The sequence below is a fragment of the Protomyctophum parallelum genome (genome assembly GCF_964188405.1).
Source record: "Protomyctophum parallelum genome assembly, chromosome: 8".
NCBI classification, from domain to species: Eukaryota; Metazoa; Chordata; class Actinopteri; order Myctophiformes; family Myctophidae; genus Protomyctophum; species Protomyctophum parallelum.
In genome coordinates this window covers 6,262,592-6,406,770 of record NC_139703.1, presented here as the reverse complement: position 1 = coordinate 6,406,770, position 144,179 = coordinate 6,262,592, and the positions used below count along the sequence as shown (strand labels likewise).

Here is a 144,179-nt window from a genome sequence, read left to right as displayed (position 1 = left end):
CCGGACCGCTAGGCCGTCCCGGGCTTTGGGCTGCAGCATACAGTGTATAGTTCCACACACATACAGTATACATGTATAGTTCCACACACATACACACACACCCCCCCCCCCCCCCCCCCCCCCCCCCGCTATTGATTTCAATAGAAGTTGCTCAGTGGCGTTTTGAAGCACCCGGAAGACTTCTAAACGCCACCGAGCAACTTCCATATTTAAATGAATAGCAGTCGGCCGGGGCAGTCCGCCCTCTATCCTTTATAACTCCATGAGTTCCACACATAGAAGCAATATACTATAACAAAACAGAACTAAACTAAACTAAAGACGAGTGTGTTTGCTCTGCTTGACGTAGAGTGACATGGACAGGGAGCGAGCGGTCGGTGGTGACGTTCACCAAAGACATGTAGGTCTCAGGCCCAATTTGAACCCACAGTGTTGACGATGTTAATCTGATTTCTTCAGTCGTTTAGGTCGTTTGGGAAAGAAGTGTCCCCATGGGAGGATTGCTAATGACTTCACACTAAACACCAGCCAGTAAAAGGGAATGTCTTCTAGGACAGTGCTTCCCAAGGTGGGGTCCGGGGGACCCCTAGGGGTCCTTGAAGGAGTTCCAGGGGGTCCCCAGCTAAATGATGAATGAAACCAAATGGACCCCTGTGGGTCTGTAACTCAGAGAGTGTACAAATGGTTCCGTTTTGGTCCATCAGAGTTAATTAATTAAACTTTGATTTTACAATGGGGGTCCCAGAGATAGAAATGCCATTAAATGGGGGCGCCGTAGCCTAGTTCAGGTCAAACCTGCAGGGGTACTTGAAATTAAACTGGTTGAGAATCACTGCGAGAGCCGTAAAAATCTTCTCTTATGGGGGTCCTTGGCGTATATTTTCTAATGGGGGTCCGCACTCCGCAGCCAAATGAGTATCAATGTGGGGGTCCTTGACATGAAAAAGTGTGGGATGCCACATCACAAAAAGGTTGGTTGTTATCCGTTGGGGATGTAGCGTTAGTAACACTTATTTGCATAGACAGACGTCTCCTGGATGTTTGGGGGGAGAGAGGGGGAGAGAGAGAGAGAGAGAGAGAGAGAGAGCTGCGGACCAAACTCCAGTCACACTTAAGAACTCAATGACCCCTGAGCCACTCCTGCTTGGGACGTTACTGCCCCCTTGTGGGAGTGAACCAAAAATGTGTGTGTGTGTGTTTTGTTTTCTTTTTGGAGAAACAAAATACTTTCCAGATCCCAGTGGTCTTTGATCAACGAGAAATTACTGACAGCTGATAGCTGTTTGCTCAGATGAAAAACAATCATTTGTTTGTTTTAATCTTCTCTCAGTTCTTTGAGGATTAATTAGATTTCAGCCGGCGTGACACAGCCCCGCTGAGGAAGCCGTTGTTTGACTTGGATATTCCGTACAGACAGTTTAGTGTATATAGTGTGATGAGGGCTGTGAGTTCAGAACAAGCCCATGCATCATGTCAAAGCTTTTCCCGTCGCCTATAATGTCTCTTTTGTACCGCGAAAGAGACGGAACCTTCCATCACCGGATACACACACAGTGGTTCTCAAGGACCTCCAAGTGGTCACTCATTAGCCCGCGGACCCCCATTAGAAAGTATATACGCCAAGGACCCCCATAAGAGAAGATTCTTACGGCTCTATAGCAGTGATTTTTCTACCGTTTCCGTTTCATTTCCTCAGTTTGACCTGAATTATTTCTATCTCTGGGACTCCAATGTATATTGTAAAATCTAAATTAATTTCACTCTCCGAGTTACGGACCCATAAGGGTCCATTTGGTTCCTAATTTAGCTGGGGACCCCCTGGAACTCCCTTAACCCATTCTGACCGGGCACCCATTTTGGTGTTGGCATCATGTTATGCTTTAGCTATTGAAAAATAGCAGATCTACAAGCTCATATCGCGCCACCGAGTGGCGCGATATGAGCTTGTAGGTCTGCTATTTTTTTGAAAAATCGAAGAACGACTGACATTTTTAGAATCTGATCTCAGGTCAGAATGGGTTAATCAGACCAGTGTGTGTCCAGTGGAAAACTTGTATGAATCTGATCTCAGGTCAGAATGGGTTAAGGACCTCTAGGGGTCGCCTCTTTATGTAATACTATGTTGATTAATTGAATACATAGGACCAACATTACAAGTCCCCCGGGACTATTTTGTGTCCTCTTAGCCTTAATGTCTGACTGCATAGGCTACCTTGTGCCGTTTACATTTGTGACTAAAATAAATAATTCAATCAATCAATCAATAGAATAGCCTAACACCCCCCTGGGCAGGGACCGTATTTGTAACCGAGCCATATAGCGCGTGGAAACAAAAATCCATAACCGGTGAAATAAAGTTTCACAAGCACCGCACGATTCGATTCGTTCTCTTCTCCATTATTTCTCTTTTTCCTTACCCCTCACTTCCATCTCTCACTTTGACCATTCCCCTCTCCCCTCTACTCCCCTTACTCTCCCTCCCTCCCTCCCTCTCTGTCTCCCCCCTCTCTGTCTCCCTCTGTCTGCAGGACCAGAGGGTTGTAACCTGTTCATCTATCATCTCCCTCAGGAGTTTGGGGATGGAGAGCTGATGCAGATGTTCCTGCCTTTCGGTAATGTCATCTCCTCCAAAGTGTTTGTGGATCGAGCGACAAACCAAAGTAAATGCTTTGGTGGGTAAAAACAAATAAAACCAAGAGATTATTATTATTCCTTCTTCTACTTTTTTATTTTTATTTTTACTAATCACACTTCTTTACTGCAGCCAACAACCAACCCCAACCCCTTTTTTTATGATTTCATGTTTTTTTTTTCACTGACAAAACCAAAGAGTGTGGGAAATTATCCCTGTCCTGAAAACCCTGATTTCCCCGAGAAAGCAGGCATGAAGAATCACTGTGTCTTGGAAGTTTTAATTATTCAACAGACGTTGCTCCGTTTTAATCCCATATCATTAATTTCTTGCTTTGTTAAACAACTCGTTAATTGTGTAACCGCCGTAGCTCCACGAGTCATGTTGATCACGACAAAACGGTGTGAGAAAGGAGTTCCGTTTCAATGGCAACGTAAGACTGTGTCTTACGGTATATATACGTTACGATTCTACAATTTAGGCATTTAGCAGACGTCTTAATAGTAGAGCGACTTACAATAAGCAAAGATAAGGTAATACATCGAATGCGTAGAAATAGTCATCTAAGATCATACGTAAACTAAGAACCTATATCCGTATATTTGAAACTATAAACACTATAGAATGCCATATCCCAGATCAATAATGCCCTGGCATCTGTCTATTGTTGTTTGTATTGTGTCCGGGTAGCTCAGTCAGTCGGTAGAGCTCTCGCCTTTGGACCACATGGGTTAGATCCCGGGCACGGCGCCAACTCAGCGTATCAGTAGCACGGCGTGGTGCAGCAAGTCGTGCGGGAAGTACTAAGAGCTGATGGTAGGTGTGGCGCTCCACCTCAGCAATCCATCTCCTAGGGGTCTAGCGCATTGTAACGGGGACAGACTCCATCTCCCAGGGGTGTAGCGCATTGTAACGGGGACAGACTCCATCTCCCAGGGGTCTAGTGCATTGTAACGGGGATAGACTCCATCTCCCAGGGGTCTATAGCGCATTGTAACAGGGATAGACTCCATCTCCCAGGGGTCTATAGCGCATTGTAACGGGGATAGACTCCATCTCCCAGGGGTCTATAGCGCATTGTAACGGGGATAGACTCCATCTCCCAGGGGTCTATAGCGCATTGTAACAGGGATAGACTCCATCTCCCAGGGGTCTATATAGCGCATTGTAACAGGGATAGACTCCATCTCCCAGGGGTCTAGCGCATTGTAACAGGGATAGACTCCATCTCCCAGGGGTCTATATAGCGCATTGTAACAGGGATAGACTCCATCTCCCAGGGGTCTAGCGCATTGTAACAGGGATAGACTCCCGCGTGTTACCGGCTGATTTAATAAGCCACTCCCGACCTACCTACTTCATCTGTCTATAACATGCTATCTAAATTGCTTTAGTGTAGCCCATCGATGTGGCACCATAGGAGAGAGAGCAGGCAAAATAACAATTATTCTACATGCTCAGATTCTCTACTTGTGTAGACTGTGTGTAAATTAAGTAATGCAGATGTTTAACAATAATTTAACTCTTGAAGAGTGTAACATTTTACGCTCTCAAGAGTAAAAGATCTAATAAGGGTCAACTTGGTTACCAACTTTCCGTCATTAGCTGTTAGTGCTGTCAATCTTGTGATCCTGTGGTATAATTTATCTCCGATGTCAAAATGACTGCATGGATTCCATGAGAGATTCCTTGCACCTCTCGTAAGCATCGTGGATACAGTATATTCAACACACTTTGTGTAAGGCTATAAAATAGTCAAAATAGCAGATAGCACACAAAAAGGTGAAATACAGAGATACAGGGTACAGTATAGGCTACAAGGTTTCTATTCAACAGCGGCAATTTGTAAAGCAGTTCCGTCTACTATAATGGATTGCTAGCAGTGACTGGATTCAACATTTAACAACACTTTGAGTTATGACTCATTGAACTGTAGTCGATGCTTACGACAGGTCGTATGATTTGTTCATTTAACCCATTCTGACCGGGCACCCATTTTGGTGTCAGCATCATGTTATGCTTTAGCTATTTAAAAATAGCAGATCTACAAGCTCATATCGCGCCACCGAGTGGCGCGATACGAGCTTGTAGGTCTGCTATTTTTGAAGAATCGAAGAGCGACTGACATTTTTAGAATCTGATCTCAGGTCAGAATGGGTTCATCAGACCAGTGTGTGTCCGGCGGAAACCTCGTATGAATCTGATCTCAGGTCAGAATGGGATAAACTCAATGTTTTGTGTTGCAGGAAAGGTTGTGTGTCCTATGATATGAAATAACCACGTTATAATTGTAAAGTTGTATCTTTCATATAACTGTGCCAGTGTGCCTATATGTCTTTAACCACTCCCGTTGCTGTCAGGAGGAAACCACCTTACTCCATTTTTGAGGTTTTAGATTATTAATAATTCTTTGCATAAATCAGTGCTACAAAAAACACCCTTTACGTCTGTGTGTTCTTTCGAAAATATTGAACCCATGAAAAGTAGTAAAAAGCACTTCGGACAACACCTCTTAACCCCTTTGATGAGGCAGTATTGCTTTGTTTTCAAAATATAATTCTTCATTTCCTGAAAAAAATCATACTTTTCATTTCCTGAAAAATCAACATTTTTGCAGTTAAGTGGTTTCTTCCCGAGAGATATATTATTTAGTTTAGTCCATACTAGGTCTGCTGGTGTTTGGTGGTTTCGTTCATTTTTGTGTATAGTTTGTTGATTACTTTCGATGCAGTAATGTCATTTTTTTCTTTTAAGTATATAACAAGGTCTTAAAAGCCCATAAACTGTCACTTCACCGTCATCTGGTGAATCAAGTGGGGACCCCCCCCTTTGGGTTGAAAACTACTGTATTCTTTGCTAACCATTCGGTTGTGTGTTTTGTCTTTGCCTTCGTCCACACAGGCTTCGTCAGCTTCGACAACCCCGGCAGCGCCCAGGCTGCCATCCAGTCCATGAACGGCTTCCAGATCGGCATGAAGAGACTCAAGGTGCAGCTGAAGAGGCCGAAGGACGCCAACCGCCCCTACTAGCCCCGTCCCCCCATCCCCCCCGCCCCGCCCCGACCCACCCAGCCTTGCCGAAAACCCCCCCAAGGGGGAGGGGGGTTGGGGCAGGGGCAGCCGCTGCACACAGGAAAACACAGGTCAGAAGAAAAGCACATTTACGTGATTAAGCGGTTCAAAAATGTGTCATGTTGCAAAAGTGTTGTGAGCTTGTAGAGCTGCCAATTCCACTAGAATGAATGTAAACAACACAAAACGTCTCTTCTGGGGGTCTCCCTGACACAAAACGTCTCTTCTGGGGGTCTCCCTGACACAAAACGTCTCTTCTGGGGGTCTCCCTGACACAAAAGGTCTCTTCTGGGGGTCGCCCTGACACAAAATATTGTCAGTTGGGGTCCTTGACATGAAAACATTTGAGAAACAGGTTTCTCAAACAAACAACTAGTTTTTAAATATTTATTCTGTACAAAATAAAATAAATGGAGGAAGATTATTTCGTGAAAAAAGCAGATCAACGTGTTGTGAGCATTTTGTATGTGTGTATTTCCATTTTTTTAATAGTTTTTTTTTGTAAGAAGGGGATAAAGCGATTAATCATTTATTCAATTAATAAACACATGTTCACGTTGATTAATTGAAACAAAAACTGGTTCTCAGAGATTTACTGAATCGATGGAACAATCGCTAACAAGTTAACCGATGTACATAACATGGTTCTGTATTGTATGTTGTCCACTTGGCGAGTCGCAAAGTGTTTTTAATTGCATCCCTCCCACAATGAAAGTCAAATGAGCACAGACAGTTAATAGATTTTACTTTGGCATTGCTGGATAGTGCTGTTCATTATAATTACTCAGAGGAGCAGTCAGCTGCCATGTCGGAGGCATTTACAGGCATCTGTTTTTTTTTTGTTTTTTTTCCCTTTTTTTTTTAAGAACACGGTTACAGTAGGTCAGGCAGAAACCTCTTAACTTTTTGTGTTTTTTTTTTCATTAGTATTATTAATATTATTATTTTGTAAATTAATATCCTATAGTTGATCCTCCTACAGCATCAGACAAAAGCATCAAAAGTAGCACATCTACTTTGGGGATTGATTGATGAGATGATCCAGCATAGCAATAAAACAAAATCAGGAAAGGGTAGAGTCAACCAAAACAATTGCAAGAAATGTAAACATTGTAACATGAAATGTAATATGAATTAATTGCTATAAAAGTATATAATAGTAATAATAGTAGCAGATCCACAAGCTCGAAACGCGATGTGACGCCACGCACTTTGAGCTTATACTTTTGCTACTTTTAAATTAGAAACCTGAAAAGTAACCGTTTTGGAAAATATGAGGTTTCCACCCGACAGAGACGATATATTGCCATGTAGATAAAAAAAAGATTAAGTGACGGTTTGCAGTGTTTTGTACTGGAAAGAGAACTGCATTCACATCACGGTACACAGCTACGTTGACTGCATGAATCTGCCATTCTCAAACTTTTTCATGTCAAGGACCCGCAAATTAGTATTGGCCACGCGGACCCCCATCTGAAAGCATTTTGTGGCCACGCGGACCCCCATCTGAAAGCATTTTGTGGCCACACGGACCCCCATCTGAAAGCATTTTGTGGCCACACGGACCCCCATCTGAAAGCATTTTGTGGCCACGCGGACCCCCATCTGAAAGCATTTTGTGCCAGCATTGTTAGTTGACGTCATCGAGTGTGCGTCCGACGGGCAAGAAAAGTATAAAAGAAAATATAAAGCCTGGGGTACGGAAATAATTAGTTTCCCCCCATTACAAGCAGGAATTGCGTGGAGAGCACAGGTGAATGGAACACTTTTGTAGCTTTTGTAGTTTTGCTTTGTAGCCAGCTCAACTTGGATTGTAGCTTCGTAGACAACAAGCGGCGGGCATCGCTTCGTATCTTCATGTTGCTCGCTTGCGTTGGGAGAAAAGAACAGGACCCGCGAGGGTCCCACTGTGACAGTCGACGGTGAGTGAAATGAAGACTCTGGGCTTTGCGGCGTACAGGGACATTTATTCCCCCTCAGGCAGATAATTGTGCCGTTCCTCTTTGTCTCCTGTCTTCATCTGCATGATGGAGAGTTTGGAGCCGGTCGCTCATTCAGCGCTGATGACTTCATTCAAGGACAACCCATCATCCGCTCACTAAATAACTGGAGCATATACCCGAGCATCCTGCAGGCCACATCATCACACACCCACTGCACACTGCACAACATACACGCTGCTGATACACATCACACACCCACTGCACAACATACACGCTGCTGATACACATCACACACCCACTGCACAACATACACGTTGCTGATACACATCCACTGCACACTGCACACCATACACTCCTGCTGATACACATCACACATCCACTGCACACTGCACAACATACACGCTGCTGATACACATCACACATCCACTGAGTGCACACTGCACAACATACATGCTGCTGATACCCATCACACACCCACTGCACAACATACACACTGCTGATACACATCACACACCCACTGCACACTGCACAACATACACACTGCTGATACCCATCACACACCCACTGCACACTGCACAACATACACGCTGCTGATACACATCACACACCCACTGCACAACATACACGTTGCTGATACACATCCACTGCACACTGCACACCATACACTCCTGCTGATACACATCACACATCCACTGCACAACATACATGCTGCTGATACCCATCACACACCCACTGCACAACATACATGCTGCTGATACACATCACACATCCACTGAGTGCACACTGCACAACATACATGCTGCTGATACCCATCACACACCCACTGCACAACATACACACTGCTGATACACATCACACACCCACTGCACAACATACACGTTGCTGATACACATCACACACCCACTGCACAACATACACACTGCTGATACACATCACACACCCACTGCACACCATACACACTGCTGATACACATCCACTGCACACTGCACACCATACACACTGCTGATACACATCACACACCCACTGCACACTGCACAACATACACGCTGCTGATACACATCACATTAGGGCTGGGTGATGTGACTCAACATCACTTCACACGGGTGTGATTTTTAAGTGTTAAATAGCATTATATTCCAATTGTAATCATTGCTATAGAGTGTTTGTTCAGTAACAGCTTTTTTTTTACCAATTAAACCCTACACATGTGGCTGAAAGTTTTTTTTTGTCATTAATTAATTATTGTCTCTGTCGGGTGGAAACCTCATATGTTGAAAACAGTTACTTTGCTAGATTAAAATTCTAAAATAGCAAAAGCAGCAGATCCACAGAGCTTGTAGGTCTGCTACTTTTTATACTTTTGTGCGACACTATAATCAATAGGGCAGGGGCCTACCTGACACTATAATCAATAGGGCAGGGGCCTACCTGACACTATAAGGCCTAAAAAAAAAAAACTTTGGTTTCCGATTGGCTGTCATTTTTGGGCTGAGTAGGTAGGGATTTTATTTTATTTTATTTTTTTATTTTATTTTTCGTGGGAAGGATGGGTAGCAAGGAATTTATTTTATTTTATTTTTTTTTATTTTTTTCGTGGGAAGGATGGGATTTTTTTTATTTTTTTCCTACGGCAATGATGGATAGGCTTCTTTTTTAATAACTTCAATATTTGCCTGAAATACCATCTTTTAAATAATGAATGGTTCAAGTACACATAACACTGTATGCCTACAGCTAAACATTTAGCTCCAAACCAAAGTAAAGTGCTGCATCACTCACATACCAAAAATAAATACAAATGTAAAAAAAATCTTCAAGTAATAAAGCTGAAACATGAACTTGTGTTTTGAAGCAGAGAGCTACTGGCTATCCCTGGATCAAACAAATTAACTTAAACCAACCAATGGCATGAGGAGTTGGAAAACAAAGAATACTGACTGGTGAATGAATTATACCAGGATTTGAAAATAATAAAACATTTTACCCCAGGGTATGAGATTAGCTCAATTCAGAATGAGGAGCTTTAACAATTAAGTCCATTCTAAATACTGATATACAGTATGCAGCTTAAAAGTGAATAGTGTTAGAACGGTGGTTGGTCAAACAGATTAGAACGGTGGTTGTTGAACTTGCTACCGCTGTCTGGCCTCTGGTTTGCGAATAGTGTTCAGCATCAAAGTATATAACTTAAGTTAACTTGCCATATGCTTAAATGTTCTATACGCCCATCGATTAATCAGCAATAGCTCGTTTTGGAAGCGTCGGGGCTTAACGAGACACTGCTGTCTCGTTGTACCCAGCTGGGTGAATAACCTAAATCAACGTCACCACGGTAAATGCTCCATATAACTATGAAAGCGCTAATGTTAATGTTCACTGCATACACGTAATATAGTTGACCAAGCAATGTTACAGTCCACTGTAGGCTACAGCTATTTGGTTTCCAAATCGTAGCGCTGTAGACTACAGCAATCTAATTTCCGCATCGCAGCGCAGCGCGCCTCATGTGTGCCCAAAAGAACAGATCTGCAAGCTGTCGACACGCAATCGAGCGGCATGTTGATAGTTTGTATGTCTGTTATTTTGGTTAGGCAACGCACATTACGCGTGGTATGTGGGTTTGAGAGGCAATGATTAATGTAGGCCTACAGTAGCCTAGTAGATTATAGCCAAGTTGACAGTTTTCATAATATTGTATAGCTCTGTTCTGGACTGTTGCACAACGTTAGCCAACGGTGAATGATGAAAAAGTTGCACTTTGTTAACGAGGACAGTATTGGACATGCTCCGTCACTTCAGAGGATCGCTGCTACTTTGATTCAAAGATGTTTACTCACCCCTGGAAATCGCTGGAAACCATTAGAATGTTGGAAATGGAACGTGAGTTACAACCTCAAGTAGCCTACCATGCACCTCGCGATGACGCATTCCAAAACATTTGCGCACGTGATATTTTAGACGAAAGAAAACTTTATTTTGACTTTGCGCGTCCCGATGGTCTCATCAAAGATAATTTTAATGATCAAAGACTCGGTCGGACTCGGACTCGGTCGTATTCTGAGCTTTTTTTTTTTTTTTTTTTTTCCCCCACCAAATGCCAATAAAATAATATGAGTCGCGCATATTTAATAGAGTCGGTCGGCAACCGGAAACCAAAGTTTTTTTTTGTTAGGCCTAATCAATAGGGCAGGGGCCTACCTGACACTATAATCAATAGGGCAGGGGCCTACCTGACACTATAATCAATAGGGCAGGGGCCTACCTGACACTATAATCAATAGGGCAGGGGCCTACCTGACACTATAATCAATAGGGCAGGGGCCTACCTGACACTATAATCAATAGGGCAGGGGGCTACCTGACACTATAATCAATAGGGCAGGGGCCTACCTGACACTATAATCAATAGGGCAGGGGCCTACCTGACACTATAATCAATAGGGCAGGGGCCTACCTGACACTATAATCAATAGGGCAGGGGCCTACCTGACACTATAATCAATAGGGCAGTGGCCTACCTGACACAATAATGGTGGGGGTTCATGCACCATTCCATGGGTTTAATTATTATTATTATTATTATTTTTTAAGGCATAATATTTTTGTTGGATACATCAACTATTTAAGTATTTTTCCCTGGACCAAATGGGACACAGAAAGAAAGAAAGAAACTCATAGAGACATTCTTTGCCACCATGCCAGTCATGAACCAATACAGCCACCCTGTCACAACAACGAACCTCAGCAACCACAACACAACACACATAACCTACTGTTTATCAGTGTTCAATTGAACATTTACATTTGGAATTGATGGCTGTTATAAAGCCCAAAACCTCTAGCTCGAACCAAAAGGAAATAGCAAAACCACTCATAGGATTATTGAAGTGATCAAGAGCCACAAACATATACTGTTCCCTGTTACAACTAAGATACCTTCAACGGCAGATACAAGACAACATACAAACTGTAGATTCATACCAGAATTCCATTCCAGCTAGTCACTGGGTCCCAAAATGACAGCAATATTACAACAGCTTGAATCACACTAGTATACACACAGCATGCAGCAACACAAGCAGCAGCAAAGCAGCAAAAAAAAACAAAAAAAGTTCCCACCTTGAGCCGTCTTCTACTTGACTTCATCAGTTAAGTGATGGCAGATTGCCAGGGTCAAACTTTGGAACGCCATGGATAGAGTTGATGACGAGCCCTCCAGCGGCGTCTCCAGTCATTTCCATCCTCCATACATCTGGCTAGCCGGCCAGTGCTTTCCTCTCAGTATCAATGGCACCGACCAGCCTCATTGTCATGGCTGCCATCTTCTCACTCAGCTTTGGATGTTTAGTACTGCAAATAGCATTCTGGTGTAGTGCAGTGGTCAGAGATTTAGGGCAGGCTCTATAGCTATAGGGTCCAGCATTCACAGCATGTCACAGGAGAATGGACTCAGGGCTGAGAAGAAGCTGAGCTTGGGGGTCTGAGGTCAGCACCCTGGCTTGAGTATACCTGTGGAGCAGGTTGTGAGAGACACCATAAGCTTTGGGTATAAGAGGCGAGCCACACATACTGCACATACTGTACCCTGTCACAACTCACTAGCAACAGCAGACAAACATACACAGCCTGTAACTGTACATAAAGTATACTGCATCCTTCCGGTTATGTGTGACTGCCATAATTATGTTTTTGTCATTATTTTGTTTGATATTTTACTTATTTGATGATTTGGGTAAAATGTGTGTTCCGGAAGTTTGATTGTGTCATTTCCGGTAACATGACCTTATAGTTTGGAATAAGCTCAGGATCGCACAAGTTATTGCATCTTCCGCCCATGCTGAGCAGACGGGAGTTTGCCACATTGAACATGGAGCGTACAAAGTTAAAGTCCTGGTTATGATGATGTGTTCATGGGTTCCTCTCACTACTTCATGCTCTTTGAATTACGTGCAGTCAGTGAGGTAAAAGACTTGTTTTGTACATGAGTAATTTCTTTATATTACATTATGTGCTTTGTTTCATGTTGCTCATTCTGATCATGATTTATTTGTGTTTCATGTCAGTTTTGACGTGGGCTTTGGAAGCAATGCCATGCTACAATAAAGCCGTCAGTACATACACAGAACAACATTCGTTCTTCAAGTTCATCAAAGGGCGTGACACAACATAGCCTTGTATTATACCGTACATAGCCTATTCTATATCCGGTCACAAGGTAACACAGCGTAGTATACGTAGGTGTACATCTATACGTAATGTTAGTTGTATATGGAATAAATAATACATTTTAGGAATGAAGCTGTGCAGACATTGGACATGCCTGGACTAGAGTATGCCTTGAAATAAATTGAGAGATATCAATCTAGATGCAATTCAGGTTCTAACACTTGTTCTAACACTGACACACACTATCACTTTCAATTCAACCATATCATTTAAACAGTTGAGAATAGGTGCTGTGCCTGTGACACACCCTAAACAAAACATTGTGTCTGTATATTTATTCTATAAATGTATATAGGACGCATCGATGCACACAGCACTTCAAGCTACTTTCTTTGTTAATTTCTCTCTGTCTCTCTCTCTCTCTCTCTCCCTCTCTCTCTCGCTCTCTCTCACACACACACGCACGCACGCACACACACGTTAATGCTCCGTCGGATTATAGTATGCCTCCCGTTTAGCATAGGTAGCTAAATTAAGCTAACTCACCTGCAGAATCAAAACAAATCGACCAAGCCTCTTCTCAGTGACTGCGTAACAACCCAGACTACTCCACTCAACTTCCATGAGGTGTAAAGTTACATTATAGGTTCTTTATTTATTTATTGTTTTTACTATCGAACTGTCTGTCACAGTGTCTGTTTGTTTGCAGCTGTGTGTGTGTGTGTGTGTGGAGGGGGGAGGGGGCGTGGCGTGGAGGATTTTAAAGAGCGCGCTTGAACCCTGGCCCAGCTCAAGTGTGCTCAGCTGCTGTGTGTTTTTGATGAATTGAACATGGTGGACCCTCTTGGGGGAGGGGGCGTGGCGTGGAGGATTTTAAAGAGCGTGCTTGAACCCTGCTCAGGTGTGCTCAGCTGCAGGTGTGTGTGTGTGTGTGTGTGTGTGTGTGTGTGTGTGTGTGTGTGTGTGTGTGTGTGTGCGCGTGTGTTTTTTGATGAATTGAGCATGGTGGACCCTCTTGTAAACAAGTGTAATCTGCTTAATTGGGTCGTCCACTCACAGTTAATTAACAGTCTTTGTATTGAGTTTATGCTTGAAATGTACTGTAATTCTGCAAACTGTTAATACATATTTCAATCAATCATTCAAAAGTGTGTGTGTGTGTGTGTGTGTGTGTGTGTGTGTGTGTGTGTGTGTGTGTGTGTGTGTGTGTGTGTGTGTGTGTGTGTGTGTGTGTGTGTGTGAGAAGGTTGGAGGGGGCGTGGCTACTGGAGGATTTTAAAGAGCTCAAGGAAATGACCAAATCTGTTTACCTTCTCTGTGAATGAAATGAAACTTTTGTGATTGGTCAAAAAAATATTGTATTGTAAAACATTTCCGCCTATGCACTCTCTGCCTTATATTGTCGTGACCAGGCTGTTCTCTTCGCAGATGAGTAACAGTGCGTTTTAACAGTGGGCGAGCATCGGCCGACACATCGCCCATTATCGCCCGAAAAGATGAATTATTTTTATCTCTTCGGGCGACGTTCCTCCGCCCACTTTTCGATCATCGCCTGTTCGCCTGCTATCGCCGGTAGTCGCCGGGTACCATAGAAAATTAATGCACTTCGGGAAAATTCGTCTGACTGTCGCCTGCTGTTAAGACGTACTGTAAGGGCCGATTCATACTCCTATTTTAGAGCCGAATAAAAGTCGGTTCGGCTCTGTAGAGCCTACAATGTGACGTCATTTGAGGTTCGGGGGGGCGGGTACCGTCCTAAAGTCGGCTCTTCGGTGCTACTGAAAATTTCGGCGCTCTACAGCGCCGAAAAAGCGGTAAAATAGGAGCATGAATGGGCCCTAAGGCTGGGGCCGAGGCTTTATGCTCAGAGAGTGTCTATCTCTAGAGCCACTTGCCCAACAATAGGAGGGTTCTGGCCGACAGCTAACAGTATTTGTTTGTGTTGTGCCTTCCCAGGTTATGCTGAGCTGTTGCTAGCCGTCATTGAGCGTGAACTGGACAACTGGACCTCTGAGACTGCTTCACAACCAGGAGAGAGAGAGAGAGAGAGAGAGAGAGACAACCACACTCAATGATTCACCCGTCTGTTGATGTACTGAACCCTGGGAACTCCGATGGAATATGTACCAGCCTGGTTAGCAACTGGGACCTTTTCTCCTACACACACATGCACGCACGCACGCACACACACACACACACACACACACACACATACACACACACACCTCTCCACACAAATATCTGCTTGAGTGACAGCTATCTTTTCTGGACCACAAAGAAGGTTAAAAAAAAAAAAAACACAAGAAGAAAAAAATATAAAAGGTTAATAAAGGTAACCATTTCAAACACAATGACCAATTGCTCACCCGCCCCCACCCCCCATCACCCGCCCAATCCCCGCCCCCCATTGAACAGTTACAGGAAATATGGATGTCACAACTCCAACAAGAACAACAAACTCACCAAAAGGTGAAAAGAGGATTGCCATAGGAGATGGCTCTGTTAAAGTGATGTGAACACGGGGGAAATTAGCTTCCGAAGACCAATTCCTTTCCCGGACTTTGAAAAAAGAAGTGAATGGACAAATTATTTGAAGAGAGAACTTTAAAAGAATCAAAAAAAAAGGAAAGGAAAAAAAAGTGGGATATGTGATGTTTTGTTTTTTCAGGACACAAATTGGCTTCGGTTTTTTTGGGATGGCCATGTTTAAGCTCGGAGTGCCTGTCCGTTTCCAGGGGTTACCGTTGTCAAGGAGAGCCATAGCAACGGTCTCCAGGGAGTCTTTACCTGTCATTCCTTAGTTGTTTTAGGGACCAAACGACCAAACGTTTTTACTGCTGAGGACTTGTAGCTCTAAAATACTTGGACCACCTGCGGCTCCATCAGCCAGCGTTGTTGTTGCCTCACTGGCTGAGGGGTCGCAAAAAAAAAAAAAAAAAAAAGAAGATGTGTGTACATTTCGAATTATATACAACATACTGTATATATACATATATATATTGCTGATATGCTTTTTTGGAATACAGGCAAAACTATTTCAGATGACCAAATGGGGTCGCTCACTTCGCTAGTTTACAATTACTCGGACAAGAAAAAGAGAAAAAAAAAGTGTTTTATTTATTTTTCATTTTCTTTCCCTCTTGTCGTTTTGTCTTGGGAGAGGGATGGCGTGAGTGCATGGGAGGGGCTGCTCCATATTACAGCCTTACGTCTGATTCGTGCTTAGCTGCGTGCGGGTGTCGTCTCCCCCACCCTTGTCCCCACCCCCAAATAGCTAGATCTACAAGCTCACACACCCGCGCGCAACTATAGTATCGCTCAGGCTTTAACCTTTTTCTAACTTGACATCCCCTAACCTCATAGTTAGAATAATAACATCCTGAAAAACGTTTGAGATATAATGAAACTCGTTTATATTTGCAGTACATATTATATGTATAACAAGCATTCAAGCAAAATGTATTCATATATATTACAGTATATATGGATTCAATAGATATTAATCAACAAACAAATATATGGATTTATATGCACATATTTTATATATGTGTGTCTGTATATAGAACGGCTATACTGACTATGTTGAGCTGTAACTTTTTTGTAGATTTTAGCAGGAGTTTGAACACGTTGCTCTGCTTGGGAAGATTATCGCAGCGATCTGGCAGCTCCCAAAACTGCAGGCATTCCTCTCTCTGATCAACTACTATATGCTGACACACGATATATTGCTAAAGAATATATATATAAATATATAGTATGTGTGAATACACACACATGCGGTGTAAATACTATTTGAGACATGCAAAAAAAGCCACCTCTGAGTAGCAGGCTTTAAGAAAATCAGGCTAAACCGATCTTTTGAGGAAAAGGACAATTTATCTTCGACTCTATTCCAAACATATCTTTTGAAGCTTCACGTGTACACCACACACACAAACACACACACGCACACGCACACACGCACGCACGCACACACACACACACGCACACACACTTCTCTTTGAAACTTGAACCAAAATGAATGAGTCTCACGACCGCTGGCTCTTTTTCCTGCATTCAGTAAAAGTGCATGTAGCGTCTGGTCACCACGTCAAGGTGTGCCTGGTCACCACGTCAAGGTGTGCCTGGTCACCTGCAGAATCTGCCATCAAGCACTGTGCTCCAGAAAATTTAAATACAAATACAAAAAAATAAAATAAACACACACACACACGTCACACACTAATGCGAGCAGCCAATGCGCTATTATGATGTCAAAACTATACAGTCCGATCCATTTCCATTTAGAGAGCGTCACACACGTCCAACGTAAGACATTATAGTCTGAGCACTGCATTTTACAAATAATGTAGAACTCCGGTGATTACACGTCAGATGAAAGCGGGCATTAAGGTACTTTGTTTGTATTGGTACTACTGACTGTCAATGCTGTGTGCAGGACAGACCTGACAAGGTTTCATTGGTTGTTGGGTTTTTTTGGTCAAAATTAGGGTAACATTCATCGAGGCTGCAGCAAAGCAAAGGCCCCCGAAGAGGGTAATTGACTTGAACTATGAAAATGTCAGCTTATTACACCTGTCATTGTTTGGTCTTCAAAGGGATGTGCACTGCTGTAAATGTGTTGTACTTAACCCATTCTGACCTGAGATCAGATTCATACGAGGTTTCCGCTGGACACACACTGGTCTGATGAACCCATTCTGACCTGAGATCAGATTCTAGAAATGTCAGTCGCTCTTCGATTTTTCAAAAATAGCAGACCTACAAGCTCGTATCGCGCCACTCGGTGGCGCGATATGAGCTTGTAGATCTGCTATTTTTCAATAGGTAAAGCATAACATGATGCTGACACCAAAATGGGTGCCCGTTCAGAATGGGTTAAAAAGCTGGCTTCCCCACTTGACGAAAACATCGGGCCAAGAGTATTATTTTTAAGACGGGTTTCTCATCTATCTAGATCTTTTTTTTTTTGACACTTAACTTGAAGCATATCCTTTAAGAAAATGTGATACTGCCTTACGTACTCATAGACTTAGATGCGAGCCTCAACAAAAAATAATTACGAAACTGAAGCGTGGAAGTGTGAAAAAGCCGTCGTTAACGTCACCAGTATGTCATGGTGGCTCGTGGACAGTTTTGCAAAAAAACAAAGAAGGAATGCAAACACAGTGTACCTGTAAAAGGTCAACAGACTTGTTTTATTGGACCCTGGATTCAACACAGATTGGAGCGGTGGTGCATGCACGCACTATGAATATTGATAAGGCTATATGACGGAGTGGAAGGACAATGCTTCCTGTTGGGTGGCTGTTACTGGTTTTCCTTGGCAACTGCTCGTTATGCCATTCCCCCAGTGTCTTCATGTAACCTTTTCAAGGAAGATTGGATCGCATAACATTTACCCTCCCAATCCCAAGACCCCGGCCAAAAAGATGTCACGTCGCGAAATCCCCAGCCCAGGCCGCGGGACGACACCTCACACGACAAAACATGGCATAAAATGCTAAACCAGCATACACACCGCGATTCCTAAAAAGAATTCGCAACCCCCTCCCTTGTCAGGTCACATTTGAAGTGTTATGTAAACCTCATTAAGTATTTATGTTTCGGAAACAATTTCCCAGCGAGTCGCTGAGGTGTTATTTCTGCTGAGTCGTCTTATCAAGTCATCAACCCTCACTCCTCCTTCAACCAGGCACTACTAGATGGCTGAGTGAAATAAGAAATAATAATGATTGAAAAGGCGTTGGCAGGCAGTGTTTTGTTGGAAGGTTTTTGTTTGTTTGTTGAACTACACCTAAGAAGAGTGTTAATTTAGACCTGAAAGATGGAATCCCCATTTTACACTTTTAGAGCTCAGTTAACACTCTGGATTTTACTGTCACAAAAGGTCGGTTTTCTTTTTATTGAACTCTGAAAAGTGTAAGAATTGACCCTATAGGGATTGTGCACTTTAAAAAAAATCTGCCCAGTGAGATCAAATTGAGAGGGAAAGCAGATGAATGAAGATGACTTGAATATCATCATTATTATCATCATTATCATTATCATTATCGTCGTCACATGTTCCAACTTTCAGCTGCAACTGTTTACATGAGACAAACGTGAGGAAACAGTGTTACACCGGTTCCATTTGGTTACATGTGTTACACTGTCAGAGTTACAGACCTGTAAGGGTCCATATGGTTACAGGTGTTACACTGTCAGAGTTACAGACCTGTAAGAGTCCATTTGGTTACATGTGTTACACTGTCAGAGTTACAGACCTGTAAGGGTCCATATGGTTACAGGTGTTACACTGTCAGAGTTACAGACCTGTAAGAGTCCATTTGGTTACAGGTGTTACACTGTCAGAGTTACAGACCTGTAAGGGTCCATTTGGTTACATGTCAAGAGTCATGAGAAAAACGTGAGGAAACAGTGTTACACCGGTTCACAGACGAGACGCAGAGGAGAAGTTTCAATATAAATATTATATAAATATATACATAAACCGATGAATATACTGTAAATGTTTTGGTTTTATTTTTTTCGTTGCTCAATTTTCCTCTGTAAATAGGTTTGCATATTTTATAGGACTTTTACTTCTATCTACAAGGACTGGATTAAAAATGATACTTTCAATACTTTTGGGGGAGGGGGGATATGAATGAAAACATAATACTCCAGGTAAAAAACTAAAAAAGAAAAGAAAAAGAAAAACATAATGTCCCTAGCATACGGTACAACTGTACACAGTCAAATACAGTGTGTTAACTTAACGAGTAAAGAGTGCACACAATTTAACATTTTGTACACTCGGTTAAGTGAACACTCAGGCTTTCATTGTGTAGGACCTGACCAAGGCTTTTATTGTGTAGGACCTGACCAAGGCTTTTATTGTGTAGGATCTGACCAAGACGTTTATCCAGGATAGTCAGGGAGAGCATTGACCTCAGTTAGAGCCTCGACACGCATTGACCTTTTTTATAGAAAAATAACTAAAACTAAACAAACCTTGATGGCTTCTAGTTCTTAATTTATTTGTTTGTTTGAACTTATTTATTTATGACTCCATGCTTTGAAAAATGATATGCATGCTTTCATGGCATTATTTTTCTATATGAGTTGGTACGTGACCAAAATAGTTTTTTATAATATGACATGCATATAGGACCAGCAGCGGTTGTTGGTCCAAAAACGGATGATCATTGTTTCCACTTCTTTAAAAAAAAAAGAAAAGAAGAAAAGAAAAGAAAAAGAAAACGATGGAGAACAATACCCCTGGTTGACCAAGTGATGTCAAGTCACACTTTGTTGTTAATTTATTTATTTAAGCATTTCTTTTATTTATTATTATTTATTTATTTGCCGTTTTGAGTCAAGATCTGAGCTCTTATATAGCGCTGTTGCTTCGCTTGTTTGCTGATGATGACATGCTTTTGTCCCGTTTCCCCCCCGATTTCATTCTGAACAATGTTCCGTCTCATTCTAAAGCTTGGCTATAGCCTACACTAGACTATACTGGAGTGTCCCTTGAGAAATAAAGAACAGATCTACAAGCTTCGCAATGCATTGTGAGGTTGTAGGTCTGTTTACGTATTTTATTTTTTTGCAAACTAGAGCAGTGGTTTTCAACCCTTTTCATATCAAGGCCATAGACTGTAAAAAATATGGACAAAGTGTTCCCCGGGTCTAACATGAACGTAAAATGAAGCCTGTCAGTCCTTGAATTGTAAGTCGCCATCTTTCTAGATCCGTTTGGGCCCAGCTGGCCCATTGGCTGGCCCAGACAACGAGGCGGGACTTCCCCCCTTCTTCTTAGTTGGTTTTTATTTTGACTCGAGTGGGTGGGGAATCCCGATCATAGACTGTAACGGTAGCCACGCCCCTCAGAACATGCGCGACTTTATGGTCATTTTTTTTATAAATGGGACCATAATTTTCCAAAAAGAATATTATGACATTAGAAATGAGACTTTAAACTAGTGACTGGAAGCAAAAAGTATTCATGACCATGTTTATTAAGGTAATACAGTCTAGGTGAAGTTGGGCCCAAATACATGGACTTCTATGGGGCTATGGGGTTTTTTTGGGCCCAATGACAGCGCCACAACAGGCCATTATATGAACTTTCCTTAGTAGCTTCACAAAATATCTGTCTGACTGCCCCCCTGATCAAGGCTCATTATTTATTTGGAATCTGAGCCGTTAAATGGTGGCTAAAACATGTTGTCCACAGTTCCATGCCTGTATTGATGTTGGTATACCATTAGGAGAGATAACAGGCAAATGTTGATAAAAAATAACAATTCTTATACATTCTCTAATTGTGTAGACTTAAGTAATGCAGATGTTTAAAAAATAATGTAACTCTTGAGAGTGTAAAATGAAACCAAATTTGGGGTCCAACCAACTCCTTCATTTAGCATGGGGACCACCTGGAACCTCCTCAAGGATCACTGGTGGTCCCCGGACCACTGTTTGAAAACAACTGTACTAGAAAGTATAACCCCCATTACACCCTCATGAAGCCTAGAATCCATGGAGAATTCGTTTTTTGTTTGTTTTTGTCGTATTCCTGATACAACATCCCAATAGAGGGTATATGCGCAAGCATAAAGTGAGTGGCAAAGTGAGTTTAACATTGTTTAATTAAACCAGATGGGACTTTTCTGTTTGAATGTACAGTGGTGAGAAGTTGAGAATACCACTTGAGTACCTCCGTGGTACCAGGGGGGGCACCACACCCCCTTTAGTGGTACCACATTTCACACTTAATTTAAATAATGTGGTACCACAAAAGAGGTGGTACCAGGGAGGCACCAGGGGGGCACCACCAGTGACACTTGCAAGTGCTCACCACTGTACGGGCTGTCAAGGCCAGAAAGGAGGTTTTGCCACACGTTCCCGTATAACTTCAGGGTATGATGGCGATGTCACGCGCATATTTTAGTAATGTAAATAGGAGGCCAAAAAACGATATAAAAATGATGTATAAACTCACAAACAACTCTTACAGTCTAATCACTGGGAGGCCTACTACTGTTCAGATTATGATTGAATATAATATTACGCTTGTTAACATTGGCCCTCCTATTTACTTACTTATTTAATTCATCAAATATTAAAATATTGGATCTGGGATTTGATACAAAAAATAATAAAAAGAATGCAAGGTTTCATGGATGATAGATAAAAAGGTATTTTAGGGGTTAACTATTCCCTTTAAATTGAAATTCTGAATTCAGCTACTTATACAGGTATAGTGGGCCACTGCTGTAACTTGAGATAATGCTCTCTTAGCACTGTAATATGTTTTAAAACATCTCAATGCAATCATTTACAGTGTTTCTAAAGCCTCATGTACATGTGTAATTTACTAATGTTCCTATGAAAAATGTAAAAAAAAAAAAAAAAAAGTTTAAAAAAGAATGGAGAAAAAGAAAAGGAAAAAAATAGAAAAGCTTGTTTGGAAAGTTTCTCTTCCAGATACTTTAGATGATTAGTTTTTTTGGTTGAGAAACGGTCTCAGACATCATAATAGGGGGAATTAAATGGCAGTTAAATGCTCCTTAATATGCTGATTGTTCAATGATACTGTTATGTATTCATATTAGAGGATATGCCTCGAGGTCGCGAAAGGTTGCTGTTGAAAATGAACAAGTTAATGATTTAATTACATATAGTTAATCAAAGATTAACTGCCTGCATAAAAAGCCAGACTGTGGTTTTGTAAACTACCCCCCCCCCCCCACCCCCCCCACCCTCTCCTCACCCGCTTTGCATTGTTTGACAGAGCTCTGATCTTGTTCAATTGTGTTCTGCCAGGAGCATAATGAAAACTGCACTATTCCATCACGAAATTACGTTACTACCATCTTCCTTAATGATGTTAGAAGTGGTTTTACGTTACTAAATTGCGTTACTACCATCTTCCTTAATGATGTTAGAAGTGGTTTTGTTCCAACAAGTAAAAAAAAAAAAAGAAAAGGAAAAAAAATGTTTCAAAAGTATTCTGGAAATGTATTCCCAATGTCAGCAGCACACGATGTGAAGGGTGATGGGGGATTGAATGTTGCATTGAGCTTTTCTTTGCCAGGTTCCTGAACGAGCTGAGCTCCTGAGTGGGCAGTGCTGCTTTAGGCTCCCGCCCCTCATCCTCTCTGGACTGCACCATTCTACTGGTCCCCGGGACTCTTTTTTGTAATTTTAAATGAATGATGCGTCTCAGCTTAGCCCAATAATAAAGCACAGTCTAGAATAAAAAAAAACAAACAAACTGTGTGACGATGTGTCATCATTTTGTCCGTCAGAAAGCCTGCTTTCAATCCGGTGTTTCGCGAGTAGATGCATGACGCTTTGACATGGGGGGGGGTCAAATCAACATGGAATGAATTCTGTACTGGCCATATAAGGAGCGTGTCTTGAGTGTTCAGGGTTTGACGAGGTCAGATCAACATAAATGATGGAATGTCAGAACAGGTCAGCTCCATACAGTAGGACATCTAAGGGTGGTAGCGGGGACATTCTCTTGATGAGGGCCCAGGTATAGGTGCCCTTTCACCGGCTGCCGGGCACGGCTGCACTAACCCATTCTGACCTGAGATCAGATTCATACGAGGTTTCCACTGGACACACACTGGTCTGATGAACCCATTCTGACCTGAGATCAGATTCTAAAAATGTCAGTCGTTCTTCGATTTTTTTCAAAAATAGCAGACCTACAAGCTCGTATCGCGCCACTCGGTGGCGCGATATGAGCTTGTAGATCTGCTATTTTTCAATAGCTAAAGCATAACATGATGCCAACACCAAAATGGGTGCCCAGTACTTTTTTTTTTTTCTTTTTTAAGAAGAAATATACAGACAGTTCAGGATAGTCAAAAGGGAAACATCGAAGAGGAAGGATGGATGGGGCAGGATCAATATATAGAATGTCAGAACATGTTCTGACATATATCCATATATGGAGATTTAAGGGTTTGAGGTCAGATGTAGAATTGCTGGCCAATATTGATGACATCAGGGATCTCCATATATACACTGTACTGTACTGTACTGTACTGTACTGTACTGTACTGTACTGTACTGTACTGTACTGTACTGTACTGTACTGTACTGTACTGTACTGTACTGTACTGTACTGTACTGTACTGTACTGTACTGTACTGTACTGTACTGTACTGTACTGATACACCTGAAAGTATCATATATACAGTTAATACGTGTGTGTTAGGCTGCACAACAGTGACACTTGGTTTTGAAAACCAACCAAATGCAATGTCCGTGTTCAGACCCAGGTATACCCAGCCAGCCAGCCAGCCAGGCACACACAAAGCTATTTAAGGAAGTGGTCAAGTGGTTGCACCACTTAAAGAGAACAATAAGATCATTGAATGTTACAAGGATGAATAAAATACACTGTACACATATTGTAATAGAAAGCCAGGTTTAAGCGGCTAATACTTGGGTCTCCCAAACATTTGACGCATGTAAATAAACTGACTGCAGTGAAACCTCATTTGAATTTGATATACCATATACATGAAGTGGTTCTCAAAGTGACCCCAGGGGTCTTTGGGGGGGTTCCATGGGGTCGCCAAGACTCGCCATGCAACAAAATGTGTTAACATAGCATCACAATTATTTAATGACTTTTCTGTTGAAAATCTTTGAAAAATATCTGGTTATAGAGCATAGCAGTGAGTTTTCTGGACCCACTGAAACATCGGCCATTCATTTTTTCCATAGAGATTTACACAAATATTTATCAATTATTTTAAGCCTAGAATCAAAGACATTCTTTTTAATTAAATGTAGTATATAACATACATTTTATTTATTTATTTTCTCCACAGAATCAAAGGTTTTATGGTCATGATTCACCAGGATTCTGGATGGCTTGATTCTAGGATTAGAATAATTTATATAAATATTGTTATGAATGAATTAATTGGAGAGGTTTCAGTGGGTCCACTGCGATGCTCTATTTTATTGCGACCTTTTGAACAAACAATAACCTTTTCAGACGGGGGTTCTGCGTACATTTGGGCTTACTGTACGTTGACATGGAATCGTTTGAGAACCCTATGCTATACTCACTCAAGCTCATGAAGGTAAGCTTGAGAATCGGATCCCCATCTTCCCATGGTGTCGAAGTGTCCTTGAGCAAGACACTTAACCCATTCTGGACGGGAACCCCTTTTGTTGATTTAAGCATTATGTTATACTTTAGCTATTGAAAAACAGCAGATCTAGAGCTTGTAGATCTGCTATTTTTGAAAAATTGTGAAAATGTGGCGCAAATATTTTCAGATGGGGGTCGGCAGCCAAATACATATAATTTTGGGGGTCCTTGACATGAAAATGTTTGAGAACCACTGACATACAGAAACATGGGTTTTTCATAAAACCGTCAGGATTTAGAAGGCATTTTGTAGAATCGTCCTCAGCTATAAATGGGTTAAGCCCCATACTGTACCTGCCCCTGGTGAGCAGGCCTTGCATTGTGTCCTGTATATAATGTATATAATGCAAGCTGTAATGCAAGCTGTAAAATCGCTTTGGAGAAAAGTGCTCTACAAATGCACCAATTTCCATTTACATCTAAATGAAGCTCATTAAATAAACCAGTAAAAGTGAGTTGTCCTATCACAGTGAATAATTCATTGGTAGTAGTATAGGACAAGGTACAGAAAGAGAAGGTACAGAGCATCAAACCTCCACAAAAGGATTTATTTTTTACATAATTGGCAGAAGTAATTGCATGCCTTTAATAATTTGAATCATATAAAAAGTGATTATCTCAAATAATTAAAAACAATGAATGTGGTGTGTGCGTGTGTGTGTGTGTGTGTGTGTGTGTGTGTGTGTGTGTGTGTGTGTGTGTGTGTGTGTGTGTGTGTGTGTGTGTGTGTGTGTGTGTGTGTGGTAATGCTAACAGTAATAGATATTACTATTCTCTTTCAAATGATTGATTCATATAAAAACACACTGTAGTGTAGCTGATATTCATATTCTGTGTGTTCATGACACTTTACAAGTGATTTACAGCAGATTTACAGCAGATTTGTGTCCATGTCACTCATGTGTCATGAAGGTGGTTACAGAAATAAACCTGAAGAACAAGTGATGTAATTCGTGACTCATCATGTATCATTATATAATCCATAATAGTGCTATTAACCCATTCTGACCGGGCACCCATTTTGGTGTCGGCATCATGTTATGCTTTAGCTATTTAAAAATAGCAGATCTACAAGCTCATATCGCGCCACCGAGTGGCGCGATATGAGCTTGTAGGTCTGCTATTTTTGAAAAATCAAAGACACTTTTAGAATCTGATCTCAGGTCAGAATGGGTTAATAATGAAACTGTCAGGATGTAATAGACATTTTTTTTATCTGATCTCGGGTCAGAATGGGTTAAAGGCCCTCTAGTCTACTGTAGTCTCTATAGGCCCTGAGGACGATTGTACAAATGGACAGTTTTCACAAAAACCTATGTTTCCATGTAAGTTGTTCTCAAACATTTTCATGTCAAAGACATATATTTGGCCGCCAGCCGCCACCTGAAAATATGTTGTTACAGGGACCCCCCAGAAGCAAAGATTTTAGTTAAAAACGTTCGCTCTGAAATAATATATATTCAAAGATTTGCACCACATTTTCACAATTTTTCCAAAAAAATAGCAGATCTACAAGCTTGTAGTGCGTCACTCTGTGCTATGCTATGAGCTTGTATGAGCAAATTTTCAATAGCTAAAGTATAAAATAATGCTTAAAACAACAAAAGGGGTTCCCGTCCAGAATGGGTAATTAGATATAATTGCATAGCATATATCCCGTTTAGAATGATGAGAGAAACACAATGTTAGAAACAGGACACCATGAATATGTAATGTGTATAGGGCTGGGTTTGCTGACCCTTGAACTTATAGCAGCACACATTGAATGGCAGCTACAAACATGCATGATTTGATTTGCAAAGGAAGGCTCCCCAGGTCTGAATAAACGTTGCTAAAGTGCCGTATAAGTCCCTTAGTTTCCCCCCCCCCCAAAAAAAAATTCTAGTTTGAGTTACTTCATTTTTTTTCTTTTATTTATTGTTTTGTTAAATAATAACCCTGATTCATGTGCATCGTCACACACCAAAAAAAAAGTTGTGAGCTTGTAGGCTACGACGAAGCGCAACCAAGTATGAATCAGGTGTTAAGACCTGAGATCAAATATGTTGTTGGGAGCAAGAACAAAGAGGTTTCTAAAATAAATGAACAATTTCATTTGAAGCATGCTTTGACAAGAATTCTTTGAATGCTGTCAAAACAAATGCCATACTAAACTGTCCGGGCAACCGATCGGCATTGCCATCTATATCATTCTAATAACATGTAATATTAAAATATATTGTTACCAGAACCCATCATGCTATGCAGTCAAAACAAGACCAGAGTTAAAAACTGTTGTAAGCCAGTTGCTGTTTACATGCTGTTACGACCTTGATCTTGACCTTATTCTAATCAGTTCATCCAGTCCAGCAGTGAGTGGTGGTCAGATGGTCATGTACAAACACTTTTGTGTTATACAACAAAAGTGGTGACTTATACTGTCTTCAAACCATAGATATTAACCCATTCTGACCGGGCACCCATTTTGGTATCGGCGTCATGTTATGCTTTAGCTATTGAAAAATAGCAATCTACAAGCTCATATCGCGCCACCGAGTGGCGCGATACGAGCTTGTAGGTCTGCTATTTTTGAAAAATCGAAGAGTGACTGACATTTTTAGAATCTGATCTCAGGTCAGAATGGGTCCATCAGACCAGTGTGTGTCCATGTGGAAACCTCGTATGAATCTGATCTCAGGTCTCAGAATGGGTTAAAAAATAGATGCCTCATTGGCCGCTGCAGTTCATTGGAGCGACGTGTCTCCATTGAAGGCAGGAAGAGTGCTGAAGGCACGCTGCGTCGCTGCCAAGGTGACGTCAACTCATGCGACTCCTTCATGACTCTCACTGCCACTAAAGTTACTACTGGCCAATCACAGCGTGCCTTTTCCGGGACATCAGTTACGCACGCGGAAGCCTTACAAGCTTCCGCTCATGCTTCCGCTCATGCTTCCGCTCATGCTTCCGCAAAGGAATCTCGGGACATTTTTGCCTTCAACAGAGACACGTGCTGAACAGTGTCAGTTCACTCAACACTTCGACACTAACTCTGGGAGAGCCCAGGTTCAAACTTGCGGTTACCATCTGGCATCCGGCCACTCTACCTCTGAGGCACCGCCGCCCCGGTGTCATTAACTTCAATGTTTATGGCCCCCCCCCCCCCAATAGTGTTTGTTCAGTAAGAGATTGGGATACTAATTGTATATACACTAAACACGTAATAATTGTATTACAAACTCCTCCTTCTCACCTAGAAATGTGGAAACGCCCTGGCTCCACAGTACCTCTCAGGCCTCCTCCATAAACCTCCTGTGACAAACTTGGACCTCCTCTCTGTCCCCGTAACAGAAAGGGGAACCTTTTGGGACAGCCCACACACTGTGGAACTCTCTCCCAATAGAGGTTTGCCATGCTCCAACACTGGACTCTTTTAAGGATGCCTTGAAAAGACACTTATTCTCTCAGCCTTATGGGTTATCGTTTGTTTTGTTGGTTGTTCATTTTGTAAATAGTTAATGATTGACTGATTGTCCAGCAAAGTAGCTTTTGTTCACAAACGGACAGGATTAATTCATTTAAAAAAAAAGTTTATTTGTAATAAAGTATTCAATTTGATTAGAAAATGGTACAATCAATAATCAGTCTGTTTAAATAAAATGGTTGCTTTTAAAAGCGGGAGTAGAATATCAATTAATTCACTCAAATGTGTTACGGTTGATTTTACAGTATAGCTGCAAAAGTAGGTGGGGGTCTTGATCCTACACTGCAAACTCCTGAGTATCATTTTAATTCAAGTGTAAGAGTGTAAACAGACTGAAGCCTTTTGAGCTGCAATGAAAACAGTGAAAACAGTGACATCTGCTGGCAAATCAAGTCATATATGGGATTAGCTGGCTCTTACATCACACTCCACAGGAAAATCAGAGCACTCGTTTGAGCCAGAAAACCCCAGACCACAGGAAATCTCCTGAATGTTAAAAGTTCAGGTTCTTTGGGTACGGTATATTATATTGGGTATTTGAGCTCAGAAAACCTAAAAACAATTAAGAAAAATTACAAAAACCTTTATGTCACCATCCCTTTAAATGACATGATGCCAAGACGACCCTATGGTATTTTCAAAATACAAATACTTCACGTCACACTACTTTGTCCCAGGAAATAACGGAGTGACACCAGCACTTTGATAATATATAGATGGAAATTATGTAAATAATAAAGTATATCGTCTCTTGTCGGGTGAAATCCTGTCCAAAGCAGTAACTTTTAAGGATACAAAAAAAAAGTAGAAGATTGACAAGCTCAAAACACAACGCGTTCAGAGCTTGCGGTGCTGCTACCTTTTAATGCTCTTGTGTGACGCTGTATTGTGATCAAGTAGGGCGTTAATTTACAAAAAAAATAAAACACACACAAAGTTAGAATATAACGGAGATAAGAGGTTTCTGCCCGAAAGCAACGATATAGTGTTTTATGACCGTATGTACACATGGGGCCTTAAATCAGTGGGTTTCAACCAGTGGTGGACCGGTGGTCCCTCCCGAGCTAAATGATGGAGAGCTGGTAACCAAATGGACCCTTGTAGATCTTTAACTATTGAGAGTGCAATATTATCGTTAAAACGTCTGCATTGCATAATTCACAGGAATTACAATTGGAGAATGTAGAATTGTTATTTTGATCAACGCATGCCTGTTATCTCTCCTAATAGTTATTACCAACAACAACACAGCACGGAATTGAGGACAAGATCTTATCCAACGACAACAAAATGTTCTTTGGTTTTGGGTCCGAGAGGTGGTCTGCGTGGCTCAAATGCAGAATGAAATTATGGACGTTGAAATGGAAAGGGTTGAAAACCACTGCTTTAAATTGACTTGAGGATTTAGCAGTACAGTCAGTACAGTCAGCTTCCTCAGCAAATGAAGAAGATGTCCTCCAGCATGTGACTCTCCTCCAAGTCCTGATGGGGGCTTTGAGGGTAGCGTCTGGCAGGCGAGAGCAGGGCCCTGCTGTGGCTCTGGCGGGGGCCACTGGGTGGCGCTGTGCAGACACCGCGGGGCACAGAGGGCCGTTGGGAAGTGGCAGGCTTGCGTTGCGCCGGCAGAGTGATGGGACTGAAGACCTCCAGCAACTCAATCAACGAAGAGTCCAACCTGATAAAGGAGACAGTTGGTCAATTCGGACGCCGTTTTTCGACAGGTTCGCCCCAGCAGCCCCTCAAGGGGGTCCATGTGGGGATTCCAAGGGGTCCCCAGCCACTGAGTTGATACAGCATAATAAGAAAAAACTTGTGTGTGTGTGTGTGTGTGTGTGTGTGTGTGTGTGTGTGTGTGTGTGTGTGTGTGCACACACACCATATTGAACCTAATTTGCGGAGGAAGGAGCCAAATGCACAAAGGGCGCTTATTTCTAGACAAAAAAAGGATATGGAAGGGTCAAAGAGAGAGAATCAATGGCGAATCAAGTGAAAATAAAAATGTCATAATCAGAGCAGTGTAAAAAAAAAAGGTTAAGTAAAAATATACCATACATATTTAAATAAGTAAACAAACAAATAAAATAAAATTAGGTGTCGACATTGACAATACAATGTACAAACTATTAGCACGTATGCCTACAAATTAAACTGTTTCCGACAACACTGACCACATACAGGTATACCATTACAGGTCTGAGGCTTTTTAGAGGTAGTTGCTATCCATGGTGCTGAAGCTCAGTCGTGTGGATAGGCGAGTGCTATCCATGGTGCTGAAGCCATTTAGACCTGAGGCCGATTCTAAAAGAATGTCTTCTAACAGTTTCCTGAAAAACCTCTGTGTCAGTGGTTGCTCAACCTTTTTCATGGCAAGGACCCCCAGAATTATCTGTATTTGGCTGTCAACACCCCCATCTGAAAATATGTTGTTCCAGGGACCCCCCCAGATATGAGTTAAAAACGTGCATAATAAACTCCAGATAAGTTCCAGTTCTTTTCTTTTCAAAATCTTTTTCTTTTCGTTTTATAACAGTATAGGTGTCAAGTCACAGATTCATAGAAAAATTAAAAAAATAAAAATATCAGATTTTAGTATCAGTGACTGGGGTAAACAAACATGCAAAACATGGCCCTTCAAGACAAAAGAAAAACGAAAAACATTTTCTCCCCAATTTAGTAAAGCCAATTCCCCAGCCTCTCTACAAGTACTCCATCTCTGCTAACCCCCACAATCAGTCATTGGGAGGGTGAAGAAAGCCTCAGGTCTCCTCCGATACCCGGGCCTCACTAGGGGGGCGTAACGCATGTGGAGGTACACGCTATCCCCCCCCACCTCTTCCCTCCCCTGAACAGGCGCCCTGACCACTTGTGGGGATCATCAATGCAGCGACAAAGATGAGCCCTCCCCATTCGGCTTCCCACCCGCGAACACGGCCAATTATAAGTTCCAGTTCCGCGTACGAACAAAAAGGCTTTGATGTGAAACCGTGGTTGCTATAAAACCACACGGCGGTGTGGACGATATTTCCAAAAGAAAAAATAAATAAGCGTTTAACATTGTTAAACATGTTTATTTGGCCGCTGACGCGCTGTTCACCTTTTTAAGACACGGACAGACTGCTGACGCGTGTTGCACTATGTAGTATGAAACCAGTCCCACGGTAGAAAAGCCCCCTCATATAAATGTAAAGCCAGAGGCCAACAGGAGGCCTGTGAAATCAGAATCCTCCAAGATATGCGAAAAAAAAAAAAAAAGACTGTCCCGTCGGGTTTGGGCAGAGATCTTATAAGCTCAAGAGTACTGTGCCGTGTGTGTGACTGCCATATTGTTTTTGAAAGAACAACCTTGTATATTGGTTCAGGGTAAAAGGAGAGCATTTGTACACAAAGACAGACGGATAAACGTGCCTGAAAAGTTAAGCAGGGATGGTGTGAGCCGGGGGGCCGGGCAGTGTGAGCCGGGGGCCGGGCAGTAGAAGATCGCACATGCCTAAAAGTACACGTGTAGGGCGTAGCTTGACGTTTAGTGGCATATGTGCAGTTCATCTTTCACTTGTTAACACAAGACAATATGAAGGGGAAAAAAAAGCAAATCCCCCCCCTCTACGAATGAAAGTGTTAACAAACGTTTCTTGCCAAAGTTGTCTCCCGGACCCTAACAAGCAGCGTTAACAAGTCAAAACCACTGAGGCGGACCGACAGAAAACAAGAACAGCTTCTTACAGGTGTGAGAGTAAAGCCAGAGAGAGAGAGAGAGAGCGCTTCCTACACTGGAATAGAAATGAGGAGCCACGCTGAGAAATAAATAAAGCAAAACGGGGGAGATTAAGCTAATAGAGATTCAATCCCTCAGACTGGCTGTGCCTTGATAAATTATTCAGTGTATACACAGCCCAACGAGGAGCATTCGACATACAAAACATGAATTCTTTAAGAGCACACTCCACTCATGTAGCCGGCGTAATTCTCGACTCATTTTAGAAGCAGCATCGATTTGCATCTGTGCGCGGCGGCTCTCCCGAGGTGAGGGTGATCGTTGGCATGCACGCCGTTTCTTGGTCTGCCTGCATGCGCGGGTTGGCCGGAAGACACAGAGACATGCGAGCTAGGGCCTAGGGAAGACAGAGAGACATGCGAGCTAGGGCCTAGGGAAGACAGAGAGACATGCGAGCTAGGGCCTAGGGAAGACAGAGAGACATGCGAGCTAGGGCCTAGGGAAGACAGAGAGACATGCGAGCTAGGGCCTAGGGAAGACAGAGAGACATGCGAGCTAGGGCCTAGGGAAGACAGAGACATGCGAGCTAGGGCCTAGGGAAGACAGAGAGACATGCGAGCTAGGGCCTAGGGAAGACAGAGAGACATGCGAGCTAGGGCCTAGGGAAGACAGAGAGACATGCGAGCTAGGGCCTAGGGAAGACAGAGAGACATGCAAGCTAGGGCCTAGGGAAGACAGAGAGACATGCGAGCTAGGGCCTAGGGAAGACAGAGAGACATGCGAGCTAGGGCCTAGGGAAGACAGAGAGACATGCGAGCTAGGGCCTAGGGAAGACAGAGACATGCGAGCTAGGGCCTAGGGAAGACAGAGAGACATGCGAGCTAGGGCCTAGGGAAGACAGAGAGACATGCAAGCTAGGGCCTAGGGAAGACAGAGAGACATGCGAGCTAGGGCCTAGGGAAGACAGAGACATGCGAGCTAGGGCCTAGGGAAGACAGAGAGATGCGAGCTAGGGCCTAGGGAAGACAGAGACATGCGAGCTAGGGCCTAGGGAAGACAGAGAGACATGCGAGCTAGGGCCTAGGGAAGACAGAGAGACATGCGAGCTAGGGCCTAGGGAAGACAGAGAGACATGCGAGCTAGGGCCTAGGGAAGACAGAGACATGCGAGCTAGGGCCTTCGACACATCGCTGCTTTTTAACCCAGTAGGACCCGAGGCCCATTCTACCCTTTTAACCCAGTAGGACCCGAGGCCCATTCTACCCTTTTAACCCAGTAGGACCCGAGGCCCATTCTACCTTTTTAACCCATTTAGACCCGAGGCCGATTCTACCTTTTTAAACGATTTAAACCTTTTCAAATCAGTAGTTCTCTACTCTTTCGTGCCATGGAAGAACTGATATGTATTTAAACGCGGACACCTCCAATGAAAATGTTTTGTGCTTCAGAAGAGAAGATTTGTAAAAAAATAGCAGATGTATAAGCTCACTGCACGGCATGAAGTGACGCCCCGTGAGCTTGTATATCTTATTTTTTCTTTTTAGAACTACTGTTCTAAACCAATGTTCTAAATCCTAAGAGTTTTCTGAGCTCTCTCTCTCTCTCTCTCTCTCTCTCTCTCTCTCTCTCTCTCTCTTCTCTCTCTTCTCTCTCTTCTCTCTCTCTCTCTCCTCTCTCTCTCCTCTCTCTCTCTCTCCTCTCTCTCTCTCTCCCCCTCTCTCTCTCTCCCCCTCCCCCTCTCTCTCTGATGGGTTGAAATGCCACCTCAAGGCGGCACACATCAAGACGAGAAAAAACCCCACACGGAGCATCTTGGAGAGCGAGAGGCTACGAGGAATGGCAGTCTGCTTGGCCAACGTGACTCGATGCATGCATGTGCTTCGGGCATGAGAGAGACAGAGATAGTTGAGCTCTCTTCCTGTGCATGAGAGAGAGACAGAGATAGTTGAGCTCTCTTCCTGTGCATGAGAGAGAGACAGAGATAGTTGAGCTCTCTTCCTGTGCATGAGAGAGAGACAGAGATAGTTGAGCTCTCTTCCTGTGCATGAGAGAGAGAGAGACAGAGATAGTTGAGCTCTCTTCCTGTGCATGAGAGAGAGAGAGACAGAGATAGTTGAGCTCTCTTCCTGTGCATGAGAGAGAGAGAGACAGAGATAGTTGAGCTCTCTTCCTGTGCATGAGAGAGAGACAGAGATAGTTGAGCTCTCTTCCTGTGCATGAGAGAGAGACAGAGGTAGTTGAGCTCTCTTCCTGTGCATGAGAGAGAGACAGAGATAGTTGAGCTCTCTTCCTGTGCATGAGAGAGAGACAGAGATAGTTGAGCTCTCTTCCTGTGCATGAGAGAGAGACAGAGATAGTTGAGCTCTCTTCCTGTGTAGCGAGAGAGAGACAGAGGTAGTTGAGCTCTCTTCCTGTGCATGAGAGAGAGACAGAGATAGTTGAGCTCTCTTCCTGTGCGGCGAGAGAGAGACAGAGATAGTTGAGCTCTCTTCCTGTGCGGCGAGAGAGAGACAGAGATAGTTGAGCTCTCTTCCTGTGCGGCGAGAGAGAGACAGAGATAGTTGAGCTCTCTGAATTCCTGTGCAGCGAGAGAGAGACAGAGATAGTTGAGCTCTCTTCCTGTGCATGAGAGAGAGAGAGACAGAGATAGTTGAGCTCTCTTCCTGTGCAGCGAGAGAGAGACAGAGATAGTTGAGTAGTGGCGGCTATCATCCCGTGGCTTTCCTCTCCCTCATTCACTAAGTAAATCTGTCTTCCTCATTTGGGCTCCTTCTGCCTGTCAATAGTGGTTAGTGGTATGCGTGTCTGTCTGCATGTGTATGTGTGGGTATGGGCATGATGTGTGTATGTGGGTATGGGCATGGTGTGTGTGTGTGTGTGTGTGTGTGTGTGTGTGTGTGTGTGTGTAAGAGAGAGAGAGACTAAGAGGCAGTGGTGCTGGTGGAGAGAGAGAGTGGGGGGGGGGGGGGGAGGAGGAGGAGGGACTTTGGCTGGGCTCCCTCTCTCGAAATGTGAGAATTTGCATTTTTATTTGTTGATTTATTTAACGGACAGGGCTCTCAAACAGCCATCCATCAACAGACGACATGGTGGTAATGAATAATGCATCACTTACCGGCGGTCACAATCTATAACAAGGGCTGTGTCTGTGTGTGTGTGTGTGTGTCTGTGTCTGTGTGTGTGTGTGTTGTTGGGGGGGGTACAGTTTGGACAGAGAAGTGGGGTAGGGGGGGGGGGGGGGGGGGGTAGGGGTAGGGGGTGGCATGGAGATTGCACACGGGCTACAGAGAATGCTAATAGATTTTTTCGGAGGGCCATATAGTGCAACTAATTTTTTTTTTTTTGGGGGGGGGGTTAGAATTAGAGGGCTGGCTGTGATCAAAGTTGTGAATTGCTGCCCAATATTAATATCGCCTGAGGAACTCTTCTAATCCCGACTCACTGATCCCGGCATGTGGGCAAAAACTGGCACACGACACGCACACACCACACACACGCACGTAAGCACGCAGGCAGGCAGGCATGCAGGCACGCATGCACGCACCGCACGCACCGCACACACGCGCACACACAGCGCGGCATGTTTGTCACTGTGATACTTGGGCTTAACCCATTCTGACCGGGCACCCATTTTGGTGTCAGCATCATGTCGTGCTTTAGCTATTGAAAAATTGCAGACCTACAAGCTCATATCGCGCCACCGAGTGGCGCGATACGAGCTTGTAGGTCTGCTATTTTTTGAAAAATCGAAGAGCGACTGACATTTTTAGAATCTGATCTCAGGTCAAAATGGGTTAATCAGACCAGTGTGTGTCCAGCGGAAACCTCGTATGAATATGAATCTCAGGTCAGAATGGCTTAAAGGATATTGGGTTCTTTTGAGAGCGTCCCGACTAGTGCCATTGTGATCAATCATTTTAAAGATGCTTTTAGCTGCTTTGACAGTCACTACAATACAGCGGTGACTGTATGAGTCCATCTTCATTAAAGAAAAGGAATTAAAGAAAAGCGCATCTGTCGGCCGGAAAAATGTCCTAAACTGTTCGGGACCGTTTCAGGATTAAAATATAAAACTAGCAGTATACTGTACGAGCTAGCTCAGAAAGCATTGAGCTCTGAGATCTGCTATTTTTTGCATTTGTTTGTGTGTGTGTGTGTGTGTGTGTGTGTGTGTCACTGTAGTATGACTAAGTAGGGCGTTCGTTAATTTATTAAAAAAAAAACATAAAAACGTTGAAATATGGACATATTTAAACTCTTTTCTGCCCCGACGTCATCAATGAAATGGAACATTTCTGCACAAAATACACTGGACAGGCCACGGGGCTTCACCTGGCACAGATAATTAATAATTGACGTAACTGCACGAGTACAGACATGCCCAATTGACCTCTTGATGCCTTGGAGGAGCCAGTGTGTGAGCCGTTCTTTGGAATGGTGTCGTTTGAGTATGACAAATGACACACCTATGGATGGAGCACTATGGTCGTTATTATCGTTCATTGCAAAGAATACGCTCCCAATAATCACGTCACAAGAGATTAAAATTGATCGTGAAAGTGTCCGTCATACTCTGGGGCTCAGTTCTGCTCTGTATCTTTTTTTTGGCCACAAATAGCAGATCTATAAGCTCGCAATGCAACACACCGTGCTGTGAGCTTGTAGATCTGCTGGTTTTGGCTAATGTTCCCCACAGAACAAAGGATGCTGGGATGGTAAGTAGTGAACAAAAATGGCCTTTTAAGCATTTCTTTAAAGGGGCATTCCACTCGTTTTCAACATTGTACTGTCATTAATATACCTTAGAGCTGTGAAAGAAATCATGGTGAAACATGGTTAAACATGGTGAAACACATCTTGATGATGTCATCAAGATGTGTTTCACCATGTTAATGATTTTTTTCATACTTGCAGTTCCAGGAAACACAGAATGGAGGGACCTTTTAGTATTTCCACACAACGGCTCTAAAAGGTATATTAATGACATATAGTAAAATGTTGAAAATGAGTGGAATGCCCCTTTAAGCACTATTATTGTGATTATCACGATAATTATTTCATGTAATTCTCATATCAACACCACCCCCTGCTATGTGTGAGCCATTCTCTGGAATGCTATACCGTCACTGAGTGTGACAAAATGACGCTGCTGACTGTCACACCGAACACCTATATATATATATATATATATATTCCCCCTATAATACTTTTTTAATGTGTACTCTCTCATCCTATAAGGCCACATAACATTTTCACAGTACCCCCCCACCCCCCCGGCTCTATTCCCGCCTCGTATAATGTCGCCGCGGTGTTATTTGGCACCTCTCTTTCATTAAAAGAAGAAAAAATAAAGCTGTCTCGGCCACGGCAGATCCTCTTTCATTTGCAGTCCAAACAGTAATATAAAACACCTATAATGGCCACCGTGCGTACATCCCGCATGTCAATTTCCCAGCCAATCAATAGCAGGCGTGCGGTTGGTGTGTGTGTGTGTGTGTGTGTGGGGGGGGGGTCTGGAACTCTCTCATTACTAACTAGCACATAGGATTCATGGAGGGATTACGGGGGTCACTTAACGTTAACCTGCAGCTTTCGCATTGGCAATTTGCACCTTGGAAATTAAATTGGTTAAAGATGCGATGGTCACTGGAGGCTTGTTGCAGAGTGCAAGGAGGTTCAGCTTAAGACCTGACCTTATGGCACAATAAGATAATATCTGGGGGGGGGGGGGAATTGATCCATTCAGAGAACAAAGCATTTTGTTTTTATTTATCTTCTGCCGCGGTTATACAAGCGTGGCTCGTTTGTTGGCCTGTAGATGTTTTCTTTTGGACTTGCTTGCACAGACAGCAGTGCTCAGAAGAGTCCGTTCTTTTGGACTTGCACAGACAGCAGTGCTCAGAAGAGTCAGTGAAGATCTGCTACAACAGCCAGCGACATAATACAAGGGCAAGAACACTTTAACCCATTCTGACCTGAGATCAGATTAAAAAAATGTCAGTCGTTCTTCGATTTTTCAAAAATAGCAGACCTACAAGCTCGTATCGCGCCACTCGGTGGCGCGCTATGAGCTGGTAGGTCTTCTATTTTTCAATAGCTAAAGCATAACATGATGCTGACACCAAAACGGGTGCCCGGTCAGAATGGGTTAAACCTATACACGTATCAACAAGCTTGTAGATCGGCTATTTAAAATAATCGGCTATTAAAAAATAAATAAGTCTTTGGAAGAAAAATATATATACGTTTTTGAAATACACAAATCATATGGGCGGCAAGCTCATTGCGTGGCACAGAGTGAGATCTATTTTTGAATAGCCAAAGTATAAAATATTGGTTGAAGCGGTTAAAATCTTGATGGGTTAAGGCCGAACAGCATGGGCTTTAGGGCTTGGCGTGGATTAAAGTGCACGTGAGGGTGGGGCTGATGACGGGATCCCACTGTCAGGTGCACAGACAAGTATCATTAACCCAATCCAAGCCATCCGCGACATATCTATCTCGAGGAAAGCTCAGGAGGAGGGAACTCCACAGTACACGTGGTTATTAGTGGGGGGTTTTTATGCTCAAAATGGGATAAAGCACCATGTTTGGGAGCTTATAAAACATTAATCTGAGCTTGCACTAAGAACATTAATTGTCTGTGAGTTAGTACACAGCCTGGAGTGATTTTGGCTCGTCAGAAATTTTCAGTAGCACCGAAGAGCCGACTTTAGGACGGTACCCCACCCCCCCCCCCCCCCCCCCGAACCTAAAATGACGTCACATTGTAGGAACACAGAGCCGAACCGACTTTTGAGTATGAATCGCGCCTATCACTTCCGGGTCGGGCGGAAGTGGCTCTTTTTCTTTGCTTATGTCATTTCACTGGCACTATAGAGGGTATGCGTGTGACATCATCGTCAAACCAGGAAGCGGAGTGGCATCTTTCTGGCATCGACAGCCCGTAATCCAATCAGAAAAGTCCAATATGATCGCATGAAAACGACGTTAAACAAAGAATGAGCTGGAAGGAAAGGCTACAAAGAAACGTGCAGCCTTCCACCTTGCATTCGCTGCCGTTTATCAGAGGGAGGGGGGGGAGGGGGGGGTAATGCATTTCCAATGAGGAATTTGTGATTAGTCAAGGTCAGTTTGAGCAGTTGTGGGGAGTAGAAAAAAAAAAAAAAACGATTAACGTTTGTTTAATGCAAATCAATGGATTAGCATAGGATTACAGATACCAGAGGAAAACTTCTTCCACACTATACTGTTAATGAACAACCACTGTTAGCGTGGTCTCCGAAGCCTAATGAGCTTCAGAGCTGTGTGTGGGTTGTAATAAGATCTTTGGTAGTTAGTAGCCATCAACTCACACACATTCAAATGGTCCATTTTTGAAGGGACTCACTCGGGTGGAAACTTGAGATACGGCAATCAAAGACGGTATTCAAACACACCAAAATGTTTTTTATGCATTTCAAAGCTTGTGGATTGATTTTGAAAAGGCTTTAGAAAAAAAGGTAAAAGAATGTACAACGATCGCAATCTCCAAGCACGAAGAAATGAAAATAGCAAAATAGACAATTTATTCAAACATATTTCCAAGTCCAAGTCTTATCTTGTAAGTTGTCCAGCTAAATTTGTTAATGGAACATCAAAACAGTGCAACCATCTTCAGTTCATATTGCATTAAATGTTTCCAAAATGTCTCCAAATAAATGTCTTAACCACACTTTTAAGGGGTCCACACTGGCACATATTTTCTTTTCTCCAAATGGGGGTCCGCAACCAAATGCATATTCATTTGGATGTTCTTGACATGACAAGGTTTGAGAACCACTGCTGTAAACTATAAGTGCATAGCGGGGAGGGGGCTTACAGCCGTCTTCTGTAGACATGTGTTGTAGACAACTGGTTCTCAAAGTGGGGTTCCCAGGACCCCCAGGGGTCCTTCAGGGTGTTCCAGGGTGTCCTCGGCAAAATGACAGTTCAGGAACCATACTGGACCCTTGTGGGACTGTAACTCTGAGAGTGTACAAATGGAACCAAATGGATCATCACAGGTTCATTTGGTTCCATTTGTACACTCCCAGAGTAAAATGAACATTGATTTTACAATATAAATTGGGGTTCCAGAGATAGAAATGCCGTTAAAATGGGCGTCCGTAGCTTAATGCACGTGGGGGTCCTTGACATGGAAAAGTTTGAGAACTAATGTTGTAGACAAGCACACAACAGGAGAGGAGGAAAAACACACACAGTAAATGTCGTCGCTGTCGGTCAGAAACCCCTTACTTCCATATTCTAACCCATTCTGACCTGAGATCAGATTCATACGAGGTTTCCACAGGGACACACACTGGTCTGATTAACCCATTCTGACCTGAGATCAGATTCTAAAAAATGTCAGTCGTTCTTCGATTTATCAAAAATAGCAGACCTACAAGCTCGTATCGCGCCACTCGGTGGCGCGATACGAGCTTGTGGATCTGCTATTTTTCAATAGGTAAAGCACGACATGATGCCGACACCAAAACGGGTTCCCGTTCAGAATGGGCTAACTATTTGTGGGGTTCTTTTACGTAAATCAACGCCCCACTTGATCACACTACAGCAACACACGAAAGCATCAACAGTAGCAGATCCCGCAAGCGACGCGTTTGGGAGCTTGAATATCTGCTACTTTTGAATGTGGACGCTGAAAAAGTAACCGTTCTGGACATACGAGCTTCCCCCCCCCCCCCCCCCCCCCCCCGACGACGAGAGACGAGATATATACTTTGGAGGAGAAATTAATCTGCATTTAAAAAAAAAAAAGGTGGCCCGTGGAGCTCTTCCCTTTCACAACCCTCTGGGTCCTATTTTACCTCTTCCTTCCTTTTTTTGGCAAAATCGACTTTGAATTTTCCCCACACACACACGAGAAGGAAGACAACATGCTGTCCCATTAATTACCTTTCCACATCAACTGAGGAGGGGGACAGTAATGAATTTCCTTCCCTTTTAGTTGGAGAGAATCTGACGCTTTGCACTCAATGATTCATTCCCGCCCAGGCCTTGATCCCCCTCCCTCTCTCTCTCTCTCCCATTTCTCTCTCCCTCCCTCTCCCATCTCCCCCTCCCCCCTCTCTCTCTCTCTCTCCCTCTCCCATCTCCCCCTCTCTCTCTATCTGGCTGCTTCCAGCTCTATCCATCTCAACCTCATTTAACTGTACTCTTGTTCCATCTCTCACACCTTATCCAATGCTCTCTCGCCCCTCAAACACACTTCGACCGCTCTCTCTCTCTCTCTCTCTCTCTCTCTCTCTCTCTCTCTCTCTCTCTCTCTCTCTCTGACTGTAGCACAGTGGCGAGAAAAAGTATGAGTAAAAGTATCAATACCACAACGTTACAAGAAAGGTAGTATGCAGAATGTGCCATTTCACAAGTTTTCAAAATATATAGACGACAGCTGCTGCTCAGTTGCTCACAACGCATTGCGGGCTTGCCTTGTAGATCAGCTATTTTCAAATATCAGAGGACTACAGGGCTGACGCGGTTGAAAACTACAACATGACGTCACGGCGCGGCGGTCACCGGCGCTCACACAACACATCTCTCTGTTTTGACTAAACACCGTTTCGCTGGTCCACGTCCTTCACCGAAAACAGGACCACGGATAGGCCTGTAGGGTTCCGCATGAATATGCTCTAACCGTTACACTTAGGGCCGCCTAGTGTCACGTAACAGTGTCTCTGATATGTATTAGCCCATTCTGAACGGGCACCCATTTTGGTGTCGGCATCATGTTATGCTTTAGCTATTGAAAAATAGCAGATCTACAAGCTCATATCGCGCCACCGAGTGGCGCGATACGAGCTTGTATAGGTCTGCTATTTTTTGAAGAATCGAAGAACGACTGACATTTTTTAGATCAGAATGGGTTCATCAGACCAGTGTGTGTCCAGTGGAAACCTCGTATGAATCTGATCTCAGGTCAGAATGGGTTAAAGTACAGTAATAAGTATTGATAATTGTACTACTCTCCCCCTCTCAAAGAGATTGAGAGGGAGAGAGAGAGAGAGAGAGAGAGAGAGAGAGAGAGAGAGAGAGAGAGAGAGAGAGAGAGAGAGAGAGAGAGAGATATTGAGAGGGGAGAGAGAGAGAGAGAGAGAGAGAGAGAGAGAGAGAGAGAGAGAAAGATGGAGTTAGAAAGAGAGAGAGAGAGAGAGAGAGAGGGGAGAGAGAGAGAGAGAGAGAGAGAGAGAGAGAAAGATGGAGTTAGAAAGAGAGAGAGAGAGAGAGAGAGAGAGAGAGAGAGAGAGAGAGAGAGAGAGAGAGAGAAAGATGGAGTTAGAAAGAGAGAGAGAGAGAGAGAGAGAGAGAGGGAGGGGAGGGCAGTGTGTGCATCCAGAAGCCTGCTCCATTACACCTGCTGGTGGGATCCTGCTAGGCCGACTAATGGAACGCAGCGTGTCTCCTGACAGGCTGGCCGCGGCGCTAGCTAGCTTCATTTAGCCTCTCACCGCTCACAAAGTTGGCCAGACCGTCAGGACCAAAACTTCATTTAACCTTCCAAAAAAAAAATGAGATCAAGAAGGGAAGGAGGAAAAAAAAGTCTCCCACTTAAGCCTGGAGTCTTCTATCTTGTATGTTGTGTAATTGTATAATAATTGCTTGGTGAACTCGGGGACCTCGGCCGGTGAGGAAGAACTCAACCTGGTGTCCCCGTTCCGGGAATATCATTATAGGCAAAAACTTAGAAACATTGTGAAAAACCTTTGTAAAATCTCTCTCTCTCATGATGACTTTTTTTAATGTTTTTTACATTACCATGTTTTTTGTTCTTGCTTACTGTAAATCGCTCTGGATTAAGAGCGTCTGCTAAATGCCTAAATTGTAAATTGTAAAATAGATAAATTAGGGCTATACCTTTGATATACTCTGTGTGAATTGTGTGTGTGTGTGTGTGTGTAATGTTTTTGGGGGCTTTTCTGCTTTTATTGATAGTTCAAGTATAAGTATATTGTATATTGACAGGATATTATAGGGAGTGACATGCAGCAAAGGTCCGTCAGGCCCTGGAATCAAACACAGGACTTGCCGTTAGGCTGCATCAGAGCCTAATATATTAATCGTGTCCAAAACTGTTAATGTTACTTTATGGTGGTATATATTTTTGCCGAATTAATAAATCCATTATGTAATGCTATCAAAAAATCACACCCATGTGAACTGAGTGGTGCAATCCCCCCCTCTCTCTCTCTCTCTCTCATATTAGCAGGCAACAGTGCAGCACTATCCCTCTCTCGGTTTCTGGCACAACAGCGCCCCTATTGGTACTCATTATACTGGTGCTCATTAACTAACGTCACATAGGTGAACACGGACATTGCTGTTCCTTGGAATGGTTGCACCACTCAAAAATAATACCGGTATATAAAAACAAGAATTGATGACGTCATCAATTAATTATCAGCTGCTGCCTTATATCCCATGGCTGAGAGGTCGGCTAGAGGCAAAAAGTGTGTGGTTGCCCAGAGACGAGGCAGCCAATCAGGACGATAGGTTGTCAGTACAGCCAATGAGAAACATAGGTCTGAACTACAGCAAGTGGGCATGAAAGCACAGCAGAGAGAACATTGACCAGCTGTGCTTACACAGCAGCTGGTAAAAGAGAAAAAGAAAATGTTCTAATACCTTCTGTCTCTCACATAAGCTCAGTGATGAAAACACCTTCACTTCAAGCCCTGCTCAATCATGTTGTGCAGCAGCGCTAGTTAAGCCCTGAAGGAAATCCATTTAGGTTTTGTGGCTCTCGCTGGACAAAGACTACTGGGGCACATGCAGTGCTGCTAATGTGCTGCTTTTTCATTGTTGTCCACGGAAGAAACAGGCCACACTCCTCTGGCAGCCCAGTGTTTTCAGAAACAGGCCCACCACACTCCTCTGGCAGCCCAGTGTTTTCAGAAGAAACAGGCCCGCCACACTCCTCTGGCAGCCCAGTGTTTTCAGAAGAAACAGGCCCGCCACACTCCTCTGGCAGCCCAGTGTTTTCAGGCACAGGCCCACCACACTCCTCTGGCAGCCCAGTGTTTTCAGAAACAGGCCCACCACACTCCTCTGGCAGCCCAGTGTTTTCAGAAGAAACAGGCCCACCACACTCCTCTGGCAGCCCAGTGTTTTCAGGCACAGGCCCACCACACTCCTCTGGCAGCCCAGTGTTTTCAGAAACAGGCCCACCACACTCCTCTGGCAGCCCAGTGTTTTCACAGAAACAGGCCCGCCACACTCCTCTGGCAGCCCAGTGTTTTCAGAAACAGGCCCACCACACTCCTCTGGCAGCCCAGTGTTTTCAGAAACAGGCCCGCCACACTCCTCTGGCAGCCCAGTGTTTTCAGAAACAGGCCCGCCACACTCCTCTGGCAGCCCAGTGTTTTCAGGCACAGAGAAGCTGTTTCTTCATTCCCCTGAGTTAGTTAATCTAGCATACTGTATTGTTTGGAAACACTAGAATCCATGCATTTTCCCTAGCCTGGTTAAACCATCCCGTCCACGTGAATTCACATTAGCATGTGTATTCTGCAGACCGGTCTGGCCCCGAGCGCTGGGTGGGTGTTTTGCAGAGGTGGAAGAGATTTGAAAACCACTGCATTGCGATATACTGCTACTGCATATACTACAGCACTTTGAATGTTTAGAATCATTTCTGTGATGTACTGTGTTGATGTGTTACCTAGATTCAGGGGTCCTGGGCATCGCAGACACCGAGGTGGTCTTCACAGAATTGGCAGTGGGCACGACAGGAGAAGTGGCCATGTCCGCTTTGGAGCGATGCAAGTCCTCTGTGGGGAGTTGTAAAAGTTAGGGGTGATACATTCAAAATGTTATATTTTACAAACATGCTTTGGTGTTCCTTGGAAAACTTAATAGGAGACAAAAGCATATATAATTGCCAGAAGAAGAGCTCATTAATTGTCAAAACGTGTGTACTGGGAGTCTGGGGGGAAAAAAAAGAACGAAAAGTTTGCCAGTAAACGCTCCATTTTCTCACCCAGCCAACATGAAGCCGTGAAAAACACTTTATGAAGTCATTATTGTTGTATGCTTCTCTGTTAATGTCAGTAAATTTATCCATTTCCTTTGTTTTACTTTGAATGATTAAAAACCTCAGCATTTAGACAATTAATTGTCAACTAATTACTATGAATAAATCGTTGCTGAAACCCCTTATCTCCATATTTTAACTTTTTGTTTGTTTTTCTCGTATTTGAATCCTGAAAAGTAACAGTTTTGGACATAACAAGGTTTCCAACTTTCCACCCGACAGAGACAAAATAGTACAAGAATACACTGGGTTGGATTGGATTGGATTGGATTGCGATGGATGGATTGATAATTCACACTCATTGGCCACCGGGCATCAGCAGTGAAATGAACACAATCCTGGCCCAATTAGTAGCTTTCTATAGGGCCCCCAGAAGAACGATAGTAAAAGGATCCTATATAGAGTTACAATCATATTACGTATCACAATACGTATTTGAGCATTAACCTATATTTAACCCATGATTCAGGACGGGAACCCCTTTTGGTGTTTTTAAGCATTATGTCATACTTTAGCTATTGAAAAATAGCAGATCTACAAGCTCATAGCTATCTGCTATTTTTGAAAAATCGTGAAAATGTGGTGCAAATCTTTGAATATATATTCTTTCACAGCAAACGTTTTTAACTCACTTCTGGAAGGGTCCCTGGAACAACATATTCTCTGATGGGGGTCGGCGGCCCATTGTGGGGCAATTTGTGGGGTTCTTGACATGAAATAGTTTGAGAACCACTGATATAGAAACATAGGTTTTTCAGAAAACTGTCATTATTCTTTTTTAAGAATCGGCCTAGTAAACTGTTGATGGGCCTCGCGGCTCAAGACCCCCTCTGAGCACTGGCCCCATTGGCTTTAGGTTAGAAATAAGCAATGCTTTACAAACACGCTTCACACTGGCCATCTCGCTCTCCTCTCCCTTGGGCAGCCTGAGTGGCAGCAGGCTACAAACCTTAGATCTCTGCCGCACACACAGCTGCAAAGAGTGAGTTGCTAGCTTCTGATCGGTTGAGACAATGTTTTAGACTGAAACTTCAACATGAAATGACCTCGGCAAAAACCTCTAACAACCGACTGAGGGTGTGTGACGCTACGACTTACCATGACTGCAAACAGCGGCATGTGCAGGAGGCTGGGCTGGAGCAGGACACAAGTCAGGCTGTGCTTCCTCACACTGCCTGCAGTACACACACACACACACACACACACACACACACACACACAGTATATATATATTTTAAGATACCGTACATCCTAATCACATTGTAGTGACTCGTAACGCGTGGCTGTAGCTTAGTATTAGAGTGTGCGTGCGTCCGTGCATTGACCTGGAAAGAACATGGCATCCAGACGGATCCTCTGGCTGTGACACGGCAGTTCTGTTGGTTGAGCTGCCAACCTCACCTTGAGTGGCTTGTTGAAACCTGACAGAGAGACAGAGACAAACAGAGAACAAAAAGCCCAGTCCATAATGGCATACCTACAAAGCTCACAACGCATCGCCAATTTGTAGGTATATGCTATTCCTGGCACGCATGTATGTAGCCTATGCATTTATTACTGTGGAGTAGCCTTGGATCAAGACCATCACACATGTGTTATATCTAGTCTGACTTTCCTTTTGTATCTAGACTCGACAAAATGCATCTATGATGATGGTCTTGATCCAAGGCTAACTGTGGAGCAACTGTTTAGCACTCAGAATGTATTTCAGGGACAACAGGAATTAATTAACCAGTGATTTTTTTTTGCGACAGAAGTCGCAGTTAACTATGAAAGTAAACCTTGCGTTTTTGTCACGTCACGTCATATATTGTGGCCAGGTCTCGTGACATCACTATGACATCATCAGGGATGATAGTACCTGTACCTGTTGTCATAGGCACCTGGCGTGACTCCCGGAGCTTCTGGTTGGTTAACATTACCTGTGGTAGTCGAGGCGTGACTCCCGGAGCTTCTGGTTGGTTAACATTACCTGTGGTAGTCGAGGCGTGACTCCCGGAGCTTCTGGTTGGTTAACATTACCTGTGGTAGTCGAGGCGTGACTCTCGGAGCTTCCGGTTGGTTAACATTACCTGTGGTAGTCGAGGCGTGACTCCCGGAGCTTCTGGTTGGTTAACATTACCTGTGGTAGTCGAGGCGTGCCTCTCGGAGCGTCTGGTTGGTTAACATTACCTGTGGTAGTCGAGGCGTGACTCTCGGAGCTTCCGGTTGGTTAACATTACCTGTGGTAGTCGAGGCGTGACTCCCGGAGCGTCTGGTTCTGGTCGATGAGCCGGGCCTCCTGCTGGGCCAGGCGGACGTGCAGCCTCTCCCTCTCCACCTCCAGCGCCATCTTCTGCAGCAGCAGCTGGTGCCTCTTCTCCTCCCAGCCCTGGTGGCCCAGCAGGGGCGTGGTCAGAGCGCCGGCGTCCCCCGGGACCACCCCCACCGCACCCTCGCCACCACCGGACAGCCTGTGTGTGTGTGTGTGTGTGTGTGTGTTTCATCACAATGAACTGTATTGTCACATCACCTAGTTCAGGGGTTCTCTGGCTGGGGACCCCCGGAAATGCTTTGGCCATGTCTCACCAGGTTTCTCTGTCACGAGGTTGCGACAGAGAAACATACACTTCACTAAAATCATAATAACAATAATAATAATCTCTACCCCTTTCCTGTCTGACTACTGTTCCCTATCAATAAAGGCATACAATTGATAGGGGGAGTCGGGGACAACGTTGACAGTGCCCGTTTCACCTAACACATTATTACTATGTAATCATTCCTTGATTTAGGATAAGCTCAATTATTTATTTGTTTAAATGAGAATAAAAAGGAAGGGGGTGCAGGGAGATGGAGAGCAGGGAGAAAGTAGTCAAATAATAATAATAATAATACCAGCACATAGCGGCAGGTGTGCTATGTTTAGACATAAACAGTTATGTTTAGACATAACTTTGCAGGTACAGTAAGAAGAAATACACATGGCAGGTCCACACAGGGGAAGTAAAGTCTAAGAGGAAAGGAGGGAGGGAGGGAGGGGGGGGAGCTGTTTTATTGGCATAATAAAGGTCTAAAAGGGGCTGATCTCCTTCCTGAAACACTCATGTGTGATGTGTAGGTGACTAAAAATAAAGCCATTAACGCATTCTGACCTGAGATCAGATTCATATGAGGTTTCCACTGGACACACACTGGTCTGATTAACCCATTCTGACCTGAGATCAGATTCTAAAAATGTCGATGTCGATTTAAAAAAAAATAGCAGACCTACAAGCTCGTATCGCGCCACTCGGTGGCGCGATATGAGCTTGTAGATCTGCTATTTTTCAATAGCTAAAGCATAACATGATGCCGACACCAAAATGGGTGCCCGGTCAGAATGGGTTAATGTGTTCTATGTTTATGTACGATATACTGTACGGCCGAGGGCTGTGAATAGACGTAGATGCGGCGTATTGATGCTGGTATGCTTTTTTTAAACCTTTACTATGTTTGCTTGTAAGAGCTTTAGCTTATTTGATCTTAATTCCTTTGATCTTTCCTCGTGCATCATTTTCCCCCTCCCTTTGATGTCTCAGATGAGAGGTTCTCTTTATCGGCTCAGCACCACTATAAATTATGGCAAATTATATCACAAAGACTAAAAATATATACATTATTTTATTCACCTCTCTCGCGGTATAAAAGATTTAGATTTTATTTATTTTTAAATATTTAAGTTCAATTTCATAATGGAAAGTCATGGAAGAAATTCAGTATATTCTCCCCTCGGATGGACAGAAACGGTAAATAATGATTATTATTTAAAAGATAACTTTATCATTTATGATTTCACGTTTTTCAGAAAACGTAGGGCAGGATTTAAAGCATTTTTAAGCGTTTTGTTTTGTTCTTCTTTTTTTGATCGGCCTTGAGTCTAAACGGGGTAATATGATTTTCATGTAAAGTAGCCTTGTAAATTACCTTTAAAAAGAAAATATTAAACAGAGAATTATAGACCCGAGAGTGCCTGGAAAAAAACGTATATTGAAAGGTAGAACAACATACAGTATAGGCTTTCCCAGGTCAATAAAACACACGCGGCAGTGGCTCAGCGGTAGCAGTGGCTCAGCGGTAGCAGTGGATCAGCGGTAGAGTGGCTCAGCGCTAGCAGTGGATCAGCGGTAGAGTGACCTGAAGGGAACCGCAAGGTTCTAATTGATCTAACCCATTTTGGGCGGGAACCCCATTTGGTGTTTTAAACATTATGTTATAATTTAGCTATTGAAAAATAGCAGATCTACAAGCGCTACGAGCTTGTAGGTCTGCTATTTTTGAAAAATCGTGAAAATATGGCGCAAATCTTTGATTATATATTCTTTCAAAGTGAATGTTTTTAACTCAGGTCTAAATTGCTCCTGATGTGCCTTGCATGGTTTCCTCCGCCATCGGTGTGTGAATGGATGAATGTAATGCACAATCTCTGTAATGCGCCTTGGATAAAGGCGCTATATAACTGCACCATTTACCATTTACACTAGAAAATGTGCTATGAAATGTCACGAGTATAGTGTACCTGTCACACTGTAGTTCAGGGTCGCAGCGGTGGCGGTGGCGTTGACCTTTGTGCGGCGTGTCTGCTGTGCGGCGTCCACAGCAGCAGCGTTTGGCTCCACAGGGACATGGTGGCGAGAAGGGTTGCTCGCTCCGCGCCCCTCTCCGACCCCCCCTGTGGCGCCGTGGCGTGACCGACCCCTGGCTCTCGCTGGGAGAACAGGAGGAGGAGGAGTCGACGTGGGGCCTCTCGGTCGACAGGGAGGCGTGATGATGATGATGATGATGATGATGGCCGCCGAGGGTGTTTGCCGCCCCCGATCCTCTTCCGCCGGCTTGTCGTGGCCTTCCCGTTTGAGTGGCGGCGATGCCGAGGTAAGAGCCGTCCAGGGCCGAGCCGTTGGTTCTGCTTGTGGACGGTCTGCTCGGGCGCTCCTCCTCACTACTCTGCGTCTGGACAGAGAATAAATAAGGAAGCCATTTAGACCTGAGGCCGATTCTACAAAATGTCTTAAAACTGTATTATGTTAAGTTTTCAAGGATCCCCAGAATGATACGTATTTGGCCGCAGAGCCCCATCTAAAAATATTTTGTTCCAGGGACGCCCAGAAACAAAGATTTGAGTAAAAATGTGTGCAGTGAAAGAATATATATATTCAAAGTTTTGCACACATTTTCAAGATTCTTAAAAAATAGCACATCTACAAACTCGTACATTTTCAAATAATGTTTAAACTGGAACTGGAACTCACCTATGCTTTGTGTAGGACAAAAATAGCCGATTTGCTCAGACAAATATGATGTAAAATCTCTATTCATTGTCAATTGCTTTTAATGTTTGTGAAGAATCTACACTATAGCTGAATATAGTAAAAATCTGTGGGTGGCGCGGGACAGAGGCTTCCAATGTGAAATTCCAGTCACTTCCTGACTTGCCTGTCGTTGGAAACACAGACAGATACAGGTAGGCGCCTCTTCCGGCTCTGGGGCGTCTGTATCTCGAGGGAAGGCAACATGGAGGCAAGCTTTCCCGACATTCCTTGCAAAGCATAGCGGAAGGAAAGTGTGAGCTTGCCAAGCTTTCGGGTACGTAACAGAAGGGTGATGTTTGGCAGGCCAATAAGAGGCGAGACTCCCTCTTTCCCAGCAGCACTTGCTTTGGAAATGTAAACGGAAAAGAGGCGCTGTGATTGGCCAGTAGTCACTTGAGTGGCAGCGACGCAGCGTGCCTTCAGCACTGCAAAAAAAAACCCCCAAAAAACGAGAGCCTCTGTCTGGATTCCAGGGTAGGACATTAGAGCCTCTGTCTGGATTCCAATGTAGGACATTAGCGGAAAATCGTCAGAAAGAAAAGACAATATTGGACATCCCTAGTCCTAGAGACACATATACTACATAATAGGGGTTGGTATATGAAAGTGGGGGGGGTTGAGAATCACTGATGTATTAGGGTACAGATAGACAGGTGGCCAGACGTGGGCTTACCCCCCCCCCCCCCCCCCCCCTTACTGCAATCACAGCTGCATAAAGGCTAAACATCCCTTCGCCGCTGCTGAGGTCTGGCAAAAGGCTGGACGGTGGCCAAAGGCATTAAGATGGAGATTTTTCAAACGGAACAGAGGCAAGCAGGTGAAGCCAAGGTCAGGGACGTTTAGGAGGAGATAAACAGGGAAACGGGAAGGAAAAGCCCACCGAGCGCACGGCCGCGGCACACCTCGGGGGGGGGAAGAGACTGTGACGAATACGCCCAGGGTCGGAGACCAGGCAAACACAACATTACTCAGAGCCACCGTAGGACAATCAAGATGACCAACTCATCCGTCCTTCCAGAGAAGGAGTCGGAGGGGGAAGGGGGGGGGGATCTCTGCCTCTAGATCAGGGGTCTTCAACAGGGGGTCCGGAGTCCCAATAGGGGTCCTCATAGGTACTACATTACGGGGGGGGGGGGGGGGGGGAGGGGGCGCCAAATCTTTGTGTGATAGGAAATATTTTCGTTTCAGGTTTTTGAGCGGTGCCTAGCAACTCCAATACGCAGCTATGTGTGTGTGTGTGTGTGTGTGTGTGTGTGTGTCTCCGTGTATGTATGTTTCTGTTTCAGCGCGGACAGCTGCACTAGCACTCTGTGACCTGGGGTGGCACTGTTGGGTGGCTAGCACTGTGTGACCTGGGGTTTGCACTACGTTCAGTACAGTGCCTATAACAATAGCTGCATAGTTGCAACGCTCAGTTCACACAGGTGTGATTTTTACATTATCCACCACTAGCAACCAGGCAACAAACCATGTGCAACCCAGATTCGACACAGACAAGGGACTAAATTAATTTCGCTCCTATGCCACCAAAATGTGGAACGCCGTACCAACACATCCAACAGTCATTAAGACATGCGAATCCGTCGACTCCTTCAAAACCATCTACGGACGGCTGCAATTTTTTACCTCCTTTTCCTGTTTTTGGTTATATGGTAGTGTATATGTGTACTTCTCTGCATGTTCTGATGAATTGAAAAGGGTGGACCCTATTGTAAACGAGTGTAATGCTTTATGTTGTCGTCCACGGTTAACCGTTTTTGTATCGAGTTGTGCTTGAAATGTACTGTAATCCTCCAAACTGTTAATAAATACTTCAATCATTCAATCAATCAATCAAGCACGCCTACTCTCATGGGGAATATTAGCCGGAAATAGCAGCACAGAAAAAGTTGGAGAAGCACTGCATTATCGTACGACGGAAAAAAACCAGTAAACATAAAAAGTTGAAATACGGACATACAGGGTTTCTTGCCTGCCGCTGACTATAACCCATTCTGACCGGGCACCCATTTTGGTGTCGGCATCATGTTATGCTTTAGCTATTGAAAAATAGCAGATCTACAAGCTCGTATCGCGCCACCGAGTGGCGCGATACGAGCTTGTAGGTCTGCTATTTTTTTTTAAATCGAAGAGCGACTGACATTTTTTGAATCTGATCTCAGGTCAGAATGGGTTCGTCAGACCAGTGTGTGTGTGTCCGGCGGAAACCTCGTATGAATCTGATCGCAGGTCAGAATGGGATAATGTGTGAGCAGCAAGGAGTGCGTGTCAGTGGGGGAGCGAGCGTGCCGTGATGGATGGTGAACGGGGATGCTGTTTGAAGACGGCTCGCTAGGGAGTAGGCTTACATGCACATTAGCGCTCCCTGGCCCCCCCCACGTGATGTGTGCAAATACATGGGAAGCCAGGGACAGTCAGCCTGTGTGTGTGTGTGTGTGTGTGTGCGTGTTTGTGTGTGCACATACTACATCACATCAGTGGTTCTCAGTCTCATCCGTGCCAAGGACACCCATGCACATTGACATGTATTTGGCCGCGCAGCCCACATCTGAAAATGTTCCGTGCCAGGGAACGTACACAGAAGAGAAGATTTATGTAAAAAAAGGAAAATTATTCAACATTCAAAAATAGCAGATGTGCAAGCTGGCAGCGCGGCACAAAGTGCCACGCTGTGAGCTTGTAGATCTGCTACTTTTGAATAACAAAAACCGTATAATTGGATAAAGTGGTAAATTATTCTTTTATTGTTGAAAAATCAATAAAGAAATTCGTTTTTTTTTTTTAAGGATAAAGTGGTTAAAATGATTGTGATATGCTAAATAGTTTGCTGGGTTCCCCCTGGCTGGAACCTCCCAAGACAGTACCACACTTTGAGAACCACGGCATTACACACACGCACAGTAGGGCATGGACAAAAATTCATATCACGATATATATGGCAGATATCGATACGATACGATATACCGTGCAGCCCTAGTGTGTGTGCGTGTTCGTGTGTGCAGGACAGAGGGACAAACGGAGTGATGGTTTATTTTCCGAGGGGCACAGGCTAAAACAGAGGGCTGGCTTTAGAAGTGGACGATATATCGATATGTCGACGATATATCTTTATCGCGATACCGTTGCCTTTTTGCAATATTGATATTGTGCATGTTCATACCTTGATAACGATACGATAACGATATATTGTGCAGCCTTAACAGATTCTGTACATAGGACGTCTGAGAACGTCATAAGGACCCCGAAATATTAGTACTATTGACGTGTGAGGACGTCCTAGCGACGTCCCAGCGACGCGGGGCGAGATAAGAATATTCAGAATTTTTCCTATTTTTTTTTTTGGCATTTCGCTTTTCGCTTGCCGTATGCTAACGCTCAGTGCAACTATTAGCTTGTCATTGACTCCCATGTTAGCGCGGCGGAAAGAATGACTCGTATCTCCCAATCCAAGGCGCTCTCCGCGGTGATGAATGGATCGATATGCTGGCGCTTCATTTCTGCTCCTCATCCGTCTCTCCCGCAAAATATGAACGTTTTTTGGAGCGTAAAACAATATATTAAGATGATCGGGGATGTGAGGTCCCTTTGTAAAGTCAACTTTTTTAGGCAAGTGTTTCCTGTTTCATGGCTTTCAAAGTAAAAGCGATCAGACAACTCTGGCACTCTATAGCCTTTATTTTGAAGGCACTTCCTGTACTAAATGTGTTAACGCACAGCCACACACACACGCACACACACGTCACGCACCCACCCACCCACGCACATGCACAAGCACAAGCACACGCACACGCACACGCACCTTGCCGTGGGCTGGGGGCGGACTGAGCTGGGCGATGGACTGGTTGAGCTTCTGCTGCTGCTGAGACAGGTACTGTTGATAGAGCACCAGCAGCTCCTGGCACTCCCTGTACTGCTGCTGGAGGCCTGCGGCACGCCCAGGGTTAAAGATCACATCAACCCATTCTGACCTGAGATCAGATTCATATGAGGTTTCCACTGGACACACACATGGTCGGATGAACCCATTCTGACCTGAGATCAGATTCTAAAAAAATGTCAGTTGTTCTTCGATTATTCAAAAATAGCAGACCTACAAGCTCGTATCGCGCCACTCGGTGGCGCGATACGAGCTTGTAGGTCTGCTATTTTTAAATAGCTAAAGCATGACATGATGCCGACACCAAAATGGGTGCCCGTTCAGAATGGGTTAAACCATCCTGAACTACCAACACCTAAAAACAACTATGGTTTAGGTAGAAGCATATTCCAATAAAATAAAATGCAATTACATTAAATATGCCAAGTCTTTGACAATGGTGAATCTTATATAGCGCCTTTATCCAAGGCGCTTTACATAGATTGTGCCGGGATTAGAACCGCCGACCCATGGCTCGTTGGAGGACGACCTGCTCTACCTCCTGAGCCACAGTCGCCCCAGTTTTAAAACTTGAAGAATTGGCCCTGATGGGCGAGGTAGAATAGAGCAAGGGAGGGGGGCCCCGCCTGCTTGTAAGGCTGGTATTGGGTCTTTTTAAATGTAATGTTCTGTTTACGCATTTGGTCTTGACTGTCTATCGTGAGTGTTATTACGACTACAATAGAACTGAATAACCCGTGTGTTGTCAGTCAGACACTTCTACCTATGCTTCAATTATTTATTCTGGGACCGCAATGGACTTTTTTTGTTGTTGTTGCAGTATCCTTCTGCTGAGGATCTGTATGGGCCCCTGCCCCCTGCCCATACTGGCCAGCCAACTCGCCGGAACCTAAACCCCATTGAGAATCTATGGGGTATTGTCAAGAGGAAAATGAGGGGCACCAGACCCAGAAACAAAGAAGAGCTGATGGCAAGCATCAAGGAAACCTGTGCTTCCGTAAGTCCCGAGCGATGCCACAGGACGATTGCCTCAATGCCACGGCGTATCAAAGGCATTCCCAACCAAGTATTGAAGATTGACATTTCTGTTTTGAAAGTATCATATTTTGATTGATTTGATCATGTGATCCTAATTTACTGTCCAAAACTGTTACTTTTAAGGACTAAAATAAAAAAACAGCTAAAGTAGCAGATGTGCAAGCTTGTAGAACTTGTGTGACACTGTAGTATGATCAAGTAGGGCGTACATTTATGAAGAAAGTAAAAACACAAAAATGTTTAACTATGAAGGTAAGAGTCTCTGAGTAAAAGAAAAAAGGCTCTCCAACATCATCACCACCCAACATTTGATACAACATGGTGGTCATGAAATCCAGGTTAGCAATTAAAATTCAATTACAGTTTTGTTTCCGCCTCCTGCGGTCTCAATTGGACATTTGACCGGTAACAAAAGAGAGAACAGCAAAGTTGCAAAAACAGGAAGGGAGAGGGGGCGAGAGAGAGAGAGAGAGAGAGAGAGAGAGAGAGAGCAGCCAGCCAACAATATCAAAGTTGTTGTTGTGGCACAGAGCTGTGGCCATCTGGGTCGGGCCGAGCTACGTTGAGCTGAGCTGGGCAGTGCCGCACCGTGCCAGGCTGTCTGCCAGACACCGAGCTGGCAGACGGGACACCACTAATCTGGAGCGGAACTGCCGCTGCGCCTCAGGAGCCCACTAATGATGGTGGCCGCACCACAGACACGCACACACACATCGCTGCCGTCGTTGGCGAGAAACCTCTTATCTTCATATTTTTTAAACTTTTTGTGGGTTTTTTTTTTCATGAATTAACGCTCTACTTGATCACACTAGACTTCACTAGGGCGTCACACAAAAGCATCAAAAGTAGCAGCTCGGTAAGTGCGAAACGCGTCGCGAGCACATCTGTTACTTTTTTGCCGTTTTTTTTATTTTTAATCGAGGAAAGGAAAAGTTTAGGACATATGAGGTTTCCACCCGACTATATATATACTATAGTATATAGTCTTGCGAGGACATAAAAAAAATGAGGACGGTATTAGAAGAAATAGCTGAAAGTACTGTATAGCCGAAAAATAGCTGATGTACAAGCTTACAACAACGCGCCGTGCTGTAGATCGCCTTGAAGATCTTTTTCGGAGTGCGACATTGGCGCACAACTAAGCATAAAATAGGGAAAACTGTAATCCTAAACCTAAACTTGTCTAATTCTAATACTAGCTTATATCTAATTGCAAGCCTAACGCCAATGTTTGGTGGACACTCAAAAGTATAGTAATAAAAGCATGCGCACACGCTCGCACACACACAATGCTGCAGCAGAACCAACACATCCACTGGTAATAAGCATGAAAATGAAAATTACTCACGCCCGCCCACACACAATCAAACACAGACCTTCCTCAAACAACACTGGCGCGCACACACACACACACACACACACAAACACACACACACACACACACACACACACACACACACACACACACACACACACAGTATAGGTATACAAATTCCCACACCTGCACGAAAATAGCCTGCAAACAGAAAACACGCCCAACAACAATAAAGTCTGTGGTACGCGCACTCCCACAGATAGCCAACTGTAAAGTATGTTCCTCCAGGCCGTATCTTTTTATGACGATGGCCCTGCTCTCTCCGCCTGATGAGTTTCAACATCGCAAAAAAAAAAAGAGGCACAGTCTTAACCCATTAAGACCTGAGGCCGATTCGAGAAGATGACTTCTAAATCAGTAGTTCTCAATCTTTTTCGTGCCAAGCAAGACCCCCCAAAAATTATTATGTACATATTTGGCCGCAAACACAAAATCTGTAAATGTTTTGTGCCAGGGACGGCCCAGAAGAGAAGATTTGTGTTAACTCGTTCCCCACCGACGCTTAAAAGGACGACTTTAGTTTTTTCAACCAAGGTTCATGTTTTAGGTTGTTATTAGACCCCATTTACACTGGCAGCCAAATCCAGCCTGAATCAGATCTGAGCCACATCCAGATTGGAATCTGATTTGTTTAAATGAGTCATGTGACCTGTTAGACTCATTTAAACCAATCAGATTTCAATATTGATGTGGCACAGATCTGATTCAGGCTATAGGTTTGCCAGTGTAAATGGGGCCTAGAGAACATGGGGCTAAATATGTATTTATTTTTACAAAATGTTATAGCAATGTATGTATGTATTTTTTATTATTTACTATAGTCCTACTAGACCCCGTGAAATTACATCTGGCCACAAACGATCACAGGATCTATTGAATGTGGGGGGAGGTGACAAACTGACATATTGAGCCTACGACACACAGTATGGCGTCCCCCTATAGTACCCCCCTTCACATTCAGTATGATCCTGTGAGCTTCAATTCTGAGAAAAACACAGCAAAAAATCGTCACTAAATATATATATATATATTTAAAATATAAATTAAAAAAATAACACATGCTTTCCCGGATTGAATAGGTTAAAATGGAAATCAAGAGTTCAAAGCAGAGTTGCATTGTGGGCCGGGAACGCTCGCTTAAGAAAACACTTTGGAGTCTGAAGACTTCAATCAGTCTGTGTAAATGAGACAGAGCCACTGGAAGAACCGGGTGAAAAGGGGTGACTTCCAAGCCGAGGCCCAAATTGCAATGCAGTCAAGCAGGCACTGTTCGCCATGTCTGCTTATTATAAGCGACTCAGGGCTTGATTTTCTTCTGTAAAGTCACTTCCAAATATTGGTAGTTATTGCAGTGGGGGGTGCTTGTTTCTGAAGTGTATAGTTGCTTATTTGGGATACCGGAGAACTCGCCAGTTAACCAAGTCGCCACGGCGAAGAATGTTACGCTAACATGCTGTCTTCATGTGTAGTATGTCAAACGTCAAGATGTTATAGTTAATTTCCAAAGTGATCAAATTATTTTGTGCAATTAAATGGTCAGCTAGATGATGATAAAAAGGTGAGAGCCGCCATATGTAGGTTTGAAGTGCTACTATGTGGCCTTCTAGTCGCTTCTTTTGGGCTTGTCTTCATAGACCTGGCAACACTGGCAGGCAGCTTTTCATAAACACAGTGCGGGGGTGGTGGGAGGGTGGACACTTTGATTGAACCCACCGTCTATGCATGCAGGACTTGTCTACTTTGCTGCGCTGATAATGTCTGTGGCAAGAGTTTCTATAAACGGAGGCAGAAGGATATCACAAGGACATCGCCATCATGTAAACCTGCTCTGGGAGGTCTATTCATTTATGCAGCACCAATAGGTCTTTCCACGGGATCGGGATCAAGCTGAATGCCGTCTCTGTGTCCGCTGGAAAACTCATACAGTGTATTGTCCAAAAGTAATTTACAGCAGTGGTTGCCAAAGTGGGGTCCGGGGACCCCCAGGGGTCCTTTGAGGGAGTTCCAGGGTGTCCCCAGCTAAATGATAGTTAGGAACCAAATGGACCCTTATGGGTCTGTAACTCAGAGAGTGTGGTTCCATTTGTACTTTGTATTAGTTAAATGAGATTTGATTTTACAAATCTCATTCAATTGAGGTCTGTCCGTATCCTAACGCATGTCAAACAAAGTCCTTGAAATGAAAATGGTTGAAAATCACTGCTAGAAACAGAACATTCTTCTCTTATGAGGGTCCCTGTCATATCTTTTCAAATGGGGGCAAATAAATGTTCATGTGGGGGTCCTTGACATTACAAAGTTTGGGAACCACAGCTTTACAGGATTTAAATTTTTGTTTTTTTTTAAAGCAGCAGGTCGACAAGCTTCGATACTTTTGTGTGACGCTGTAGTATGATCAGGTATAGATGTTAATTTACGAAAAAAACACAAAAAGTTAGAATATGGAGATAGGAGGTTTCTGCGCGACAGCGGTGACACTGTGTATGAGTTTCTGTTGTTTCTTGGTTCGCGGAACTAAATTCACATGGTCAGCCATGACTCAGACACAGGTCTATTCTTCCAGCGGGCAGATACTGTAGATTACTGACGTCGCCATAACCACACAAACCCACATACATACACTATCAGTGCTGTCAGGCAGAAACCTTGTATGTCCAAAACCGTTACTTTTCAGTAAATGTTTTTTTTTTTTTTAACTGTTTGGATACCTATGTATATATAATCCTGTAGGGGAAATTCTATTCTGTTTAAAAAGGTATTTCAACTGGTAAAAGAAGTAATGCATAACATCGTGGGGCATGCATTCCCTATCTGCATCGTTCCTGAATGGACCGGCAACCAAACGGGGCAGCGGCCTCGTGAAGTATAAAATAGGAACATTCTCATAAAAACTGAGATACAAGGTTTAATACCAACAACAACCCCACCTATGCTTCCAACAGCACTGCAGTAGCCCACCCTGCTGTGAAGGAAGGTAAAGGCGTGTTAACTTTAATCCGCTGACGGACAGACTGACACAGCCCCTGCACGGTGACTGGCTGCTGGGACTGTAAGGTAATGTGGACAGAGTGGCGTAACACAGATAACATTCATTCTGCCCGTCCCTCCACTAAATGACAAGCGGCTCCTCAGCCTTGGACGTCAGCCAATCGGAAAGGCGGAAGAGCATTCGGCGCCGGGCCGGGCCCCATGGTCTTACAATCGAAGCGGCGAAAGGCGCCATCGACGACTATAGCTCCTCCGACCCTGCTCTGAAAATACAAAGAATCGAGGGGATGGTATAGGAAGAGGTTTCAGATGGGGGGGAAGGGGATGGGGGGGGGTTGTCAAAATGATTCACTCCCCTGTCAGACCCAAGACCCAAATGAAGTAATGAAAACTGGCTCAAGGTGGAACAAATTTGCGCAGGTGGGAGGGAGGATATTTTAAAGCCTGCTTTAGCACACTGTGCCAAATAGATTGAGGCCCGAGCTGAATCGTGAGAAAGTCGAGGGCGGAGACTGATGTTGTAAGTGTGTGTATGAGACAGGCTGTGTGTGTGTGTGTGTGTGTGTGTGTGTGTGTGTTATACGAGAAAAGGAAGCAACGATGGGGAACTGATGAAAGAAGACAGTTTACATAACATCAATACTCGTGAACTCTGAGAAGACAAGTGCACGTGCAGTGCACACAATACGCATATTAGTAACTATAAAATATAAATATGCAGAAAACGATTGTATGACACTGTGCCCGGTGTGGTCTTTATTAGGCCTATATGGCACGTTACGCTTATTTTTACTGAAACTTTACACAGACCCTCCCACCGGCTTCTCCTGTCGTCTATGGCAATAGTTCTTGAACTTTTCCGTGCCAAGGACCCCCAGATTGATAAATATTTGACCACGGACAAATCCAAAATAGCCATCCCTAGCCCATTCTGACCGGGCACCCATTTTGGTGTCAGCATCATGTTATGCTTTAGCTATTTAAAAATAGCAGATCTACAAGCTCATATCGCGCCACCGAGTGGCGCGATACGAGCTTGTAGGTCTGCTATTTTTGAAAAATCGAAGAGCGACTGACATTTTTAGAATCTGATCTCAGGTCAGAATGGGTTCATCAGACCAGTGTGTGTCCGACGGAAACCTTGTATGAATCTGATCTCAGGTCAGAATGGGCTAGAATACAATGGTAACAGCTAGGGTTGTCCCGCTCCGATCGCGTGATCGGAAATTGGGGCCAATTTACGTCATTTTCAAATGATCGGAATCGGATCCGGAGGAAAGAAAACGTGATCAGGCCATCCCTAGTATCAATATTATATCCATATCATATTAGACTGGATATGTGCTGTGATTTTGGATATTGTACTATTGTGATATGGCATGAGTGTTATAAATATAAATAAATAATAAAAGATATAAATATCGGATCGGGAAAATAGAAGATCGGTATCGGCAGATACTCAAATTCAGAAAACGTGATCGGGACATGCCTAGTAACAGCATGACATGCCTAGTAACAGCATGACATGCCTAGTAACAGCATCATGCCTAGTAACAGCATCATGCCTAGTAACAGCATCATGGCTATAGTAACAGCATCACAATTTTGATTACTATATTTTGTGAAATTGTTGTCATGTAATCCAACATGTTCCTCAAGCCAAAATGGCCAATAGCTACAGAGTGAACTGCGACTTTCAACTGACGTACTCAACAAATTAATATCAAGCCACAAACATTTTAATAAAACGTTGTGAACAAGAGATGTTCCCCTGAATTGGCCGGAGAAATCCCTTATTAGAATCACGGTCACACACTTGAAGCTATCAATCTATAAACTGAGTGGACGGGGAGGGGGATTTAGGATCTCGTCCTTTCCATGCCTCGAGTCCAGCTTGAGACATCTATCAATGACACAGCCTAACAGGGCTAGAATTTCCTTGGCTCCATGGCCCGAGGTGTCCCTCAGCCTCATTTCAACCTAAATCAATGGCATTAGCTCTGACACTTCTCTGCTGCTAGGAAGTTCTGGAAACTGGCATTATAGCACACAGAGTAAGCCACACCGCCGTGATTCCTGTCCAAGTCAACATACGCTGGCGCAGGACGCAGGGGCAGTGATGTAAATACGTTTCCAATGGAATGGGGCCCAGGGTGGTCTTTTAGAATGGTCGCGGGGACGTTATACGAGTCCTACTTTAACAACGTTAAGAGTACAGTACTGAGTATAGAGCGGCGCAGTCCCTCCCCCTTTCAGAACAACGAACGGCCCAGGAAATGAAAACGCAATGCATTTCCCCATAGGCAGTTTTTATTTAATTTATTTAAAGACCTTTTAAGCGTCGTACGAAGCCAACTCTTGGCGTGACAAATCATGACAACACACACAATATTTTGGACCAAACAAATAATTACAAAGAAGAAAAACAACAAAAAAAGTGTTGTAACCTGCCGTTTTTTTCTACTTTCTAATTCTTTGTTTGGCCCGAAATATTGTGTGTGTTGTCATGATTTGTCACGACAAGAGTTGGCTTCGTACGACACTTAAAAGGTCTTTAAATAAATTCAATAAAAACTGCCTATGGGGAAATGCATTGCGTTTTCATTTCCTGGGCCGTTCGTTGTTCTGAAAGGGGGAGGGACTGCGCCGCTCTATACAGTTACCGTATTGCATCCCAGGACCCCTGGACGGTGACATGATTACGCAATCAATCAAATTATTTAATTTGTATTTTCAAATCAAGGAAAATAGCGTTTGGTTTTGTCAGGTTTACTTGTAACCCAGTCCCTTAGACTCACTAAATTGATTCTAAAGCCCAAACCACACCAAAGCAGTGTTGTTTTTGGCAGCAAATTTAGAATTTAGCTTTAGTCCTAGTCTGTTGAAAAGTTTTCGTTTAGTTTTAGTCACATTTTAGTCACCTGGAATGTTTTAGTGTTTAGTCTAGTTTTAGTCGACTAAATATCATAAGATTTTAGTCGACTAAATCTCCAGTTGATGTTTTCTGCAGTTAATTTTTTCACTTGCTGAAAATAGCAGATCTATTTTGGATTTGTCCGTGGTCAAATATCAATATCAATCTGGGGTCCTTGGCACGGAAAATTGTAGATCTACTATTTTAAGCATGCAACCAAGTGTAAAATGACTTATACTGGATCTCTTGTCCACTAGTCCCTTCCTAACATTTTTGTCTAGTTTTTATTTGTTGACGAAATAGTCAGTATATTTAGTCTCAAAAACTCAGTTTTAGTCATCATAGATTAGTTTTCATTTAGTTTTTGTCAGTGAAAAAAGGTAGTCGACGAACATTTTTCGTTTAGTTTTAGTCGTCGACGAAAACAACACTGCACCAAAGGGTCGGGTCGGGACAAAACGTTTTTTAAGGTCAACCACATTGTCCCAACGTGACCCTTTGGTGTGGTTTGGGAATTGGGCTTAAGGATGCAGGAGGCAGGCTATTTGCATCACTGCAGGGGTATATTTTAATATTCAATGCTTTTTCAGGCCAAGGACCCTTAGCTGAGAGCGAGAGAGATGAAGCAGGCACACCCGCTGCTACATATTGTATAACATTATGCTTAAGATTTCATAGGTAGCTTTATACTATAGAGTTGTGTGACAGTGCAGTCATCAGTGTTGTGTGTAAATTAACGTTTCTTTTCAATTGCTGGATTCATGTTAATGTGTATTTTCAGGAATTCAACCACTTAAACCTTCAACACTTATTCAATACTACTCTTTTTCCACCTCTACACCAAAAAAAGCTTTTTTTCCGCAAATGTTTCTCCAGAAGAGGAATGCTATTGGATTCAAGTGTTTTAATGCATCAAAAAAATCTGTCACTCAAAGATTTGGCAGCAGCCCATGCCCGGACTAGCGGCACAATAAGCGTACCACTTCATTTCACATCGTCCAGCATTTCATCCTACAGTATGTGTTGGTCAGTTCCAAATGTCAGCCAAACACGCAAAGGAGATCTCAGGGGAACTCGTCCCTGCTCCTCCCAGGGGGCTAATAACACAGGCCTACATTCTTTATAGCGCTGATAACCCTGGACCATGGCTAGATAAGATAAGCCGAGCGGTAATGGAATTAGACCTGACAAGATTCTCCTTGGGTTTTGTTTGCCTTTGGTGTCTCCTTAACCTTTCGGAGGAGAAGTGCCGGAACCTTCCTTCTTCGAAGAGCCTTCGTCGTGACTCTTGCACGCACTTTTAAAAAAGACGTTCATGTCCCCACGGGGTGTTTTGATCCAAATGCCTTTTTTTCCCCCTCAAATGCCTTTTTAAATGGAGTTTGGTGTAAATGCCAAGACTTGGAGCCAAAGGGCCTTTAATTGAGTTGTGCCGTCCTAATTTTTTTTCCCCCACCACCGTTGCCAATCACGCAATTTAACCCATTCTGACCTGAGATCAGATTCTAAAAATGTCAGTCGTTCCTCGATTTTTCTAAAAATAGCAGACCTACAAGCTCATATCGCGCCACTCGGTGGCGCGATATGAGCTTGTAGATCTGCTATTTTTCAATAGCTAAAGCATAACATGATGCTAACACCAAAATGGGTGCCCGTTCAGAATGGGTTAGCAGCCAGGTCAATTACTCTTCATATTTTTGCAGTGTTTTTTCCAAACTAAATGGACTGCTGGCCACGCTCTGGTTTGACCTGAGTGGAATTGTTAAGAGGGAAGCTTGGTTGGGTAGCAAGGTGCAGGAAATTAGCATGGAAACTGAAAGGAGCAAAAAGGGCAAATCTTATTCTAATCATTCTAAAGCAGTGGTTCCCAAACTTTTTCATGTCAAGGACCCCCAAGTTGACACTACTTAGCCCGCGGACCCCGATTGGAAAAGATATGCCAGGGACCCCCATAAGAGAAGACTTTTATGGCTCTAGCAGTGATTCTCAACCCGTTTAATTTCAAGGACCCTCAGTTTGACATGCATTAGGCTACGGACCCCCCATTTAATGGCATTTCTATCTCTGGGACCCCGATTAATATCGTAAAATCAATGTTAATTTGTACACTCTCTGAGTTACAGACCCGTAAGGGTCCATTTGGTTCCGAACTATCATTTAGGTGGGGACCCCCTGGAACTCCCTCAAGGACCCCACAATGTTCTAAAGAACCAACGGTGTATAAAAGCTGATCTAGTGGTGTTAAGAACGAGCATCTACAATAGACAATACCCAAACCTTGAACACGGTCTTACTGTGAATCATCCAGACATGGGTTACAAGTAAACCTGGCAAAGAAAAAAACCCTGCTATTTTCCTGTTTTGATAATACATTTTCATTTACCTCAGAAAACCAAATCCAAGCTAAAAAAGCACCAGGAGAGGATGTCTGGAGCCTTCAACAAACATTTCAAATTAATCGGTCCAGGTTCCTGTCATTTCACACTATTAGGCCTGGAATAATACACAATATGTCACCTTAACCCATTCTGACCGGGCACCCATTTTGGTGTCAGCTTTTCATGTTATGCTTTAGCTATTAAAAAATAGCAGATCTACAAGCTCATATCGCGCCACCGAGTGGCGCGATACGAGCTTGTAGGTCTGCTATTTTTTGAAAAATCGAAGAGCGACTGACATTTTTAGAATCTGATCTCAGGTCAGAATGGGTTCATCAGGACCAGTGTGTGTCCGGCGGAAACCTCGTGTGAATCTGATCTCAGGTCAGAATGGGTTAATCAACACTGCCCCCTAGTGTCTATAATGCAAAACAGCCCAGAGAATCCTATGAAAATGGTTCACATCTGGAAAGCTGTTCGTGCTCTTATTTTAGAAGATGCATATTTTAATGCAGTGGTTCTCAAACGTTTTCGCGTCAAGCTCAAAGCTATGAGCTTGTAGATCTGCTATTTTTGAAAAGTACAAATGTAAAATATGGTTAATTAAAGTTGTTAAAATGCTTGTGACGCTAAACTAATTTAGAAATATATCATAGTTTACTTTTATTATTATAATTTTTTCATTGTTATATTATCAATAAAATCTCAAGCCAATCATCACGGCCCCAGTAGTGGGCCGCGGCCCACAGGTTGATAAGCCACTGTATGTAGAAACACAGGTTCCTGGGCCAATAATAAGCACCTGCAAATCAAACAGGGCAGCGCCGCATCGCACGCCGAGCTGCTGAAAACGCAATTTGGATGCAAACATTGTGCAACGGCAAACATCGTATGAGGAGGTAATAAATGCTTTCAAAAGTGTGCACAGTGGACCGATAACATAAATTATGCATACATAATTAAATGCATAATTTATGATATGTTATGTTATGTTATCAGGCAATATTGGCTTTAAGGATTATTATGAAACCCCTGGGGAGATGAGAGATGCCAGTCTGCGTTAAGTTCGTTTAACCCCGTTAAAACCGAGAAAGCATCCGTGTCATTTTAGATTAATTACTATGAAACCTGCATTTCCCGTCAGTCAAGTGTTGCTTAATGTGGAATCTTTAAGGGCCGCTAGCCCCTTCAATAAAGAGCTTTTGTCCCCACAGTGCCCACACGTCTCAAGATTTGCCATTGACAATGAAAGGGGAAATCAGGTCAAATGTCTGCTAAATCTTGTCACCACACAAGATTTAAAAAAAAATGAATCTTGTCCCCACATTTCTCAATATTTGCCATTGACAATGAACGGAGAAATTACGTCAGAATTCCGCTAAATATGACGTAAATGAAACATCAAAACATTAAACCCCATTGACATTGAAGGGAAAATGTATGTCATATGTAAACAAGCAAATCAGCTAAACAAATCACATGTTGGTGGGAGCGCATGGCCAATAAGGGACCACCTTATGTACCTTATGTAGCAAATTAGCAATAGTCAAATATCTGCTAACATAAATTGATGTACGATGACCAGAGCGCCCCTCATTTCACTAATGGGCTTAGAGACGGGTGCATAGACAGGAGTCAATGAATTCAGCGGGCGGCAGTGGCTCAGGGGTAGAGTGACCGGATGCGGCGGATGGAAACCTGCAAGGTTCCGAGTTGGAACTCGGGCTCCCCCAGAGCTAGTGTCGAAGTGTCCTCGAGCAAGACTCTGAACCCCTAATTAGTCCCTCCCCAATCCATCCTTGTCCAATAGGCACGTTAGCAGCAAAGAAAGCTTGACCTTCATAGCAACCGTTGCTAAACTATTTGGATTGGCATTGGACAATCGCTTTTTGGGGTGTGCATTTATATAGCACCTTGGATAAAGGCGTTTATTTAAATGCACCATTTATTTAACTGTTTGACAGTTTATTTTATTTTATTCCCAGAATATTCTCTGATTTAAATAACTGCACATGCAATATATTCAAAGAACCCTTGGCATGTCAGCTATAGGAGATTTAGGAGTCTAAAGCGTTATTCATAGTCTAATATTTTCGGTGGTGAGGTGACCACCGAACTACAACATGACGTCACTGAGCCGCGGTGAAGAGCAAACCACCGCCACCGCTCCAGCCCTTCTCTCTGTTTTTACTCACCACCGCTCCACGTTATTACAGCTCCGGTGGTCACCTCACCACCTGAGCGGTGGTCACCTCACCACCGAAAATCCAGACTATGAATAGGCCTTAAATGGGTTATTAGAAAGGAAATGTGGAAAGGATACCCTCTCTCTCCTCCACGATCAGCAGGTTCTGCTCCTCCAGGTGCTGGATCTTGCGTTCAAACGTCTCCTGCTCGCTCCTCAGTCGCTGGACCGACTCGTCCTTCTCTTCACTCACTCTGTCCGAAAGATGGAGAGATACATGGACTGAAACGTTTTTGTTAGGCCAACAATGTTAAAAAGATTCAAGATTATTTTTTTATGTTAAAAGATATATTTCAAACATTTTCAAAAAGTGTTTTCTTTTAAGTGTAAAGTTATAAAATAGGTCAGTCATTTCTTCGTATATTTAAGTTATTTGTCATATCTTCAGGGCAACTGAGCCAATGATAAATTATTATTCATAATATATTCCAGTGTTCAGCGACAGAAACACAATTTAATCGTTAATATCGCAATAATTTGTGTGACAAATAAATCGCCAAGTAACATTTTATAATTATGACAGTGACAGCCCTATGTGTAAATATACGCTATAATACAAGTCATCAAGTCTCTTACCTGGCTAGTTCTTGGATAAGGTTAGCAATACGTCGCTTATCTTCAGGACAGAGGTCCTTCAGAGAGGCCTGGCTTTTAGCTTTGGTGAGATCAGATATTCCCTAAAAGGAGAAGTCAACAACAAATAATAAAGAGGAAGGTAATTAGAAGAACCACTCATATAATATAAGATCAATGCAGACATGTTGGTTTATATATTTCTGCGGGCTGCAGTCAGTGTTATCAGAATGGCCATGCGTTTATCACCAAAATAATCAAACATTTTAATGTACCATAGTTATATCATCTGTCATACTGTATGTCCAAAACTGTTATCAGGATTCAATAGCAAGAGTAGATCGACAAGCTCAAATCACGCCGCTTCGCACCATGTTTCAAGCTTGTGGATCTGGATCTGTTACTTTTGCTGGTTTTTTGAGACACTGTAGTTAGTATAAATCAAGTAGTGTTACAAATAGAAATATACACAGTTACAATATGGAGATTCTGCCCGACGGCAACGATATAATATATATATTATTTGATTTTAGAATTGGCCTCAGATCTTAATGGGTAATGTAGTATATCCATCCATCTTCAACCGCTTATCCGTAGTCGGGTCACGGGGGCAACAGCTCCACCAGAGAGCTCCAGAATTCCCTCTCCAGAGCAACATTAGTAACTTCCTCCTGGGGGATCTCGAGGCGTTCCAATACAAGGCCAGTGAGTCGATGTAATCCCTCCAACTGCACATTGGTCTGCCCCGGGGGGGGGGTCTCCTCCCAGTGGGACGTGCATCGAGGACCTCCCTAATATGTATGCATGTAATGTAGTATATGTAGTAAAATGTAAAAGAAATAAAAGAGGAAAGTGCTGTCAAAATCACCTGTGATGTGAGGTTACAGTTGCTGGAGGCTGAGGATAGGATGCGTTCCTCCATGTCTACAGCAGTGGTCAGTTGGCTCCAGACGTTGCCCTCTGTACCAGAGGGCCCACTTTGCATCTGGAGCCGTTTATTGTGGCCACTGTGGGCCTTTGTCGGGACTTCAGCCCTGCCATTAGCGCCATGTCTGTTGTTCCCGCTTTTTTTCATACGGGTCTGGAACTTTACCCCTCTGTGCTCTCCTCCTCCTGAGGAAGAACAGAGAAAAGAATGATCTTCAGATGAGTGGTGCAGACTATAGACCCAGGTGCCACTGTCCCACAGTGGTTCCCAAATGTTTAGCTCAAGACCCGGGAGTCCGGGACTAGCCTGGGCACCATTTCATTTCAGGTATATGATCCGGTCGGGACTCGGGAGCGGATGATATCGTTACGTCATGTTGTAGTATTGTTTTGTAGTCGAGGCAGGAACAATCAAACGGAACTTCCTCTTCCCTCAAACCGATTTTTCTCAATAAAAGCTGCAGGCTACGAGAGCTTTTATTGTTACATTGTTATTGTTTTATTGTTGCACAAACGCTGCGTTGCTTCGCGCTACGTTGTGAGCTTGTAGATCTGCTATTTTCACGATTTTTTAAATGTATTTATGGAAATGTAACTGTATTTCTTTTTTTTTCATTCATGAAATACTTTTATATATTCTTTTAGCTTGGAAATAGCTTGTTTAAACATTTCCAAATATTTTGAAATATATTTTAATGTAGGAAACGAAAAAGGGGTGATATTTACTGACAGTGAAATCCTCAAGTTAATTTTACTCAAGGTTTTTTTTACTGCGCAAGAAAATGGAAAAGTGTCAGACTGAGAGCCCTTAAAGAACGCCTTGACATTTACCAGGGACAAACACCACGGGCTGCTCTCCGTCCGAGGCTGTGTGGACAGGAAAAGAAACAGAATGAAAAAAGATTGAACCTCTCAGCCCGACGGGGTGATGAACTTGTCAGCTGTCTAATCACATTATGTGAGATTTAGTTCAACTCAGTTCACAATATCCCTTTGAGAAACCCATGATTTCCCTGAGCTACCAGAAATATCGAAATGCCACCCACATTTACTTCTGTCAGCGAGGACAGGCAAAGCACCTGCGGTGTCACATCAAGGTCACAGTGAAGAAGAGACGGCAAGAGTTACTTCCATTTTTTTCCCCTCAGGGGATATCACAGTCAGGGCTGAACAAACACCTCATGCCTGTTTGTTTAAATTATCGATTATCTCAGTGCTTCTCAAACTTTTTGATGTCTTGAAGGGCCCCCAAAAGGATACTTGGCTGCAGATGCAAAAATATTGTGTGCCAAGGATCTCCAGAAGCCAAGATCTGAGTTAAAAATATTCACTTTAAAAATCTATAGGTATATTCAAAGATTTGCACAAATGTTCACGTTTTTATTTTTTAAATAGCAGATATAAATAAGCTCATGAAGAGCCAACGTATAAATACGATTAAGTGTTTGATATTTTGCTGGGGACCCCCTGGCCCAGGGACCACCCTATGATTTGAGACAAATATTATTTACAGACTGGTTATCTTAACCCATTCTGACCGGGCACCCATTTTGGTGTCAGCGTCATGTTATGCTTTAGCTATTTAAAAATAGCAGATCTACAAGCTCATATCGCGCCACCGAGTGGCGCGATACGAGCTTGTAGGTCTGCTATTTTTGAAAAATCGAAGACACTTTTAGAATCTGATCTCAGGTCAGAATGGGTTAATAATATAACTGTCAGGATGTAATAGACATTTTTAGAATCTGATCTCAGGTCAGAATGGGTTAATTATTCATGCCGTTGCTGTCGGGTGGAAAACCTCATAAACGTCAGTTACTTTTCAGGATTCACATTCAAAAGTAGCCTCTGATTACCCTAACCCTGGGAAGGATCCTCTGATTACCCTAACCCTGGGAAGGATCCTCTGATTACCCTAACCCTGGGAAGGATCCTCTGATTACCCTAACCCTGGGAAGGATCCTCTGATTACCCTAACCCTGGGAAGGATCCTCTGATTACCCTAACCCTGGGAAGGATCCTCTGATTACCCTAACCCTGGGAAGGATCCTCTGATTACCCTAACCCTGGGAAGGATCCTCTGATTACCCTAACCCTGGGAAGGATCCTCTGATTACCCTAACCCTGGGAAGGATCCTCTGATTACCCTAACCCTGGGAAGGATCCTCTGATTACCCTAACCCTGGGAAGGATCCTCTGATTACCCTAACCCTGGGAAGGATCCTCTGATTACCCTAACCCTGGGAAGGATCCTCTGATTACCCTAACCCTGGGAAGGATCCTCTGATTACCCTAACCCTGGGAAGGATCCTCTGATTACCCTAACCCTGGGAAGGATCCTCTGATTACCCTAACCCTGGGAAGGATCATCTGATTACCCTAACCCTGGGAAGGATCCTCTGATTACCCTAACCCTGGGAAGGATCCTCTGATTACCCTAACCCTGGGAAGGATCCTCTGATTACCCTAACCCTGGGAAGGATCCTCTGATTACCCTAACCCTGGGAAGGATCCTCTGATTACCCTAACCCTGGGAAGGATCATCTGATTACCCTAACCCTGGGAAGGATCCTCTGATTACCCTAACCCTGGGAAGGATCCTCTGATTACCCTAACCCTGGGAAGGATCCTCTGATTACCCTAACCCTGGGAAGGATCCTCTGATTACCCTAACCCTGGGAAGGATCCTCTGATTACCCTAACCCTGGGAAGGATCCTCTGATTACCCTAACCCTGGGAAGGATCATCTGATTACCCTAAGGGCCGATTCATACTACTATTATGAACACACACTGTTCCTGTGTGCGGCGAGGAAGGGGAGAATGTTTAGGCCTGTTACAAAGATGCTAAACGATATTATACTACTGTATGTATGATTGACTTTTATACCACTAAAATGGTATAAAAGATCGGTTTCGCCAGATCAGGTAAATTGCAGATCACCGATAGTCATTTGAAGTGAATATCGGCCGATCACTGATCGGGCCAATCGATCTGAGGATTCGGAGCACCTCTAGTTTTGAGGTTGATGCTCGACGGCAGCAATATTCTGTATACTCTCTCCATTGCTGCTGTATGTTATGTTTTCCCTTTACTTGTCAACATTATGTCTCGATTACACAGTATTATTTTGCCAATAATTGTTATGTTATAATGTTAGCAGTCTGCAGAAAAATCTTGTCAGTGTGTCACACCTAGCTGCAAGCAACTCTAAATGTCTTAATCTAGCATTGAAATACCAATAATGAGCCGTCGGATATGACATGGCACCACACCATTGACAGCCCAAAAGTCCTATCTGATTGTATTAAATGACATTAAACTCACCACTATTGTAGCGCTGTACGGAAAGCTTGAATTATCCTCTATCTGCAAAGTTTTCGTTTTATAAAAATCCACCATAGACTAGACATGTTATATGAGCTACTTTCTGTCAATTAATTCCATGTTCGGGTTTGTTCAAAAATCACACCCATGTGAAGTGAGGGGCGCCCAGTGTGGCTGCCACATGACGTCACAGGGGACATGCTGATTTCCGGGGGGCCTTTGTTTTTCTCTTTGGTTGCCCTTGAATAAGACAAATATTAAAAGTCCATAGACTTGGCTGGGGTAGCGACCCTCAAAACACAGCCAACCTAAAAGTACTCAGTACTCTACAGCCTTCCTAGAAATTTACACAAGTAAAAGTAAAATAAATTGGTCTTGGAAATGTACAGTACTCAAGTATATTTACTCAGTTAATGTCCACCAGGATTGGCCTGTAATTTGGGGCATTAACAAGAAGTTGAAGGGGGAATTTAGGTCTGACAATGATGTAGCATGTTCAAATGATGTATAGACAAACCATTATCTAAATATAGAGAGGGTGATTGACTAATTAAAATTGAGGTGCCCAATCTGGCTCTGCCCTAGCCGCAATTTGCAACTCTAGATTTTTTTACAATGGGTTGAATCTAGAGTTGCAACAAGCTCCATCCACTTCCTATTCATCTTTTTTTGGTTTGTGATCTGCTTGTCTTAAATGACGTTAAACTCACCAACATTGCAGCTGCAGTCCAAGCTTGAATTATCCTCTTTCAATCTGCCGAGCTTGTTTTTCATAAAAATCCCCCGTAGACATGTTATGAGTTACTTTCTGTCCAAAATATTCCAAGAGTTCACATTCCGAGCTGCCATTTTGTATTTTTGCAACGTGTCGTAAAACAAGACGTGAGGGGGAGCGCTTGTTTAATAGAATCTTACCTGCGCAGGTAAGACACCCAAAGAAGAGGCCGACGCAGTGCGACACCCCATCAGGCACAGCCTTCTATTAAACAAGCACTCCCCCTCACGTCTTGTTTTACGGCACGTTGCAAAAATACAAAATGGCAGCTCGGAATGTGAACTCTTGTAATATTTTGGACAGAAAGTAACTCATAACATGTCTACGGGGGATTTTTATGAAAAACAAGCTCGGCAGATTGAAAGAGGATAATTCAAGCTTGGACTGCAGCTGCAATGTTGGTGAGTTTAACGTCATTTAAAGGACCTTAATTAAACCCAAAAAACCTGAACTTTGAACATTCAGTGGATTTTCTGTGGTCTGAAGTTTTCTTTGGGGTTTTTTGGGCCTTTTGAGCTACAATGAAAACAGGCAACACAGTGAAACAGTGACATCTGCTGGCAAATCCCATTGACATATATGGGATTTGCAGTAAGTGATGTCACTTACTGCCGGCAAATCAGAGCACCTGTTTGAGCCAGAAAACCCCAGATCACAGAAAATCTACTGAATGTTAAAAGTTCATTGTTTTTGGGTGCAATTGAGATTAGAAAACCTAAAAAAAAACAAGAACAATTCCAAAACCTTTTTTTTAATGTCACAATCCCTTTAAGACAAGCAGATCACAAACCAAAAAAGATGAATAGGAAGTGGATGGAGCTTGTTGCAACTCTAGATTCAACCCATTGTAAAAAAATCTAGAGTTGCAAATTGCGGCTAGCTCTGCCCATGACTATTAGGTGCCCACTCTTTCTCCGTGCCATTGTATGAGTGAGTTACTAATAATAAATCCATTGAATTGAAATGTTTAATCTACAATTTAGTCTGCCAGAACAATACAGTGACTTTTAAAGGCTGTTGTCCTTGTCCCCTCGCTGCTGGGGACGTGGAGACAACTTTATTCACTCACTCTCTCACACACGCACGCACACACACACACACACACACACACACACACACACACACACACACACACACACACACACACACACACACACACACACACACACACACACACACACACACACACACGTACTCCTATAACTCCCTCTGTCTCTAGGGACACATGACAACTATACTGTCTGTAGTTGTCATGTATGTAGTTGAACTACATACATACATGTATGTAGTTGAACTACATACATGACGACATCTAGTTGTACAACACAATTACACAACACTATGACTGGTCTCTTAAAACACGCTGTGTTTTCTGCAAGTAATTCAATAACACATGAAAGAATACCGTCATTAATCCAACAAATACCCGACTCTTCACTTTGTGTGGCTGCCGCCGCCGCCGCCATGTTGAAACAACAAACAAAACAAACCAAACAGAACCGCCACTCCCAGCAGGAGCCAAGCGTTGCGGAGGAACCAGAGTCCCGCCCATTAGTTCATATCCGAGGAGACGATTGGCTGTGCTGCAGGACTAGGCGTCATTCTATTGGCTGACGGGCGTTGTGAGTCAAACCCACACTAGTGCGTCGGCAAAGACTACGTTTCCCATGATGCCTTTTGTGTCGCTAGTAGCTGTCACTGTCAGTGTTGTATGTTGTTGCTAGTCAGAGGATGAATGAACGCATTTCTTACTAGATGTTGTGATCTCCTGTGGTCCAGATGGAGGAGAATAAAGAAGGAACAACCTTTAAATGTGTCGCCGACAGGCTGACACTCGGCATCGCTCGAATCCTCGGTGCGTAATTATTAAAACGTTTTGTTTTTCACCACTCATCATTATTAACATGCTAGCTATAGTGATGGCACGGCTGGCATCTAAATATTGTGGACACCTCAATGTTAAATTGGCTGTTGTTGTTTTAGTTTATTATTTATATAAATTTGAACTGATCTTTGCAGAGAGCATGCCTGGAGTGATGGACCTGCGTTTTGTAGAGAGAGAGCCTGCAGAGAAAAGATCTCTGCTGTCATGGGAACAGGTGAGCAAGAACAGCCCCGTTCGGACATCCATGGTTCTCAAATTGGGGTCCGGGGATCGAGTGGACCCCCAGGGGACCTTGAGGAGGCTCCAGGGGGTCCCCCAGCAAAACCCATTAATGAATATAAGGTCTATCAAAATCAGTTTAACAATTTTAGCCATATTTCATACTTACTTTGGCAAAAAATAAATAATTTTTAACAGCAAAAATCTTTGTGCCTTCCCTGCCACAAACTATTTTTTATTCTGCAGCCGAATAAATAATGTCCTTGACATGAAAAGTGGACGGTTGGGAGAACTATATGAGATATACAGTATGCTGATCATGTCATTGTTATAGTCACTATTAACCCCTTTTCTACAATAGAAAAACAACTGCATTCTACCAGAGGACATGAGAGATTTCTATCTGACCACGGATGGATTCACTCTCACTTGGAGTGTTAAACTAGACAGTAGGTGACCTTATTATTTGCAACTCCATTATGTTATTGTGCGTAATAGCTCTCTAAATTCAATTCAAAGTGAAACAAAGCAGTCAAAACAAAATAATGTATGTACAATTAAAAGGTAGTAAAGAAATGCATTAATGTCCAAACAGAGCTGTGTTGCATTGCAACTCAGGAAAACTATCTTACGAAACCATAAGAATTGCGCATTTGCTGTCAGAAATAGTAATATTCACATATGAAATGATGACCTGGGGTACACTTGAAACAAAAAGTAATATTTAAATGTTTTTCTTTCTCTTAGTATAAACCTTCCTTTGGGGCAAATAGCACCACATTTTTCACAATTTTACACAAGTCAAATAAATGTGTTTAAAGATACCGTAGTTAGCTCTGTCACACACACACACACTCTCCCTCTCTCTCTCTCTCTCCCTCATGCTTTCTCTCCCCCTCTCTCTCTCCCCCCCAGGTGAGTGTGTACCAGTAGGGTGCATGGTGATTAACAGCGTGGCTCGGTTGCGTCAACTCGTTCAGCCGACGTCACATTTCTCTCTCCCCAACGCGCCCACACTGGCTGATCTGGACTGGGAGGAGAGTGGCACAGATGCTGGTAAAAGTCCTTTATCCCCTACCAAGGCGAAGGTCACCATGTAATACATGGAAACTATAAAAACTTTAATCAGATAGATCTTACTTAGTCTTAGAGACGAAGAAAATATATATTTTTTGTAACTTTTTTTCTCCTTTCTTTTTTGTAGACTGCGTGTCTTTTTCTACCAGTTTACCTTTATGTTTTTGAGACCAGCTTACCATGAACTTTAGTGAAAGTAAAGATTTGTGGTGTCTGTCCCTCCCCAGTGTCATGTAGTTTGCCACATTTTGACTCCAGAAGCCGGATCTTTGAGCTGGATACCTGTGGTGGGAACGGAAAGGTCTGCCTGGTCTACAGAAACTGCACCCAAGGTGTTCTGTTACGCCCATTCTTTGTCTACTAATGTATGCTGCAAAACTACAAAAGATCTATGTGTCCATCATTATGTATATACATATGAATGTAATCTACATGTAGTACAGTAAGTAACATTAAGGCTAAAGGGATAACAAAAAACAAAAAAGTCCTGGGGACTTGTTTCCATTGTGTTCCTATGTATTCAATTCATCAACATGGCATTGGCAACAGTTTACAGTACACAAACAAATTACCATACACGTCATCAACAAATACAAACACTTATGTACAAAAAATATGGGAAAATTACATCCCCTTGTGGTCTCCTGATGGATAGATTTTTCAGGCCAGTGTTGAAAGAAACCAGTGATACACAACATCATTTAATGGGGTGTGGTGTCAGGGCAGTAGTAGAACAATAATTATCCCATGTTTGTTCTAAATGTGCGTGGTACCAGTACCAGAATAGCAGTATTGACTATTGACCTTTGTTGTCAGCCATTGTCCGACATGGTGTTGGTCACGTTTCTAACCCAAACTCTAACCTTTTCACGATGTTTTCGCTTCGGCGGCAGTCATTTCACTTCCGCGTTTTCCTAGTCGCCTACTCGCATACTTGCTGTATGTAGGAAATGTCCATATTGCTCCATTCGGTCTGATACGGAACATATTGGTGATTATCGGTTGATAACATTCAAAGCGGGTGACCAGATCATGGTTGCTCTATCTCTCTAGTGTTTGTCAAATGGGGGTCCGGGGGCTAATAAATGTAAATTTGGGGGTCCTTGACATTAAAAAGTTTGGGAACCAGTGCTATATAATTGTAATAAGTGTATTTATTATTTTTCCAGGGGTGGTGGCCCAGCAGAGTGAGGTGTGGTTCCTGGACCGCTCGTTGTACTGGCATCATCTGACCCCAACGTTCACCTCCTACTACAGACTGATGATAACACACCTGGGCCTTCCTGAGTGGCAGTACGCCTACACGCCGTACGGACCCAGCCCCCAGGCCAAGGTACGCACACACACACACACACACACACACACACACACACACCCCTGGCTGACATGTGGTTTCACTGTTAACCCATTTAGACCTGAGACGATTCTACAAATGTCTATGTTTCTATATCAGTGGTGCTCAACCTTTTTCATGTCAAGGACCCCCAAAGATCACATGTAATTGGCCACCGACCCCCATCTGAAAATATGTTGTTCCAGGAACCCCTCAGATGCAAAGAGTTGAGTTAAAAACGTTGGCTTTGAAAGAATATACATTCAAAGATTTGCGCCACATTTTCAAGATTTTTCAAAAATAGCAGATCTACAAGCTCGTAGCGCGGCACTCAGTGCCATGCTATGAGCTTGTAGATCTGCTATTTTTCAATAGCTAAAGTAATAACAATAATTAAAACACCTAAACTTTAACCCACTGGTTCTCAAATTATTTTGTGCCAAGGACCCCCAAATTGATGTGTATTTTGCAGCGGACTCCCATCTGAAAATGTTTTGTGCCAGGGACCCACAGAAGTGTCAAAATCAAACACTTTCAAGATTTTTTAAAAATGTTAAAAAAATAGTAGATGCACAAGCTCACTGCGCAGCACGTGTTGCGTTGTGAGCTTGTAGATCTGCTATTTGTAAATGGCCAAAAACAGCAGATCAACTGCCCAAAGACCCTTGGGGGTCTCCGGACTCCACTTTGATAACCATGGTTTAACCACATGAATCCTAACATTTAGTTTAAAAAAATATATCACACCTGTGTGAAGTGAGGGGCGCTCTTATCATCGTACATCATCATACATCATCTCATTCCGGCCAATCACAATTTGCGTCCTCACCTTCGTGTGCTTAAGCAATTTGTGTTTAAGCAATGTTTGTGTTTAGACAAACACTCAAAACTGTGCATTCATTGCCAATGGCATTTAATGTTTGTGTTCACACAGACACTCAAAGCTGGACATAGGAGGGGCTAGCGCCCCTCAAACATGCAGATTGTTGTTGGCTCAGCAGCTATCTCCCATGGCTCTCTTCTCTGTCTGCCCCTTGGCATCCTGTAACCCTCTCTACAGTAGTCCCTATCTGCTTCTTAGAACTTTATTTGCTAGAAATATGTAATGTTGGCTGTAACAGTTTTTCACTACATGAGAGGACAACAGTCCTCTTCCTACAAAAAGATAATGAGGTAAAAACACTATACATTTCATTTGTTTCTTGGTCTCTTCTCATTGATAATAGTGCGGTTCACAAGTTGACTGAAAGTGGTGCAGGGGCATCATTCATTTAGTCCCATCCAAAATGATATGTCGCTGTATTGTGTAAACTCTTAAACAACCACTTCACCAGTAGTATTCTACCCTGTCTTCATATAATTGGTCATCACTAATGGTCATTATAAGTCGGCACATTTTCCGTGCCAACCAATGACATTATCCATGGGAGAATTTCCAAGCTAAAAATAAATGAAGAAATTGCAGCTTGAAATCTTGTTGACGATGACCAAAGCTGACCTACCAGTGTCATAAGCAGATTTCTAAACTGTCCAGTGTCCACTGCCCTCCTCTGAGAGTATGCAAAATGGAGCAGTTTTATAATGTGCATTGGTGAGGATAAATCCTATGAAGATAATGCTGTAAATGCAGGCTAAACTATAATAGCGTCCCACTAAACTGAATTATAAATCAGATTTTCCCCCCCTCCTCCTCCGCAGCAGTGGGCATCCCTGTATCAGCCCCTGACATTCAGCAGTGAGCTGGGCCTCACTGAACCCGGCGGAGGAGACTCCTCAGTCAACAAGCTGGACCCCACCAAGGCCTTCAGGGGTAAAGCCAAGCCACCTGCTCCCAAGAAGAAGCAGTCATCCCAGGGCAGCACAGCGGGGGGTGCCAAAGGCCAGGGGAGCTCAGGGAGACACAGCGGGATTAGGCGATGAGAAGGGAAGGACACCCGGTTGCTAAGTACTACTCGCAACATCCAACAGAGACATTATGAGTCAGCAGTATGTCTCAGTGAGTTTGGATTAAGATCAGTAATTCTCAAACTTTTTACATTTCAAGGACTCCCATAACTCTTGAGTGTACTAATCGAACCAAGTCAACCCAAACACTCAGAGTTGCAGGTCTGTAAGGGTTCATCTGGAACCCCCTTTGGGAACTGTATTAGATGGATTAGGTATTGCGCGACAACAACAGCACTCCTGAGTCCTGCGGTTTCACTTAACTCTAGTTAAATGAACCCTCAGGATGAGTCTGCATGCGGTTTGAAACTGTGCCCAGCGCAAGTAAAAAAAAGAAAATCTGATCTGCTAACATGAACCATAAAATAAAACAAGTGGGCCTTCTCTGAAACTATCTAACTGTCATTATAATATATCCAATGGCTTGCTGCCAGGAGGGCATACAAATTATGGTAATTCAAGTAACAGTTGGAAAGGTTTATGTATATCCACTTAAAAGCTTTTAACGAAGTGTGCCAAAAGCACATTTTGGGAGGAACCGTGACCAAAATATAGACCGTTGTACCCGGACTTTGGTAGGTACTGTACGACATAAACACGCAAGAGGCAGGCATACATTATTTTGACGTTTTGAGCTGGACTGTTTATTTTTGTTTCTTTGGCTGTGTTGAACATCGCTGGGCCATCTCCAACTGTTAACACTACTTACATAAATGATGTTTCTGTTTATTTAGATTAGGGTTAGGTAATGTATGTGCATTTGTGTTAAAATAAATCTTTGTAGAAATGATTGTAAGCTTGTAGATGCTGCTGCTATTTTCCCTGCTTTTGCACTATTGTACGACAAACTAGGGCATTAATTTATGAAAACAGAAATGTGGCGATGCGTCCCTCTCTTTTCTGCTCTTCTTCAAGCTCATGTCAGCTGGAATTCCATAAAGAATGTGAACGTAAGAGAATGACTTGTGTGTTTTCCTTCTGATCCTTCTTGTGCAATCAGCGTTTCTATTGCATAGCCCCTATCTGTGTGTCGAAGAATGACCCTGGTGTTGACATCATTATCTATTTCAACAGCCGGGTCCAAAAGGTCTTATTATTGTGGGTTTCTTCACAGTAAAATCCAGCGTGATTTGCGGTCGGGTGTCGCAGTGGTAACGTGCCTGCTCACCACGGCATAGTCTGGTGGTTCGATTTCCACCAGCGGTGCATCTGGCTTTGTTGATTGTCTAGACACGAACAAACACAATTAGGCCTGTGTTCAGGGGAGGGAAGCCGGGCCGGGCCGGGCCGGGCGGGGACTGGGGACGGTGATAATTTTCAATGCACATGTGCCTACAGGCTGGGATGGCACCTGCAGGGCGTGTTGGGTGGGAGGAGTGGGACGTACTGTAAGGCTTCACGTACTGAGCGTTCTCCCGGTGGGGGGCTCCTCCTCACTGGCAGGTGATCCAGTTAGGATGCAACAGCAGTGACGACACAGAAATGTGTGTGGGGAGGAATTACTTGTCAATGACTAAATGTGGGAGGACAAACGGGTAAAAAGCTAAACAAAAAAGGGGAAAATTGATTTAGCTGTGTATTTGTAGTCAGTACAGTCTTATTGCGGATCTTATCGCTGATGTCACTCCTAACAGTTGTTAGGTGTTCAGATCGAAAAGCCCCTGCACTTATTTAGCCTCCCTGGAGGTTTTTATTTTTGGTTCTCATGGGGTTTCATTCTCTTTCAGAGAATTAAACTGGCTTAACTTTCCTGAATTCTTGCTCCATGAAAAACGAAATCAATGTTCATTTTCCCCCATCGTGGAATGTTATCGGCTAAAATGAAAACAACACATACTTTAGGTACGCACACACACACACACACACACACACACACACACGTCTCACTGCTAGGGCCTCACACATGCACACACACACCTCACTGCTAGGGCCTCACACACACACATCAATACAGATGCTCTTCTGCTTTTCCAGAGGCTGCGACTCGTCCGTAAGCTCCTCCTCCTCCTCCTCCTGCCCTTGGTCACAAAGCGAGGGATGGTGCATCTCCACGCAGGTCTTGTAGACCCCTGCCCCCATGACCCCACCCACAAGGGGGGCTACCACAGGGACCCACCACCATGCTTTTCCAGCCCTGTGTGTGAGTGTGGAGAGAAAATAGATTGAGTATCTCACAAAAGCAAACGTTGCTCTTTCGAAACTTTTTTATTATTATTTTTTTTATTGTATTTAAGTGTGCGTGCGACGTGCGTGCTTGTACAGTATTACTACACTACCCACTACTAACACACACAAAGTATAGTAGAATTTCAGAAATAGATTGTGAGGACTGAGGACCATTTTTAGGCCAAGAATATTTTTTTTAATGGTTATACATCATGATATATTTAGGCTTGATTTGTGCAATGCACACCCGAAATGGCAGATCTGCACCGCAGTGCTTTCTGACCTTGTAGATCAGCTATTTTGAGTGCATGAAACAGTCACTCAATTTAAGTCAGACTTGAGGGTTAGGGTTAAAAACGGCAAAAAGTGGTAAAACATTGCTTTTATAAAAATGACTGTCCTAAAATGTAGACAGTAGGCTAGTTGTGTGTGTGTGTGTGTGTGTGTGTGTGTGTGTGTGTGTGTGTGTGTGTGTGTGTGTGTGTGTGTGTGTGTGTGTGTGTGTGTGTGTGTGTGTGTGTGTGTGTGTGTGTTGTAAACCATTGGTTCTCAAAGTGTGGTTTGGGGACCCCAGGGGTCCTTGGAGGGGTTCCAGGAGGTTCCCAGCAATTGACATATAGCATCAAAATCATTTTAACCACTTTATCCATGTATATGTTGGTTATTCAAAAACAGCAGTTCTACAAGCTCGCAGCACATTCCTGCAAGCTTGTATGGGGTCTGTTTTCTGATGGGGGTCCGCAGCCAAACACATCAGTTTGGGGACCCTGGGGTCCATGACACGCAAGTATATAAGTGCACTGTCCCGCTAGAGAGATATATATATTACCTGAAGACGTCTGTTCCCCAGCCCGCCATGGCGGTGAAGACTCTGGGCGCCAGGTCTCTGGTGGGGTTGATGGCGTAGCCGCTGTTGCTGCCCAGCGAGATGCCAATGAGCAGCACCAGGAGGCCCACGGCCAGGGGCTCGCTGCCCGCCGCCGCGGGCTGGTTCCTCCGGTCCGACAGAGCCATCAGACACAGCAGCAGCAAGGCCGTGCCAAACACCTGGCAGTGGCACACACACACGTCAAAACAGAGATAATCACACACACACACACACACACACACGCATCAACACATACATAATCACACCATCATCTATCACAGACACACACACAGACACATGCGTCAAACAGAGATAATCACACCATTTTACATCTCACACACACACACACATGCATTTTGTTTTAGGCCTGGCATTCTGTCTGCCACTGTTATTATGATATATTTTTTTCTTTTCTTTTGGCATAATCGTCATAATTGCTTGGATGTTGAAAAGTATTCATACATTTTCAACAGAAATAGCATGATCTACAAGCTCACAATGCCTTGCGATGCGATGAGTTGTTGTGAGCTTGTAGCTTGTAGCTTGTTGTTGCTATTTCCGCAATTTTTAAAGTAAGCCATGCAGGGGTTTTCAACAGGGGGACCGGGATCACAAGGGGATCCTCAGAGTCAGAGTTACTACAGGAGGCCAAACTTTAGCCAAGAATAATGAATTGCATTTTTATAGCGCGTGGATAGTGCTCAAAGCGCTTTACAATGGTTCATTCATTCATACATTGGGAGGTGAAGCGGCGAACAGTCGACGCCAGCGTCCTCACTTCCCACATTCACACACCAATGGTGGCAAGCTCACACCGACCGACTCATTGGAGGCAATGTAGGGTTCAGTGTCTTGCCCAAGGACGCTTCGACATGTGGACAGGAGGAGCCGGGATTTGAACTTCCGACCCAGGGATCATTGGACGACCTGCTGTACCTCCTGAGCCACAGCCACCCACAAGAATAGAACTTTAGCAATGTGTCCCTGCTTCATCTCTCTCTCTCAGCTAGGGGGTCCATGGGCTAGTTTTAAGCATATGCATGCTCACCTGGTCGATGAATCCAGCATGTACGGGGAGGTATGGTGCTCACCTGGTCGATGAATCCAGCATGTACAGGGAGGTATGGTGCTCACCTGGTCGATGAATCCAGCATGTACGGGGAGGTATGGTGCTCACCTGGTCGATGAATCCAGCATGTACGGGGAGGTATGGTGCTCACCTGGTCGATGAATCCAGCGTGTACGGGGAGGTATGGTGCTCACCTGGTCGATGAATCCAGCATGTACGGGGAGGTATGGTGCTCACCTGGTCGATGAATCCAGCATGTACAGGGAGGTATGGTGCTCACCTGGTCGATGAATCCAGCATGTACAGGGAGGTATGGTGCTCACCTGGTCGATGAATCCAGCATGTACGGGGAGGTATGGTGCTCACCTGGTCGATGAATCCAGCGTGTACGGGGAGGTATGGTGCTCACCTGGTCGATGAATCCAGCATGTACGGGGAGGTATGGTGCTCACCTGGTCGATGAATCCAGCATGTACGGGGAGGTATGGTGCTCACCTGGTCGATGAATCCAGCATGTACAGGGAGGTATGGTGCTCACCTGGTCGATGAATCCAGCATGTACGGGGAGGTATGGTGCTCACCTGGTCGATGAATCCAGCATGTACAGGGAGGTATGGTGCTCACCTGGTCGATGAATCCAGCATGTACAGGGAGGTATGGTGCTCACCTGGTCGATGAATCCAGCATGTACAGGGAGGTATGGTGCTCACCTGGTCGATGAATCCAGCATGTACAGGGAGGTATGGTGCTCACCTGGTCGATGAATCCAGCATGTACAGGGAGGTATGGTGCTCACCTGGTCGATGAATCCAGCATGTACGGGGAGGTATGGTGCTCACCTGGTCGATGAATCCAGCATGTACGGGGAGGTATGGTGCTCACCTGGTCGATGAATCCAGCATGTACGGGGAGGTATGGTGCTCACCTGGTCGATGAATCCAGCATGTACAGGGAGGTATGGTGCTCACCTGGTCGATGAATCCAGCATGTACGGGGAGGTATGGTGCTCACCTGGTCGATGAATCCAGCATGTACAGGGAGGTATGGTGCTCACCTGGTCGATGAATCCAGCATGTACAGGGAGGTATGGTGCTCACCTGGTCGATGAATCCAGCATGTACGGGGAGGTATGGTGCTCACCTGGTCGATGAATCCAGCATGTACAGGGAGGTATGGTGCTCACCTGGTCGATGAATCCAGCATGTACAGGGAGGTATGGTGCTCACCTGGTCGATGAATCCAGCATGTACGGGGAGGTATGGTGCTCACCTGGTCGATGAATCCAGCATGTACGGGGAGGTATGGTGCTCACCTGGTCGATGAATCCAGCATGTACAGGGAGGTATGGTGCTCACCTGGTCGATGAATCCAGCATGTACAGGGAGGTATGGTGCTCACCTGGTCGATGAATCCAGCATGTACAGGGAGGTATGGTGCTCACCTGGTCGATGAATCCAGCATGTACGGGGAGGTATGGTGCTCACCTGGTCGATGAATCCAGCATGTACAGGGAGGTATGGTGCAGGGTAGGTGGCAAAGATCCCAGCCGTGGCTGTGGAACCGGTCACTGTCAGGTTCCCTCCGCTGAAGTCATGTATGGCATCTGTAATCACATAGTAAGGTAGTCATTCTCAGCGTTTATCATTCTGTTACAGCAGTGCTTCTCAAACCTTTTCGTGTCAAGGACGCCCAAATTGATTTGGCCACAGACCCCCGACTGAAAAGGTTTTGGGCCAGGAATGCCCAGAAGAGAAGATTTTTTTGGGGGGGGGGGGGGGTTGTTAGTTTTTTAAGCTAAATTATTCACATTGTTTCAAATGTTTTGAGATTTTTGAGGGGTGCTAGCCCCTCCTATATCCAGCTTTTAGTCAATGTAAGTTCACAAACTTTGTCCTACACAAACATTAAATTCCCATTGACAATGGATGGACAATTTTACGTCGGTGTCTATTTTACGTCATGATGGTGTACAATGATAAGAGTACCACGTCAGCTTGCGTCACTTTGTGCCACGCTACCTGTGAACTAAATAGGTCTGCTATTATTTAACCCATTCTGACCTGAGATCAGATTCATACGAGGTTTTCCACTGGACACACACTTGTCTGATGAACCCATTCTGACCCGAGATCAGATTCTAAAAAATGTCAGTCGCTCTTCGATTCTTCAAAAATAGCAGACCTACAAGCTCGTATCGCGCCACTCGGTGGCGCGATATGAGCTTGTAGATCTGCTATTTTTAATGTGCCCGGTCAGAATGGGTTAATAGCCAGCATATAAGTGAATGAAATGGTTAAAATGATTGTGATGCTGGAATTCCCTCAAGGACCCCTGGTCCCCTGGGGGTCCCTGGACCCCAAAATTGAGTACCGCTGGTCTTGTACACCGTGCTGAAATGGTTTCGGGGCCTCGATCCCCTCCCCTCCAAGAATAAATGTTCAATCAGTGAATCTAATAAACATTACACACAACTCTAACAATTAGTCGGATTCGTTTGGGATGTTTTCAAAAATGATTCTAGATGATTGATGATTAGATGATTCACACACTACACAAATATGATCCATCAGCTATTCAACATTTTAAATAGGCCTATTTATCTATGACATGGTTTTGGACAAAGGACAGGAGGGATAGAGACTTAGAGAGTAATCAGAGTATAGCCTGTATTGGTATGAATTCTGAGGTTGGAACTGCCAGGCAGGAGGCCTAGACTAGAGAAAGAGCAAAGAGGAGATTTATGGAATAGTGAAGGAGGACATGAAGTTAGTTGGTGTGAGAGAACAGGGAGAGATGGAGGCAGATGGTTCACTAGTGGCGACCCCTAAAGGGCACAGCTGGAGATCTATTGAAAATATTAATATTTTCTATTGAAAGTATTTAGCTGGCTATGAACATCGGCCATTTGATAATATGTGAATGTTTTCAAAATAGCAAATCTACAAGCTCACAGCTTCACTTTGCAATGCATTTTTTTAAATGGCATCTTTGAGCTTCGGCCTATGTCTTTTCGATCAACCAACAAAGATAATGTTGGATGTAATGTTAAATGTAATGATTAGTTATACTTTTAATATAAACTAAATTAAACTAAAAACAAAAAAGATAGAAAAAAACGTTGTTTTTGAAACATTGTAACAAAACAACACAAATCTTGTATGAGCTCTAGGATTCTGTTCTTAAAGGTATATTCAGTGATTTCACTCAAAAAACCTTAGGTTTCGTTTTTGGCTGTGGGACCCAGCCTTTCGTCCAATCAGGATAGAGAGTCAAAAACGAAACCTAAGGTTTTTTGACCCCCAGGGGTTAACTGGGGACAGGGAGGAACTCCTTATATGGCCAGCACACTCTATAGTAGGGAGGATTATCTCACAACAGAACAAAAAAATAAGTGATATTTGAATTAAGTGAAATCACTGAATATACCTTTAATATCTGGCACAAAATATTTTCAGATGGGGGTTCCGTGCCCAAATTTAAATGCATATTGGAGGTTCTTGACATAAAACATTAGGAAGGAACATTAGGAAGCAAGCCCAAATAAGCAGCTATACTCTTCAGAACTCTACTTTAACAGAAAAACAAACGCCGTTGAAGGCGCGACATTGCTGTGGAATTAACGTCATCAGCCAGCGCCAGCCAGTGTTTATCACTTGTTGATAAACAAAACTGCTGCTCGCTAGTTCGAGAATGTAAACAAACACTTTACCGCTAACATGTGTGACAGCGTGACAGATACAGGCAACTACACTAGTGTACAAGTTGTAGTTGACGTACAGTACACCTGCCGGCTGTGTGGGGTGAGTTTACGAAACAGCAAGGGAAGGTTGCAGTCAATGCGTGCTCTGTTTGGAACTAAGAAGGACTTGATAAAGAAGAAGAACCAGCCCAATAAGCAGCCACTGTGGCGACGGTTCTCCAGCGTCGGGGTGTCCCTGGTGGACCGGTGGCCCGGTCTGTCGCCACGCATATGCGAGTCCGGGTGCTACAATGCGCTACTGAGAGTGGAGAAATGTTGGCCATAACCACGTTGAAAAGGTGGCAGGCAGAGCACAACAGCCAAGCACAGTGCCAAGCCAAGTACGAGACTGCTGTCGAGGAGGAGGATATAAACGAGATGGCGATGAGGAGGATGGACAGTGGCATTCCTTCTGATGGTCCCCCCATCAACCCTTCTGAAGGTCTTCCCATCAACCACAATGAAGGTCTCCCCATCATCAGCCTCTCTGAAGGTCCCCCCATCAACCCTTTGCATTAAAGAGGTCCCCACTCCCCAGCCCCCCAGTACAAGAAAATACTTAGTAATACAGAGGTATGTAACTCTGGTTCTCAACATGTGGGAGTGCTTAGATGACAGTGAGTAAAGTGTAAAGATCTTTTTTAATACAAACACAAAAAAGAGAGAAATTAAATTACCATTTCTGCGTCAAAAGTAATCAACAAACTATACTATAAAACATTGGCCCAAAAAATTGCTGTATTACAAATGCGAGGCTTTGTGAGCTTGTAATAATAATAATAATAAACTTTATTTGCATAGCACCTTTTTAAACAATGTTACTTACTTGTAAGTAACATTGAGATTTGAGATCATCGCAATTATGTCAAATAATCATCATAATTGTTTCCTTGTTGAAAAATGTTTATATATTTTCAAATATTTTCAAAAAATAGCAGATATAAGCTGTAAGCATGTACGTACAGTACATCAGTTATTTCCGCTATTTTCACATTTCTTTGAAAGTATAAAATGATTAAATATCTCAGTAATGTCTTATGTATATTTAAGTTATTTGTCATATCTGACCCGTGCAACTTTTGATTATGAAGCCTAAATAAGGCAGTTTTTTTTTCAACTATTACATTGTTAATCGCAATTACTTGTATGACAATGTATCGCCAAGTTAAATGTTTTTAATTGTGACAGTCGTATTGCTTGATCTTTTTCTCATAGGTGTACATCCAGTATCCCAGCAAAAGACGTGTCTGGAATCATTGAGCACCTCGCCAAGGGGAAGTGGAGAACGGCAGCCAAGCAGATTTTACTGCACCCGTATCTCGTTGAGGAATTTAAACCTGGGTTCCTACAGATTGTCGATGGAGAGTGCCGCGTTCTCTGTGACCACAAGCAGAGTTTTGTGCTGCGCCGGTCTCCCGCGGATCAATTCAGGACTTTTTCATTCGCCGCCCTGGACAGTGACCTGAAGCGCCTGGCTCCATTCATCTCCTCCATCTTCTCCACCATCACGAGGAACAGGTCTCAGCTCACTGCCTGTGCGGCTGTGGCCATCGCTCTCAGAGGGAGAGCGAACCGCTTGTCTGCGCTTTCCTACTACGTGAACAATGTGCTGCAGTTTGGTGGTGCCAGGAAGTCGGCGTTTAAGAGATTATCCAAGCTAGGAATAACAACATCTCATACCTGTGCCATTCGAAATAAATTCGATTTTCGGAGAAGAGGATATCTTGGATATCTCGCCGGTAAAACTAAGACTGATGAAATGGCGGCTGGAGGTGTGGTTTAGGTTCTGTGTCATGTGCTATTTTCCATAAACCATGAAAACCTTAAATTGAATGCATTTGAGTATGTTTTTTTTTTTACATTTTGACACCAAAGATCTGGTATGGGGCCAGTCCCTGGCACAAAATAATTTCAGCTCTAGGTCCACGGTCCAAATAGATCAATTTTGGGGGTTCTTGACATGACAAAGTTTGAGAAGAGGATAAAAATCATGGAGCCAATTAGTTTACAAAGTATAGTGTTTAACCTATTCTGACCGGGCACCCATTTTGGTGTCGGCATCATGTTATGCTTTAGCTATTGAAAAATAGCAGATCTACAAGCTCATATCGCGCCACCGAGTGGCGCGATACGAGCTTGTAGGTCTGCTATTTTTGAAAAAAATAAATAAAACGACTGACATTTTTAGAATCTGATCTCAGGTCAGAATGGGTTCGTCAGACCAGCGTGTGTCCGGCGGAAACCTCGTATGAATCTGATCTCAGGTCAGAATGGGTTAATTAGTCTGCTGATAGCCTGACATGCATAAAATGTTTTGTGGGCACACTGCAGTTTTCATTAACTGAAGTAAGGACTACCCTGTGCTAGTGTGCTTTGACTAATTAAGCCCAAACCACACCGTCACGTCGGGACAAAACAGTTTTTAAGGTAAACCATACTCATGGAATTGCATTGCTGTGACCCTTTAGTGTGGTTTGGGCATAAGGCTCTTTTATAGTCTTTCTGTTGTGTCATTTGGCAATAAATGGAAATATTCAATTGACACAAAAATGTGATTGATTCTGATCATTTATTCTGATAATCACGCAAATATAGTTTCCATCGGTGTGTGTGACGTGTGTGTCCTTACCGTAGTAAATCAAGTACACCGTCCCGGCAGCCAGGAATGAGCCCAGAAACTGGGTGAAAACGTACAGCGGCAGCATCCTCCACGCCAGACGGCCAAACACGCACATGGTAAACGACACTGCCGCATTCATATGTGCCCCTGGTACAACGGAAGAGTGAAGGAATTATGTCGGAATCGCACACTTCAGTAACTTTAACCACTTACAACTGCCGTCGCCATTTGGACGTGTCATTGTAAGATTGCTTAGGTAAAGATCCCAGGTATAAATAACAATCTGTACATTTAACCCATTAAAACCGGGAAAGCATCTGTGTCATTTTAGATTTTAGCCTTGGATATTTAAAAAATAATAGCAGATCTACAGGCTCACACTGCTGCAAGTATGTACATTGCTATTTATTTTTGGACCATTTTGAAAAATCTTTCAAACTGATTCAGATGGCATTTTGTAGAATCGGCCTCTGGTAGCCTACAGTATCTGTTTAAATAACATGCTATCTAAATTGCGTTTTTAACGTTGTGGTCAGCTCACTTCATCCCTATTAACCTACCTGAGACCTTCCCTCCGACGTGAACTCCCATGGCCACGCCCAGACCGAAGCCCAGGTTGATGCTGATGTACTGGCCAAACGCTCCCTGCCCTGTGACTACCTGGGCCACAGAACCCAAGCCAAACACCTGGACGAGGACATCACAATCATTCATTAGTGTCCTTTCAGAAGGGCAGTTGTCTGGATCAACGACAGGTCTGCTCAAGAGGGGCACGACAATGCAGGCGTAACAAAACTACAAAAAAGCTAAACAGAATCCAGGTCTGGTCAGTCGCGGACGTGTGCACGAAACGAACGCGCGCGGCAACATTTCATATATTTCAATACATAGATTTCTCAGCTATCAAATCATCTGATCACTACACACAACCGAGGATAATTCTGACGTCCCATCTGACCATTAGGTTAGTGTGAGGTTATATATCAGGGTAAATGGATAGGGTTAGATATAATATAATATAATATAGTCGGACCAACAGGATGTCTGAATAATGTCATGGCAGATGGCACCCTCCCCTATATAGCAAACACCATAGATATTAAAAAATATATAGATGTGATGTGTCCATTGAAGGCAGGAAGTCAAGCAGAAGGGCCATAGGCAAGTGCTGAAGGCACGCTGCATCGCTGCCCAAGTGACGTCACTCATGCGACTCCTCCATGTCTCTCGCAGTCACTACTGGCCAATCACAGCGCGTCTATTCCGGGACTTCCATTACGCACGCTATGCTTCGCAAGGAATCTCTGGAAAATTGTGCCTTCAATTTTGCCACGCGCCCCAGAGCCGGAAGAGGCGTCTACCTTTATATGTCTATGGCAAACACCATCAGTGTGTATTGGGGAAAGCTGAAAAGACTGGGAGATCCAGACGTGCTTTGATGTGGGATAGCTTCAAAAGTATAAATGCCTACTACTAGTCTGAATTTTCATTCAGGGATATTAAAATAACGGACAATATTGTTTAGTATTGGTAACTGTAGGAAAGTGTGACAGTGTGATTCTTCCTCTCAATGGAACTGTGGGTATTCATGTTGAAGGAGAATTCCATACTAGAAGGCTGTGTTAACCTTAATTTGTAGTCCCCACCAAAGAGTGGGGGTGTTATTTTGTGCAAAAGCGCATTATTAGCTATTTCCCCTACCATAAGCCCTCAATGAATTGCATTGAATTGCATTTTTTTTGTATATATCCTCTCTTCATAATGTAAATAGTATCCCAAGTGGCACACTTTATTACTTTTTTCGGGGAAATAGCCAATAATGCACTTTTGCACAAAATAACACCTGGACCTCTTTGGTGGGGACGTAACAACTACAAACTAGAAAAAGTGCCCTTCTGGGCACAGGTCTCCACCAGGATAGGAATGTAGGACATTGCAGCTTGCCTTCATCTGGTGGTTGGATAAAAGGGCAACAAAAGTAAATTAGAGGTAAAAAACACTTTTCGGCCAGTTATAGCGCCACCTTGAGGCTGAGTTGAAATTGTTCATGTGGCATTTCTTCCTGGGCCTAGTGGGAATGTGCGTGCACAATTTTACGGAAATCACGCGATGTGTTCATGATTTGCAGAATTTTGTTTGAAACTGAGCACTCCTGTGAACTTTGGAAGCCAATCTTAACCAATCAGGATGGAGTCTGAGAAATCTGAAGGACCCGTTTCGTTGAATGGCTCTAGAGAGACTGTGTACCAATTTGCGCGATGTTTGGACAAAATCTGTAGGTGTACTGTGCAAAAACCTGTTTTGCACAAAGCGGCCTCCTGGTGGCGCTATAACAGGCCGTTCTGGAAAGTTTGGGGCAGAGGTTCATCGTTAGGTTCATCGTTGGCATCCAGGGAGTGTGTGTGCAAAATTTGGCATCGACCGGGTTAACGGTGGCCGAGATTAGCTGCTCACGGACACACACACGGACGGACGGAGTGCAAAACATACTCTCCCCCCATGCCTTCGGCCTGGTGGAGACAATAAAGGTAAGAAAGCCTTTTAGCATGGAATTCTCCTTTAATTAAGTTATTGGCCTCATTCTCATCCATTCTAATCTACACACTGCAGTATGTAGCATTAATCCCCCAAAGTTAAATCTCCTTAAAAACTGCAGGAGGTAAAGTCCAGTGCCTGCACGTGACTTCAAGTGTAACTATGCACAGTGGGCAGTGGTGGAAAAGGTTGTGTTACACATTTTTTTACTTAAGTAAAAGTATCAATACTGAAATGTAAAAATACTCTGTCACAAGTATAAGTCCGGAAAATGGGAACAGTGCGCGCATGCGTGTGTGTGTCATGCAGCGATCTAAGTTTAGGCTTTGATATGACAGGTGGCTAACACGTGACCTCAACATGTGGCAATGCCATGCTGTTGAGACAATTAAGCCAGTGTTTTCCTGGACATGGTTATCACCAGGCTGGTCATGGATTTTGACATTCCTAATCAACACATGGTGTTCAAAGACTATACCATGTGTGTGTGATTCAGGAAAAGCCATAGATAACTCTGTATGTCACCAAACTTACAACATTAACCACTTGTAAAAACCCTCTAGACTTATAGTAAACTGGACCATGGTTGGCTAAGTATAAATAGAACAAAAATAGCCCATCTACAAGCTAGCCTACGCAGGCTGGCTGTGTAAAAATTCTTCACAGTAAAGTTCTGAGCCAGAGAGAGTGAACAAATCAAACCACAACCCATAAAGGGTACATGTGGTTCCATTAGTTCACTCTCTCTGGAGGTGAAATGAACACTCAGGTTTTGGCATTGTTCTCTCTTACCATCATGACATATGTGCACAGGGTCTCGGCGATTCCCACTCGAAAAACCTCATTCTTGATCCAAGCCTGCAATAAAGTTTTGCGGCCCTTCTTCTGAGGGCCCGGAAGTGCTGCTGGCCGCTCTTTCATTGTTTCCTCTTCTTTCCAACCCTTATTTATTTGGGTTGATTTTCACTTTTTGCTTTGTTTTCAAGTATGTTTTAGAAGTTACTAGTCCCTTCAGTTAACTGTAGATTTAGCTCTATTCCACAAAAACGCGTCACTTTTTGCTGATCCCCTCTGCTTTCAAGCTTCCTTCCTTCCTCTCTCTCCCTCTCTGACCCTCTCTCTCTCTTCCTATCTATAGTGAGTACCCCATGAAGTGTGTTCAAAAGTTAAGGCCTCAGCCCCCTCCTCGCTGTGACACAAAGTCACACACACAGGGCGTCCAATAGTTCAATGTCTCGGACTCAGCTAACAGGGTGAACAGGGTGAACAGCTAACAGAAGGCTGAAGAATCATACTGCCTTGTTATTAGAAAAAACAAATCCTACACGTTTTGTAACAAAGCCTTTGGTCACAAATGTTTTAGGACATGTTGGTTTGTGAAATTGTGAATGCATTTGCGTGTTAGAATTCTATTTTTAATAGGCTACTAATGTTAGAATTAGTTTAACAGCCACAAGGTCATGACTGCTTCCTGTAGGGAAGGTATTATGGCTTGGCACTACTCTCTTAGTTTATGGCATGTTGACAAGTGACAACCAGGTCAAGGATGTGTCTGAGTCATTGCCTCAGAGGTTTTGTTCCTGTTGGCTAGACGGTAGACCAGTGGTTCTGGTCCCAAACAGCTCAGTCAAGACCCAAAAGAGAAATATGATCTCCCCCGGGAGTCCAGGACACAAACTAGTGAATATAGCTGATCTATAGGCTACAAGCTGCTTTTAATCACAGCTAAGCTTCATTTTTAACTTTTGGTTTGATCACCTCCTGTCTTCTTGTTTGTTTGTCTTACTGTGTTTGATTGTATCAGATTGTAGTACTGATTGTATTTGATTGCATTTGGTCGATGTCAGTCGCTTTTAAATGTGCTTTATAAATACATTTGATTAGATGTTTCATTTATTTATGGAAATTATTACATAGGAAACAGAAAAAACTGGCTGGCTGGCTGGCAGACAGACTGACTGGCTGGCTGGCTGGCTGACTGACTGACTGGCTGACTGACTGACTGACTGACTGACTGACTAACTGACTAATGAATTTGCACCATTGGTTGGTGTGGTGTGTGTGTGTGTGTGTGTGTGTGTGTGTGTGTGTGTGTGTGTGTGTGTGTGTGTGTGTGTGTGTGTGTGTGTGTGTGTGTGTGTGTGTGTGTGTGTGTGTGTGTGTGTGTGTGTGTGTGTGTGTGTGTGCGTGCGTGCGTGCGTGCGTGTGTGTGTGTGTGTGTGTGTGTGTGTGTGCGCAGTGTGTGTGTGTGTGTGTGTGTGTGTGTGTGTGTGTGTGTGTGTGCAGTATGTGTGTGTGTGTGTGTGTGTGTGTGTGTGTGTGTGTGTGTGTGTGTGTGTGTGTGTGTGTGTGTGTGTGTCAGTGTGTGCGCGCACGCGTGCGTGTGCGTGCCGTGCCGTGCGTGCGTGCGTGCGTGCGTGCGTGCGTGCGTGTTTGCACCATTTTGCATATGTTGTGTGGAAAAACACAAGCTAGAATAATTGTTTCCTGATTTTAATTTGTTTTATTTATTGATAAATTGAGAGAAACACAGTTTTATGCCACTGTCTCTCAAGGTCTCAAAGAGATTGATTGATTGATTGAAAAATGTATTAACAGTTTGCAGAATTACAGTACATTTCAAGCACAAACTCAATACAAAGATCCATCTTTAAATCCGTCATCTTTGAGTTTGAACCTTAGAGTATATACTCGGTTTGAGTATATACTCTAACCTTAGAGTATATACTCTAAGATTTGAGTTTGAACCTTAGAGTATATACTCTATGGTTTGAGTATATACTCTAACCTTAGCGTATATACTCTAAGGTTTAGGTTTGAAGTTAACTAGGGCCGGGACTAATTGCGATTAATTTGGATTAATTAACTACAGAAAAATTAATCGCGATAAACTACAGATAAATTAATCGCACCTTTTTTTTCACCTCGGAACGTTTCTCACTGGGAGCTTTTCTATAGTACTGAAAACTGGAAATAATAAAAAGTCACCCCATTTTGTGTTGCCTAGAACTGGAGGTCTGACAAAAAACAGTAACAATATGAAGTAAGTACAGCTTTGTGATGTCACTGAGATGTAGGCCTACTTGTTACTGTTACTATTTTTTTTTCTTCAGACATCCAGTTCTAGGCAACACAGAATGGGGTGACTTTTTATTATTATTTCCACAACAGGTATATTAATGACAGTAAAATGTTGAAAATTAGTGGTATCCTGTAGTCACTATTCATTGATTCACTGGGATACCAAAAAACATTTAAAAAAAAAAGGTTTCTTGCTGTTCTCGGGTTGAATATTGATATGCGATTAAAATGCGATTAATCTAGATTAATTAATCGCAAAGCCTCTGATTAATTAGATTAATTTTTTTAATCGAGTCCCAGCTCTAGTTTGAACACATCATCTCAGTGTCAAGAAGAACTTCAGTTTCCATATCTCTTGGAACCAATGAGAGAGCGTGGCTTCCCTCTAGTGGTTCATACGTTTATTACATTGGCCGTTTTTGCCTATTTCGCATTACAATGGCCTGGCTGCAATTGACCACCTAACCACCAGGGAGCCCCCTGGCCCTGGGTTAAATGCATGCTGTTTGACTAATGGCTATATTTCTATATTGTATTATATAGTACAGCTTATATAGACCTTGTTTAAGCATGAAAGACAAGTTTTATTTACGAATTATGGAATTAACGGTAATTTGGGGGTTTATTTTATTTTTTATTTGAAAAGTCCTCAGACTGTCACTGTACTCACTGTAGGCTATCAATGGGTCAACAATGGGGCAGAACGTGAGTCAGTCAGCGGTCTTATAATGATAAGTGTAAGTCAAGTGCAGATATATCAGCAGCAGGCAGCACCGACAGATTGCTGTCATGATAATGATATTGCATCAAAATAAAACCATCTATAAGGAAACAAACCTTTTCAGAAGATCATTCACACACAAAGTTCACGTGAATGCACAATTAAAAAAACAACTGTTTTTGGTTATATAGGTTGAATTGTTATAATTCGGTTAGAATTTAGATGTCCTTTGCATGGCTGGCCTCTCACACATTTTCAAAACTTCCTCAGCTGAAATATAGGCTACACATTTGGGGAGCCTTATTTTTTCTTTCCCCTTTTTAAGCCTCTTCAGTCTTTCTTTCTTTCTTTCTTTCTTTCTTTCTTTCTTTCTTTCTTTCTTTCTTTCTTTCTTTCTTTCTTTCTTTTACAAGAGTAAAAACTATACGATCCCTTTCCTGTTAATGGAAATAATGATGTGTCAATAATATGTACCCTATTATTATTACCGCCTCACCAACAAACCGGAGGCAGAATTCAAAGAACAATGCAGGTTTAACTATACCGGTAGCCTTTGAACTGTGGGCGGTTTGGCCATAATACTATCGAGGAGACGCATGCACGCGCAGTCACGCGCACGCCGTTGGTTGCTTCTTCTAAAAATCTCTGAAGGAGTAGGCTATATACACAGTTTCAATGTCTTGGACTTGGACGGACATATTCTGCCACCCATTATGGGCAGTTTCCACGCTGTTATTGGGATTCATTCTAAGATCCCAACGGAGAAATCCGTGGAACCCTCGCTGCTGCGCGACCAGGCTGAATGGGAAGACTGCCATAGTTACTGGAGCCAATACAGGTATTTATATTATATTTACTTTAGCTATATATCATATGGAGATCCTACATGCTAGAGTTTAGCCTACAAAGGTTCAAATTGAACCAAAATCCTTATTGTTCTGTCAATCCGAGTGCACAAATGTGGAACCTGCTTAATCCATAACTTGTTCACTCTCAGATAGTTACATGATTTTCCTAATGTCGATACAGATATAGAATAAACCTTGTTTTAACCATAGGCAATTTGCTGCAATATTGAGCCTTGATACTTATAAAATAATAGCCTAATTTAATGTGATACCAATTAAATGTGTTGCACAAAAGTTGTTTGCTTTAGCCATAAACATGCATGTGCTGCATTTGTTATGAGGTTATAACTGCAGCCTCCTCAGATACGTCCTTCCAACCTAGTTGTCATAGAAGCTGTACATTTATTTATGTATTTATTTTTTATTAAATGACCTATACATAAAAATGAACAGGTATCCGGGGCAATGGTTAATGATTGTATCCAACAAAACGCATGCGTCATGACGCACGGAGAATATCGAAAGTATATCCGCTATTTATAAACATAGGCCTAACAATGATTTGAAAAAGTGAACATGCAGGCACTATGAGGAAATTGTCGACCTATCCAATAATTGCATTATACTGTGGCTTCAGAATTAAGTATACGTTATTTAAAAGGAGCACTCTTTTATTCAAAACACAACGCTCTCCGCCGCCCTATCGCATTGATTTCACCCAGGCTATACACAGTGCAACTTGTCAGTGGCTTATGATGCTCTGTCTGTCTGGGTCCAATGGAAGAACATCTGGAAAACTGTGAACATGTGTCCCTTCCCTTGTGTTGCCAAGCATGATGTAATGCAGTGGGTCTCAAACTGTTTCATGTCAAGGACCCCTATAAAATATTTTATGGCAGGATCCCCCTGCAGTATCCCATACATGGGGCCTGGGGGGGGGGGGGGGAGCCCTGCCCCATGGGACTCCCACAATGACTCCTATATGTGGGTTCCCTGGTCCCCACTTTTTAGAACCACTAAGGGTTGATCACTGCAAAGTCCCACACAAAATTGTAGGAAACTCTGCAGCTCTCCTATTTTCTGGTGTGTCAACCAGTCCTTAAATAATGACCATATGGGTCAGTGGTGAACCCACTGGGTCAAATTGGAAGCGATGACACAAATAAATTAGGTTATGAAGAGACACATTTGAAAGTCGGAACACTATACAATTGAAGCTGATAAATGCATACCATCTCCTGATCAGATTCGATTGCAATCTACATGAAGTAAATATACTATTTGTTTATAGACATAGATAGAGACCGGGATACACCTATAGCACTGTCATCAGAAAATACCTTTTTAATAGACAAACATTTTTTGTTGAGCGACAATAGCTCAGGGGGTATAGTGGTCTGTTCGACTTCGATCCAAGGTTCCCCCAGAGTTAGTGTTTGAAGTGTCCTTGAAAAAGAACAGTGAACACAGCTGAGCAAGCTAATTGCTCTAGTTCGGGGGTGCCCAGACTTTTTGTACTTACTTGGAGTAACATAACATGACAAACACTTGGAATGGGAAATAAAGGGGGGCGGGGGGTGGGAGGGGAATGGAAATAGTTTTAGTTTTTGTATGTACTAACTTTGTAATGCTACTGATGTTTGCCCTTTTTTATGTCAATCAATCGAGTCACCTTAATTCAAGTGTCAAGTCCAAATTTCATTCTGACCCCTCCGCGGAAAGGCCTTGTTGTCCTGACCCCTTATCCATCATTTATACATTATGGATCAATAGTGTGGACTGTTTTTCGTCTGTGGCATTCAATGACGCTCGATCGATGTTGTCAGTTACTGGGAAGTCGGATATCAAGAACTTCCACAGAAAAGGGAGTGAGAATCTCATGGGAAAACTGTACCGGATTGCCTGGTTGAGTCACCATTATAAGGAAATGTGCCAGGTTAATTTCCCCCCCACACCACGCCCATATCCCCCCTCCCAACACAACAGTGGTCCCCAGGTTGATTCTCAGTCAGGGTGGTGGTCCCCAGGTTGATTCTCAGTCAGGGTGGTGGTGCCCAGGTTGATTCTCAGTCAGGGTGGTGGTCCCTGGTTCATAATCAGTTGAAAACCCCTGCACTGGTAGATCGCGATCTACCTTTTGGGCACCGCTGCTCTAGTTGAATGGTTGGTTTCCTCTGTCGTCAGTGTGTGAATGTGTGCGTGCGTGCGAGCGAGCGTGTGTGTGTGTGTGTGTGTGTGTGTGTGTGTGTGTGTGTGTGTGTGTGTGTGTGTGTGTGTGTGTGTGTGTGTGTGTGTGTGTGTGTGTGTGCGTGAATGGGTGAATGTAATGCACATTGTAAAGTGCTAAATACATTTGCTTTTAACCAAAGTAATTGATATAACCTACCCTATACCTTTAACCTGAGGGCCTTATAGGAAAATGGCAAGGGCCCCAGCCCAGGTGCCAGTTCATAAATGTTTCTATATACTCTAATAATACTCTTCATTATTATTTACACAATGTAACACATATATTTCCCTCCCAACACATTATATGGCTCTTCATGTCCCAACACATTCCCATGGTGAACAACAACCTTATTAAATGACAATTAAATGAAACCCAAAAATGTGCGCACCCAACCCGATGGCACTAGATTTGCCCGTAAACCTCAAGTTTAGCAGGCATATACAGTACAGTAATGAGTAATACAGGTGTGATACAATTCGGGAGTTTACCGGAGTTTGTTGGAAAGTTTACCGGAGTTTCCTGTAATATACACATCCGTGTTCCATGCTTTTTGCACATAATTGTTAGATATTGTAGCTATAATTGTCATGGGCCCATTTTCTGACCGCCAGAGTAAGTAACTGACCTCAATAATTACCTTTCACAAAGTCATTAGCTGTCAAATGTTGTGAGAACTGTGTTTATGAATGCTTTCCTTGACCTTAACTATAGTGATGTCAATGTCATTTAATAGATCCAGTAGGTTCAAGGTTCAAGGTTGTGTTTGACTGTTACATCTTGGCGGTAGTGCCTCTACAGAAAGTTCTTACTGTAGGACTTTGGGACCCATGCCAGCTTAAGCTTAAGGTAGGCCTACTGTTCAGTAGACCAGTTTGTGGTCGGGAAAGGAAACAGGAAAGGTAAAAGCCACATATTTACCCACATAGTTACAAAAAAACAACCATGTATTGTACAATCCACATGTGTGTGTGAATAAAACAGATGTTTTATTTTATATTTCACTTAGTAAGAGACCACACCTTCACTCAAGATCAACAGTTAATTGAAACAGAATGAGATGAATGCGGAGTGGAGTGAGGAACCCAAGGTAGGGCGAGACTCAGGGTGGGGGCGTAGTCTCTGGAGCTGACGGTCATCTTTGCTCTACTCGGAATGAGCGGTTGGTCGTCTATGCTCCGTCACTGCCCCCCCCCCTGGATTCCTAGAGAATCGAGGCGGAAGGAGGAGGTTGGGGTGGAGGAGGATGGCGATTTTGAAGAATAGTGAAAATAGCCGATCTACAAGTGCAGTACTCACAACCCATGTTTGGTCTGTCGTGGAGCAGAACAAACAACTTGGTTGAGAGATCGCAGGTGTATTTATGCTGTGGTGATTGCACCGGGGATTGGCTGGGTGATAATGAAAGGCAGGTGAGTTGATGAGGAGGGAGGAGTTGTTGATAATGAGGGAGGAGTGGTTAAGGTCAAGCGGAAGGAGGTCTCTTCTCCCGAAACTACGTTGTATAAATACAACTTCCCTTACAGGCAACAAAGTATTATGCACACCTAAATTCTCTGAGACGGGTGCGTAGGCAGGGCTCAATGTACTCAGAAAAATGCACACAAGTGCACAAAGACCCGCACACCGTCTGCACTTGCAATACGAACTTTATTTAGGCAACGTTTCGGTCAAAGACCTTCTTCAGGTATCTAACTTTGTGTGCATTTTTCGTATTTTATATTTACAACATGGCCATGCTAGGAAATGTTTGTGTACGTGAAGAAAGTAATGTACTTGAACGAAACAAACGCACACTCACGCAGTCACGCATTCACGCACGCACGCACGCACTCACGCACGCATGCACGCACACACACACACACACACACACACACACACACACACACACACACACACACACACACACACACACACACACACACACACACACACACACACACACACACACACACACACACACACACACACAATTTAGCCATCTATTGTAGACTGTGTACAGTACACAATGTGCACATATTGTGTATACACACAACATACAGCACAGGATAACATTAACAATGTGCATGACATGGCCGTGTCAGGTTGCTGAGTAATAATAACTGAACTAAAATGCAAATGACCTCCCTTCTTTCACTTCCCTATATATAGAGAGTAAGTAAAATCTTGGAATGCAACCGTTCCAATTGATTTTCTCTTCCTCTGACCCTGGCCTGCAGGGATTGGGAAGTTCATTGCCCTGGACTTTGCACGCCGCGGCGCCCGTGTTATCTTGGCGTGTCGCAGTGAGGCGCGCGGGAGCGCAGCGCGGGAAGAGATCGAACAGAGGACGGGGAACGCTAACGTCCACCTGCGTCTGGTGGACACGTCCTCTCTGGACTCTGTCAGGGCCTTTGCTGAGAAGGTCAACGAGGAGGAGAAGGCTCTCCACATTCTGGTGAACAATGCTGGAGTATCAGGTGAGAATCCACCATGGATGGCATATACATAGCTAGAATACTCCCAACTTTGTTTAAAATACAGTCCGATGTTAGGACTATAATGCATACACATGCAGCCCCTACCATCACTTAAATCGGAACACTGATATATTATTGATTTCAACTGTTACAATTCCAAACAGGCAAACATGACCCGCTTTAATTACATCAATCTATTATAGTATAGCTTGAGTATAGGATTAAAATGTTGTTTTTTATGTCCAATGCAGCTGCATTTAAGTTCATAAAGTTAACATAAGCAAACTAAATGCATTTGAAATAAAATAAAAATTATACTTTTCAGCTTGTAGATCTGCTATTTGGCCCTCTGGAGTGAGTGTGGAAATATAGTCCCACTCCATCTTCAAAGTGTCCCACCCCTACTGTAGTGTATGCTCCTGGCTGAGGTGCACCGACCGTACATGGTGCCCATAAAGAAAAACTATACGTACCTGGCATTAATACCAGTCGACATTGACCCATTATTTAAAATCTCTGAACGGCAACTGCATGCTGAAAGCCACCGCAAAATATCCTTGCTGTACTCTTACCACTGCAGTCAGTGCTGTCATTCAGAAACTTTCCAGGTTTACAGGAAGAAGTGGGTGAAGTGGGTGAAACACATTTTGTCCATATACTGTAGGACAGTAGACCACATAAGGAACAAACCCACATGAAGGAAGGTCCGTCATTAACAAAAGTGTTCCAGTGTGGCCTGCCTGGCGAGGAAACTGAATATGGATAGATCTGGTACTCTCATTAATCAGAAATGACCACTCCTTTCATCCACTTTGTCCATAATACCATAGCAATCAAAACGTTTCTCAATACCTGTGACCATGTCCAACATAAGTGCTGAAAGATCTTTCTCCAAATTTAAATTAAAAACACATTTGAGAAACATGATGATGGTGCATCGGGAGGTCGGGCTGGGCATTCATTAGCCTGGCTAATAAGCCAGAACGAATTGCCTGCCGGCGGATTACGGTCTGGAGAGGCTCAATTGTACGCCCATTTCCTACACCAGAGAACTGGTGTGGCCAATCGGGACACGGTATGCAATATGGGCGGGCTTTGGTACAGTGCTTTCGTACGTTCAATGCTTGAGACCTTTGACTGACAGTAGCACTGACCAATTGCGTCAAAGAGAAAATGTTTGAACCCGCCCCCCGGGAAACAAGATCCATACACAGCATCTCCAGACTCAAATACCACACGACAGTGTGGTATTTGATGCCCAGCTTATTAGCCAGGCTGGGCATTTATAGCCTATTGAAAGCAGATGAGCTGGCGCTATTGATTGACATTTAAGACTTGGACACTGCCACTGCACTGGTATGTAAAACAAAGTTCCCAGTTGAGCACATGAACAGCCAGAGAGAGAGAGAGAGAGAGAGAGAGAGAGAGAGAGAGAGAGAGAGAGAGAGAGAGAGAGAGAGAGAGAGAGAGAGAGAGAGAGAGAAAGATGACTGAATATCTTTTTATTGAATTATAGGATTCCGATAGCTCTGTTGTGGTTGTGGTTATAGGGAGAGTGAGGGGCCTACTCATCATAGCGACGTGAAATTGCACTGCCTGCATGTCTGCCTCAGAAACCGACTTATTCTGTGACATACATGACATAATATACAGATTGTCTTTTTTGGCTCTGCACAACATGGCTTATCAAGTCCTCTGATAGCTCCCATTGCTGATTACTGTGTGTGTGTGTGTGCGTGCGTCTGTTTGTGTGTCCGTCTGTGTGTGCGCGTCCGTGCGTGCGTGTGAGAGAGAGAGTCCTACATCATTCAGTGTGATGTTACTAATCATTAGCACATGGTGGCTGAAGATGCAAGCAGTATATGATGAGCAGCTCATGTTTTTATTTTATGTTTCGACACATAACCAATTAGGGTTGCCAAGCTTAGCATACAAACACACACAAAAACAACATCACGGAATCCAGTATCCGCATCCAGATCTTCAAATAGTAAAATCAACAGGAACCTGACATTTTTGTTTGTAAGAAATGCTGGGTACTCAGGGCTTTTGTTATTTAACAAAAGCCCCATTAACCAGAGGGGAAGCTGCCCACTTTAAAACGGTTTTATATACACAGACATATTTCAGTTAATTAGCAAGTAATGGTGCCGCAGCAAGTGTTCTGTATGTGCATAAACGTACACTGCCACATCTGGAAATGCTAAATCAACAATCAAATGATTGACAAATGACGCAGTCTGCTAAGCATGTAAGTCTCATGCAATTTACTGACAGGGATAATGGAAAGTTGGATTCAGTCGAGAGGACTATTACCCTGCCCTGGAAATGATCAGCAGGTTGACACAAGGGTTTGATTACGTTTTGATTCTAAAAACTGCAACTTTGAGCTAAAATAACTAAAGTAACAGCTGATACCACTCACAATGCTTCAGTGAAAGTGGGTGTGGTGGCTTCAACAGATTTTGATTCGATTTATTTGATGTTATGATTAAAATAAATACACATGGTACATGCGTCTGACAGCAGTGTCAAGGATAATATGCCATAAAGTCAGCGACTTATTTGCATTGTGGTCCTTCCTTGATTTTGGACAAAGCTAAGAGAACTTCTGTCCAATACTTTAACGGAAAACAATATAGTATATTTATAAATATCAACATATGAACACTGAACAGCTGATAATATGGTTACTGAACATCTGTGCTTTTCAGTGTACAAGGAGGATCTTCTTTGAGTAAAAATACTCCAGAAAGAAGAATATGGATTATTCTTTCATGCACAGACATAGAAACTTAAGATAAGGCAAGGAATGCCTCATCAGCAGATCACGTTACGTCAGACTGTATCATTCATCTGAATATAATAGTTGTTGGTGCAGGAAAGTGCAGGAAAGGTCTAGACTTGCGTGTATTTAGTTCCCATTGAAATAACTGGTTTTGCCACCAGTGTGTCACGACTCATGGTACAGTATGTTGATTTAATCTCAACTATGTTATCAGCACCACCGAGGCAGAGAAGTAAAGACTTCATTTAACATATCACATTGATATTTCCGGCTGTTTTTCAAGTCGGCCCTGTGGCCTTTTTGTCAAAGCCCTGACACTACACACATTTGCAAGCTGATGCGATAGTGGTGGCACCTAGTGGCTGGCCATTCGTGTAGAAAATGGTTGTCAACATGTCAATACAACATACAAAATACCCCACATGTAGATATATTTAAAAAATATCTACATTATTGTAATGACCAGTGGGTTTCAGATGGGAAGAAACAGTCCTGATGACCATTTTGAGACCAGAGCTGCTGGTCTTATGCAATGTGCATATATTGTGGCGACTGATACACAACTCAGGAGCAGAAGTCAGGTTTGCCTATTCACAAAGGCATTTATTGAGCATAAATTCAGGTCAGAAATTAACTTCTTTCTGGTAAGATTTCAACACAAAGTTCATTTCCCGCCCAGCATGCCTGCCCACAGCCTCGCCTCGTCTCTGGCGAGTGGATCTGTTGGTGAGGCAGAGAGTTCTCCCTTTTATACTGATGCGCTCAGGTGTGCTGATGAGCGCAGGTGCACTGAGTTGTCCTATCAGGTGATTAGGGATGTACCTGTCATCGAGAACCTTCCCCAGAGCCCATGGCGTCTCCATGTAGCTCTCTGCCCTGGGCGGTATTCGACCAACGAGACACCACAATATGCATTTCTCGATCTTTCTATGTTCCCTCTAGGTATACTGCACATGTAAACACAGTTTAAACACTGAGGCTGTTTTGCAATAATGTACTACTATTTATATAGTTTTGAGAAAGAATGCTGCTATTTGTCCCAAAGTGACTGCAAAAGGAAACAAATAAAGCATAAAGCTTTATACCCTAGTACAGGGGTTTTCAACTGATTATGAACCAGGGACCACCACCCTGACTGAGAATCTACCTGGGGACCACTTTGTGTTGGGAGGGGGGATATGGTCGTGGTGTGGGGGGGAAATTAACCTTTCATATTAAACTCATGTTGCTGTTCATTGTAACTTACTGTATGTATGAGTGAGCAGACACATGCGATTAATTATGGGCACATTTCCTTATAATGGTGACTCAACCAGGCAAACCGGCACAGTCTGACTCAGTAACATGTCTGACTCAGTAACTGACAACATCGACACGTCATCATCATTTACTGCATTGTTTCTCAACTTGTGGTCAATACAATAAATTAAAATACAAATCTTCACTTTCCTACATTACTAAATGCATGGTCAGGGACCACATGCAATACCTTAGCTCCATATATGGCCAGTACACAGTATATTATATATTGTATAATATACTGTGTACTGGCCATATATGGAGCGTGTCTTGAGTGTACAGGGTTTGATGAGGTCAGATCAACATATGGAATGTCTGAACAGGTCAGCTCCATATATGGAGATCTAAGGGTGGCAGTGGGGGCAGTGTCCTTAGACTCTAAGGCTTAGAGTATATATTAATAGAGACCCAAATCGTGAACGCGCTGGCCGTTGACTATCATTACACGCGTTCACGTGCGTTCACGTATGAAACAGCGTTCACGTGTCATCATAAACGTGCTAAATGATAGTCAACGGACCAGCACGTTCACGATTTGGGTCCAAACTGCAATACCAAATTCGGTATGTCCATTTCGCCTCAGGGTTTCCTCCGGGTGCCGTCTCTATTAACCCATTCTGACCTGAGATCAGATTCATACAAGGTTTCCGCTGGACACACACTGGTCTGATTAACCCATTCTGACCTGAGATCAGATTCTAAAAATGTCAGTCGTTCTTCGATTTTTCAAAAAATAGCAGACCTACAAGCTCGTATCGCGCCACTCGGTGGCGCGATATGAGCTTGTAGATCTGCTATTTTTAAATAGCTAAAGCATAACATGATGATAACACCAAAATGGGTGCCCGTTCAGAATGGGTTAATATATACTCTAAGGCAGTGTCTTGAGTGTACAGGGTTTGATGAGGGTCCAGCTAGGGCCTTCATTTTCGGGTCTGTTGAGAACTCTAGTTTTCGCCGGCTGCCGGGTGTGGCTGCACAAATAACTTTGGGGCAGGGCCGTCTAGAGTTTAAATGGACAGGTATCAGTCAAAAGGGAGACATCGAAGAGGAAGGATGGATGGGGGAGGCATTTAGCAGACGCTCTTAATCCAGAGCAATTTACATTAAGCAAGAACAAAAAACATGGCAATACATCATATACATAACAACAAAAAATAGTAGAATCATACGTAAGCTAAGAACATATACTTCCCTAATTTTCATTAGTTTTTATTATCTTTTGACACTTGCTTTGGCAATGTACATTGTACACGTTTTCCCACGCAAATAAAGCTCCTTTGAATTGAAATTGATTTGCATAACCTGATAATAATAATTCTCATAATATTTCTTTGCAGTATTTTTTCATATCGTTAGCCTCATAGGATAAATGCCTAAGTCATTTTTTGGCGAAATTGAGATTTCTGCATACAGGTGATCTCCTGGGGCTGCTGCATCGTTCTGGATCATCGCCTATGTCCTCAGCCAATCACAAAGCTCACAATCTTCAAAAATGATGATCTGCCTAAGTCACTTGTGTGATTTGAGCATTTTTACGTTGCCGCCTAACTCACTTTGTGTGACTTGGGCATTTTTACATTGCATACACAGCAAACAACAGTTACTCTAATAGACCCCCAGGTGTTTAGTATGGAGTTAACATTACTCTAACAGACCACCAGGTGTTTAGTATGGAGTTAACATTACTCTAATAGACCCCCAGGTGTTTAGTATGGAGTTAACATTACTCTAATAGACCCCCAGGTGTTCTGTATGGAGTTAACATTACTCTAATAGACCCCAGGTGTTTAGTATGGAGTTAACATCACTCTAATAGACCCCCAGGTGTTTAGTATGTAGTTAACATTACTCTAACAGACCCCCAGGTGTTTAGTATGGAGTTAACATTACTCTAACAGACCCCCAGGTGTTTAGTATGGAGTTAACATCACTCTAATAGACCCCCAGGTGTTCTGTATGGAGTTAACATTACTCTAACAGACCCCCAGGTGTTTAGTATGGAGTTAACATCACTCTAATAGACCCCCAGGTGTTTAGTATGGAGTTAACATCACTCTAATAGACCCCCAGGTGTTTAGTATGGAGTTAACATCACTCTAATAGACCCCCAGGTGTTCTGTATGGAGTTAACATTACTCTAACAGACCCCCAGGTGTTTAGTATGGAGTTAACATTACTCTAACAGACCCCCAGGTGTTTAGTATGGAGTTAACATTACTCTAATAGACCCCCAGGTGTTCTGTATGGAGTTAACATTACTCTAACAGACCCCCAGGTGTTTAGTATGGAGTTAACATCACTCTAATAGACCCCCAGGTGTTTAGTATGGAGTTAACATCACTCTAATAGACCCCCAGGTGTTCTGTATGGAGTTAACATTACTCTAACAGACCCCCAGGTGTTTAGTATGGAGTTAACATTACTCTAACAGACCCCCAGGTGTTTAGTATGGAGTTAACATCACTCTAATAGACCCCCAGGTGTTCTGTATGGAGTTAACATTACTCTAACAGACCCCAAGGTGTTTAGTATGGAGTTAACATTACTCTAATAGACCCCCAGGTGTTTAGTATGGAGTTAACATCACTCTAATAGACCCCCAGGTGTTCTGTATGGAGTTAACATTACTCTAACAGACCCCCAGGTGTTTAGTATGGAGTTAACATTACTCTAATAGACCCCCAGGTGTTTAGTATGGAGTTAACATCACTCTAATAGACCCCCAGGTGTTCTGTATGGAGTTAACATTACTCTAATAGACCCCCAGGTGTTCTGTATGGAGTTAACATTACTCTAACAGACCCCCAGGTGTTTAGTATGGAGTTAACATCACTCTAATATACCCCCAGGTGTTCTGTATGGAGTTAACATTACTCTAACAGACCCCCAGGTGTTTAGTATGGAGTTAACATCACTCTAATAGACCCCCAGGTGTTCTGTATGGAGTTAACATTACTCTAACAGACCCCCAGGTGTTTAGTATGGAGTTAACATTACTCTAATAGACCCCCAGGTGTTTAGTATGGAGTTAACATTACTCTAATAGACCCCCAGGTGTTCTGTATGGAGTTAACATTACTCTAACAGACCCCCAGGTGTTTAGTATGGAGTTAACATTACTCTAATAGACCCCAGGTGTTTAGTATGGAGTTAACATCACTCTAATAGACCCCCAGGTGTTCTGTATGGAGTTAACATTACTCTAACAGACCCCCAGGTGTTTAGTATGGAGTTAACATTACTCTAATAGACCCCCAGGTGTTTAGTATGGAGTTAACATCACTCTAATAGACCCCCAGGTGTTTAGTATGGAGTTAACATCACTCTAATAGACCCCCAGGTGTTTAGTATGGAGTTAACATCACTCTAATAGACCCCCAGGTGTTTAGTATGGAGTTAACATCACTCTAATAGACCCCCAGGTGTTTAGTATGGAGTTAACATCACTCTAATAGACCCCCAGGTGTTTAGTATGGAGTTAACATCACTCTAATAGACCCCCAGGTGTTCTGTATGGAGTTAACATTACTCTAACAGACCCCCAGGTGTTTAGTATGGAGTTAACATTACTCTAACAGACCCCCAGGTGTTTAGTATGGAGTTAACATTACTCTAATAGACCCCCAGGTGTTCTGTATGGAGTTAACATTACTCTAACAGACCCCCAGGTGTTTAGTATGGAGTTAACATCACTCTAATAGACCCCCAGGTGTTTAGTATGGAGTTAACATCACTCTAATAGACCCCCAGGTGTTCTGTATGGAGTTAACATTACTCTAACAGACCCCCAGGTGTTTAGTATGGAGTTAACATTACTCTAACAGACCCCCAGGTGTTTAGTATGGAGTTAACATCACTCTAATAGACCCCCAGGTGTTCTGTATGGAGTTAACATTACTCTAACAGACCCCAAGGTGTTTAGTATGGAGTTAACATTACTCTAATAGACCCCCAGGTGTTTAGTATGGAGTTAACATCACTCTAATAGACCCCCAGGTGTTCTGTATGGAGTTAACATTACTCTAACAGACCCCCAGGTGTTTAGTATGGAGTTAACATTACTCTAATAGACCCCCAGGTGTTTAGTATGGAGTTAACATCACTCTAATAGACCCCCAGGTGTTCTGTATGGAGTTAACATTACTCTAATAGACCCCCAGGTGTTCTGTATGGAGTTAACATTACTCTAACAGACCCCCAGGTGTTTAGTATGGAGTTAACATCACTCTAATATACCCCCAGGTGTTCTGTATGGAGTTAACATTACTCTAACAGACCCCCAGGTGTTTAGTATGGAGTTAACATCACTCTAATAGACCCCCAGGTGTTCTGTATGGAGTTAACATTACTCTAACAGACCCCCAGGTGTTTAGTATGGAGTTAACATTACTCTAATAGACCCCCAGGTGTTTAGTATGGAGTTAACATTACTCTAATAGACCCCCAGGTGTTCTGTATGGAGTTAACATTACTCTAACAGACCCCCAGGTGTTTAGTATGGAGTTAACATTACTCTAATAGACCCCAGGTGTTTAGTATGGAGTTAACATCACTCTAATAGACCCCCAGGTGTTCTGTATGGAGTTAACATTACTCTAACAGACCCCCAGGTGTTTAGTATGGAGTTAACATTACTCTAATAGACCCCCAGGTGTTTAGTATGGAGTTAACATCACTCTAATAGACCCCCAGGTGTTTAGTATGGAGTTAACATCACTCTAATAGACCCCCAGGTGTTTAGTATGGAGTTAACATCACTCTAATAGACCCCCAGGTGTTTAGTATGGAGTTAACATCACTCTAATAGACCCCCAGGTGTTTAGTATGGAGTTAACATTACTCTAATAGACCCCCAGGTGTTTAGTATGGAGTTAACATTACTCTAATAGACCCCCAGGTGTTTAGTATGGTAACATCACTCTAATAGACCCCCAGGTGTTTAGTATGGAGTTAACATCACTCTAATAGACCCCCAGGTGTTTAGTATGGAGTTAACATCACTCTAATAGACCCCCAGGTGTTTAGTATGGAGTTAACATTACTCTAATAGACCCCCAGGTGTTTAGTATGGAGTTAACATCACTCTAATAGACCCCCAGGTGTTTAGTATGGAGTTAACATTACTCTAATAGACCCCCAGGTGTTTAGTATGGAGTTAACATTACTCTAATAGACCCCCAGGTGTTTAGTATGGAGTTAACATTACTCTAATAGACCCCCAGGTGTTTAGTATGGAGTTAACATTACTCTAATAGACCCCCAGGTGTTTAGTATGGAGTTAACATTACTCTAATAGACCCCCAGGTGTTTAGTATGGAGTTAACATCACTCTAATAGACCCCCAGGTGTTTAGTATGGAGTTAACATTACTCTAATAGACCCCCAGGTGTTTAGTATGGAGTTAACATCACTCTAATAGACCCCCAGGTGTTTAGTAGACATGTATTAAAAAATGCCTAAGTCACAGATTATTTTCTTGAAAATGGCCTAAGTCACTTTTTTTTGTTATGGAATGACTCTCATGTTTATCTTTTTGTAAAAAACATTTTGTTAACCCCTCAGGAAACCATTGTAAAAATCTGCATTAAAAACTCTTACATACTTGCGAGAAAATGTGTTTTTCCTTATTATCCGAAAATCATAAAAAATGACTTATGCATTTATCCTATGAGGCTAACGATATTCTGTGTCTACTCTCTTCTACAATCAGGCTTACCCAGTGAGATAACCAAAGAAGGGCTGGAAGTTTCTTTTGCTACAAATCATTTGGGTCCCTTTCTTCTCACCAACCTGCTGCTGGGTAAGATCCACGTGTTAAAGGAGTAGTTACACACCCCAGTTTTTGTCACATTCCTGAGCCATATATTTATTTTATACATATAATACCTTGTGAATTGAGTAGTACTTTTGGTAGGCCTTTATTGATTATTTATACTTTTACTCAAGTACATTTTGATTACCCATACATTTACTTGTAATGGAGTATATTTCTACATTGCGGTATTGAAACTTTTTACTTAAGTAAAACAATATAATATATATATATATATATATATATATACACCCTGGTCATCCCTCCAGAGCTGATGAAGCGCTCGGCCCCCGCTCGCATCGTCACCGTGTCCTCTGTCAACCACCAGAAGGGCCAAGTGGACTTCTCTCATTTCCACGGTGAAAACATCACCGGCACAAGAATGGACTCCATCTATAACGACACCAAGCTACACAATGTCATCTGCACCAATGAGTTTGCGCGCAGGCTACAGGGGACAGGTACGGTTGAAATTGGAATGATACCTTTGTGGCAAGGACTATTGTATCCCAGGGTTTATACTCCACAAATGTTATTCACTTTTAATTTAAAATCTTTCATGGAATGCTAAGAATGCTCATTAATCCAATGAAGAACCACTATTTGAAAAACAATTGCTTTTGTGTATATATAAATATTTGTTATTTTATTGCTGAGGTGCCATGGTAATTCAATGTTTTTCAATAGTTTATTTTTACCTATGAAGGTATTTTGCCTACAGTACACTGCACAGAAAATAAGCATTTTCTTTTGAAAGACGGTACCAATAGTTACAGGCAGCCCATGCAGGAACAAATAGAACTATGAAAACATTCCGTGCGAGGCCTCTGTTGAGTCCATAAAAGAAGTCTTGCAGAAACACCACAGTAAAGTGCATGCAATGCAATGGCAGACGGACAAGCCCATCTGGTGCTCGGTCTGTGCTCCTCAAGCAACATTTAGGGCTTTAGAGTACTTTGGTTCCAAAAATGAATGAACATTTAACCTAGGGGGAACATTAGCCGAAATTAGCTGACGTGTCGTGAGCTTGCAGATTGGCTATTTTTGGAAAAGTTATTTAGAACGGTCCAAGTACAGAGCCAACTCAGATCCAGTCTTTAAGTGTTATTAAGAGGGGAGAGCTTGCCAAAAGCCTTGTCAAAAATGGTGTCAGCAAGGCTGTATACAATATTGAGCTCATGTCTGCTTTCATTACACAAGTTTGTATGCAAGACACAAAAACAAATACTGTACATTTCAGAATGGAATCACAGTGTTAAAAGAGTCACTGCATAAATTATTAAATGACATAACGTTCAAACACAGATGAGAGTAATTATAAATAAATGTAGCTACACACACCACAGCACATAAAAGTAATGCAATTCTGGCCCTTTAGGAAGGAACTTTGAGATGTTCTTGTGGCTTATACCCCTAATTAGAGTTCTGATCCTTTAGGATTTTAACGATTCCGGTTCCTTAACGATTCCCTCTTAACTGTCAGATGATGGTTCCCTTTAACCATTCCAACTGTCTGTAACTCTGAGAGTGTACAAATGTGTACACTCTCAGAGTTATGATATGGTCCTTGAAATGATATAGTTTGAGAACCATACCAACTCTGACAGTGATATGTTTATGTCACTGTCAGAGTTGGTATGGTTCTCAAACTATATCCACAGCTCTAGAAACGGCTCCAAATGTGATGGAACAGATTCGGGGTTCCTCAACGTTGGATCCGGGTTCCTCATTGTTCCTCGAGGATCCAGATCCCAAACCTAAACCCCAGTCTCTATCCGTCTGTGTGTCTTTGTGGGCGAGATATAGGTGTGACCGCCAACTCGGTTCACCCTGGTGTTGTCATGACAGAAGTCATGAGACACTATAGGGTTGCAGTGCGATGCCTCTTCAGTTTGATCGGATTCTTCTTTTTCAAGGTGAGTGAGTGTTGAAAAAGAATGCACAGAATATTTCTTTTGTGAGGTTAGGTTTAGGGTTAAGGAACTTAAGGTTATAGGTTTAGGCATAGCTTTTCAAAACGGCCCAAATAAACACACACAAAACAAACAAGCGCCCCATCAGTGCCCATCGATTCCCAGGCTCCAATTCCGTCTGAATGGGTTGCCCTAGCAGGGAACGTAAACGAGGAAGATAAGGAGCCATCTGCATTAGTGTATACTTGGAAAGGAGAACTGCTTAGCCAAAATACTGCACCAGGGTCGTCTGATTACATTTGTATCCTTGGGGATTAATGTTTCATACCCCTTAGTTTTCACCAACACTGGGTGCCAGACTTGGCCGTTGCCTTCCGAGGAAATGCAGACTCTCATTTCAGTCTATTACTCCATTTTCATAACCGGTATATTATTGTCATGAATCTACTAAATAATCTACTAAAGACATCTAGTTGTCCTCTCACTGAAGAAATAATTCATTTCCACAACACACAGCTAGTGAGTAGCACATGAGTAGCACAGCTTGGTTGACTAACACAAGATTTCCCTAATCATGTGTTGGTGTGCAGTGCCTGTCTGCACATGAATATACTGAATTGTTAATGTTTGGTCATCATCCAGGTGCTGAAACATAACTATATAATGCACTTAAATTCAGCGTACAATGAATATTTAGACATATTTCGACATTTTGGAAAGGTTTTGAAAAGTTTTTTTCTTTACAAACGTATAATGACATCATGCACAAAATTGGGACGGCAGGTTTCCAAGTGGTTTGGAAGCCTAAAAAGCATTATGTGACTGTCAACAGATGGAAGACGTCATGCCTAAACGGCATCCCTTGTTCAATGTCCAAGAATGCAATGAGGCTCCGAGTCCCATAACAGCAGGTCAAATCTAAACCACACTGCCCGCAGGGTGATTTATGTGAACCAGGACTTCAGCAGCTGGACCAGTATGTGTTTGATTGCAGTGTGTTGTTCTTTGGTGATGAATGTAGTCGATCAGTGCGTTAGATCATGCTGATCTTTGTCTGCGTGAGTGAAATTGGCCAGAACCTGCTGTATAGTCATGCCAGTGTATTCTAACCAGAACACGTTTGTTTGCTGCTGGTCTAAATGGACCAGTAACAGTTCACTGGCGGCGACGCATAAACATAATTTAATTTTTAATTTAGTGGGTGAAAGATATTCTGACTGGTAAAAGGAGGCTGGCTATTGTACAGTATGTGCACTCCTACACCTGCATGCCTATAAGAGCATGTGAGGTTCACAGATCAGGCAGTTTGATAGTGGTTTATTCAGTGACATTGGTGGAATGAGGATGAACTAGAAAAAGTGCCCTTCTGGGCACAGGTTTCCACCAGGAGGATAGAAGTGTGTGTGATGTTTGGCAAAATGTTTAGGAGTAATATAAACATGTTTTTTCCCATAGATCCGAAGTCCCGTTAGTCCGAACATGCACTGCTCCCGTGCTTGTGGTTAGGTTTAGGTTTGCTCCCGTGCTTGCGGTTAGGTTTAGGTTAGGGTTAGAGATAGGGATAGTAATTTCGGAACAATGAACCTTCTGACTAATGACACGGCACCGCTGCAAGCACCTCTCAGTGAGGGACAAAATGTTTGTCTGCTGCCTAGTTAGGCCTATATATATCCCCCAGGTGTGCCGATTGTTGGCCCCGCCCACACCACCAACAAGGCGCCACTACTCCACCCCACTCTCAGCTAGAGTAGTGGGGTTTTCTTCAAGATTCATTCCAAAATCTGTTAGGAATGTGCGCCATTCCATTCACTGGAGTTTGAACAGTGTTGCATTTGCATGCAGTGTGCTCATGCTTTGCAACAGGCTTTTTAGTGTCTTTTATGTTCTTATGTTAAGAGTTAAAGGTATATTCAGTGATTTCACTTAAATCAAATATCACTTCTTTTTTTGTTTTGTTGTGATAATCCTCCCTACTATAGAGTGTGCTGACCATATAAGGAGTTCCTCCCTGTCCCCAGTTATCCCCATGGGGGGGGGGGGGGTCAAAAAACCATAGGTTTCGTTATCATGGCCCAGCATTCATCCAATCAGGATAGAGAGGGGCCTTCTGCCAATCATGATCGAGCGGGGGCGGGCCTTGGTGTGTGTGCTGTTGGTCTGTTGCCATCTTGTTACCGGGGCAGACCGGGGGGTTTCCAAATCACTGAATGCTCCTTTAAGATTCGAATGAAGCTTCTGATAACTTTGGGAAACTGCTGCACCCCCAAATTGGTCCTGACTGTTCGATATAGTTTGGTAAGCCCTTTTTCCGGGCGTAGTAGTGTAGTAGGGGGAGTAGTGGTTAAAATATACTGAAATGTGCGTGCGTGCGTGCGTGCATGCGTTTCCGGGTAAATGAAAAACAATTCCTATAAAACATGCAATATATGCATGCATGATTATACAAAATCCTTAATGTCTGTTGTTTGTGTTTGCTGTCCCCATGCATCGTCCCTCTGAACCTCCTACTCTTCAGTCCGCAGAGGAGGGTGCGTTCAGCCCCCTCTACTGCGCCGTGGCAGAGGAGACCGACGGGATCACAGGGAAGTACTTTGACAGCGACTGTGCCCTGGTGCTGCCCTCCCCTTTGGCCAGAGACTCCGCCCTGGCGGTGAAGGCCTTTGAGGTCTGCGAGAGACTGACCTCCAAGAAGCTCTGACAGTGTGGTCTACTCTGCTCCACAGAACCCTGAGAACACATCTGTGTGTTGAATGGCATATAACAAAAGGCTTTTAATGTATAATTGTTGTATTACATATGGTTGATTATACATATCATGTTTTTTTATGGACCGTATATTTATATTTAGCTCATATTTACGACCATTTACACATTGCACAAAAAAGACCACTCAAGCGGCTTTGATTGATTGATTGATTGAATACTTTATTAACAGTTTGCAGGAAAGTACAGTTCAATACAAGCTAAGAGGATTTAAACCCAAGAAAGCCTATGGTTTGTTTCCGTCGGGGTCCTTCATACTTCATTCATCGAAACATTATGACATACAAATATACAGTACTATGCAAAACATAAACAGTTAGAAATAAAAAAAGAATAATATACAGTTTGGGGGGCGTGGGGGTGTAGGCATTGACTTTTTACGAAAGGAATTCTCTAAATTGTTTTGAGATACCCAGATAGCAAAAGATGTTAATTCAACGTTGACTTTTGGTCAGATTGGTTATTTTTGGTTGAGGTTGAAATACCTATGTTGATTCAATGTCTAATTACAGTTAACCATTTCAACGTTTGAAAAGCTGTTGTTGAATCAATGTATTATAGATGCTGATTTTTCAATGTTGAAATGCCCTACAATTAATTGACATTGTTTCAATCCTATGGTTTCAATTGTGATGGGGGGGGGATGGGGGGAGAACCTAGGTTGAAAAACCTATGTTGATTCAATGTCTAATTACAGTTATCATTTCAACGTTTGATTGATTCAATTGAATCAATGTATTATAGATGGTGATTTTTCAATGTTGAAATGCCTTACAATGAATTGACATTGTTTCAATCCTATGGTTTCAATTACAGGGTTAGGGTTATAGGGTTAGGGTTAGGGTTAGGGTTAGGGTTTGGGTTAGTTGCGGGACTACCCGAGACCACCACAGGGACCGGGTCGCGGCCCCGATCGCAGCCGTATAAGTTTCGGGCCAAACGGACATACGGTCGCGGCGGTAGCCCTGAACGAAGGCCTACAATTTGCCGACTTTGACGCACGACAACGCGCCAACGATAAAACATTACGGTCCGACGTTCGGATATGTCGGAGAGCTTGCCCAGACGAACAGTTTGGTGTCTTCGATGTACACCTCCGACAGTCGTACAAAACGTCATTCACTTTGGCTGTGTCCATCAGACAGCTCATATACCCATAGACTTTAACAGCATCCTGACTGAAAAAGTGAAACAAGACCCCGCCTCCTAGAAAGGTCGCCCAAGTCTCTGGGAGCTCTATAACATATCCGAAAATCAGACCCGAAGGCCTTACCGTTGTGGCGTTCTAGTGAAGAAAAGGTTTTATGTTCGCACACGCCGACGTCGATGATCGTAAGTCTGTTCGTGATGAGCCTTATACGTCTGCGATCGCGGAGACGAGGCGATCGTTGTGATAGTCTCGGTGTTTTTATGCGACCTTTGGAACCTCAAATCTAACCCTAGGCTCATTTTTTTTAGGCCCCAAAGGTCACCATTGCAGTCTTTTGGCTGAACTTTGACCTTTGCAAACGTCGTGGAAAGTCCAGACCGGCGCCATTGGATTCGGCATGCTCTAAATATGAAGAATACGTCTTGTGTACGAAAGAATAACATTAAAAAAATGTTTTAAAGGTCTGTTTTGTGTCTTCACAGTTTCTGGAGGAGAGGAGAGGAGGGGAGAGGAGAGGAGGGGAGAGGAGAGGAGAGGAGAGGAGAGGAGAGGGGAGGGGAGGGGAGGGGAGGGGAGGGGAGAGGAGAGGAGAGGAGAGGAGAGGAGAGGAGAGGAGAGGAGAGGAGAGGAGAGGAGAGGAGAGGAGAGGAGAGGAGAGGAGACCTACAAGCTCGTAGTGCGGCATTACAAGCTTGTAGGTCTGCTATTTTTTTTTATTGAAAACGAAAAACCTCATGTTTCTGTATCAGTGGTTCTCAATATTTGCTCAAAATGCATCTCAACATGCATTACAAAAAGTCAATAATAATTATGTTTATTAAAATACAATACCATACATGTATAAAATGCACGACAGAAGCGATATCAGCTTGGATCATTTCATTTTTATTCATTTTTATTGAAGAGGAGAAGTCACGTGACTCCTATAGGTTTCCACATTGCATGGCCCACATTACGGGCGCGTTCGGCTATGCGCACCGGGAATGTGGTCAGTTTGTTGAGTGTGGTGGGCGGTGACGTCACAGAGTGCGTTCAGTGTGCCTTATTTACGAACGACCAGTTCAACACACCATTCACACTGAGCAACCCTACCCTCAGGGTAGGGTTGCTCAGTGCGTGCACTCGGCACACCCGGTGCGCAGCGCACTGGATTTTCGAACGACAACGCACTGAGTGCACTGAATAAACGAACGACAAGAGAGCACACCAGTGCGTTCAGGGCGCATTTCCGAACGCGCCCTACATTATCAAACATTTAAATATTTAATAATTCAATACGGTGCTCTTGTCATTTTGGTCGGCACAAAATAATACATGAATGAATAAATAAATAGATATTATTTACATAAAATAATACATAATAATATATACATTCACTGGAGGAAAACTGAATCACGTGACCATCCGGCAGGTTGTCATCGGATGGGGGGTGTTAACGAGACCATGCGAGATCTCACGGGACTTGAGTCAGTTCAAAGTTGGCTGGCGGGCGGCCGTTTGTAGCTTAGAGTATAAGGGTCTGTTTTGCAGTAGCAGGAACTTTTGGAAACGTGGGCTAAACAGCGTGTGAAATAAACAAGAAACAAACTGGTAAGTCGTTACGGAATATCATTTATTATCCCATTCAGATACCACCACTTACTTGTTTTACCACTGTTTACGTTTGTATATTATCTATCATGCCGTAAAGTCCGAGGTTTTATGCTGGCTAATTATGTCTAATTGGTGAGCCATGCTACTATTGTTTTATGCCGTTCAGATGCCATCATATGGCTGTTATCGTTTAAATACATGTTAACTTTTTGTAATTATCCCCGGACCCCGTGCCGTGGAAAGTTAGTCCGGAGTCTGTTGCTTGTAGGGCTACTGTGCACTGTGTATCCAATAGTAGCTAGCATGCTGGTTATTCATGTTATCGCCGCCATTTTGCTAACGACTCTCGCGATTAAAACTTATTTAATTTGTTTATGTGCATATACGCGTATATATTATTAGCGTTTTTAATTGTTACATAAGCATTGATGTAACCAGCACCACGGTGAAGCAGTTCTTCATTTATAATGGTGAACAAAGCTGCGGTACCTCCTAGCCCCATATGTGCCCTCTCCCTACGCTCATTCTGTAGCGAGAGGGCACATATGGGCTACGGTACCTCCATGGGGTTAATGCTAAAGTCTAGCCATAAGGACTGACTGGGTTTAATTTGTTCCGGCCTAAAACGGCTACAGATTAATACGGAAACGGCATGAGTGTGTGTGTGTGTGTGACTGTGTGTGTGTGTGTGTGTGTGGGGGGGGGGGGGGGGTTTACCGGATATAGTCACATGAGACTCAGATTGTTTCTGTAAGTCAAGTTTCATAACAATCTATGTTACTATAGTGAGCTTGTAGATCTCTCTGCAAGTCAACTTAAGTTTCATAACTATGTATGATGTTGCTATAATGAGGCTCTGAGCTTGTAGATGTGTTCTTTTAGAACTACTTTTAAACCATGGTTTTTTCCAAAAAAAAGCTTATTAATGCTGCATTTATATATATTGTAATTTGTCTGTGTGCAGTCACAGCCAGGACACTACGGGCGCTGGTGTTGGATCGGCACAGGACACTAGGGGTTGGATCGTCTCTGTGTAAGTCAAGTTTATAAATGGTGCATTTATATATTGTGCACACACACACACACACACACACACACACACACACACACACACACAATATTTTATTCTTTGTTTCCCTATTTGTTTTCAGGGTCGTGGTACAAGAGGACTACAAGCAATACACAAGGCCAAGTAAATTAATAGCAGCACCACCTCACTTTACCAACAGAGAGATGGCCTCTTATTGGGCCAAAAGACGTAGAGTAGTGAAAACTGTAAGGGACATAGAGCGAGAGATCCTTCATGAATATGAGGAAATCTCACACATTTCCCAACTACCGGTAGATGCACCACCAGATTCCCATTTACACTTTGAAAATAACCTTATAGATGGCAGTGTAGCTGAAAATGACCCTATAGATGTAGCTTGCTACGATGTAGTTGATACTAATTATGTACAAATGGAAGATTCTCATATTGATAGCAGTGTAGCTGACTATAATGAAGTTGAATCAGATCATGAGCAAATGGAAAATCATCATACAGATGATAGTGTAGCTGGAAGTGAGGGAGATGATCTGAGTGATGGAGATGATCTGATTCATCGCCACTCTGACAGTGATGAGCATCAACCTAGTCAGGATCTGCTTATAAAGAGCCTAAGATATTGGGCATCCTCTTACTCTATCAGTCTGGTTGCTTTGTCTGCTCTGCTGTCCATCTTAAAGATATTTCACCCTAGGCTCCCTAAAGACGGAAGAACTCTGCTTAGAACGCAATCCAAGGTTGAAACCACTCAAATGCAAGGTGGCGAGTACTATCATTTTGGATTGGTGCGTGGAATACTTTCACGATTGAAATGTCTGAGATTACCAGTGAACCTCAAAACTCTTACTTTACAGTTCAACATGGATGGTCTCCCCATCTTTAAGAGTTCAAGACTTCAATTCTGGCCTATACTTGCAATGCTGAAATGTGATTACACAAAGTCTCCATTTATTGTCGGTATATTTTGTGGTTTGACCAAGCCAAAGTGTGTTGTTGAGTATCTGCAGCAATTTGTTAGCGACCTTAAAAATGTACTGGCTAATGGAATTATTCATAATGGTAAGCATTTGAATGCAGAGGTTTCCGCATTTGTGTGCGACGCTCCCGCCAGAGCCTACATTAAGAATATTAAGTCACATAATGGGTATTCCGGATGCGACAAGTGTGATCAAGAGGGTGTGTGGAGGAACAAAATGACGTATCCGGAAACAAATGTCAGGCTGAGGACTGACTTGAGTTTTAGTGATATGATTGATGAGCAACATCACTTAAAACAGACACTCAGTCCTTTAACAGGGATTGTAAAGATGGTATCTTCATTTCCAATAGATTATATGCACCTCTGTTGTCTTGGGTTGATGAGAAAACTGTTGAATATCTGGTTAAAGGGCAATCTAGCCACTAGACTTCCTTCACACGTGGTTAACAGTATGACAAGCAAACTGTTGGTGTTGCATTCCCACACCCCTGTTGAATTCAATCGCAAGCCAAGAGGTTTGAACGAGCTTGATCGTTGGAAAGCTACTGAGTTCCGATCCTTTATGTTATACTGGGGTCCTGTAGTTCTGAAGGATTGCCTTCCCTGTGAGTTGTATGACAATTTCATGTTGTTTTCAGTGGCCATGTATTTGTTTTTGTCACCTGAAATTACTGGCCAAATGGTTGAATTTGCCCATAAGTTGACCATTTCTTTTGTGGAACACTTTGGAAAACTCTATGGTAGAGATCAGATTGTGTTCAGTGTTCACCAGCTTATACATTTAGCAGAGGAATACAAACGATTTGGACCCTTGGATAATGTTTCTGGATTCCCTTTTGAGAATTATCTTGGCCAAATAAAGCATCTGTTACGCAAGCCAAACCAACCTCTACAGCAGGTAGTCAAAAGATTATCAGAAAAGCCACAGGTTGAGTTTCCACTAGCAACAGATGAACCAGTATTACAGAACATCCATACTGATGGTCCACTTCCTCGGCATTTCAGTGCTGCTCTACAGTACAAAAAGGTCTCCAATAGTCGTTTCACCTTGTCTACAAAGCAAGGGGATAATTGTATTCAGGTGGGAGATACTATTGCAGTAGTACAGAATATAGTCCAGGAACAAAATGAGGTCTATGTAATATACAGAACCTTCAGACAGCATGAATCGTATTACACTTATCCCTGTGAGTCCTCATGCATAGGCACATATAAGGTCAGAGAGTTGTGTGACAATATTGGGGTTGGTAAACTTAGCTGTATTAAACGTAAATGTGTTCTGTGTCCAGAGGCTGAGGGAGATGGCCTCATAGCCATTCCAATAGCTCATATGCAGTAGCATTCATGTATGTAAAAAATAAACTAAAACTAACTTTACCAACCCCAATATCATAATATTTATATTCTGTCATTTATTGTACAGAATGGAAAAGGAGGTGGTGCTGTGGGCCGTGGTACTATTCCCTACTACTGGAGGAACTGCTACAGTTCCTTCCAGTTGGTTCAATCCAAAGGATAGTACCTTGTTCTGGCCCCCAAAAAACATCAACTTTTCGAAGGCCCTCAAAGAAAAAATGATGCCTCAAAACGGATGGACCATGCATGAAAATGTTCGGCTCTTAATTTCTTGTGGTAAGTAGACACTGCATCATTGTCATGTCCACATGTCTTGTCAATCAGATCTATTTATTTTTCCATTCTGGTCCAGTAGGAGAACCATAATTGTGGGTCTGAGGGGGTAGAGTATTTATATAGCGGTTTTATCCAAGGACACTGACACAAATTCAGGGGGACCCAAAGATCAAACTGCACTTTCTGGTTCCCAACCGGCAACTCTACCCCTGAGCCACCGCCAAGTATTGGTAGTTGCCTCATTTGGCAGATGGTATTCTGGTTGCCATTTTCAAAATCCTGTTTATATTGCATTGTTTAAGTATTAGTCACACTTCTTTAAATGGCATACTGTATTTCCTACTTGTTTTACAGACTCACTTGAAAAGGCCAAGCAACATGAAGACAAGTATATAACTACTGGATGTCCAACCACTGATTTAGAATCTGAGGAGGAAACAGATGCACGGCGTAAAAGACGAATAAGGTACATGCAGTGCCCACACTGAGATTAGGAGGCTGCAGGGTTTTTTGAGGACTAATCCGTTCCTCACTGCTTGGAACTCTGCATGCCTCGAGGGTTGGATTGGATGTCTGTCCTGTGTCCTGTGATGGACTAGTGTCATGTCTATGTGTGCTTGTACGTCAAGCTGTCTCATTTTACAGAAAATTATCGGCTCCTGACCCGAGAACAGTGCATCTCAAGGCTTGCTCATTTATTGTAATTATACTGATAAATGTTTATTTAATTTTAAGGCCAAATACTGTGTACATGGAGTCAGATGAGGAGCCAGAAACCATCAGCGCTAAGAGAAGATTTGCCAAGCCACCTGCTGTTCTTTTTCCAGGTACAGTGGCACTGTCAGTTATGACACTAATGGCTACCCATTTAAGTATTTGCATGTATAATTCTTTCTACTTTGTTAATCCAGTGCTGCTCGACTCCAATGTACCAACACCCAACCAGTACCCACCTGCACCAATACCAGTGCGGAAAACCAACCAGTCTGTACCAACCCCTAGTGAAATCAGTGGTATGTTATTACAATGCAAGCATGTAGTTCCTCTGTCAATACATGCAAACATATCAGTCATGTGATATGTGTTAAAGTTTCTGTCTTGTGTTCCCTTTTAGCCTCTGAAGGAAGGTGCTTGGAGGACGTGCAGACATTTGACCAGCCTGATAATGGTAACCAGTCTAACCACTTCGCATTACTACCAGGATATGTGCTTTGTGAGTTATAACTTTCATAGTTCATGTTTTATGTTTTCATTTTAGGCTTTTGTGGAAGCTTCTTGGCAGAGCTAGAGTCAAGAGACCTCTTTAATGATGGTAAGTACTAATGGGCTACATATATGTGATGCCCTGATCGGCCACTCTTATTGTGTCTAAAGTCCGTCTAGATGGGAGGCGGTATTGGGGGATTAATACTACTACTTACAGGAGAAGACCTTATTGACTTGAAATGTTAATTCAATTTAAAATGTTGAGTTGATAATACAGTAGCTTATTCAGTGACTCACTATTTTGCAAGGAGCTGTTTGCGTTGGCATGATGTCATATGACTTCATAAGAGTTATTTTACCTTGACTAATTAGATTTATTTGTATTCATTTCAGGAGGGCACCATAATGGACAAGCAAGAAATGGTATGTCCGTTGTCTGTTATAACTTTGTTTACAGTTGCTGTGCTATTGCACCATGACATACAGTAACTGTAACTTATTAGACTGAAATATTTCAACTTCTTTACTCCCAAGTTAAATCCCCTTGAATAATTTGATTGTTCTCATTTTTTTAGTTCACCCTCCCCAAGGCTATCCCCAAGATTATCAAGGTGAGTTGACTAACAATTTGTGCCACGGACGGTATTACCAGAAACAAAATACCTTTTATCGCCTGAATGACGATAAAAGGGCTGTAACTGAGTGTTCAAATGGACTTGTAAGGGTCCATTTGGTTCCATTTGTACACTTGAGTTAAGGGGGTAGTACTATAGTGGGGATCTATTCTTCAACTATTCACTTGGTAGTCAATTGTGTTCATCCCACATCTTCTAAAACTGGAAATTGATGGTGCTCATTCATAACAATAAAAGATTGATATTAGTTTTATTTCTCCAGGAATGCCAATGTATACCAGCCCCTACCACACTGTGCCATCAGAGCAAGCAAGGAACAGTATGTATTTCTCATCCCATTCAGGACAGGAACCCCTGTTGGTGTTTTAAGCATTGTTATACTTTAGCTTTTGAAAAATAGCAGATCTACGAGCTTGTAGATCTGCTATTTTTGAAATATTGTGAAAGTGTGGGGCAAATCTTTGAATATATTTTAGAGCAGACGCTTTTAACTCAAACCTTGCTTCTGGGGGGTCCCTGGAACAGCATATTTTCAGATGGGGATCGGTGGCCAAATACAGATCATTCTGGGGGTCCTTGACATGAAAATATTTGAGAACCACTGACATAGAAACACAGGTTTATCCGAAAACTGTTGTTAAAAAAAAAGATCTGCCTCAGTCTCTCTCTGTCTAAATGGGTTAAATGTTGTTTTTGCAATATTCCACAAATCATGTTCAATGATGCGTCCTTTCTTTTAGCCTTCAGTCCCAGCTATGCAAATGGAACCAGATCAGCTGGATTCAGGACGCCTGACCAGGGTGCAAATGGCACCAGATCATCTGGATTCAGGACTCCTGACCAGGGTAAAGATACCTATATTACCATCCCCCCCCCCCCCCCCCCCCACACACACACACACACGGAATTACACAATGACCTATGTGCAATGCCTTGTCTGATCCCATGTTGTCTGTTTCTTAAAGCTTCAACGCCAGAAACACCACAGAGAAGAGTGCATGGAGGGGAACCCAGCCAGATGTTGCAAGGCAAGTATAATTTTCTGATCAACGTCTTAACCTTTCTGATGACATCTGAATTGACAAACTTGTCCCTTTGTCTTTACTGTCTTTGTTAAGCATTTAATGGTTACTATAAGCGAGGGGTGCAGACATCAGCGAGTTGGTGTCATTTGATTGAAAATGGTCAATCTATCCTTGAAATTTAATGTCAAATTGTTTTTCTTCCAAGACCTTTCTTCCCAGAAAAACACTAAAATGCTGGCAGAGATACTTATGGAGGTGAGGCAGATGGGGAGGGACATTCAATTCATCAAAACTGAAATGGCAAAGTCCACATTGAATGTCCGAGGTGTTCCTGAATCCCAACGAGAGGAATCCTTCCCCATCAATCTGCCTCTCTCCAACGAGGAGCAGTTTGATGAGGCGGAAACTGCACTGAGGGAGGAGGGAGTGCGTCGCAAGATGGTGAGCCTTAGAATGCCTTGTGATGGGTGCAATTATTCTTTCTTGGACAATATTTGACTTTCTTTTGCTAATTTTAATTTTAATGCACTACTTCTAGATTGCACGCCTGGCATTAGTCGGAGGGACCAATAGTGAGAACATGATCCGGCGAATGGTTGGCGCCATCCTGACAAACAACCTGGCATGCGTTTTCAACTGGGCTGGCAAGGGAGAGAAGAGGGCCTTCAAAGACACCCTAGTTCAGGACTGCATTTTTGGTGAGTCTGCACATCAAAATACTTGGAGTTGTTGTTGAGGCATTCAATTTGACTCTGTAGATTGGCTATTTTCACTATTTCTCCTATTGGACCATAGGCCTGATTGACACCGCAGGAGTGGTTGATTTGGCCAATGTTTCACCAGTTTTATAGTATAAATTGACTTTTCTAATGGTATTACTTTTTAATTTCTGAGGTATTCATTATTCTTCACTGTCATCTGGGGACACCCCATATTCATGTGGGGGTCCCGAGCCACAGGCTGATAACTACTGCTCTAATGCTCACAATTGGACTGCACAAATTTGTCTACTCGCGCTGCATCTCAGGTGTTCTGTGCCTGTGTACAGTTAAGAATGTCACTGGTAGGCAAGTTTCAGAACTGTCCACTGCCCTCCTCTGAGACAGAGTAGACAAACTGTGACATTTATTTAATGAACATTAGTGTGGCTCAATTGTATGTAGGTTCCCGCCTGAACCTAGTACACAATGGACATTTGTCACTTTGAATGGAACTGCAGCTTTATTTTATTTTTAATTTAGTAACGCCTGTTTTCTTTTTTTCAGCGGCTGCTCGTCAATTTGACCGCAAGTTGACAGAATTGCAGTACAAGGATGCTCTGCAGAAGTGGCTGCGCTATGCACCCGACAGGAGTGGCGGGGTACCCAGGAAAGACAAGGTTCCCACACCTGCAGGTCCTTAAAGTCTTAACCCATTTAGGCCTGATGTCAAAAATGTAAAAATCTCTTCTAAAGCAGCCAGTGGGTTTGATGGATCATTGGACTGTTTGTTTCGTTCATGTTGAACTGGGGTCCTATTGGTTCTGAAGGACTGCCTGCTTTCTTTGTCCCCTGTAGTTTCAGGACAAATGGATGGACGGTTAATGTGGTGTTCATGTTGAACTGGGGAGGAAGTTTCTTTAATTGTGTCCCCTGGATTTTCAGGGCTGTTTTTGGTTCATGTTGAACTGGGGTCGTTCAAGGACATTACTCTTTTGAAAATTGCAGCTCTACAAGCTCACAATGTGACTCATTGAGCTGTGTATAGGACTGAAGTGGTGTATGTTTTGTATGTATCAAAATCTGCATAGAGTAACTTCTCAAATTCAGTGTAGCAAAATAAATGCTGGGAATTGGATGTGCACTTCTCACTTATCCATGTGTTTGAATCTAATAAATAAGTAAATGAATAATGGTCTGTTTTGTTTTTGTTCATAGAGAATGTTGTAAAGCAGCTGTTCTCAAACCTTGGTTTCTTTGATTGTTTTGGAAATGGCCAATCCAGAGGCTCAAAAAATGACAATGTGGGGTCTTTGTATTAAAAGGTTGAGAACCACTGCAGTATAGCATACTTAATGGACCATTTCAGCTTTTTCTATGCATCATTTAAAAAATAATCATTTTACTCTTCTGCTGTGGTAGCTCCAAACGTGTCTGTTAGTGATATCACTGACTAGACTACTTTGGTGTGTTCCTTGTTGAACTATACCATTAATTTTGTAATTTATATTCTTTTTTTAATGAGACATATTGGGCATACAGAAGAAGGTTGAAATGGCCCTTTAATAATAGCATTGTTTCAATGTATGATGGATGGATGGATGTATAGTTGAATCAATGTTAATGGATGGATAGATGCATAGTTGAATCAATGTTGATGCAATTCTACGTTCTTTCAATGTTGATTATATCATAGTTGAATCAATGTTTATTCATTGTCACAATTGGTTGGAAGTGCAACATTATTTCAATGTGGATCATAGCGAGCACTTTCAACATCTTCTCAATACCTGACATCAATGTTGATTGCAACCATCATGGCTGACTAATATCACAACGTTGATTCAATCATCTTTTGTTATCTGGGTAAGCACATGAATGCGTTACTCTGCAAAACTTGGCCCGAGGCCAAACGTACCTTTGCTGTCTTGCTGACCCCTGAAAGAAAGGGAAACAATTGCAATGGGTCATATTGCACCACTGTATAATTGCACGGCCTATTATATGAAAAAGAAATGTTTCACAGGTGATGTTTTAATGAGATATAGGTTACCACGGTGAGGCGTAAATGAATTCCATATCTTGGAACCTAGCTGCATAAGTGATCCTCAATTGAGATGAAGTAGTTTGTGATTGAAAAGAGGCTGAAGCTGAGTGGTGTAATTGTAAAGTTGTTTGTTTGGCATAAGATTCTTCTGGAAAGACGAGGGAAGTGTTTCGTTCTGAAGGATTTCTTTCAGCCAAGCCCTTGGACAGATATTATGCCAGGCCCTTAGACAGACAAACACTCTCTGGAGAGATCCCCCAAGTACGGCCGGTCCGGCCTCACAAAGAAAAAGAGTACTGTAAGAGTTTTATTTAACTCGGCAAAGAAATATTTTCCAGAAATGTGATTAATTAAGAAAGAATACCCGTATGTAAAATAAAAATAGAGAGAAAGAGCTCAGCACTTGTTTGTAAATACTTTTATTTTTTGTATTTCTTTGTGAACTGCATGTATTATTAATCTGTGTGTAATTAAATCATTGTTATAACATTTGCTCAAGGGCTGATTCATTCTACTTAACATTATGGATTCAAGATCACTGTTTAGTGTTTTATTCTATTTTTTATTATTATTATTATTTACATTTAATATTATGTCCTCCATGTAGTATTATATTATGCGATCAGTGTATAGTTCCTGGTTTCAAAATGCAAAACATAGAAATACTTGATCTCATTACTGGAGTTGTTGTGTAGGCTATTCCAGGTCATGACTGTCTGGATGTTGTTCTCAGTCTCCATGTCAGTGTGATTCCAGAGCTAGGATTTAGAGACCGTGAAAGGAATCTTATACTAAGCCAGTAGGAGCCTCAGGTGAAAAGTATACATTGACTGGGTCTCTTTACTTAAGAAGTACTCGGATCTCAAAAATAGCAGATCTACAAGCTCAGAATGTGTCGCTTCGCAACATGTGAATAGATCAGCTATTTTTGAAAATCCAATGTATAAGGGCCAATAACATTTTGGTTTGTTGATCTAATCATTCGTTGGCAAATGTTTTCCCCAGAATATAAACTGGGGTTAAAGTGGTTAATATGATTAGGAATTTTAATTTATTCTTCTTCTTCTTCTGGCTCGAGTGAACTTGCTTTGAGTAATGAAATCCACTCCAGTGTTAAAGTAGAGATGTTCAGTCAACTCCAGGAGTGATTCTAGGATCAGCCCTAAGGCTTAGGGGCAATGAAATAAAAAGTAATACATTAGCCTACAACATTCTTAGCATACATTAATACATAAAATGCCTCCTCCTGAGCCCCTGATGCCCATTAAGAACAGTTAGAAAATGAAAGGTGTCTCAAAACGAAACTGCATTGATGATGGGATGGGACATGTTTATGGATGAAATGATTCATTCCAGACACAAGATGAGAGAATGGGCTTTTGTCAAAATGAAACTAGTGATGCAAATATGTTTACGGAGGACACGTCCACTAGCTGTCATATTACATGGCACTATAAACATAAACAAGGCTTTTGTGGAATAGTTTCCATTTTCTGTTCCGTTAGGTATGGCCTGACTTTCTTGTATTCGTGTGTGCTACGTTGTGTAAGGACAAGGTCTTAATGTATAATGTTACTTATACCCACATGGCCTTATGATTGATTATATTCTGGTGATGTTATTATCATAGAGTAAAGACACGACACATGGTCTGGTAGTTGTTGTTTTGACTTCACTGAGCTTGTCTCACATGACATGAGCACTCCCCTTATCTTTGTGAAAACTATCATCTGATCCATGCTTTCTATACAGACAACTAGGCCACTTTACCGCCGACCTGCGTGTTTAATGTCTGCCTATACTTCTAACATTACCAGTGGTTTTTCAGGCTTTCTTTCTTTTTTTCTTTTTAAATGGACCGTATAGAGCACCGACGTCTGACGTCACTTTCAGTAGAGGGCGTCAGTCCCCAGGTTCATGTATTTGTTTAGTTGCATTGAAATCCCCATTGAGGCGATTTTATTTAGATCGCCTCATATAACAACTGTGTTTGAAAAATAAACATGTCACCCCGGCCGCTTCACTCATATGGATATGAAGAATCAACTGACTGAGAGAGAACGCTAATGTTACTGCTGCTGAATTAGTTAGATTTTCGCTAGAAGCAGACTGTATCATATATGAGTGACTGACTGTTGCAAACGATACAGAGACGGCCTCCCTGACAATAACGCTGAGACAGCTTGTTTATTTTTGGACCACAACGCTTATAGTAGACGATATTAAGATCACCCCATGTTATTCTCCATAGAGAAATTACTTCCGCGAACCAGGGGAATCGTCGGGATGAGCGAGTTACGTCAGGACTTCGGTGCTCTATTTGGAATACGTGAGGATTATACGGCGAAGAGGTTTCTGAGGTGAACTCTCTGGCCTTAGAGATGATGAGTTCTCTGTCCTTTCAATTCTCAATAGTTTCACTCACTACCACATGGGGTTTGTCACTATTGCTTTTTTTAAAACTTTCAATGAGCTCCCTCAATTTCAGTGGCTTTGGAATCCAGTTTGAGAATTATTTTAAGCATCTCACAGCCACATTGTCATGGGTATAAAACTCTCTACAATAATAGTATTAATATTGTAGACGTACTGTCCTAAGCCACCACACACATTCATTGTGTGTGGTGACTTAGGACAGTACGTCTCAAGGGCCCTTGGAGGGGCTCTAGGGGGGTCCCCAGCAAAGTTTATAGCATCAAAAGATTTTTTTCCCCCTTTTTTTAAAGATTCTTTTTGGCTTTTGTGCCTTTATTGATAGTTACAGTGAAGACGGATAGGATAGAGGGAGAGAGAGAAGGGAGAGACATGCAGCAAAGGTCGTCATGAACGGGACTCGAACACGCAACACGCTGTCAGGCCAGAGCCTATATGTGGCATGCGCCTGGAGTTTGAGTGATTGAGTGATTGATTGATTGATTGATTGAATACTTTATTAACAGTTTGCAGGTAAAAAAGCACAGGAAAGTACAGTTCAATACAAGGTCTGCTAAGAGGATTTAAAACCCCAAAAACCCTATGGCTTAATTCCATTGTGGTCCTTCATATTCAATTCATGTTATGTTGTTGTTATTAGGACGTCAATGTTCTCTCTCTAAAGGATGCTGACACCTTGTGGTGAGTTAATGGTATTAAGTGCATGTGCATCTAGGCTTAAATGTCTTATGAGAGTATACATAGAAGAAGAAGAAGTCAAAGAGTTACACGGTCTCTTCCCTTTATTGATTAATTCATGAAAATATAATAAAATCTTTGTGCATTTATTCAGTGCTGATAGGAGAATTCAGGCGGCTTTCGTCTCCAGTTGGATTCTGCTTCACTAGTTGGCTGCAGAGGGAGGGGGGAGAGAGGAGGAGGAGGGGGAGTTTTGATTTGATTAATTTGTTTTGGATATCATGTTAAAAGTTAAAAGTGCATGAAACACATTTCCAATCCAATCCACTTTTCTCAGCTCAAGGTTTACAAAGTGCTGTGCAGAAAGTTAATAGCTATACACTGTAAATCTAAAACACAACATGATCACACAGTGAAAAAGAACACAACAACAAAGCCACACAAAAACATAGACCACAGACCATAGACCACTGAAATAACACATCAAGGGAAAAACCACAAAGACTTATTTCCGTTTTGGTCCTTAATTGGACCAAACAACAAAGAACAGACTATACCATAACTCTAAAAGAATATATATAAAAAATATATATAACCTCTAAAACTAAAAGCTGATTCACAGTGTGAACAAATAAAAAAAATCTAACAAACAATGGTGTTATTTCTAGAAGTCGTGATTTGACTTTTTTCTTAAACAAAAGTATTGCTCTTTTGGAGCACATGCTCTGGGAGAGTCAGAGACGGAAAGAGAGAGCTATATAGATAGGCAGAGTTCCAGGATATCAAAGTGCTATCGTATAGTTCCAGGATATCAAAGTGCTATCGTATAGTTCCAGGATATCAAAGTGCTATCGTATAGTTCCAGGATATCAAAGTGCTATCGTATAGTGGTCACTTGGTACGTGACATGACACCCTTTGATAAAGATAACAATGGCAATGCATGATCATGAGTGTTAAGTTCAACTCAGGAGTTGCGCTGTAACACTTTTACTGTCTTTAAATACAGTGGAGTAGAAGTAAAAATATTGGAAATTGGAAATACTCAAGTAAAGACCAGGCTACACTCTCAAGGAGCTCTTCATTGATGTTTGACCTTATATTTTCATATGTAATTGGTGCTCATAATGCTCATTATATATAAGATGGGAGATATGGCACAGTGTCTGTCTACTCACTCTGTATCTCATTGGTGGAATATGGAGGAAACCTGCCTACCAATGACATCACCAATGGGGATTCCCGTAGCACTTGCCACAGGAGACCAATTTGTATGTGTCACGGCTCAAGTAAAAATCCCATTTCTCTTTTCCTACATTTAAAAAAATATACAAGCACACATTGTGTGCTTGTAGAACTGCTAGTTTGGGCAAACGTTCAATCAATCTTTTGGGTCTCGCCCTGAAAAGTCTGGGAACAATGCACTGCTTTACATTAACCAATCTGGGAACCCATTGGCAAAACAAAGGAAACACAGCGCCCTCTAGTCTGTCTCAAGAGCCTATACATGAACACATAGGATTTTACTGTGTATTCACACACTTGTAGGCCTACCTTTTTGGGTCTATTCCACTATTCCATGGATGATCTCTTCCAGTACGGGGGCCACGTTTTGCAACTGTTGTGCTGACAGGCGAACAGAAACCTCAACCGTTTTGTCCTGCACGCACGCACACACACACACACACACACACACACACACACACACACACACACACACACACACACACACACACACACACACACACACACACACACACACACACACACACACACACACACACACACACACACACACACACAATTATTGTTATTTTAAAGCAAACATTTTGTTTTACTCAAATCTTTGCTTCTGGGGGTCCCTGGAACAAATATTTTCAGATGGATGGATTACATATCATCTTGGGGTCCTTGACATGAGAAAGTTTGAGAACCACTAGCTCTGGTCCATAGCTCTAATGCTGTTGCATTTAGAGATATGTTACCGATGACTTCCGGGGCTTGCATAAATGCAGACCAGCCTGTCGTCTTTAGCGTAAATTAAAATAACGTTTTTGCTACTCACCAATACAAAGGCGGTTGTGTCATTAGAAAGCCTACTCTGAGCCCCCCACCACACATATAAAAGGTACTTTTTTGGCCAGAAAATGATTTTTTTTTCACTGGAGGAAAGATATTCTCTGTGAGGGTTTTCTCTTGGCAATAGTAAAGAGTAACAAACATATTTTTTTTTTGGTGGAAAACAAATCCCTTTTTGGCCAAAAAGTACCGTTTATACGTGTGGTGGGGGGCTCAGAGTGCTTCCACTAAGGAAAGGCTTTCTTTCTTTTTTTATATATATATATGTTTTTTTTTTTTTGTGGCTTTTGTCTTTATTTTATATTTTTTATGGAGGGACAGATAGTAGGCTGACAGGAAATGGGGAGGTGACATGCAGTGAAGGAGTCGAACCCACGACACACTGCCAGACTGGATTACCAGCCAAGGTGCCTGGACCGCTGAGCCACAGCCCAGCCCGGAAAGTAGGCTTTCTAATGACACAACCCGTCTTTGTATTGGTGAGTAGCAAAAACGTTCTTTTTATTTACTCTAAAGACGAGAGGCATATTAGAGCTATGGACCAGAGCTAGAGAACCACAAGCCTCAGAGAATGCAGGCGTTTTGATAGACAACCACTGACATAATGTATGCATGTGCATGTTCTGTGTAATGTCACACCACAGACATGAGTCACCTCCCGCCTGTGTTCTCTCCTGTGTGCGGGTGTGCGTGCGGGTGTGCGTGCGGGTGTGCGTGCGTGCGTGCGTGTGTGTGTGTGTGTGTCTCTTACAGGAGGATTCCCACCAATGTCTGCCTCAGGAAGTTGTTGGATGGTGACGTCTTCAAACTGACCGTCCTCTGACCGCGGCTCCATTAACTTTTTACCGTCACGCTCCTGTCACACACACACACACACACACACACACACACACACACACACACACACACACACACACACACACACACACACACACACACCATCAACCATGTACACTACTAAGAGCATCCATTTAACTCGGAGAATGTTAATGTCTCTACACTAGGAGTTATATATATAAAGCAACATACCGGTATGTTTTTTTTTCTGAAAACTCTTAGGATTTAGAACAGTGGTTCTCAAAAATAGCAGATATACAAAGAGCTTGTATACAGTACATCTGCTATTTCTTTTAACATTTTTGAAAAGTCTTGAAAGTGTTTTGGTGGGGTCCCCACATTTTCTGATGGGGGGGGGGGGGGGGGGGGGTCCGGGGGGTCCGTGGCCAAATCCATATAATTTTGGGGCTCCTTGGAACCAATTAAAGGATTGAGAATTGGTCAGGATTCATGACCAATGCAGTGTTCTTCTTACCTTCATCTTGAGCATCTCGTTGGGGCTGAAGAAGGTGATATGTCCCTCTGTGCTGTCAGCCAACATGGCCACAAGGCACGCCACACCTACACAAACCGCTGCTACACTGTGCATCTTCATTCTGCTGGGTCCTGAGGATGAACACAGACATGCACGCACGCACGCACACACACACACACACACACACACACACACACACACACACACACACACACACACACACACACACACACACACACACACACACACACACACACACACATTTTCTTTTTTTTGCGCATTTGAACCCAAAATATGCCCTATATATTTGATGTACAATGGTATTTTTGGACAAATATTTTGAAAATAACTTGACATTTTGCGTCTATAATGATGCAAAAATAGGGACACCATGGTTGAAGGTGCTATTGTGAATAGACTAGAATAGAGGCTAATAGAAAGTAATGGATGTTTGTTGCTGTTTGAAGGGAAGAGGGCAGGAGATAACACTCAAAATAGGTCGGCCAGCATATGTACATTACAGCATTTGACACAAGATACAGTGTGACTGACACACTACTGAGCCTGACATTCCATATCATTATGCAATGCAGGCTCTGGACTGAAGGAGGGAGAGAGAGATAGAAAGGCAGTGATTGAAGATAGGGAGAGAGAGAAAGAGACACACACACACACACACACACACGCACACGCACACGCACACGCACGCGCACGCGCACACACACACACACACACACGCACACGCACACACACACACACACACACACACACAAACACACACACAGAGAGAGAGAGAGAGAGAGAGAGAGAGAGAGAGATATGCAATACATACTGTCCTAGAAAGAAAAAGAGTGATAAGGACTTGCTTGCTCAATAAAAATAGGCTACATGCTTATAAAATGTTGCAACGGTACACAAAGGTATAAACAGAATAAAGAATGTCATTACAGGGCAAACGTATAGTAGTACATAGGGTGAAAAAGAAAGACAGAAAAACAGAAAGAAAGAAAGAAAGAAAGAAAGAAAAATATACTCACGTGCTGTGTCAAGCCAATTGGTCAGTTGCTTAGGGAAGTGCGTTGAAGGAAGAGGTGGTGTGAGTAACAAGAGGCCCCCGGACTGCCTTTATACCAAACCAAACCCTGATGGCTGGCTTTTACTGGCCTCGCTGGACATCCGCTCCTTCAAGTCCTCTCCTGCGCCACTATAGAGACACAGATATTCCTCTGGAGTCCAGCTCGTGTATGTGTTTATGACTGTTAGTAAGCTGTCCACTCTGCGGCTGCCCTTCTCTGACGGGGGCTTTCTCGGACACACCACTATCATTCTGTACTGTGTGTCGCTGTCATTTCAGCGGTATCTGGACGTTCAGTGGTTTCCGTGGGTAGATAATGCTATCTACTTGGTTTGATTTAGTTAAGTATAGTAGACAGAATGGTGCATACTGTATTGTACGGTAAGTAAGTTATATATGGCACAGTAAATTTGGATTTGGAAACTAGGTTGAGCCTTAAAGGGACACTTCACCCTTTTTGCAAAAAAATATATGTTAATGACGTTTAGAAGCTTTAGGTCACTTTCCTGGGGGTATTTATGTGTGTAATATGTGGTTTTAGATATTTTAGATTGTAGCAGTGAGCCTGTTGTCTCTGATGTCATGGACACTGGTCTCACTACCTTCCTGGACTACAATTCCCATAATTCTTTGGTGCACTGCTCCTCCTTGTGGATAGGGGGAGAGCTGTCTTACTGAGACAACATGTAGTCCAGGAAGGAAGTGAGCCCAGTGTCCATGACATCAGAGACAACAGGCTCACTGCTACAATCTAAAATATCTAAAACCACATATTACACACATAAATACCCCCAGGAAAGTGTTCTAAAGCTTCTAAACGTCATTAACATATATGTTTTTGCAAAAAGGGTGAAGTGTCCCTTTAAAACACCCTGGTTTTCCAAATCCACGGTCAAACAACTGATTTCCATTCATCTAATGTCTAATCTAATCTCTGCTACATAAATAGAAATATAAATAATTGTGGGATTCTGTGTGTGTGTGTGTGTGTGTGTGTGTGTGTGTGTGTGTGTGTGTGTGTGTGTGTGTGTGTGTGTGTGTGTGTGTGCGTGCGTGCGTGCGTGCGTGCGTGCGTGCGTGCGTGCGTGCGTGCGTGTGTGCATGATTGTAGAGGGGACATGCAAAAAAGAAAAACATCATCTGCTCAATGCGAGGTCACTCATAAATTCTTAACTCTCGAGTAATATCCTGCATACTGTGACATTTACGACCTGCCAGTAATTTCACTTTTGGGCAAACAGACCCACATGCCTCGATTCCTCGGCAACACATGAATCTGAAGAGTTGTTAATGTGCTCTTTCCTGATATGACACTCGAACGGTTACAATGTTATCTCGTGCTCTCTGGCCAGGCGTGTATGGCCGAAGGCACATAAACATGGAAGGTTGTGAATGAATGAATGAATGAATGAATGAATGAATGAATGAATGAATGAATGAAAGGTGCCTGGCAATGTTTTGTTTAAAGTGCTCTAATCAAACATTACCAGGCAAAGGTGCCCAAACAAACAGACTTGACATGATGTCACTTTAAAAATACTCTAAACAAGCATTAAAAATACTCTAAACAAGCATTAAAATCCATAGACTTGGCTGCCACATGACGTAATTCTGAAAGCCAGACGGCTTTCAGAACTGGAGGGGAGCCAGTTGGAGGGGCTAGTGCACCTCATCAATAAATAAACGTAGGCCTCAGTCCACACCGCATTGACATGTCTGTCTTATCTGTGCTACTGGCCTTGTTGAGATATGAATCATATCCTGTACCAAATACCAATTAGGCTACTTGCTGGTAGCTGGTTGTTCAGCTGTTGTCTTACAATCACATTAATCACAAGCAATTTCAATGTTGGCCCGGGGTAGCTGTAGCAGACTGATTTTGCTTTTGGTAGGCTACTTTAAAAACAGTTATATGAATAGTTAAAAAGAAAGAAACAACAGTGAACCGGAGCATGGGCAAAGATATTGATCTAAAGAAGACTCTTTTTGTGATTAAGGGGCACCAGTCACCAGACAGACGGCTCTGTGCCTGTGCGTATGAGTGAGCTGCTTTGTAGACAGACTGCACAAAACACCCTGCATTTTAGCCTGCAGCCAAATTGTACCCTATAAGGTCGTGGTTCACAAACCTTTTTCATTTTGTTTGGAACCCCCGTTCAAGGAATCACTGCCCTGCCCTAAGGCATTTCTCCCTAATTAAGACTAATTGTGCAGAATTGTCTATGTCTCGTGTGTAATATAGATCGAGCACTCTTGTCAAGTGTCCATCTGCAAAATTAAGTCTCCAATAGTGATTAACCTTTACCCTCTATCAAATATTCATGCTGGAAGGGGTATTCCTTTTGTACACGTATGTTCATCATGTCACAATGTTTGTGTGAATGGAAAGATGGACAGCAAGACAACCATTTGCAACCCATCTATGTCACTGGTATAGGCAGGGTTATGAACTGTCCCATAGACCTCCTCTAAGACACAGTGGTATAGGCAGGGTTATGAATTGTCCCATAGACCTCCTCTATAGGCAGGGTTATGAACTGTCCCATAGACCTCCGCTAAGACACAGCTGAGTAGCCTATACAGACATGATGCCATATTATAATGAGCGAGGACCAATTCTATGAACATGGGTTGAAAATGGGTGAAGTGGCTTAGGGGTATTTTTGTCCCAAGGCCGCTACATAAACACACATCATTCTGTGTTCTGTCCCAAGGCTGCTACATAAACACACATCATTCTGTGTTCTGTCCCAAGGCCGCTACATAAACACACATCATTCTGTGTTCTGTCCCAAGGCTGCTACATAAACACACATCATTCTGTGTTCTGTCCCAAGGCCGCTACATAAACACACATCATTCTGTGTTCTGTCCCAAGGCCGCTACATAAACACACATCATTCTGTGTTCTGTCCCAAGGCCGCTACATAAACACACATCATTCTGTGTTCTGTCCCAAGGCCACTACATACACACATCATTCTGTGTTCTGTCTCAAGGCCGCTACATAAACACACATCATTCTGTGTTCTGTCCCAAGGCCACTACATAAACACACATCATTCTGTGTTCTGTCCCAAGGCCGCTACATAAACACACATCATTCTGTGTTCTGTCCCAAGGCCACTACATAAACACACATCATTCTGTGTTCTGTCTCAAGGCTGCTACATAAACACACATCATTCTGTGTTCTGTCCCAAGGCCACTACATACACACACATCATTCTGTGTTCTGTCCCAAGGCCGCTACATAAACACACATCATTCTGTGTTCTGTCCCAAGGCCACTACATACACACACATCATTCTGTGTTCTGTCCCAAGGCCGCTACATAAACACACATCATTCTGTGTTCTGTCCCAAGGCCGCTACATAAACACACATCATTCTGTGTTCTGTCCCAAGGCTGCTACATAAACACACATCATTCTGTGTTCTGTCCCAAGGCCGCTACATAAACACACATCATTCTGTGTTCTGTCCCAAGGCCGCTACATAAACACACATCATTCTGTGTTCTGTCCCAAGGCCGCTACATACACACACATCATTCTGTGTTCTGTCCCAAGGCTGCTACATAAACACACATCATTCTGTGTTCTGTCCCAAGGCTGCTACATAAACACACATCATTCTGTGTTCTGTCCCAAGGCCGCTACATAAACACACATCATTCTGTGTTCTGTCCCAAGGCTGCTACATAAACACACATCATTCTGTGTTCTGTCCCAAGGCTGCTACATAAACACACATCATTCTGTGTTCTGTCCCAAGGCCGCTACATAAACACACATCATTCTGTGTTCTGTCCCAAGGCCGCTACATAAACACACATCATTCTGTGTTCTGTCCCAAGGCTGCTACATAAACACACATCATTCTGTGTTCTGTCCCAAGGCTGCTACATAAACACACATCATTCTGTGTTCTGTCCCAAGGCTGCTACATAAACACACATCATTCTGTGTTCTGTCCCAAGGCCGCTACATAAACACACATCATTCTGTGTTCTGTCCCAAAGCCGCTACATAAACACACATCATTCTGTGTTCTGTCCCAAGGCTGCTACATAAACACACAAGCTTTGGGCTATACAGTCACTATCAGTAGTATCTAGTTGTTAAATATCTTGATTTGTGCCTCTTATAACTCCTCCGTGAAGACAGTTTATGGGGGATACAATTTGCACAGCAAAATCACGAGGGTGCATTTAACTCAGAACTAATGAATGGACACTCACTTAACTGTGCAGGTGGAACATCAACGTGATATTGCAGCACATTTGGATGGAAGTTCCCTGGTGCCACTGTCACCATCACATCACGTCCACAGGTGTCTCAGGGTCAGGGATCAGGAATCACCGGATGTCTCGTCAGTGACGCATGTCTAACTGCGTCATGGTGGCGTCTTGCCTGAACCAATCCCCTTTCTCATCACCTGACGTCCATGTGTCACTGCAGTTCGACTAAGTCAACAGCAGCCAGGGTCACCCTGTCCAACTCTCCCTGGACAAGGTACTCGACCTGCATCTAAAAAAGGACCGGAAAAAAGGAACTTGTCAATATTATAATCGATTCAGTCACCAGGAAATGCCTCCTTGAGAGGTGTTAGAGGTATGTGTGGCCAGCGCAGGAAGCCGTGTGTTTGCTCCTGCGGCCGCCCTGACCCAAGAGGTTAAACCCGAGATGGGTCCGTGGTGCGATGGTCAGAACAGGATAGGATATGGTTTGATCTGATGCTCTCACTCGCTGGTACTCTGGGCACCATTTGTGTCATATTTAATATTTCGTATTTTAGTTTTTATTTAGATTTATAGTATAAACATTTTTCGTTATGTCAATTTAGGCCTAATATTTCGTAGAAAAGGAGACAGGTGCGTCGGAGCAGGCAACCAGTGTGAATAATGAGAGATCCCGCACACTGTCTTTACTTATAGCAATAGTTTATTAAGCTACTGAGCTACAACGTTTCTGTCTCACAACCTTAATCAGGTATCTCTAGATGAAGGTCGCGATACCCGATGAAGGTCGTGAGACCAAAATGTTGTAACTTAGTAGTAGCTCAGTAGCTTAATAAACTACTGCTATGTGAAGACAGTGTGCGGGATCTCCTTTTTTCTCTCAGGGCTAATATTTCTACAATTGCTACAAATTATTGATCGTCTTGGGCATAAAAAATAAGTTCAAGGGTAGATTGTAGGCCTGATAATGAGGTACCATGTATCATCAAATTAAATTAAATCATGTATACAGTTTTCCTGACCATTTTCAGAAGCATACATGTGTATGTGGCCGTCTTCAGGACATGATAGCCCATGTCATGCACAGTACAACACATGTGTGTCAGTTCAAGGCCTTGTTCTGCTGAGATGGTGTGTGTGTGTATGGTGTTCGCTGCACCGTGTGTTTTCAGTGTGTTTATTAGTTGGCCAGAATCCAGTGGTGGGTGAGTGTGTGGTGTTGCAGGAGTGTAACACCCGGGAATCGAACCCGGGTCTCCCACGTGGAAAGTCAACATCTTAACCATTAAGCCAAAGGGATATCCCTATGACTCCGGGGAGATATTAGACTTTTGAGGCCATCAGGCTGAGGCTGCAGCCACTGCTACACAGGACAGGTGATGTTTGAGGGTGGAGGAGGATTCCGAGACGGACTACATGTGTGAGGGCATGAGAGGTTTCCCAATGGGGTCGACTCTGTTTGCAGATGATAATTGGAATTTAGTGGATCTTTACTCATCCGTTTGTCCCCCAAAGACCACTCATCTGACCACTGGGAATGAAAGGGAGCCAAGAGGTCAGCGGTGGGCGGGTGGCCAGGGTGGACGTATTCGTGACGCAGGTTGTGAGGGAAGCACTTTGGTTCAGATGGGAACATATATCGAGGGAGTTTGTGAGGATCACTAGATTATAGCAGCACTATAAGAGGAGGTGTGAGTATACTTGTTGGCTGCAGAAGGACAAGTGAAAGCGATCTCATCGAGGAACATCCAGCAGTGAAGTAAAGTGAAATCAGCGGACGCTTGCAGTGACAAAACCACGAGCAATAGCTGGAACTAAGGTAAGGTGCTACACTAACTAACTACACTAACTAAGGTAAGGTGCTACACTAACTAACTACACTAACTAAGGTAAGGTGCTACACTAACTAACTACACTAACTAAGGTAAGGTGCTACACTAACTAACTACACTAACTAAAGTAAGGTGCTACACTAACTAACTACACTAACTAAGGTAAGGTGCTACACTAACTAACTACACTAACTAAGGTAAGGTGCTACACTAACTAACTACACTAACTAAGGTAAGGTGCTACACTCTCATTGTTATTGTTTGCAATGCATTCTATTAGTTAGTTAGTTTTGCCAAATGTTTGCCTATTGTGATGACATGCCTAGAACAGCAGAAAATAGTGCAGTGGTTCTCAAAGTGGGCTCGGGTGAACCTCCAGGAGGTCCAGGGTGACCCTCCAGGGTGACCCTCCAGGAGGTCCAGGGTGACCCTCCAGGGTGACCCTCCAGGGTGACCCTCCAGGAGGTCCAGGGTGACCCTCCAGGGTGACCCTCCAGGAGGTCCAGGGTGACCCTCCAGGAGGTCCAGGGTGACCCTCCAGGAGGTCCAGGGTGACCCTCCAGGGTGACCCTTCAGGAGGTCCCCAGCAACATTAACACATACTGTACCATCTAAAGATGGAGATGGTATGTGTATGTGAAGTATAAGGCATACATCTATACGAAAAAACAAAAAGCAAAACAATGTGAATCATGGGGATAGAAGGTTTCTGCCTCACAGTAATGATAAAAGCAATGTATCCTCTTCCATTGAATACACACACACACACACACACACACACACACACACACACACACACACACACACACACACACACACACACACACACACACACACAGGCTACGTACAGGCTGGGTATCATTGATTTGAACCATTGTTGGCTACACAGCTGGGATCTAGTCATGGACTCTATTGCCGTCAGTTGACCATAGAAAGAAAGAAACCGGTCAACCGCTGTTTCCAATACAAGGACTACACTTCTACTTCTACGCTAGACTTTCTACTACTATCACCCCCCCCCCCCATCACCATGAGCAGCTGAGCAACGTTCAGTTGGAACTGAATTTCCCCCCGCGGAAATGAACTAACAGCGGTCTGCTCTTTCCCTCTATAGGTGAGAATATGACATGTGTATCTGGGCTTGTGTTGCTGCTGGGTGTGCTGCTGTGCCTGGGCGCCCAGCTGTCCCATAGCCAGCACTGGTCCCATGGTTGGTACCCGGGAGGCAAGAGGGACCTGGACTCATTAGCCCCTTCAGAGGTAGATATCATCACGTCTGAACACAATTATTCTGAGATGATCGCAAATATTTAGCAAAACCATCATCATTTCATTGTTGAAATAGTTTCATATATTGTCCACAAAAAAAAACATGATTTAAAAGAAACAACGATAAAGCTCTTCTTGGGGCAGGTTGCCAGAGACAAAATCTTGAATGCATATAAAACCTAACCTGTCCTCTTCTTGTATATGCTCTTTTTGTCTGGTTTTCTCAGATTTCAGAGGAGATTAAGTTGTGTGAGGCAGGTGAATGCAGCTACATCAGACCCCAGCGGAGGAACATTCTGAGAAACATGTTTGTAAGTGAACACGCATGATGAGAGCACTGGTTAATCCCACTCTGTTTTCGAGTTGGGCCAAAATATCAAAGTTGTGTCAATAGATATCGTGTTTTCTCTTCCTGTTTTTACTGGCTTGAGCCATTTTATACTTAAGACAACTTGTAAAAACAAATTGTCAAAAATTAGCCGATCTACAAGCTCATTGTCACGTGTAGGTGAGGTAAGGACCCAAACGCAGGACAGCCAGGCATGTAGTGTTCAAAACCATGAATTGGTGTCTATGGTTTTAATACAGAAGACAGGTGAACATGAACAACTTGAAACAGGTGACAGGATACAATGACTCAACAAGGACTGACTGGGGAACAAGACTGATATACACATGAGGGTTGATTACAAAATAAGACACAGCTGGAGCAAACAAACAGAACCATGAAAACTAGACCAGGGAACAATACATAGAAATACAAGACCTAGACTGTACAACGAATGACAAAAGTCTGTGACTGTGACACAATCATGATGTCGGGTGAACTTGTAGATCTGTTATTTTACCTCTTTTTTTTTTGACATTTTTTGATGACATTTTTAAAAGAATGGTGACAATAATATATATA

The 144,179-nt window shown here is 43.0% G+C and overlaps 8 protein-coding genes and 1 long non-coding RNA gene across 11 annotated transcripts in view; 6 read left to right on the top strand and 3 right to left on the bottom strand.

Moving 5' to 3' along the window:
- The window catches only part of celf4 (CUGBP, Elav-like family member 4), a gene marked incomplete at its 3' end in the record, with an annotated part of 184,713 nt that extends 179,052 nt beyond the window's left edge, over positions 1 to 5,661 (top strand). The window contains exons 12-13 of the mRNA XM_083770401.1: positions 2,529 to 2,672; positions 5,534 to 5,661. Coding sequence (XP_083626527.1) covers positions 2,529 to 2,672; positions 5,534 to 5,661 — 272 coding nt within the window. The remainder of the gene's footprint in view (positions 1 to 2,528; positions 2,673 to 5,533) is intronic.
- Positions 5,662 to 28,607: 22,946 nt separating this feature from the next.
- kiaa1328 (KIAA1328 ortholog) lies at positions 28,608 to 74,455 on the bottom strand. The gene is made up of 11 exons (XM_083770451.1): positions 74,372 to 74,455; positions 68,806 to 69,050; positions 67,941 to 68,041; positions 67,443 to 67,558; positions 54,349 to 54,473; positions 49,760 to 50,190; positions 47,445 to 47,675; positions 46,548 to 46,643; positions 46,321 to 46,397; positions 44,851 to 44,959; positions 28,608 to 30,116 (listed from the first exon to the last, which is right to left on the bottom strand). The coding sequence occupies exons 1-11, from the start codon at positions 74,430 to 74,432 to the stop codon at positions 29,876 to 29,878; spliced, it is 1,833 nt and encodes a 610-aa protein (XP_083626577.1). The 5' UTR covers positions 74,433 to 74,455; the 3' UTR covers positions 28,608 to 29,875.
- A 217-nt stretch (positions 74,456 to 74,672) lies between these two features.
- Positions 74,673 to 81,331, top strand: tpgs2 (tubulin polyglutamylase complex subunit 2). Of its 2 annotated transcripts, none has more exons than XM_083770553.1 (7): positions 74,673 to 74,821; positions 74,986 to 75,065; positions 75,432 to 75,519; positions 75,986 to 76,126; positions 76,375 to 76,479; positions 77,317 to 77,480; positions 79,179 to 81,331. In XM_083770553.1, exons 1-7 carry the CDS (start codon positions 74,746 to 74,748, stop codon positions 79,398 to 79,400), a joined length of 876 nt encoding a protein of 291 aa, XP_083626679.1. In that variant the 5' UTR covers positions 74,673 to 74,745; the 3' UTR covers positions 79,401 to 81,331. The 2 variants fall into 2 exon arrangements, with proteins under 2 accessions (XP_083626679.1, XP_083626678.1); XM_083770552.1 differs by having other exon boundaries at positions 75,986 to 76,132; positions 79,179 to 81,329.
- On the bottom strand, positions 81,286 to 93,510 carry aqp7 (aquaporin 7). The gene is made up of 7 exons (XM_083770551.1): positions 93,214 to 93,510; positions 90,447 to 90,573; positions 89,896 to 90,033; positions 85,012 to 85,130; positions 82,420 to 82,637; positions 81,342 to 81,558; positions 81,286 to 81,306 (listed from the first exon to the last, which is right to left on the bottom strand). Exons 1-6 carry the CDS (start codon positions 93,340 to 93,342, stop codon positions 81,357 to 81,359), a joined length of 933 nt encoding a protein of 310 aa, XP_083626677.1. The 5' UTR covers positions 93,343 to 93,510; the 3' UTR covers positions 81,286 to 81,306; positions 81,342 to 81,356.
- Positions 93,511 to 96,867: 3,357 nt separating this feature from the next.
- LOC310862598 (retinol dehydrogenase 12) lies at positions 96,868 to 116,659 on the top strand. Of its 2 annotated transcripts, none has more exons than XM_083770579.1 (6): positions 96,868 to 97,061; positions 101,518 to 101,757; positions 111,558 to 111,647; positions 111,929 to 112,120; positions 113,466 to 113,575; positions 116,088 to 116,659. In XM_083770579.1, exons 1-6 carry the CDS (start codon positions 96,899 to 96,901, stop codon positions 116,268 to 116,270), a joined length of 978 nt encoding a protein of 325 aa, XP_083626705.1. In that variant the 5' UTR covers positions 96,868 to 96,898; the 3' UTR covers positions 116,271 to 116,659. The 2 variants fall into 2 exon arrangements, with proteins under 2 accessions (XP_083626705.1, XP_083626706.1); XM_083770580.1 differs by lacking the exon at positions 116,088 to 116,659 and adding an exon at positions 114,405 to 114,912.
- Positions 116,660 to 122,531: 5,872 nt separating this feature from the next.
- LOC310863782 (uncharacterized protein) lies at positions 122,532 to 125,833 on the top strand (the record flags this gene model as incomplete). Its single annotated transcript, XM_083772277.1, has 12 exons — positions 122,532 to 122,737; positions 123,092 to 123,203; positions 123,473 to 123,564; positions 123,649 to 123,750; positions 123,852 to 123,905; positions 123,996 to 124,049; positions 124,337 to 124,366; positions 124,519 to 124,554; positions 124,841 to 124,897; positions 125,319 to 125,423; positions 125,544 to 125,606; positions 125,823 to 125,833. Exons 1-12 carry the CDS (start codon positions 122,680 to 122,682, stop codon positions 125,831 to 125,833), a joined length of 774 nt encoding a protein of 257 aa, XP_083628403.1. The 5' UTR covers positions 122,532 to 122,679.
- A 54-nt stretch (positions 125,834 to 125,887) lies between these two features.
- On the top strand, positions 125,888 to 127,278 carry LOC310863143 (uncharacterized protein). Its single transcript, XM_083771297.1, has 3 exons — positions 125,888 to 126,044; positions 126,142 to 126,301; positions 126,869 to 127,278. The coding sequence occupies exons 1-3, from the start codon at positions 125,901 to 125,903 to the stop codon at positions 127,003 to 127,005; spliced, it is 441 nt and encodes a 146-aa protein (XP_083627423.1). The 5' UTR covers positions 125,888 to 125,900; the 3' UTR covers positions 127,006 to 127,278.
- Positions 127,279 to 131,545: 4,267 nt separating this feature from the next.
- On the bottom strand, positions 131,546 to 136,170 carry LOC310863683. Its single transcript, XR_014569689.1, has 5 exons — positions 135,887 to 136,170; positions 134,850 to 134,980; positions 134,289 to 134,393; positions 133,013 to 133,118; positions 131,546 to 131,672 (listed from the first exon to the last, which is right to left on the bottom strand). It is a non-coding gene; the product is annotated as an uncharacterized lncRNA (long non-coding RNA).
- Positions 136,171 to 143,122: 6,952 nt separating this feature from the next.
- The window catches only part of gnrh2 (gonadotropin-releasing hormone 2), a gene marked incomplete at both ends in the record, with an annotated part of 1,271 nt that continues 214 nt past the window's right edge, over positions 143,123 to 144,179 (top strand). Inside the window, 2 exons of the mRNA XM_083772276.1 lie at positions 143,123 to 143,260; positions 143,497 to 143,580. Of these exons, the coding sequence (XP_083628402.1) occupies positions 143,123 to 143,260; positions 143,497 to 143,580 (222 nt within the window). The remainder of the gene's footprint in view (positions 143,261 to 143,496; positions 143,581 to 144,179) is intronic.

Bases quoted from the DNA above. Each gene is read 5' to 3' on its own strand.
- aqp7 (XM_083770551.1), bottom strand. From the start codon at position 93,342: ATGAAAGAGCGGCCAGCAGCACTTCCGGGCCCTCAGAAGAAGGGCCGC. The intron at 90,574-93,213 runs GTAAGAGAGAAC...GTCCTCGTCCAG, and splicing joins TGTGCACATATGTCATGATG to GTGTTTGGCTTGGGTTCTGT. The intron at 81,559-82,419 runs GTAATATATATA...ACTCACACACAG, and splicing joins TGGGGAACAGACGTCTTCAG to GGCTGGAAAAGCATGGTGGT.
- kiaa1328 (XM_083770451.1), bottom strand. From the start codon at position 74,432: ATGGCGGCGGCGGCGGCAGCCACACAAAGTGAAGAGTCGGGTATTTGT. The intron at 69,051-74,371 runs GTATTCTTTCAT...GTTCTTCCTCAG, and splicing joins TATTTGTTGGATTAATGACG to GAGGAGGAGAGCACAGAGGG. The intron at 44,960-46,320 runs GTAAGTCGTAGC...AACTCCCCACAG, and splicing joins TGCCGCTGTTTGCAGTCATG to AGGACTTGCATCGCTCCAAA.
- tpgs2 (XM_083770552.1), top strand. From the start codon at position 74,746: ATGGAGGAGAATAAAGAAGGAACAACCTTTAAATGTGTCGCCGACAGG. The intron at 76,133-76,374 runs GTCCTTTATCCC...GTCCCTCCCCAG, and splicing joins TGGCACAGATGCTGGTAAAA to TGTCATGTAGTTTGCCACAT. The intron at 76,480-77,316 runs GTGTTCTGTTAC...TTATTTTTCCAG, and splicing joins CTACAGAAACTGCACCCAAG to GGGTGGTGGCCCAGCAGAGT.
- LOC310862598 (XM_083770579.1), top strand. From the start codon at position 96,899: ATGTCTTGGACTTGGACGGACATATTCTGCCACCCATTATGGGCAGTT. The intron at 97,062-101,517 runs GTATTTATATTA...CCTGGCCTGCAG, and splicing joins AGTTACTGGAGCCAATACAG to GGATTGGGAAGTTCATTGCC. The intron at 111,648-111,928 runs GTAAGATCCACG...TCATCCCTCCAG, and splicing joins TCTCACCAACCTGCTGCTGG to AGCTGATGAAGCGCTCGGCC.
- LOC310863143 (XM_083771297.1), top strand. From the start codon at position 125,901: ATGGCAAAGTCCACATTGAATGTCCGAGGTGTTCCTGAATCCCAACGA. The intron at 126,045-126,141 runs GTGAGCCTTAGA...CACTACTTCTAG, and splicing joins AGGGAGTGCGTCGCAAGATG to ATTGCACGCCTGGCATTAGT. The intron at 126,302-126,868 runs GTGAGTCTGCAC...TCTTTTTTTCAG, and splicing joins AGTTCAGGACTGCATTTTTG to CGGCTGCTCGTCAATTTGAC.